Below are 104287 nucleotides of genomic sequence, written 5' to 3' on the forward strand. Positions count from 1 at the left end.
CCTTTAGTTTTTGTTTGTCCTGGAAGCTTTTTGTCTCTCCTTCTATTTTCAATGACAGCGTAGCTGGATATAGTATTCTTGGCTGCCTATTGTTCTCATTAGTGCTCTGAATATATCCTGCCAGTCCTTTCTGGCCTGCCAGGTCTCTGTAGATAGGCCTGTTGCCAATCTAATGTTTCTACCATTGTAGGTTACAGATCTCTTCTCCCGAGCTGCTTTCAGGATTTTCTCTTTGTCTCTGAGACTCATTAGTTTTACTATTAGATGTCGGGGTGTTGACCTATTTTTATTGATTTTGAGGGGGGTTCTCTGTGCCTCCTCGATTTGGATGCCTGTTTCCTTCCCCAAATTAGGGAAGACATCTGCTATAATTTGCTCCAATATACCTCTGCCCCCTCTCTCTTTCTTCTTCTTCTGGGATCCCAATTTTTCTAATATTGTTTTGTCTTATGGTATCACTTATCTCTCAAATTCTGACCTCGTGATCTAGTAGTTGTTTATCTCTCTTTTTCTCAGCTTCTTGATTTTCCACCATTTGGTCTTCTATATCACTGATTCTCTCTTCTGCCTCATTTATCCTAGCAGTTAGAGCCTCCATTTTTTTTTTTTTTTTTAGATTTTATTTATTTATTTGACAGATAGATAGAGAGCAGAAGTAGACAGAGTGGCAGGCAGAGGGAGAGGGAGAAGCAGGCTCTCCGCTGAGCAGGGAGCCAGATGCAGGGCCTGATCCCAGGACCCCAGGATCACAACCCAAGCCGAAGGCAGCCGCTTAACTGACTGAGCCACCCAGGTGCCCCTAGAGCCTCCATTTTTTATTGCACCTCATTAATAGCCTTTTTTATTTTGACTTGGTTAGATTTTAGTTCTTTTATTTCTCCAGAAAGCTTTCTCTAATATCTTCCATGCTTTTTTCAAGCCTAGCTAGTATCTTTAAAATCATCATTATGAACTCTAGTTCCAACATCTTACTAATGTCCATATTGATCAGGTCCCTGGCAGTCGGTACTGCCTCTTGTTCTTTTTGTTGAGGTGATTTTTTCCATCTTGTCATTTTGTCCAGAGGAGAATAGATGAATGAGAGAACAAAATGCTAACAGGGGAACGAAGACCCCAGAAAAATAAACACTAAACAAATCAGAAGTGACCTGAAACTGGGGGAAAAGAAAGGGAAAGAAAGAAAAAAGGAAAAAAAAAAAAGAAAAAGAAAAAAACAAACAAACAAAAAAACAGAATATGATCAAATATGATCAGGCTGGTGTATAGAGCAGTGCCACACACTAGATTTTGGGTGTATTTTGGTCTGTTAGAAGAAATATCCCAAAATTTTAAAGAAAGAAACACTTATATATGCACAAAAATAAGGGTAAATACGATGAAGGGATGGAATATGACTGTAAAGATGAAAATTATAAAAGATTTTATAAAAGGAATTGATAAGAATTTGGTTGAAAAAAGAAAGAAGAGAAATTAAAAAAAGAAAAGAGAGAGAATGTGGTCAGGCAGGAGACTAGAACAAAGCCATACACTAGAGATTTAGAGTATATTTTGGTCTGTTAGAGGAAACTGTATCCCAAAATTTTAAAGAGAGAACAATATATATATATAACAAAAATAAGGTTAACTACTATGAAGGGATAGAATTTGACTCTAAAAATGAAAAATAAAAAAGATTTTTTAAAAAAAGGGATTGATAAGATGTTGGTTGAAAAAGGGAAAAAGAAAAATTAAAAAAAAAAAAGAAAGAAAAAGAAAGTTAAAAAAAATTAACTTTGAAAGACTAAAGAATCATTGTAAAAAAGCCATGGATTCTATGTGCATTATTCCCCTAGCGCTGGAGTTCTGCCGTTCTCATTGATTGGTAAATTTGGTCTTGGCTGGCTGTTCTCGCTGATCTTCTGGGGGAGGGGCCTGTTGCTGTGGTTCCCAAATGTCTTTGCCGGAGGCAGAATTGCCCCACCCTTGCTGGATCCAGGCTAAGTAATCTGCTCAGATTTGCTCTCGGGAGCTTTTGTTCCCTGCAAGCTTTCCTTCCGTACAGCTTTGGAGGAGGAGAGTGAAATGGTGGCCTCCCAATCTCCCAAGCCGAGAACTTGGGGCCCCACTCCTCAGTGCGCCCCCAGAGAAAAACGGTCAATCACTCCTGTCTCCCTGGTCTCCGGCCGCACTCCGTGCTCACCCGGCTTGTGACCGAGCATTTCTATCTCTGGCACCTGACCCCGTGTGCAGCCTCCAAACCCAGCAGATCCCTGCAGTGCGCTCCTGTGCAGCTCCTCCCGGGGGAGGAAGGTGAATCTCCCTGGCTCTGCTGCTTGTTGAGTCCCTGCTGGAGGAGCATTGACCCGACTGTGCCACGGATCACGGTTTATGACAACCCCGAGCTGAGAGCCCGCGCCTCAGCTCCATCTCTGCAGCCAGCTTCCCTGTTCTGATACCTGGAAGCTCTGCCGCACTCAGGCACCCCCGGTCTTCCTGTGATCCCGAGGGTCCTGAGACCACACTGTCCCACGAGGGTTCCACCCCCCGCTTAGCCACTGGAGCGATGTCCCTCAGCGGAGCAGACTTCTAAAACTTCTGATTTTGTGCTCCGCTGCTCTATCACTTGCCAGTAGCAGCCAACGGAGGCCCCCTCCCCCGCCATCTATCTTCCCGAATATCGCCTCGGATTCACTTCTCCACACGTCCTACCTTCCAGAAAGTGGTCACTTTTCTGTTCAGAGAGTTGCTGCTATTCTTTTCTTCGATCTCCTGTTGAGTTCTTAGGTGTTCAGAATGGTTTGATCCCTACCTAGCTGAATTCCTGGGACCAGATGAAATTTAGGTCTCCTACTCCTCCGCCATATTGCTCCTCCCCCGAGCATTTTATTATTTTATAAATAATTATTTCAGTATGTTTCTGTGCAAAATAAGAACATGTAACAGGGCCATTATCACACCCTAAAAATTAATTATTAATCATCAAATATGCAGTTAATGTTCAGATTTCCCGGTTGTCTCAATGACTTTTACAATTGGTTTGTTGAACCTAAATCAAAACAAAACCATCACATGCTTGATATGCCTCTTAAATCTTTTAATCTACAGGTTCTTTCTCTGACTTATTTGTTGCAGACACAGGGTCACTTGTCTTCAGTGTTTTGTGTATTCTGGACTCATCCAATTGCATTTCTCTATGTCATTTGTCATGTTCCTTTATGTCCTATATTTCCTGCAAGCTTGGATTTAGATCTAGAGGTTTGAGATTTGGGTCTGAGTTTTTTTTTCTTTTTGGTAAGACTTCTGCGTAGGTGGTTTTGTGTACTTCCTATTGCATCACATCAGGAAACATAATATGTCTAGTTGTCTCTCTTTCTGTGATGTTAAGATTCATCAGTACATTACAGTGTTATCAAGTGAATGTATAAACTATAAATTTTCCTGTTGGCTTTTCACATAATGATTTTAGCAGCCTCTGATGATTGTTGCCTAAATCCATTGTGTCATTGGGATTGCACGATGGCTGTATTCTCTCACTCCCTCTTCATGTATTAGTTGATATTCTCCTCTAAAGAAAGACTTTCCCTTATTAAATATTCAAATACTAAACCGAGATACAGTTCTTCAAGAAAGACAGGAGACATGTTTTATTCTTTCTCTTTGTTTTCTGGTTTTCAGAATAATAAATTGGTTCTCCAGCATCCTACAAAAGTGATCAATAGGTTGAGATTTTTTTTTTTTTAAGCATCTTATGAACTCATGATTTTAACATTTGGCTGTTCTTCAATTCATCGTGGTTACTGTTCTTTTTGATGCCCAAATTGTTCCATCTTTGACAAGGGGGAACTTCTTGAATTTAGCTCCTGTGAATTGGACTTTTAAGAACCAAAACAAAGGGGGACACCTGGATGACTCAGGCGGTTGAGCATCCAGTTTTTGGTTTAGGCTCAGGTCATGATCTCGGAGTCCTGGGGTTGAGTCCTGCATCAGGCTCTGCACTCAGTGCTCAGCATGTCTGTTTGGGATTCTCTCTCTCCCTCTGCCCCTCCCCCTGCTCACACACACTCTTTCACTCTCTCAAATAAATAAATAAATAAATAAAATCTTAAAACATAACAAAACAAAGGAATTATGTATTTTTATGAATGTTTTCTGAAAGTTATGAGAAAATATTGGGCCTCTGAAGGTTACATTTAGGTGAGGACAAAGACAAATCCCAGTGAGTGGGCTTGAGTGTATTATGAGAAAGAATAAAATTACTTATGATTGCACTTCATGAAGACCTGGCAAATGAAAGGCACCTATTACAACAGTTACTGATGATATTTTGCTTTCCCAGATGAGAACACTTTGTGAAGTCAGTAAATCTTTCCACCTGAACCAAATAGTTATAAATCTACCCTTCTCAAAGGAGTTTACAGTCAATTTTGAAATATAGTACTACATTAGTTAACACTAGATTTGGTGTTAGTGACAACTTCAAAATAACAGAGGCTTAGAAAATGTAGTTTTATTTCTCTTTATGTTAAAAAAGAAAAAGTTTATTCCACGCTGGCATGGAGGATCCAAGGTCATTAGGAAATACGGCTCTTTCTACCTTACCCTCTGTTGTCCTCAATGTGCACTTTTCACCTCATGATATAAAATAGCTCCTCCAGCTCCAACCATCATATCCACATTCTAGTCAGTAGGAAGGAAGAAAAAGAGAAGGAAAAGAGTATGATGACGGCCATTAAGGACATCCCCTGGAAGTTCCACTCATCACATCTGCTATGTTCTGTTGGCTAAAAAATAGTCTTGTGACTGAAAAATTTGGCTTTTATTCTGGAAGCCATATGCCCAGATAAGCTTTAGGAAGTCAGTTACTCAGAAGGAAGGGGCGGGGGGAGTAGCTGTTTAGGGAAAACAGCATTCCTTGCCTCAAGCCCATATTCAGAGAGGAAAAAAAATACTACATCTTTTAGCAGTGTATTTCCACACATGTCTTAAAACCTCAGAATGTGGGAGAGGGGATCATGTAAAGTATCCCCCTTCCCCACCCTCTTGAGTGTCTTGACTATGCTGGAGCATCCATCATATGAAACAAAATTAAGCTGTAGTCTGATAATTTACATTCAAAACAAAAAATTTTAGATGGTTGCTCTCCTATCCAGCAATAATGATTATTTTGTTTCATTATTTATCCCTGTCCAGTATACACTATCTCTGCTTCCACTGATATTTCTTGGTTATTTACTTCATGCCATAAGTAAGGCTCACATATTATACTTCAACCATGTGCTATTTCTAAGGCAAGATATGTGACTAGCACCCACCATTCAGAGTTTATGGGATTCAGTCCTCAAAAGGAGGCTACAAGAAGACTAAGGATCAGAGAGAGTAAGTAGCTTACTCAAAGAGAAGTAACTTAGTAAATAACAGAAATGGGATTCCAACACAAGTTTCTTTATCTCAAAGCCCAAACATGCTTTGTTTTTTTATGCCATTCATACTTGTTTTCTGCTCTTCCACTAAGTTTTAGGATAGGAAAGTAATCATCTATTTGTAACTCCTATGGGCTTTCATTTAAATTTTAAAAAACAATAAACTTCAATATATTTCTCTTAAGTGTTTTATGGTCATTGTCTCTTTTAACTGTCTAACCCAGTTTGATGATTATTCATTTGATGCATTTTTTTTAACAACCTTTATATGCACCAGGCATTGTGATTGTTGCTGAATATATAACAGTGAGCAAAACCACACATAGTCCTTACCATCATGGAGCATCTAGAATAGTGGGGAAGAGAAACACTAATGCAAAAATCACCCTCCAGATGTACAATGACAACTGTCATAATGGGTATCAAGAGAAAGGTATAAGGGATCATCTGCATATAATTGGCAAATTTGACTTAGGAAAGCCTGGAAGGCTTCCTGAGGAAGTGACATGCAGGCTAAGACTTGCAGTATAATTTAGAGTTAAAACAGGCAAAGCAGGGGAGAGAAACTGTTTTGAGGCAAAACAAGCAGATGTTCGAAGTGGTGTAAGGGGCATGCATGGGGGCTGGAGTGAGAATGGGTGAGCAAGCTGTGAAATGAGACTGGCAAGGAAACCAGAGAGCAACCCTGCAGTGCCTTGTATAGGGACACTGTTATCCCCTTTCACAGATGAAAAACCTGAGGCTCAGAGCTCTTGAGTAATTTGCCTAGAGTCTCACAGCTAGTTAGGTGGTGGAGCCAGAATTCACACTGTGGTAGATAGAATAATGGATCCCCTAAAAATGTCGATGCCCAATCCCTGGAACCTATGAATGTGTTAGGGGAATTAAGGTAGAAGATGGAATTAAGGTTGCAATAAACTGACCTTAATATAGGGTGATTATTTTAGATTATCTCGGCAGGCCCAGGGTAAGTAAGCTCAAGGGTCCTTAAATTTGGAAGAGGGAGACAGAAGAGCATACGGTTGTATAAGGTGAGAGAACTTGACCAGCTGTTGTTGGCTTTGAAGATGGAAGAAGGAAATCAAGAGCCAAGGAATACAGGTGGTCCTAGAAGCTGAGAGGGCGAGGAAAGAGATTCTACCCTAGGGATCCTCCAGAAAAGATTGCAGCCCTGCTGAAACCTGAATGTTAGCCCAGTGAGACCCATATGGGACTTCTGAACTACAGAATTATAAGATAATAAACTGTGAGCCACTGAATTTATGATAATTTGTTACAGCAGCAAGAAGAAACTAACACAAAAACTATACCCATTGGCTGTGTCCCTCCACCCCCGTGCGCAACATGCCTTAACTGTCAGCCGGGCTAACCCAAGGACTGTAAAGATGAAACTCTAATACTTCTTATCATTTTGAGTCTGTCTTCATATATCATTTCCAAACCATACGGCAAAGGGTATGTATAGATTTTACATACATCTCTTGGTTTTGTGAATTTCTAAAGGATGTGGTTATAGCCTTTGACATCAGAGGAGAAGCTCCACATTGTTGACTGAACACTGATCGAAAGATAACGCTGGAGGCAAGAAGCCTTTTAACAGCTCTCTGAACATCAACTGCCTCCCGAGTGTGTGCCTCGTGCCCGAAGCAGTTTCCACTGGCCGTACCACGGGGTGATGCCCAAGGTGCATCACTTCCCAAGAATTGGATCATGAACAACTTTATCCTCCTGGAGGAACAGCTCATCAAGAAATCGCAACAAAAAAGAAGAACTTCTCCCTCAAACTTCAAAGTCCGTTTCTTTGTTTTAACCAAAACCAGCCTGGCGTACTTTGAGAACCGTCATGGGGTATGTGAGCACTTTGTCTTTTTTTAAACAGTATTTTTTTTATTTAGAGTGGGCTGAATTATGAAGATATACGTGGAATAAAGTAAAGCCAAAGGAGGCACAGACATGCTTGTTAAATAACAATAAGAGTCATCAGAAGAGAATGTGGAAAAACGTCCAGAGGTGGGGTGGTTGTATTAGGTGGTTTTAGTTCTAAAATCTGCAAAAGAATAAGTTTAATATTCATTAGTGTTTTTTTTTCCTGCAAGTTTAATTTTAAAATTATAATATTTTATGTGGCAAATGTTATGATTGGATAGAATATGAACTTCATCTGAAATATGCTAGATTTTATGGGACATAGATTAATAAAATATTAGCATTTAATGGGACTTAAGGGATGGATGATCTAGCCCAGTTTCCTTAATTTATAGTGGGGAAAACTGATACTTGGAATGGTTAAGTGATAAGTTCAGTGTCAGTGTTTTTATTAATTTAATTCTATTTGTCCCAATGGTCATTACTCACTTAATATCTTGGAATAATATTCCCCGGGCATTTAATTATCTAAAATTTGCAAGGTCCAATGGTAAACCTCTTTATCCCTTGGAAAACTTAGCAGGAGACAGGGGCTGTCACAGTGTTATACAGTATAGACCAGGGGTTCTTATCCAGAAGAGTACAGCTGTTTAGCTAGGTCAGTCTTTTTATATACCTAGAGATATTCTTATATTCCACAACATCAGTGATACTGTTACGATTGTTCCTGTTGCTCTTATTATCACTGATAATAATACTGTTATTAGACCAAACTCTACTCCTCTCTAGGTGACTGAGCCTGGGCAAATGTCTCTACCTTTTGCATCAGATTCTTTCTTTCCAACATGAAAGATCTGGAAATACTACCTACAACATTCCTTTCTTCTTTAAAAATTCCAGCACCTGTTGAGCCCTTCTCAGCAAATTTTCAAAGCATGTGTGTGACTTCTTACTATGTCATTGTATTATTTTTTTCCATCATTAGGGAGGGAAAGCAGGGGTTTTCACTGATATTTTACTGTAGGGGAAGTAACATTAGGTGCTTGGTGGTCACTTAGAGACAAAGGCATCCCCATTCCTTGTTGGGATCTGACTTGGTAGGTTTCGGCATGAGTTTGGAATCTTTTGAGAGCAGGCTTTAAAGTGTTCAATGAAATAGAGCCCTGAAGGAGGCCAGGCTGGGTATGAAGCCTATGGATGTTGCAGGTGAAATCAGACTGCTTCTTCTTTAGAGGGTCAGACATGCTCATCTTCAGCAGACTCGTGTTGAAAACAATCAGTAATCAATCTGAAGGCATATGGAATTATTTTTGGACAGGGCCCCTTTGCTAGATACTCAGTAATTATTTGTTGACTAAGTTAACAGAGGGTTAGCAGTCAACTTGGAGGACTTATCATACACAGCTGATAAATCACATGGCATCAGTCAATTTTCTCTCTTCCTGTGATATTAGAACTTCTTGTTTCATATTGAAAGAGCAGCCATTTCTTTTAAATATTTTTTTCAAAGCCCATTTTATAGCTCTCTCCAATTCGTTTTCCTGACATTTGTTTTCCAGGTATCATCAGCTTTAGTTAGTACTGATTATTTTTGAGCAGTGTTGCTGTTTGTGGGCTGTTTGGTTGTGAATTTAGTACAATATTATTTGCAAATAATTACACGACCAAATGGTCTTGATTCCAAATTTTGTTGGTTATAATTTGCATATAGGCAATGTTGTAAAATCACTCCCTTATTCATTTATTTTTTTTAAATTTTATTTATTTATTTGAGAGAGAGAGGAAGAGAGAGAAAGCACAAGCAGGGGGAGGGGCAGAGGGAGAAGTAGGCTGTCTGCTGAGCAGGGAACCCCATGCAGGGCTCAATCCCAGGACCTTGGGATCACGACCTGAGCCGAAGGCAGACGCTTAACCAACTGAGCCATCCAGGTGCCCCTCACTTATTCATTTAAGTATTATAAAAAAAATTCCGGGGCACTTAATTCTGGGGAACCTTAAGCTGTAGTTCCTAACATTTCTATATGGGATATAGCAGATACATAGTGCACAACATCAAATTTTTTGTGTTCTAATGCCTATGGTTTATATTCATATACAACATTGATAAAAGCATTTCTTCAAATATAAAAATCATTGGTTAGAAATTTATCCAAGGTCACTGAGAAAGTAAGGTATGTGAGCTATTACTATTCATACCCTATGTATGTTCCATTGTTTTGAGCCATTGATTTGCACACAAGTGTGCACTGTATATCACCTATAGGTAACAACAGCAGAACGCTTATGGGAAGAAACGTTTTTAAAAAAAATTAAAGCCTTGGGACGCCTGGGTGGCTCAGATGGTTGGGCATCTGCCTTCGGCTCAGGTCATGATCCCAGGGTCCTGGGATCGAGCCCCACATCGGGCTCTGTGCTCAGCAGGGAGCCTGCTTCTCCCTCTCCCTCTGCCTGCCTGTCTGCCTACTTGTGATCTCTCTCTCTCTGTCAAATAAATAAATAAAATCTTTAAAAAAAAAAATTAAAGCCTTAGTCTTATCATCTGTGAAGTGGGTGTGATAATAGTACTCATTTCATGAGAATATGGTAAAGATTAACAGATAGAATGCATTTAGACTGAACTATTTGAAATTACTACTCAGTAGATTAAGAAAGGCCGGATATTGGGGCACCTGGGTGGCTCAGTCGTTGGGTGTCTGCCTTCGGCTCAGGTCATGATCCCAGGGTCCTGGGACCGAGTCCCGCATCGGGCTCCCTGCTCTGCGGGAAGCCTGCTTCTCCCTCTCCCACTCCCCCTGCTTGTGTTCCCTCTCTCACTGTCTCTCTCTGTCAAATAAATAAATGAAATCTTTAAAAAAAAAAAAAGGCCAGATATTAGCAATTTCATAGAGTTCAACTTAATTATGAAGTACTTAGCATAAGCCCTGCCTCCTAGTAAGCACCTAGTAAAAAGTAGCCATTATTTGTATCATCATCATGTCTCCGAAGGAGCAAGCAGGGTGGCATAACATATTCATTTTCAAATGAAGGAAAACATTAAAGTATTCTTCAAAGTCAGGCTAACATCAGGGGCCTGGATTCTTTCTATTCAGTGACTAAATGCCAAGTCTGTGGAGAGAGACATGTATGCATGATGCAATGTGGGATGCTGAGCCAACCACTGTCCCTCTCGGGGTCACAGCTTCTTTTTCTCTTTTCTTACCTGTAAAATTATGTTCCTTGCAGTTTTAAAATTCTGTGGATTTATGACATCGTATGAAAAATAATCCTACCTGCTCAGAAAAAAATCCTGTAATCCTGCAAATAAAGTATGTTTTTTCTAACTTTAAATGTCCATATGTCTAAACGTCCATCCCGATGGAGCCTCTTATTTTAACACGGATTTGGTTCTGGTGTCTGGTAGTGAAATGTGCAAGCGTCTTCTGGGGAGCCAGGAAGCACCTTCACCGTGCTGCAGTGGGCCAGAAAGAGGCCTGCAGTTGGCAGGTCCTGGCTCACTGGTGGGCGTACTTGCAGACCCCACCCTGTGCCTGCCAGTTTCTTTGCAAAGTGGTCTGTGATGCCTGGCATTCTTTAGCGGAGGACAATGAGATCAGGGCCCCATAGTGTGCTGGTAAAAGTTTAAAACTCTGTGCTGGTCGTGGCGGCGGAGGGTATCAGGGAGCCCCAATGCATAGTGTTTGCTGATTTCTCTGGTGTAAATACTCCCATCATGGCCCATTTCAAACTACCGTTGTGATATCTACTGGCTCCCAAAATTCCTCAAAATTTAACCATCAGCCCCCATGGGCCACAGCAAGCCAACTCCGACACACCGCTGGGCAGCTTTATAAGCAAATGATGTCCAGAGAGGTGATTACCAGCTGGGCAACATGCCTCGTTGCTCATGAGTGAGACCAGATCCTTTCCAGGGGTCAAAGAGAAATGGAGGGCCTTGGGTCCTCCCAGTAAGCACGGGAGGGAAGGGGCAGCATAGATGGGGACAAGCATCACTGACTGGTGAAGCCGGTATAGCCAGCTAGAGCTGGATTCAAATTCCGGCTCTATCACTTTCTGGATGTGGATCTCAAGCAAGGTATTTAACCTCTTTAAGCCTCTGCTTGCTATTTGTAAAGTGAGGACCCTGATCCTACCTACCTCAGGCGATGTTGAGTATTTCATGAGAGAGGCATGTGAGAAGCTTGGCCGTACTAGTCGCACTTCAGTCTTCGGAAGGACCCTCAGGAGAACCGCAAAGCTTTCCCTGTTTTAATGTCTCTGCACCTTTGGGATCAAGCTTGTGCTGCTCACAAGTGTGTGGGAGCCATTCCATGTATGTGGGGCAGGATGAACCGTCAAGGCCACGTGCTAGTCAGTGTCTGGTCAAGGGTCTCCACTCTGCACGGTCTCTTCTCGTTAGCCTGCGGTCTGATCTAGCGGCAGAAACATCTCTTGGAATATGCATCCTTCTTAAATTAAAGATGGCAGATGGGGAGATGGTCCCCTTTCCTTGCTTTTTCTTCGCTTTTCCTTGCACGTCAAAGACATAGCTTCAGGTGTCAGGCACATCTGGGTCGAAGACCAGCTCCCCACTTACAAGCTATGCAGCTTTGCGTAAGTTGCTTAAGGCTGTGTGACTCTATATAAAGCTATTTACATTTTTTGTAATGATTAAACATTCCGTCTTCATCTTGCTTCCTTTTAATGAGAGGGAGGTTACCATTATTCCAATAATAATAGTAACTAATATTTACCTAACACTTACTAGGTATCAGTCACTGTGCTAAATGTGGATTATTTCATCTAATCCTTACCACCACCCTATAAATTAGGAAGTACTATTACCCTAATTTACAGAGCAGGTAGCAGAGGCAAAGAAAATTTCAGTAACTTCTGTGTTGGAAGAATTTAAATAACTGCCATATATCTCTAAGGCCTACACCCCCCCACCGATAAATGGTGCTTATTACCATTAGCAGTAGCGACCCATGACCCATGGGGAGTTGTGGCCTCCCCCAGGTTATTGCAGAGTCTGCAATGCCTTCTTGTTCTGAAATCCTCAATGGAAAGGGCGGTCCTGAAAATCAGCAAGCCAGGGCATGGATCTTCTGCAGTGACACATGCCGTGAGCTCTATCATTTCCACACATAGTCCAGGACAAATCTTTGTCTTCATTGCTCAGGGAGCCCCACTATGTGCTCAAAAAGAAATGAGAGTTGTGGCAAGCTTTGTCTCCTAAAGTTCCTCTAGCATCTTCTCTCCATTTTCTATGGTCACCTTCCCCATAAAAGCTGCCAGCATCTCTCACCTGGGACTGCTACCACCTCCTAATGGTCTCCTGTACTCTCTCTGCCCCAGCCCCAGAATCTATCACAGGCCATCCTCCATATCAGCTCATGTCCCTTTTTCTCCCATCTCTCTGGGATCCAACTACATTAGATTTCCTTCAACTTTAAGGCCCCCATTTTGAATGTCACTTGCTTGGAAAGCCTTCCCTGATTTCTCTGGACTAGGTCATCTACTCCTGTTATCCTCTGCCTTAGCCATACCTACCCTCTCTTCAGAGCACATCCCAGAGTTGCAATTACCCATTTATTAAAGTGATTATTGTGCTAATGTCATTCCCCCACCCTCCTTTAGATTATAATAAGCATTATGAGGTCCAGCACCCAATTTGGTAAAGATGGCATCACCAGTGTCTGTAAGAGGCCTGGCAAATACTACTCACTCATTCATTATTTGTGGAAGAAAAGGAGGGAAAGAGCAAGGACATGAGGGATAGGTACCATTGGAGAGGTTAGAGTTACACAAATGAACCCCTAACAGAACAGGGCTCAATTCCAAAAGACTAGAGAACAAAGCAAGTTGAAAAGAACTTCAAAAAGAAGAGTCCCGGGTGTAGGAGTAAGTAAACAAGATTCCCTGGAGGTAGAAGTTCATGGCCCAGCCTTGAAAGAGGAAGAAGAAGCTTCAGAAGGTTGGAATTTTAAGAGTTGGGTCAGAGAGGCACATGTAGGAACCAGCAGGTGGGCCAGCCCTCCACCCCCTAACACACACACACTCTTTTTAGAACAAAGCACTCTGTTCTCTTTTTTCCTCCTCACTGTCTTACCCTTCCTTCCCCTCTACAGCTAAACTCTTTGCCAATAATATTCTTAAAGCTACCTGAGCATTTTGCTTGAGATTTTCATCAGTTATAGTCTCTCCATCTCATTCCTGCATGATTGAGTTGCCTTCTGGCTGGGCGTTCGCTGACACTTGAGGCTCCGTACAATTTATTATCCATCTAGAACATCTAGAATGATCTTTTAAAATGATAAATCTGGGCTTACTCCCAACTTTAAAGCCTTTCATGGCTGTTTTAGAGTATTTAACTAAATCCTCAGCTATAGCCTATAAGACTCTTCATCCAGGGGTCCCTACTTGCCTTTCCTATTTCATTTCACACCACAATCCCTTTATCCAGCAGGCTTCTACCACATCTGCCTTCTTTCTGAGCCTCGAACACTCCAAGCTCACGCTTCCTCTAGGGCCTTTGGACACGGCCAGAATTAGAGTAAGGCAAGTGAGGGGTACACTTGGGGGTGCTCACTCTCCGGAGCATGCAAGTGCAGGGTCCTTGCATTTGTTATTCTTGTGGTCAGGAGCACCCCAGGCTTTTTGCAGGGCTGGTTCTTTATTGTTTCTGTCTGTTTAAATATTTTCTCGGGATCCTGTTTTGTTTTTTTTCTTTTCTAAGTACATAAATATGTCAATACATCAGCATCTGCGCATATTTATTATTTATTGATGTGCTTCCCTGTTTATTTTCTGTCTGTGCATCCACTGGAGGACCTTGCTCATCACTGCATCACCAACAAACACCTAGAACAGTGCAGGGCACACAGTAAGTGGTCAGTAAATCCCCAGGGAACAAACAGAGGTCACAAAAGTCAAATTGAATTCAGAAGAGCATCGGGGAGCTAAAAAATGTGGGCCATATGTAGCGAGGCCAAGGGAAGTAAGGATCCAAAGCGAAGTACTTTGCAATTCGGGCCCCTCAAGGCCAAAAATGTGCGGTTTCAATGTCCACCTTAATGGATTTTCTTTGTGAATTGACTTTGCCTTTGTGATGTGATGTTGATGTTTTAAGGAGAAAGCCAGTGGATAGAGAGTTTTTGTTTTGGAGGCAAATACTCCCACATTAAAATTACATTTGATTCCTACTGTTCAGGGACTGGTGTGTCCATCAACCAGTCTTTGCAATAAAAATGGGCCACAGAGCAATACTGTAAATGTCTGGAATGCCGGTCTGGAAGAAAGGTTTAACTGGAAAGCCCAAGAGCTCAGGGTCTTAGGTATGAGGTCCACGTACAATAGGACATCTTCATTAAACTCAGAAATGAACCCCGCAGAAAACTATTTTAAAGCTCTTCTCAAGTTTTCATGCACCAAAGAGTAAATCCTCATCTCTCCATTTTCTTAACCAACTAGTAATAAATTCTTCTACTTCATGAGGTATTAGGCTGACTGAAAAAGTAAATCTTCCAGGACCTAATTTTCATTCAGAGGTCAGTCTGGGTTTGACTTCATGACACTGTGGGTCTTCACCTAAAGTGATCCAGGGACAGAAATAGAAGCTCTGAAATGGTTTTCCATGGATATAAAATTCACTTTTTATTTTATTTTATTTTATTATGTTATGTTAGTCACCATACATTACATCATTAGTTTTTGATGTAGTGTTCCATGATTCATTGTTTGCATATAACACCCAGTGCTCCATTCAATACATGCCCTCTTTAATACCCATCACCAGGCTAACCCATCCCCCCACCCCCTCCCCTCTAGAACCCTCAGTTTGTTTCTCAGAGTCCATAATCTCTCGTGGTTTGTCTCCCCCTTGGATTCTCCCCCTTCTAAAATTCCCTTTTTAGATCCAATGTCTGCTCAGGTCCTTGAAATTTCAGTAAATTTGTCAGTATTTTAATTAAATAAGAACCTGATCCAAAGTCTTATGTTGTCATATAATTCTCACTAATGTAAAGGTATTTATAAGCAAGCTTCTCATGATATTTTCCTTTTTTGATATTTAAAAAGTCATAGAAATTATACCTGCTTATTATAGAAAATTCAAATATAGGACTTTCCCCCCCTAAACTATATCTATTTGTGCCAAAGTTATTATTATTATTATTATTATTATTATTTTAAACCTAACACTGTATCAAGGAAACATTTCTTTTTTGGTATATAAAGATTCATTCATTTGTTCAGCAAATGTTTCTTAGCATCTACTATGTGCCAGGCTCTGGGCTAGGTGCTAGGAGTACAGTGGTAAGTGACAGAGGAAAGGTGTCTGCCCTCCCCAGCTTACATGCTAGGGGAGAAGGCAGACAACAAGGAAGTATATAAATACATGGGGCAGATATAGATGGTGGTAGGTTCTATGGAAAGACTAAGCAGTAATCGGGGCTGAGTTGGGAAGAAAGGTGGCCAGAGAAGGAATTTATATCCAGGCTGGGGCCTGAAGGATGAGAAAGATCCAGTAATATGAAGAAATGGGGAAAAGCATTTCAGGCAGAGGATACTGACAGTGTAAAGAATCTGAGTTAGGAAAGAGCTTGGCCTATGTGAGGAATAGAGACTTGAACATACAGAGCTCAAGAGAGGGGTTCTTGTTGACATCTTATAGACCAGCATCCCTCTTCTGGGGATACTTTGTCTGGAATCATCCTACTCCGTGCTTTAGTGGAAAGGTGCTTGGTGTACCAACACTGAAGACCTCGGGTCCAGCACTGAGCTCAGGCAGCCATTAACAGCAAAAAATGAGGACAGATTAGAATCAGTTAAATCCACTTTGATTAATCACAAGAGACAGAGCAGCAGACATTCATATCCCCACACTATTTTTAAAAAATTAATAAAATAATTATACCCAAGAGTTCTTTGTGACTCTTTTGTCTAAAGACATCAACTTACAATATCTGTGGGAATGACCTTTGCTCTTGTGTAGACATAAATTTCATGTAATTATAATCATAATGCATGACAATTTTATATTCTACTTTCTTCATTTGTTCTTCTATAGATACATTTCTACATATCTATGTGGTCTCCAAAGTAATCATTTTCTCATGCATATGATTTTTGTCATGATCAAATTAGTTCACTTTGGAGATATACTTATCTATTCTATGTACCTGAATAAATTGATGAACTTATCCTCTATTCTTTGGCTTTCAGGTTGTTTCCAGGTATGGTGAGAACACTGAAAAATAGTACTATACCTAACATAAAACTGTCTCCTTTTTAAAATCAGCTCCTTATGATCTAGTACTGCATGTGGGATAACTGTGTCATAGGATAAGATATTTTACGTCCTCTATCATTTGCTGCTATATCGTCTTACAGAAATTAAAGCAATGCATGGGGCCACCACAAGTTACCAGAACCCTTAGAGAAGACTATGCTTCTAAGAAGGAATCCATGAAAACAAAAGAATCCCATTGTTGTGGTGATTTTCAAGTGCACTATTTCTTTTTTTTTAAAGATTTTATTTATTTATTTGACAGAGAGAGACACAGCGAGAGAGGGAACACAAGCAGGGGGAGTGGGAGAGGGAGAAGCAGGCTTCCCGCTGAGCAGGGAACCTGATGCGGGGCTCGATCCCGGGACCCTGGGACCGTGACCTGAGCCGAAGGCAGACGCTTAACGACTGAGCCACCCAGGTGCCCACAAGTGCACTATTTTTATAGGCTTTGAATGCGATGGTGAGAGAGAGGGAAGATACATATTTTATACGTGGATAAGATGATTTGATTTAAAGTCAGTCATATATATGTAGATGAACCTACCACCTATAAAGCAGGATTTAAGGAGTGCCAAAAAGCTTCCTCCTCTGCAAAAGATCCCCATTTTTGTTGATGAGAAAGGAGAGGCTTAGAGAGGTTAACTATGTTTTCCTAGGCCACACATCTGGGACAAATAATAAAAGTTGGATTAAATGTTCTTCAATGGGTATTTTCAAATCTAAGCTTGTTTGTGTTTGAGAAGTCATGTAATAGAAACCATGGTGGCTGAGAAGAGAGAGTTGGGGCAAAGATTTCATGGGTGAGTTTCCAACTCTGTGTAATGGAGGTTCTGAGTGGGGACCCCCAGGCTTACCTGAATGACAGCACAACACTATCACTAACGCCATAACCAGCATCACCGCGAGGAGAGGACTGAACACATTCCTACAACTGTCCTCATGTAATCTTCACAGTTCCCTGAAGAAGATAAAAGTAATATTCTGTCTCAGAGAGGGAGCACTGAGACATGGAGAAGTTAGGAAATTCACCCAAGGTCACAGTAGTGGTAATAAGTGTAAAAGCAGCATCTCGCCTTGGGCTACAATAATTCCCTATACTTTGATCCCACTAACATGTGTTTTTCTTTTTTTTTTTCTTTAAAGATTTTATTTATTTATTTGAGAGAGAGAATGAGATAGAGAGAGCATGAGAGGGGGGAGGGTCAGAGGGAGAAGCAGACTCCCTGCTGAGCAGGGAGCCCGATGCGGGACTCGATCCCGGGACTCCAGGATCATGACCTGAGCCGAATGCAGTCGCTTAGCCAACTGAGCCACCCAGGTGCCCCTAACATGTGTTTTTCTGATATGACTTTGGTTGCCCAAGTAGAATCTCCTTCCATGAGAATTCTCTGCAGAACCGACACAGGCATCTTGGCCATTCTGTTTCCTGCTGCGACTCTGTGAATTCGCCAGTCTCCTGTGACTTTGCAAAGAGTGCTTCTGTCGACCTGGCCTCTGTGGGCTGACCAAAATGCGCTCATGAACTTGTAAACCTGAGGCTCTGCTCCTTGGGTGACCTCTGCCAAGGAAAGACGCTGTATAAGCCTCAACACTGTTTAGTTTACCAGACCAGATAATCATAATAACGGCTACCCCTCATTGAGCACTTTCTTAGAATAACATTCTGGGAATGCATACCCAGAGGGGTATACAGGAAAGACCACCAAATAGGGGTACAAGCCAGGACCAGGGGCCCAGAAAGTGAGACTGAAGGCTCTAACACCAAATGCATCCCCTCTTCACAGTCCGTGCTATGGCCAATTTCAGGTACAGTGATCCACAAGGCGCACACCATAGGGTACATGGACAAATCTGGTTTTGATGTAGTTTTAATTTAACAGTTACATGTTTATTACAATTCACTTTAGGAAAGAGTATTTTTAAATATATGGTGGTGCTTTAAAACTTTCTTTTAGAAGAAATTTATAAAACTTTCTTTTAGAATAAATTTGTTGAAGTGAAAAATCAATCCATTTAAATAATAGCATTAAGTATATGGTACCAGTTGGTGGAACCACATAACGGTGGAAATTTCGTGGGTGGGTTGCAAACTGAAGGCTGGAAACACTGAATCCATGGAATAAAAACATGAATCACCTTTCATGATTCTCTGCTTTTAAATAACAGACACTTAGTCTGCTCAGAGAGTGAAGTGTAATAATCCCACTGGACATTTAGAGACACAGAGGTGCATCCATAGAGACCAAGGCACTTGGAAAGGTGAGCATGGAAAAGACAGGCAAAAGAGATCTTCTTGGCCCCCCTGCTCTCCCTAGAAAGCTGTGACTCAGGGGCAAGGGAGCCTCCTGCCCCAAATGTCTGACCCCCAAATTTCTCTGAATTCAAGAGAAAGCTGGTATCATTTTTGAAAAGTCCATTATAAATCTCAATGACATTAGGTTACTGCTGTCCACATTGCTTTCTTCTGTGTTGTAAATTGACACTAGTTCACAAAACAGAACTGTCAGCGGAATGAACTCTTGCCCCCCTTGCCTCTATGCCCATTGGATCTCAGGTCTCTGTATGAATAGCCACTTTTATTAGGCCATCTTCTGCAAAATACAGACTAATTCTTTAAAAATTCTTGAATAGATAATACATTCACATAAATGTTTTAAACACAGTCACAGAATGTTAGTCAAGGGCCGACTCCCACCCTTGTCCTAAGCTACAGCGCTTCATGGCCTGAAAGCAATCAGTATAATCAATTTCTTATCAGTTCTCCTAATGATACTTTATGCACATATATGTAAATACAGATAAATGTTCTTCTTTTCCTCCTTTTTATACAATGATGGCATACTCTACACACACTTCTTAGCCTTTCTTTTGGTTTGTTAGCAATCTTCTTAAAGATCAAACCATACCTATATACAAAGAGCTTCTTCATTCTTTTTTGTGGTGGCATAATATTTCATTGAATGGATAAAAAGTTATCTTAATGTTGGACATGTAGTCTGTTCTCCAATTTTTTTTATTACAAATGATGAGGAATGAATAACCTCATCTGTATGTTACTTTCTATATCAGTATGTCCATAATGGGTGATTTTGCCCATCATTGGCAATGTCTGGAAAAATTTTTAGTTGTCATAATTGGGGAGGGGAGTGCTGACATTTTTGGGCAGATCCCAGGGTGCTGCTAAGCATCCTGCAAGGCACTGGACAAACTCACAACAAAGAATTATCCAGCCTAAAATGTTAATAGTGCCACGGTTGAGAAGACTTGGTCTATAGAAGACCTTTCTAAAAGTGGAATTGCTGTGTCAAAGGATATTTGCATCTGTTACTTTATTGAACATGACCAAATTATTCTCCAAGAAGTTGTGCCAATGAACATTCCCCAGGGCCACATGTGAGAGGCTTGCTTCGTCAAAACCTTACCAACACCATTACCATATGTTTTGATCTTTGCAAGTCTGACAGGTTTAAAAAATGGTATCTCAGTATAACTTATTTGCATTTCTGTTTTTGTAGTAAGTTTGAGCATTTTTTCATATATTTAAGAACACTTTCTATTCCTTTTGCCTGTTTTTCTATAATCTTGTTAGCATTTTCCTTAGTAATTTGTAGGAGCTCTTTATTAGTTCAATCCTTTGTGCAGACTAGTTTTGACCTACGTTTTCATTGTTGAGAGATTTGTATCCACCTGCTAATCATTCTGGAAATCTTATTCAAACCATTTCTATTAAAAGTTTTGTCATAGGGTTCATACTCATCACTTTCTGCTGCACACTTAGCCTTACCTGCTGTTCCTTCAATCAACCAATTAACAAATATTGATTGAGCATCTCCTTTGTGCTAGGGTTATTTTCTGAAACACAGTGAAGTTATTAATTTATATGCTTTGGCTACTGACTCTTCAGTGTTTGAAAGGTATGTGGAAAAACATACTCTTTCAAACTCATTAAAAATCCACAGGGCCTATTCTGGAAAGAAGGAAGGTTTTGAAAGAGCATTCACAGAGCAGAGACAAAATGCGCAGGGCACCTGGAGGATCTACTTCACCCTGGCATATAGCACTCACTTCTTGCTCTTAGTTTCTACATAACTCCTTTTCTCTCTGCTTCCTTTTGAAAGCAAATCTAAACAAACATGCTTTTTTAAGGCTAGGATCACTAATATCTTTAACTAACATGAACGAGGCCTGGAAATTATTCTTGAATTATTGCTTCACTTCTAAGATAAATATACCCACATACAAGTACAGAGTTGCCTTTTTAGAATCTACGGAGAAAATGGCTATCACTCAAGAAGAAGGTGAGAGGACCTGTCATGAACTTGAACTGCCATGGATATAGAAAAGCAGGTGACAGGTGCTGCCTAGCTGCCACTTACTGTTAATGGGGTCGGGAGGTCACAAGGGCAAAGAGCTACATTTTGCACAGCCAGCATTCGACGTGTACCCCTCAGCCCTCTCCCATAGTCATCTGCCAAGGTTATTGTACAGTGTTTTGTTTTTAAATTTGTAATTGCTTTAAAATATTATTTTTATTTTTCTGTTTAGTAAATTTACATGCTCACTGCAAAAGCTTCAAATATTACAGAAATATATAATTTACATGCAAAAGTCTGCCATAGTGCCACCCACGAGAGAGAGCCGGTATCAGCAGTGTTCCTTTTGTATTATTTCTTTGAGTTTTGCATATACTGTTATATGTTTTACTATTTCTTTCCCCAAAAATGAGACGATGCTCCATCTATGGCTCTAAACCTGCTTTTTTCAGTTAATGCATATATTTTTGTTCCTCTGGATAAATTGCTTTCTCTTTGTTAATGGCTACAGAGTAGTCACAGGATAGATGAACCATAAGTAATTTAACCATTTGTCTATTGGTGAATATTTAAGTTTCTCTAGGTTTTTAGTGAAATAAATAATGCTGTTGTGAAATCCTTTTCCCTACATCTTTATGTATTTTGAACAAATGTTTCTATCGGATAAATCCTGTAAGGGAAATTCTTCTTTCTCTCTTTCTTACTGTTAAGAGTATTACTGTTTTTAAATACGATAAAAATATATATTCATGGTAAAATAGTGAAACAGTATAGAAGGATGTGAGGTTAAAAGCAAAGCTCTCTTTCTACTTCCTACTCCTGAACACCAGAACCATTGCTACGAGTAACTCTTAACAGTATCTTGTGAGAAATACATTCATAATTTTAAGAAAGGATCCCAAATTTCCCACTGGAAACTATACAAGAGTATAGTCCGTTAGCTTTTTTTCCTTTTCTTGCTTTTTCTTCTTTTTCTGAGTGAAATCCTCACTTTTTCCTCTTGGGTAGTCAGGGTGCTACTATGACAAGATGGCAGACTTTAAGGGAAGCTAGAGTGTTTTCCCCACAGCACAACCAGCCTCATCCAAAACCACATTGCGAAAAGCTGAGGTGAGGAAAGCCATTTGACTCTGGCTTAGCTATGACTGAAAGGGCTCATAGGAAAGAAGAAAGAAAAGAAGGCAGGTGCGGGATGGATCATAGTTTCCTGACTTTAAGTCAGCCCAGGAGCCTCAAAATCTGCCCCCTTAGCTCCAGATTCTCCCAGAACTGCAAAGTTTCATGGATATGGGTTAGGGGAAGAGAGGAGTCAGCAACAGCTAATCCCAAATTGCCCTGGTGTTTTAGAAAATGCTACTATTTCCATTGAGACAGTAATGATCACATCTTTATTGGGTATTGGGCAATGTGCCGGGTGCCTTTCCGTAGCTCAGGTCACAGTGACCCTGCACGGTGGCTGTCAGCAAGCCCATGACTCCTCAAGAACTAAAAGAATGAAGAAGAACGAAGAGAACTAAGCCCAAAGAACTGAGACGACTTGCCCTGTGCTACTTGTCACCCCAGAGACTCAAACCATGATTTTTGCAAGTCCTGAATCTCTGCTTTTCTCACCTGCAGCATGAGGTCCCCTTTGTCATCAAAGACTTCTGTTGAGTTGGGAGACTGGGAGCGAATTCATGGGCTACCTTGAGCATGTTTTGCAGAGAAGATGCAACTAGAATCCAGGAAGACCCCTAAAACCCATTTTCGAACTGGCATTCTGCTGTGTGTGTTGGAAAGGGGACAACCCCCCCAAATCAGTCACTTAAGTTTCATTTCACAGGACATCAGTTTTAATTTCAATTGTGTCATTGTGTGATTTCAGATTTGTACAATGTACTACAGGCCAGAAAAGGCATTGAGCAAAATATTTGAAATGCCTTGGTTAGAATCATCACCAGAAAGATTTTCTAATCATAAAGAAACTCTGATAAAGGCAGTATGTGGCTACTTTTACAGTGTGATCTGGAAAAGTCTAAAACGCATCACTCCCTTTTGAAAAATACACTCACAGCTAATGCCTGAAATTCCATTATTGAAGCTCTTTCTTGGCTTCAGTTTCTAATATCTGTCCTAATCCAAACTCCTCTGAAGCAAGCCAAGCTTTACTCTTTCAGTAAGTTAAACCCTTGGTGAATGAGTATTTGGGGAAGGTTTTGATAGGCGAGTGGGAGGAAAAGCAGAAAGCAAAAGCCCTCTGAGAGCAAATGTAACACAGTCGGGAAGACCAGGAAATAGGCCCCTTTCGTGGTTTTGGCTTGATTTTACAAATAATTACAAATTAAACAAATGACTCCGGAATGTCAAAATCACCAGTATTGCCAGTTAAAAATTAACATTTCCCCTCCCAAATGGTGGTTCCTGGTTACATATTTGCCCAAAAGAAAATCACCCCCCAAAATGTGGACACATAAAGACAAGTGAACAAGGTCTTATTTTATGTACAGTATTTGGAGAAGGAAAGGAAGTAACACTTGAGTGATTGGTTTAGCATTTGAATGAGTTTGTGAGTAGGTTTATGTGTTTTTTTTTAAAGTCCTCTAAATTAGCCCAATGATTCAGGGACTATGATCATTCTCACTTAAAAAAAACAAGGCAACTGAGAAGTTGAGACACTTGCCTCAGGTTGCACAGCTGGTCAGGCAGATGTAGGTCTACTGGACCTGAAAGTTCCAATCCTCTCCCACTCTGCCTCTCCAAAGCAAAAAGGTGAAATTCGGCTGTTTTTCAGGAGGGTGGAGATATCTTCTTTCTTAGGTATCAAATACCTAGCTTCTCAATGACACATCTGTTGGACATTGTTGCAGCAAAAGAGCCAATGTTAATAGGAGTGAAGTGGACTTATCATTCTGAGGAAGCAGAGAATGTGCTCCCCCTTTCAAATTCAGCATAAGCATTGCACGATCAAAGAGGGCACAGACAAATGCCTGCCAGACCACAGCTCAGAGTATAGAGCATGCAATTGATTGTTCAGCTGGAGTCTGGGGAATGAAAATCTCCTGTGGAAAGTCGGGGCAAGTGCAAGAGCCATGAAACATAGTCGTTAAGTGCTCAGGCTCTGGAGTTATAGACTTGAGCTTGTAGCCTTCCAGTCCACTTATTAAGAGACTTGGCCTTTCTGAATGTCAAGGTCCTCACTTGCAATATGGGGCAATGATACTTTGCAAGATCGTAGGTTAAATGGGCGCTGGCCTGTTGAGTGCCTGAAGTATAAGATGTGCTCAAAAATGTGAATCGTCCTTTATTTTGGATTTGTTCCCTGCCTCTCTTTTTGAAACTCACAGTCCAAAATTCTATTTTGTATAATATATTAACATAAAAAGAAAGGGGATATAAAAGCTGCGTGCACAAGCTTGCCTTTATGCAAATATGTAGACACTAGCATCTTGTTGGGTTGTGTTTGACACATATCAGGTGTCCAGGTGGAAGCTTTGGAATATGAAGACAGTGTAGCTTTGAACATGGCCAAGAAAAGAGACAAAGGCCAAGTGAGGTCTTGTGACCTTCACCTCGAGTGATGCAGATGGAATGAGAAGTAAGAATGAGAGCAGGTTTTACTTGGTGTCTCTCTTTTCCTGATGGCTCTTGTGTGGTTTCCTTGGAAAGTTTACCCTGGCATTTTTCAGAAATAGCACAGTTGTTTGGGATGATTACAGGCAATCACCATTTCTCAGAGATGGAACTGTGTTTAGCTCACTGACAGGCTACTCCCCAGTCCCCAGCTGGGGGGATGCACAGCTGGACTCTTGTTTACCACGTATCAGATCTTGTGAACTTTGAAGACAACCCACCTCAGGGAATTCATTTAGGAAAAAGAGTGAGTTTTGATGGTGGAACATGAAATCCCTTCCAACAGAAGAACAAACCCAATAGCCAGCTCACCTGACAGGCTGTTAACACAGTGTCTCTTAAAATCCATGTTTGAAGTCAATGAATATTAAGAGATTAAGAGAGATAATCTGAGGTTACAGGAGAAGCCCTCCTTGGATATCTTGAAGCCACACAGTCCAATAATGGAGCCATAGCGATGTGTGGCTGCTGAGCACTTGAAACGTGGTGGGTCTAAATTGAGATGTCTTCTACAATACACGATTTCAAGGACTTAGTACAAAAAATAATGTATCGCATTAATTTTTTATGTTGATTACATGTTGAAATAATACTTCAGATATAATAGGGTAAACAAATATATTCTTAAAATTAATTTTATTGTTTCTTTTTCATTCCTTGTAGTTTGGGTACTAGAAATCTTTAAGTTACATATATGGTTCCCATTCTGCTATTCTTGCTTTAAAACATCACACAGAATCTTTATCCCTACTCAAACTCTCGTTAATACTTACCTCCATTTTGTACCCTGATTATGATGATCCTAGGCTATTAACAACAAATGCATATCCAGAACTTTGCTACCTTAGGGCTTTGCTCTTGCTGTGAACTCAGTGTAGGGTGCTTACCCACCCCCACACCCCCAGACATCATCTCTGGTGCCTTTTTCAACTCCCTGATCTTTTCTCATAGGCCCTCTCCCCAGACAGGCCTGCCCTATCCACAAGTTGGTCACATCAACCTGCTCTATTCTCTGTATGGCACTTGTTTATATTGTCTGCCCTCTCAACAAGACTGTGAGCTCCATGAGAAGATCTACCATGTTCATCTCTCTATTTCTTGCTCTCAGAACAGCACTTAGCTTATAGCTGGTCCCCAGTAAGTAGTTCCTGAAGAATTAAATGCATTAGCCTTAAATCTGACTGAGATTGTTTAAACTGTGTTTCAGCGTGGTGCCCTTCATTCATATCATTCTGACTGAGCACCTGTTGTAAGCCTGTCACTATGCCTTAGGAATATGGTGATAGATGTCCTGGCCTCACTCTCAGGGAGAACAGGACTTAGTGGCTTCCAAGGATAAACATGTCTTGCAAACAGAGTTGTCCTATTACTGCCATGAGCCTTTTGTTGCATTTTACTATGTATACTACTAAGGAAATAATGCAACAGAGGTAAAAAAACAAGATAACCTCAAAGCTCAGACTCCCTGTTTACCCACAGTGGCAGAAGGTTGCTGAAAAGGCAGCTCCCTTGTGCTCTTCTGTTTTTAAAAAACATATTAACCATCCTAAAGAACTATGATTATGGGCAGAACCAAGCCATGTATTTCTAGCTGTGGAAGACTCTAAATGAGAAGATATTTTGAGCTCAAAGTATACATGTTTTCAGAGGTTTTTAAGGGAAAACTGACCTTTTAATACATCCTTAGATTACAAAAGCAAGCTGTAGACCACTGTGTGGAGCAGATGATTGTTTTTGTTTGTATATATCCTATAAGTGTGTGTGGGAAGGACAAATGCATTCCAAGTGGTTAACCTTGGCTATCTCAAGGTTGTGGAAAAGGGTGGAATGATATGACACTATAAATGTTTTCGTAACATACTTCCATATTATTTTATTTGTTACAGTGAACATGTATAATTTCTGTACTTTCAAAAATGAATAAAGTAGTTTTTAGAAAGAAAATTTAAAAAGAAACACGACAAGGCATTTTTTCATCTCAGTTCTGGCCCAAGCAAAGGCCAGCAACTAGGCTGGGTTTCAAAAAAATAGGAAGTACAAACTGAGCTCACTTCTGGAGAATTTTATCATATCATGGCTCTCTTACCATAGTTAGGACTTCATTAACCTCTTTAACTGGGAGAGTACTCTTTATTGAGAGCACCTGTTATAAGCCAAGTAATTTGTTTACATATGCCCATTTTATTCTCTAAATAATCTTGCAAAGGCAGGCATTAAATATATCCTCACTTAGTGGATATAAAAATTAAAGTTCAGGGAGGTGAGATGAGTTGCCCAAGGTCACAGAGCTAGTTAGAGGTTGAGCCAACTTTGCAGAGAAGAACTACAAAAACAACTAGAAAACAAGTAATAAGATGGCAATAAGTACACATCTATCAGTAATTACTTAAATGTAAATGGTCTAAATGTGCCAATCAAAAGACATAGGGGGACAAAATGGATAAAAAAAAAAAGCAAGACTCACCTATATGCTGCCTGCAAGAGACTCACTGCAGACCCAAAGATGTATACACACTGAAAGTGAAGGGAGGAAAAAAGGTATTCTATGCAAATGGACACACACACACACACACACACACCTAAATCCAAGCAATACTTGTATCAGTCAAAATGAGACTTTGAAACAAAAATGGTAACAAAAGACAAAGAAGGACACTACATAATGATAAAGGGACCAATACAATGAGAGGATATATAACAATTGTAAATATCTATGCAACCAACATTGGAGCACCTAAATACATAAAGCAGATAGTAACAGACATAAAGGGAGAGATTGATAGTAATACAATAATAGTAGGTGACTTGAATACCCCACTTGTATCAATGGATAGATCATCCAGACAGAAAATCAATAAGGAAACAGAACCCAACTTTGAACCTAGTCCTTTTCAACCTTTTGTCCAATTCACCACCATTTGCTACCTCTTTCTAAAAGATAAGGTGTAATGCAGTATTTTGCAGCTGGTTCCATAGCTGAATTAAACTCTGTTCTCAATGGAAGCCTAATTGTAGGCACTTGTGAAAGGCTTCTGCTCCACAAAAGCTTTCCCCTAACTAGCCCTGCAGCCTGATAGTTAGCAGTAGAATCTATCCCATTGGGTGACATCCCCTGGGATCCATTCTCAAAGTACAAGGACCCTTAGAATTGAGTAACATGTAACATCATTATAGATCATAACCATCATGTGACCATAATATAAATTAATTACCAAGGAAATAAACCTAGCAAATGTCCAAGGAAATGAGACATGAAGCCAGTAAGATGATGGGGGTGTAAAGAAGAGATAGTTATAGAGCAGAGTCAGGAATGTCCTACAGGGGTGTCATTGTGGGACGGTTGATAAATATAAGGGACCTAGAGGAACCAGATGTAGGAAAGAAAGGTGCCACTAAAGGTATATATCACCATCCAGGCCAGGCAATGGGTCGGCACAAAACAGAGAGAACGGGCGCATGGAGTCGGTTTCCATACTGCATTCCCCACCCCAGCTACAAGGCTGCTGTTTGTCAAAAGGTCACTGAGATATAAGACGTCAAGGCTCAATGAGTAAAAATCAGTCACCCCATCAAGAGACAATTCACAGGGCATGTTCTCCCAGGAATCTGCTCAGAATGTCTCTCTGAGGCCCAGAGGGCCAAGAAATAGCTTCTGGATATATGGGGGGGTTAGTTTACAAAGCTAATGGATCTTATCTAGTAGTGGATTTCCATAAGCAACCTGGACAAAAATACTGTCTGCTCTCTTCTTTAAATAGAATATGCTTTTTTTCCCCACAGAAAAAGCGCACATTGAAGGGCTCCATTGAACTCTCCCGAATCAAATGTGTCGAGATTGTGAAAAGTGACATTAGTATCCCATGCCACTATAAATATCCATTTCAGGTAAGTCCACTACACCTGAGGGAACTAGTTCCCATTCCTGGGACAATGGTTGAAATCCTCAGTCATTGTATTAGAAGGTGGGACAGGGACGACTCTGATCTATAGTTAGATCGCAACAAAGCCCGCAACAAAGCTGCTGTGTTCTTTCATTCATTCATTCATTCATTCATTCATTCTATTCAACAAAGCATAAAATCTTGAAAAAGTTTTCATTCCTCATTTCCCTTACTCTCATGTCTTCCCTACCTCAACAAAAATCCCAATTCTCTGCTCCTAGAGGAAGGAAAAAAAACCTATCAATGGCCCCAAACCTAATATTCTTTAAGTACAATTTACTCATGTTTTGAGGCAACAGATTGTAGTACTTGATTACAAATTGTTTGGAAGTTCTGGGACAAAAAGACTCAAATTTTATAATCTCAGAACTAGCTAGAGTTGTGTTATCCAATACAGTAGCCACTAGCCACATGTGGATGTTTAATGTTTAAACTAAACAATATTAAAAATTTCTGAGTCACACTAAGCCACACTGAATGAATGAACATTTCACATGTTCAATAGCTGTGTGTTGGACAGAACAGATAATAAAACATTTCCACCATTGCAGAAAGTCCTACTGGACAGAGCTGGTGGAGGTTATCATTTGTCTTTAGGTCATGACATTGTCCAAATCTTGTCCTCACTCTTGGCATCTATGACTCTGAAGCAGTGGATATCTTCTTGTACCTTCTAGGGTACTGTTCCTCTTCGCCAATTTGAGAGGTAAATATTCCATTTTTAATGTGACACAAAAAAGGAACTCTTTTCTTACTAGAAAGTTGACCTCCATGAGTTGAAATTTTTAGTAATGAAAGTAAAATGAATAACATGTATTTTCCTGTCATTAAAATTCCAATTAGGGGCGCCTGAGTGGTTCAGTCAATTAAGCGTCTGCATTCGGCTCAGGTCATGATCCCAGGGCCCTGGGATCGAGCCCCGCATCAGGCTCACTGCTCAGTGGAGAGCCTGCTTCTCCCTCTCCTTCTGCCTGCCACTCTATCTGTGCTCTCTCTCTATCTCTCTGTCAAATAAATAAATAAAATCTTTAAAAAAAATTCCAATTAAAAATGAGTACATTAGGGGACGCTGGGTGGCTCAGTTGGTTAAATGTCTGCCTTTGGCTCAGGTCATGATCTCGGGGTCCTAGGGTAGAGCCCCACGTTGGGCTCCCTGCTCAGTGGGGAGTCTGCTTGTCCCTCTCCCTCTGCCCGCCCCCGTCCCCGCTCATGCTCACTCTCTTGCGTGCTCTCTCTCTCTCAAATAAATAAATAAAATCTTAAAAAAAAATGAGCACATTAAAAGGGAACCTGGGTGGCTCAGTTGGTTAAGCATTCGACTCTTGATCTCAGCTCAGGTCTCGATCTCAGGGTTGTAAGTTCAAGCCCTGCACTGGGCTCCACACTGGGCATGGAGCCTACTTAAAAACAAACAAAAAAAACAAACAAAAAAACAGAGTACATGGAAAAAAAACTGGTAAAATTCAAAGAAGATCTGTACTTTAGTTAGTAGTGTTGGACCAATGCCAGTTTCCTGGTTTTGAAACTGTACTGTGGTTATGTAATAAGATGTTATCATTAAGGAGAGGTGGGTGAAAAGAACACAGGAACTCTGTACTATTTATGGAACCACTGGAGTGTCTTATATTATTTCAAAATAAGTTTTTAAAATCTCAATTATACATTTTTCATCTAATTTTTTACTCTTTCATATGCCAGAAAGATTTTTTTAATCACATAAAAGTTAATATGAGAAATAAATATGCTGTCACATGGAGAGGTTTTTGTCCCGCTGTTTTAATTTAGCAATGGCTTACTAATAACATGGAATCTCAGACAAATAGTCTGAGCTGTGGAAATACACCCTGTGTCTGCAGAGCATTCAAATATCTGGATAAAAAGGACACTGATCTCCTAATCACCCAGATGTTTGCCTTTAAGTAATAAACACCTGAGGCCCCACTCTCGGCTCCCTACGCCAGATGGGCCTGCTCTCAGTCATCCACCTCTGGGCGCACGGCTCACCTTGGACTCTGTGTGTATCTCCAGGTTGTGCATGACAACTACCTCCTGTATGTGTTTGCTCCAGACCGTGAGAGCCGGCAGCGCTGGGTTCTGGCCCTTAAAGAAGGTAATGACTCTCCTTGCCAATGGCTCCCTGAGATCCCTTGATCCTCTAGTGGGCTTGGGGTTCACAGTAAGATAAAGGGCAGCGGGTGGTCAAATACTTCTTGCTTTTGGTGGCCGTGTTGATTCCAGCTTTTCACCCTGGGCCCAAGGGGCAACAATCAGTACAGTGTAAGTTCAGCCAAATCCAGCCTACCACCTGTTTTCATAAGGCTCTGAGCTAAGGATTGTCTTTGTATTTTTAAATGGTCCTATTTTAAAGGATTAGAGAAGTACCTCCATAACATATCGATTTTGCCTGCTGGTGAGCAAAACCTAAAATATTTACTATCTGGCCCTTTCAGAAAAAGTTTGCCCACTCCTGGTCTAGTGTGAAGAATAAGAGGATGGGCCCTCGAGTTAGATGACCTGAGTTTGAATCCTGACTCTGCTACTTACTAGCCGTGTGTGCGAAGGGCAACGTCCTCAGCTGCTCTGTGCTTCAGTTTCCCCATCTATAAAAAAGGAAAGAAGGAGGGAACGATAATAATAGTACCTGCCTCCAGGACTGCTGTGAGGAAAGCCCTTGGAACTAGCCTGGCCCAGAGTCGGCACCCGATAAATGTTAGCTAGCTTTAAAGGTTTTCAGATCAGCAGGAAGGGTATTTCTTAGGCTTGCCTCCCTGACAGCATCATTAGAAGCAGCACAGTGTTTGGGTATACGTGAGAGGTGCAGCCAGGCTGCTAAGGTGAAAATCCCAGCTCTGCCAATTATTAGTCTGTGACCTGGGGCAAGTTCCTCGACCTTCCAGGGTCTCCATTTCCTTAGCTATAAATTCTGACTAATAACAATCGGTCACGCGGTTATTGTGAGAATTAAACGTGTTAAGACATGTCAGACACTTAGAACCATACCCAAAGAAAGCACTCAATCGGTGGTACTGTTATTTTGCCCAAAGCAAACCCAGTTTATAGGAGAACTGGGTTCAGATATTAATCTGTCTCTAAGTAGCTATAAGGATGAAGAGTAAGTAAACCATTTAGAATCTTGGGAGCCATGATGCCTTTACCTGAAAAATGAGAATAAAAATACAGTTCTTATCTTCTTCCAAGGTCGTTGTCTCAAAGAGGGTATGAACGGGCCAATGCTGGGTAAGCTGGAAAATGCTCTCAAGTCATGGAGCTCGGTATAAACATTAAAGTAAAAAGTTATCAAAAGGGCTCCAACTGTGTCCATTGGCTATTCTCCCTCTGCATAGGGCTTTACTCATAGGATGTTAGAGCTGGAAGGAACATTTGAGATGGCTTGTCTAGATCTCCACTTCTTATACTTCTTTTCTTCAGCAGGAGAACCTTTTTTTTATTTTCCTACCAAAATCTCACTTTAAAGCCACAAATCTAGAATGGATAAAAGCAAAATTCCTGTGGTTGAAGGTGGGAGAGATGAAGGGGCTGGAATCCCTCCCACTCAGTCTTCCCAGTGCCCCTTGGGCGCTTTTGTGGGGCCCACTGATCCAGTCTAGGATCAGAGGGTGTGTTGAGGCTCAGATGAGGGTGTTGTCCAACCTAGGGACATACAATTAACGCAAGGCCAGACAAGAACCCAGATCTGGTAATGCCTAAATCCAACATGTACTATTCACTCAAGCTTATGCAGGGTCCAATCTCAGGGAATTGTGAAGTTGGTAGCCCTTGATAGACTGACCTGAAAATAACTCTTCTACTGGTGCTAATCTCTTTCAGAAACAAGGAATAATAACAGTTTGGTGCCCATGTATCATCCTAATTTCTGGATGGATGGGAGATGGAGGTGCTGTGCTCAGCTGGAGAAGCTTGCAGTGGGCTGTGCCCAGTACGATCCAACAAAGAATGGTAAGAGACTGGGAATTCCCCTTTCTTCTTTGCAAAATGACTGACCTCTCTAATTGTAGGAAGTAAAAGCTCACATCTTCCCATCATCAGGGGTGTCATGGATTGAATACAAAATTTTGCATTTTTAGAACTTTCAGAAGGAAATCATCTGCCTCTACTACTTGCCTGTTGATGTTTTTCATCTCAAACCTTATGCCTTTGTAGCTCCTTGCTACTAAAAGTGTCATCCTTGGACCTGTACTGTCAACATCACCTGCGAGCTAGTTAGAAATATAAATTCTCCGGCCCCATCCCAGGTCTGCTGCCCTATCAAAATTTGCATTTTAACAAATTTCCTGGAGATTCGTGTGCATGGTAAAGTTTGGGAAGCACGGCCATAACCTTCAAGTTAGAAAATGTAAATGGCATGGTCGACTTAAGTCTTAAGTTGTAGAGGCAGACTTAGAGATCCATAACATCATTTATTTATTACAGTGGTGTCACATCACACATATATTTAATTCCAGTAGCTCAACTTTATCCTCTTGGAGGGGAAGAAAGCAAAACCAAAAACTGTTTATTGTACTCTGTGGCTTCTCTCTGCCTCCCCTTCAAACTCGCCATCAATCTCTATAATCTCAGAGAAAAGGAGGTCAGAGCCTAAATGCAAAATGAAAACAAAAGACAGTGTTTCTGGTTCTTGGAGGGCAAAGGCCCCGGAATGCGGGATTGGGGTGCGACCCACTTTTCCCTTCTGTGATTGCTCTGGGACCTGAACCTTCAATGAAGTGCAACTTCACTTGCATGCACTTTTACACATGGTGAGCTCCCATTCCCCACAGTCGTCTGGGGGAGATGGTGTGAGGTCACGGAAACAGGAGACCTTGAGCAATTGGGTATGCTCAAGGTCACACAGTGAGGAAGTGCTCTGCAAAGCCATTGTTGAATAGGAATGATGGATCCTGTGAATTGTTTTGCTTCCATTCCCCTCTCCTCTCAACCTCTCTTACCCTAGCCACATTTTTTCATTTGTCAGTTTCTTTTTTGCACTAAAACAGAATACCTCACATTGACAACCCAAGGCGGATGTGCTAAATGTAACACATGTCTGGGTTTTCCGTGGCTTCCTGAGTCACAGCCCCTCTTAGTACCACTTTAAAAACCATTACTTCTCACCCTCCACCTTGGGAGAGAAAGTTTAAGGTTACCAGTCCCCTGGCCCAGAAGAACAATATATACCTGGTTTTAGAAGCGAATGATCTTCTGCATTACCCTATGGACCATATTCACAAAGGCTAGTATTTCATAAAAATGAAACAGAAGGTTTTATGTGGGTGAAATCCACCGTATTAACAAGATGGCATGGGCTTTCACTGGTGCATGAAAGCCCTTTCCAAAGCTAGAGGTCTGCTCTCCAAATTCCTGCCAGCACCTTTGTTGTGGGCCCTTGGACCAATCACTTGGCCATCAAGGGCCCTAATGTCCTCATTGCTCCAATGTTAGGGGAACTTTTAGGGGTCCTACGATGAAACAGTCTCCAAGCCCCTTTCCAGTTCTGGAATTCCTTGAGTCTATGTTTCCATTTTGCAGTTTTCACCATGCGTGTTGCAGCTGACCCTCTTGCTGCATAGTACTTCCCTCCACTGAGTGCTAGACACATGACTGAGGGTGATGAGCATCTGAATGACTCACCATCATGGCACTTGGAGATGGCTGCTCATGCTGAACTGCTCACCCCATGAACCCAGGGCCTAACTACTATACAGTCAGTCTCTTAGTGGTCCTACATTCATGTTTGCAACAATGGGCTTGTGGAAAGCTCTTAACACATCTGCTGGCACTTACTGAGCTCTCAACAAATGGTAATTATGCCCACTAGTCTTTCTTATTTGTAGACAGAGGAATCTGAAGCTGAGATACAGCAGTGTGTGTGTGTATGTCTGGAAAGCAGCGGAGGTGGTTGGGTAAAAATGGACCCTGCTCTACCCAACCCACAGCGACACTCATTTCTGCAACCAGAACTGGCTCTGATGTCATACAAACCAACTGCACCCAGAGGGAGAAGAAAGAAGGGAAAAGCAAGGCTAGAGGAAAAGATATACGTTGCAGAATGTTCAGGGTCGGAAGGGGCCCAAGGCCACACAGCTCATTCCCAGTGGAGCTGGGGAGAGAATGCCAGTCTCCTGGTACTCTGAGTTGAGTGCTAAATAGGATCCATGCTTCCAGTTACGTTTGTTTGCTTCTTCTCTGTTAATCACAAACCCAAGTCAACACCCCACCCTGCCCTGGCTTAAGGAGTTAGCACACGGGCTGGGTTCCCATGTCACTATGTTGGTCTCCTCTTACCGCCTTCCTGAGAGATGCTGTCCCGGTCAGGAAGGGATCAACCTCATACGTGAGTCAATCTCATGCAGAGATGAGGAGCTCACCACCTACTTATGGAGCCTATTCCCATATTATCTCTAATTTTTAAATCATTCTTTGAACTGAGCAGAAGCTGATGTGCGGCCTCCCATGCCACACCTACTCCCAGACATTCAACTTTGGTCTATTGATTCCAGGAATGACCTTTTCAGGGCCTCAAAGGAGAAATACCAAGAGACAGAGGAAGAGACAAAAGGAGGGAGAGAAAGAAGAGAGCAGCAAAGAAGGCATAGAGGAGAGGTGAAGAGAGGGAGCTGTGGAGACATAAACAGATAAACAGAGAGAGAGAGGTGCTAAGGGTGTTGTTTGGAGGAGGTAGCCAGAACACATGCTCAGAAGCATTAAGGTAACTAAAAGTAGATTCCAGCCCTCCCCAAAAATAACACAATGACCCCTCACCTCACCCACCTCCTCCCCAAGCCCATGGCTACCTCAGGAAGCTGAGTCACTGTTACCCTGAGTCACCAATTCCCACTCCAGGGTTTGGCAGGTGGTAGGTGTGTTTGTGGAGGCCTCCCGGCCCACATGGAAGGACACAAGCCTAATGCCTCTGAAGCAACTTTTGGATTAGGCTTTAACGGGGAATACAGAATATTGATTTCTAGAAGTTTCTGGCATCTTCTAGAAAATAAAGTGGGGAACCAACAGGCTAAAAGAGATAAAACACGGGCTCTACAAGGCTGATTTTCGTTTCTCTGTGTCTCGTCAGCTTCTTCTGGCCCTTTTCTTCTGTTGTTCACCTAAGGGCCCCTTTTCTCTGAAAAGCCCTCTGGCTGCTCACCTCCGGTTGGGCACATTCGGTTTCATGCTCATTTTCTTTTTCTGTTTTCCTCGTTTCAGCTTCAAAGAAGCCTCTTCCTCCTACTCCTGAAGACAACAGGGTAAGTAAGGGCTCGAGCTCTGGGCACGGTGGACACCCATCACTGCAGCTACCTGACTGGCATGTCCCCTTTGCACTTTCCCCATCTGCCCAGATTTTTCAGATCCTTGGCAAATGCAGCAGGTTATAGTAATTCAGTTGAAATGAACACACTGGGTCTCTTGAACCTGAACTGTCTCATGGGTCTGTTTACATAAAAGGACTGCTCAGCTGCTAAGTCCTCAGTTTACTTTATTCATTCAACAAAAACTTATTGATAACAAACTGTGTATCCAGCCACCTGACCACTTTGGGGTATAATGACAGCTATCTATATAAAATAGTGTATTGTGGCACCTGGTTGGTTCAGATGGTTAAGCGTTTGCCTTCAGCTCAGGTTATGATCTCAGAAGCATTGTACGACAATGAAGCATCAGTACGACAATGGGACAAGCCTGGGACAAGTTGGGCTCCCTGCTCAGTGGGGAGTCTGCTTATCCCTCTCCCTCAGCCCACTCATGCTCTCTCTCTCTCTTTCTCAAATGAATAAATAAAATCTTTAAAAGGATAAGCCTGGGATAAGTCGGGCTCCCTGCTCAGTGGGGAGTCTGCTTGTCCCTCTCCCTCTGCCCACTCATGCTCTCTCTCTCTCTCTTTTTCAAATGAATAAATAATATCTTTTTTAAAAATAAAATAAAATTGTATAGTTACTCCACACCTCACTTTTGATATTATTTTATATTTTTCAAAGTACTTCCACACTTTTACTATTTCAAAGATATACATATATATACATCTTTATATATTAAATATATATACACATATATATGAATGTACCTCCTTTCCTCATTGTCTGTTCTAGCCACTTCAGAGGGTTATAGTTTTATTCACATTTTAAAGCTTGGGAAATCAAGTCCCAAGAGAGATTTTGAGTCTTTTCCAAGGCCATTCAACAGCTTAGTAGTTAAGCTAGTAGGCAGCAGAGCTTCTGGAGTGGTGGTCTTTAACTCAAGTGGTGGTTCTCAAAGTGTGGTCCCTGGACGAGCAGTATCAGCATCACTTGGGAGCTGGTTAGAAATGCAATGTAAATTCTCAGGCCCCACCCCAGACCTACTGTATTCATAACTCTGGAAGAGGGTCTCAGCAATCTGCATTTTAATAAACCTCTAGGTGATTCTGGAGCACACTGAAGTAGGGAGAAAGACTGATCTAATATACTGACTTATAAGATTTAGGTGATACCAAGCCATCTCTGGGGAAGTCACCTCTGGCTTGCAGATGGTTTCCCCCATAGTCCCAACTATATAGGGTAGAGGTAGGATCTAGGCTCAGAGTATTATTATACATTATTATTATAAGCAGGTTTCTCACCACATGAATGTTTAATAGGACGTTCAAAAGTTGTACAGGATGTGGGATACTGCCGAGATTTTTTGCATTCTTGGTCCTCTCCCATTAAATGCTAGCAGCACACCTAAACCTTTCTGACGTTCAAAACATCCCCATAGATGTCCAAGATGCTCCCTATGGAAAGCTACCACCATGGTTTGAGAACCTTGCTCTTAGCTTTCTTTTCATAGGGATTGATCAATTAGTTGGGCCTATAATGGGATGAATACCATGATGTCATAGCCCTCTGCAATCTTCAGGTGCCCTTGAATATAAATCCTTCCTCCATTAGCTCTTGGGGTGAAAGCCTCAGTCCCATTGACTCTTATCTGCAGTACTCCAATACACCATCTCATGAGCTCCACCAATATCTAGACTTCAAATCCTAAACTGGGCTCAGCTGGGATGACATACTACTTCAGTATGACAAGCTTTTCTTTCTAGATCTCCAGGATTTTTATACCACCAAATGCTTCAATGTGCTCATAGAAACTTTGGCTTCTCGGGGCACCTGGGTGGCTCAGTCATTAAGCATCTGCCTTCGGCTCAGGTCATGGTCCCAGGGTCCTGGGTTCAAACCCCACATCGGGCACCTTGTTCAGTGGGAAGCCTGCTTCTCCCTCTCCCACTCACCCTGCTTATGTTCCCTCTCTTGCTGTGTCTCTCTCTGTCAAATAAATAAAATCTTTAAAAAAAGAAAAAGAAAAAGAAAGAAACTGGCTTCTCAACACCAAATCTCATCTCCACCAGTAATCTCAATCTCTTCCATATTTACTGTCTCACAAAATCTGCCAAACTGTAGCAAGTGTGCCCTTCCTGAACTTCCACAATTGTTTGCTTTATCATCTCTTCTTCATGTCTTCAACATATCATCCTTAAAAAAGTACTGAGAAGTAGATTTAGGCAAGAGAGCCCCTAAGAGGAAGAAGGAAGTCCATGTGCTATCGTAGAGAGAGCATTAAGATTAATTCAAGGGTTAAGCTTAGCCATATCTATTTCCCCATCTGGGGCTCTGTTTCCCCATTCTAAACAGAAGAATGGATTGAATGATCTCTCAGAGGCATTCCAGCTCCAGGAGTCTATGATCCTATGGATCTGGACAAAGCTGCAAGTCAAATCAGAAAAGCATGTACTGAATAACTTAGCCGTGACTGCATCACTTTCATCGAGAATATGATGCTGCCAGTAGAGAGGCTGCAACATGTGACCAACAGACTTTTATGAAAAGCATGTAGCTGCTTGGAATTCACTGTGGTCAAAATTCAGCACACAGAATGAGAGGGGCAAAGAATTCCAGGTACTGATTGTCTCTGTGTCATATTCAGCACTACAGTCTTAAGTCATAAAGAAAGCCAACTAGAGAAGGCAGGTGGTTTCAGCAAATACCCAATGGATTGTAGGAACTGGTGTATTGACCTGGCATAGAACCAGGAGCAAGTTACAATTTAGGGACTTGTTGACCTTGTTCTGCAGTTTACCTCCTTTCTATGTCATCGCTTGGTTTTGTTTTCTACCTCCTCCAGCAATCACTTCGGGAACATGAAGAAACCATTGTCATTGCCTTGTATGACTACCAAACAAACGATCCACAGGAGCTCATGCTACAACGCAATGAGGAGTACTACCTGCTGGACAGTTCCGAGATTCACTGGTGGAGAGTACAGGACAGGAATGGGTAAGGCATCTTTGTGGTTGCTGTCCCAGGGCTTGAGGGTAGGTGAGAATAGAGAAAACACTGGAATGATTTGTCCTGCCTCCATCAGCATGACCATTGTGCTGAGTTAGGAGAGGAGAGCAGAGGTAAAAGAAAGAGGAAGGCAGAAGTGGTTGAGGGGATCTTTCCACTTCTCAGAAGTGGTGGAGGTGGTCACTTGCTATGCTCACTCCCCAACAAGCACTCCCAGCCCCCAAGCCCATCTAAAAATTCCCTGGGTTTTTTCACTAACATCCATAGAGTAGGAGATGGGCAGCTTGTTCTACAAGGAAGCACTATTGTTCTTGAGTGTTTAGATGAGACTGAAGGCACATCCCATTGTGAGGTGTCTATTTTCAGTGAAAAGAAAAAGCATGTGGAAATGGTACAGATTAGTGGTTATATTAAGAAGCATCAGGAAGAAGATACTAAAGACTTAGCTACACTACCAGTCTTTGAACTAGCCATCTACATGATTCAGGGAGAAAGTTGAGTTGTGCTAATACCAGTTGCCCACTATGGGAGTTCTGAATGAAAAAAAAAAAATCTTATGAGCCCTTCTCTGATCTGAAATACAACAAAATTACTTTTGTTAACTTTCAGAATGCTCTGGGATATATATGACTTAGATACTAGTACTTAATTTTAAGGCATCAGATTCATATTGTTTTATAAGGTTTTAGTTTTTCCTTTTAATATGTCAGAGGTATTTACCCAAGTCCTGGAATATTCTCCAGAATATGATTTCAATGATTGCATAAATCTAACACAAAAGTATACCATAACTGAGCAATTCCCTTGCTGGGTGCTCAGGTTATTTCCAATATATTGCAGATATTAACAACACTGCAATGAACATCCTTGTATACTAATATTACAGGTTTATACATTTTTAAAGCATGAGGTTATTACTGATTTAAAAATATAAAAAAGAAAAAGAAAAGACTCCATCACTGCAGTGTTGGATGGCCTAAATCGATGTTTTATTTAAAAAAAATAAAAATCCAACCTCCATTTGTCCCCGTATCAATTCCAAAAGTAATCACTATTAACACTTTCTTATGTATCCCAAACAAAAAATTTATACATACGCAAATGAATCCTTTCTTTTTCATTCACACAAAGGTGATTCATTCTGCTCTTCACCTTGCATTTGACCTTTAGTAATATATCTTGGAGATCTTTTCATATCAGTGATACAAATTTATTTTTTAAATAATTGCATAGTTTTGGAAGGTGTGCTTGTATTATAAATATTTGAATGATCTTAAATGGTAGGATATTTAGTTTCCAAATTGTTTTCTTTGTTATTTTAAACAAAGCCACAATGAAGATCTCGTATTGCTCATGCTCATGTTTCTGGGCAATTTTTTGAAAAAAAATTGCAACATATATAGTTTTAAAAGTATATTTTTCTTTTGAAAAAATATTTATCTCATATTTCTAACTATGGAACTGTTGAGTCAGAGCATGTCTCAATTTAGGTAGATAATTTCCTCAGAAAGGTTGCCAAATTTACATTCCCACTACCCACCAACAGTGTGTGGGAGTGTCAACACTGGGTATCACGAACCTTAAAAAAAAAAAAAAAGCTATTCTGATGAGTAAAAAAAGAGGCACACAAATATCTTTAGGGTTAAGGCTTTACTTTTTACATAGATCAAAACTTGCTTTGTCAAAGCGCCTTCTCTTTAAGTAGCCTTATTGACACCACTACAGGGAGAGTGAGGGAGGGGTGTAAAATATGGTGCATTCAAGGACTGTGGTCTAGGAGTCAGTGTTGCTGGCTAGCTAGGAACAGACCCCAAAGCACCTCATGTGGAACCTCCCTCTCTAGCTGACTCGTGGAGGCAAGTGAGGCCTATCACATCACCTTCTCTTTGCCTATTATAAGGAGTCCCATATCAGAAACAGATTGCCCGGTTCTACAAACACCAGAAGAACTTATTCAGAAATTCACTCCTCCAGTCAACTGACATTTATTTAGCACACCTAATGTGCCAGGAAATTTCTTCTCCTAGGTTTCACTTCCCCAAATGACAGTTTACCCTTTGTTCAGTGGCCTATGGAAATACTCAGCTCTGCACTTCAAAGGCCATCAAAGAGGACACCCTAGAATCTAATTGGTGTTTTGGGAATTTCCCCAGCGTGCTTTGTAATAATGCAGTATCGTGGAAAGTACACAAGATGGGGCGACAGAAGCCTTGGACTTTAGTATCAGCTGCTCTTGTTGTAGGTCTTTGGAAAAATCACTTAAACTTTGGGCATCCATTTCCTTATCTATGAAACACAGATGATAATATCAGCTCCGTCTATCTTACAGGGTTGAGGGAATCAATGAGATGCTAAAAGTGAAAGGAGCTTTGTAAATCCTACATCCACATACAAATGAAGAGAATCACCATTTGTGATAATCATATTATCACATAATGTTATGTGGTTGGCATATTAGAACACAGTTATTCTATTTGAAAGTAAAAATTATATTTGACCTAGTACTGGAATTGCAAACATATGGTGTGGCAAAACCAGACAAAATCAAGTGGATTCCAAAAGACAGATATAAAAGAAATAGCAAATTTTAGAATAACTTGATTTCTATCAATTGGCACAGACTGCCTTGAGCACCATATTAGGGATGATTCTGAAGCAGGGTGTTCAGTTCTCCAAAGGAAGCATGTCATGATTGACTAGCAATGTCAGCCATGGGCACAGGATATGAGACAATCTTCCCATATTTGGCATCCCTTGATTTCTTTACTCCTCAAAACAATTCTGTAAAATAGATTATGCATTCCTCATTAAACACCATCACCAGATTGAAAAATGGCCTTATTATATAAAAATTAAAATATGCTTTATGAAGTAAAGAGCAAGAAACTCTCAGGCATCTTTTTATAGATTGGCAGGGTTGGGAGGAATTTTATGTGGAATCTAGTTTAAGGCCCTCATTTTACAGAGAGGGAGCCAGAGGCCCAGAGAGTAAAAGAGACATTGTTTTCACCTTGTAGTATTAAATGCAATAATGAATGTGAACGTGCTTTGCAAAATACAAGACCACACACAAATGTAAAGTATTTTGATGTGCTGATTAGTCTCCTTATCCATATGTCTTTGTTTATGCACAATTATGTATTCCTGCTCAAAAGAAGCTCCTACCTCTAAATCCAGCGTGACTCTATTCTTTTTTCTCATGTTTTACCATTTGTGTCTGAGGGAGTTCAACTAACAACAACAACATATTAGGGAGGCCTTGAATTAAAAGCTTATAATGCTGACTGGCAGTATCTTTTGGGACCTGTGGTTGGAAAGTGATTTTTTATATTTTAATTATTTTGGGTTCTTGACTATAAAATGGTAGCACTAAAGTGGAAAAAATACTGATTGTCACACCCCAAAGAAAATGTTTCCTTATAGAAAATAGAGACTGAACATTAATCTTTTTTCCACTAGAGGAAATTTCACAATGAGGAGAGCAACAAATAATGCTTTTTGACTGACATAGCCACTTCTTATTTATTATGGTTCACATTTTAGTGGTGAAATCTATTGCCTTTAACAGATGGCGGATTTTTGTTATTTTTAGCGACTCTTTTATTCTAAAACTTTAAAATGTCTTATCATGAATGCCAAATAATGTAAGACTCCCCCATCTTTAAATGACTTTTAACGGATTGAACCACCTCTAAAATGGAGATGTGAAAATTTGTCCTATAATAGTCTAAACATGAATTTCTCTTTTAACAGGCATGAAGGATATGTACCAAGCAGTTATCTGGTGGAAAAATCTCCAAATAGCCTGGAAACTTATGAGTAAGATATTTTCTTTGTTTTCTAAAAATATGGTACTAAGGTCCTCCTTAGATTAGGAATAAATTATTGGTTGATTATAAAAGTACCAGGCATTTTTTTTTTCTTGTGCTTTGATCCCTAAGTAAACAGTAGAGGAACAATTTAAATAGAAGAAGGGGGCCTATGTATGTACTCACCTCCCCTTTTATCAAACAGATGACTCTAAGATATGCACATAGATTGTGGTAAAAGGAAAAGATTCTTCCGGGAATCTTGGTCTTACTTGAGAAGGAAGAAAACAGTATGAATACTGATCAAATACAAACTCACTTAAAACACGCTTTAAGGCAATACTTCCAATACCAAAATAGCAGACAAATAGGTATTAAATATCTGCTTGGCTTGTATTGTTTATTTCAAGTTGTCACTTAGAGAAGAGTTCACATGGATATCATTTTAATGGAACTACTTAATGTTTAATAAAATGCAATTGTAGTGGACAATGTACTCACCATGTACGTATGCTCCCCAGCTCAGCTGCTGGAGGGTCCAGAAACAATAGCCTCATAGCCACCACAACAGCTCTGTGTTCACAGATCTTCCTTTCTAAATATCGCTTCCCACTAAAATAGAGTTCTTGAAAAAACGGCTTGGGGATTCAGAGTCGAGGCAGGGAAAGAACATAATGAACTTGGAACACCTTGCACCAGAAAGTAAAGAAGTACTGCCCCCCAAAATATTTTAATGATGTGGACTTGTGAAAGGGCAAAGAAGCTTAAAATTGTTCCTTCTGGCCAAATATGTGACAATTTGAGTGTCAAAATAAGTAATGACAGTAATGGACTACAGTCCGTTGAGTAAAATAAGAATCGATAACAAGCAGATAGTTTGATAGGTAAGTAAGTAAATAAATAAATAAATGAGAAAGTTCTTTCTTACCATAGAGTGCCAGCTAATGAATGTAGAAGGATGATCACATTTAAAAATCACCATTTGTAACTCAAAGTATCAACTAATTCAGGCAAGAAACATCAATGATGTCTAAACAGACATCCCAAGCCTCCTGATGTGATGCACCGAGAAGGACACAACATTACTTCTGGATATTCCTGCCCAGACATGCATAATCTGAGTTTCATCATGAGGAAATAATAGGCAAATCCATATTCTACAAAATAATTGGCCTGTGCTCTTCAAAAATGTTAATATTATAAAAGACACAAAAGGCTGAGAAATTGTTCCACATTGAAGGAGCTTAAGGAGATGAGTGTTGATTAAATGGACTAGTAATCCTGGATTGGATCTTGAGCCATTAAAAAAAAAAAACAAGGGCACCTGGGTGGTTCAGTCAGTTAAGCGTCTGGCTCTTAATTTCAGCTCAGGTCATGATTTCAGAGTTGTGAGATCAAGCCATGTTTTGGGTTCCATGCTGGGCATAGAACCTGCTTAAGATTCTCTTTCTCCCTCTCCTTTTGCCCCTTCCCCCCACCTCTCTCTCTCTCCCTCTCTAAAAAAAAAAAAAATGACAAAACACATCATTGGGCAACCGATGAAATTTGAATAAAGTCTGAAATTAGATAATAGTATTGCATCAATGTTAAATTTCCTGATTTTGGTAATTGTACCATTTTTATATAGGTATATAAGTATATATTCTATTTCTTAGAAATACATACTGAAGGGGCTCCTGGGTGGCTCAGCCTTTAAGCGTCTGCCTTCAGCTCAGGTCATGATCCCAGGGTCCTGGGATTGAGCTCCCTCTCCCTCTGCCTGCCGCTCCTCCTGCTTGTTCTCTCTCTCTCTGACAAATAAATAAAATCTTAAAAAAAAAAAAAAGAAATACATATTGAAGTACTTAGGAGTAAAAGTCTATTCTCAAATGGTTTGGAAAATATATATATATATTCAGAGGGAATGGTAAAGCAAATATGTAAAATGTCAGAAATTAGTTCATCTGGGTCAAGTGTATATGGGAGTTCTTTAATAGTATTTTATAACTTTTCTATACATTTGAAATTATTTAAAAACGAAAAATGTTTAAGTCCTCTCCAAATGTAAGATACCAGGGTTGAAGAATAGTAGCTAATGAAGACTTCTGTTAACTCATTTGGGCTCTTATTAGTTCAAATGTGGTCAAGTTATTTGTTGCTGAAATTCTAATAGACTCTGTAGTGAAGAGCTACCATTTTCTGAAGAGTCTCTCAACCTGAGACTGGCTTTGATCAAGTTTGTGTGAGTAGCCCCTCCCTCAGCTAACAGAAGAGTCATCAGTTCCAAGAATACTTGAGCTGCAATGAAACATGTAGGAAATATGCTTAAATAAAATCCTTTCATTTTTTTATAGCCAATGCCTTTAGGGAAAAAAATAGGCATTTATTTCAAATGATCATTAGGCTGGGAAGTTTTGTTTTTGCTTTTAATCAGAATCTCATCATTTATGATAGAGGGAACAAACTCAAAATTCCAGCAGAGTATAAAGCACTAGAGAATGGTGGAGCCTGAGGCAAATAAAAAAGTGTATTCCTCCCCCCGAAGGTATTTTAGTTCATAAACAAAACAAAACACTAGACCATATAAGCAAAACAGTCTGTGAGCCCTATTTATTCTACATACTGTCGGTTTGCATTTTCAGATTATGGGATCACAGCTAGAGAATAAAATGACTCACAAGCAAACATCCAGACTTTATATATACTTTTATATACTTATATATATATATAAGTATATATATATATATAAAATACCCAATATGATGATTTTTTATCCTTGAACTTAGTATTGTCTAGTTTCAGGTGACATCTGCATAAGAACTCAAAAATGTACCATCTGGGAGCATAATCATGGTTTGGTACATCCAATGATTGCCTTCAGGTCTCCTGCCCTGATTTGGGGGCATAACCTTGGGCAAGTTTCCTCACCAGGCTGGATCTCAGATCCCTTTCCCTTAAAATGAAGGGTCAGACAAGTTGAAGGAGGAACTCTAGCTGGCATTCCCTCCCCATTCCTGAACTCAGGGTAGACATCACTCTTAGATCGTGACACACTTACCTACTGAGCTCAGGTGCACAGCTTTAGGCAGCTACGACTAATTGACCAGAGCTTGCGCATGAGATGAAGCCTATTTGCCATCCCTCAGCTAGATAAGTTACAAGAGCCCACTGCGGTATAAAGTACCACTCAGTTGCATGATGTTCAAAAGTTCAGGTGGCTCCATTAATTCCCTTATTTGTAGCTACTTTCTAATAGCCACACGAGTTTGATGAGTAATGTTCCTTCCCCACCCGGAACTTCTCTCCTCTGGGGTTTATACTTTCCTAAAACTGATTGTTAACTGATGATCTTTCTAACTCCTCTTATCTAATAAGTAGCCAGGGAAGCCAGGATGTGGCTCAAGTGTTACCAGCAACATTCAAAAACCTCACCTCTAAAAATCACTCATATTCTTCTTACCACTTTTTAGGGTTTTTTTTCACCAGACCCCAAAATTATAAAAATAATATAATCACTTTGCAGAAGATCTTGAAAACCAATCTAAAAGAGGAAAATACTGCAATTGCTTTACAAGCCTAAACTTTCAAATTTGTGATCAGTTTTTATAGCTGTCCTAGCATCATCCTACTCAAAACCACCCACTGACTTATGAAATGGAGAAGATGAAGGTTTTCTAAAATTTTATTATGGAAAATTTCCAACTTGCACAAAAGTAAGGAGAATAATATAATAAACCTCCATATACCCAAAACCCAGCTTCAAAAATTATTGACACTTTACCAATTCTGATTCCTTTGTTCCCTTCCAATTAAACATTTTATTACCTGGAAATGGTTCATGCCTTTGTTTTTAAGTTGGAAGGCACTGGTACAGACAGAAAAAGACCAAATCATTTTCTAGCATTATCTTTTACAAATAAATAATAAAAATTTTTTAACTGTCATTGACATATGACTTTTTCCTGCTTTCAGGTGGTACAATAAGAGTATCAGCCGAGACAAAGCTGAAAAACTTCTTTTGGACACAGTAAGTCTCCTTTAACCTACCTTTTGACTTAAAATAAAATGAATTGTGCTCTTTTTTCCAGCCATGCTATCATTTATGCCAATGCAGTAAGCTGGCATACTGGATTACACTGGTTTTCATGTCCAGTGGAAATATTCTGGGGATTTATAGAAACTAGCATATAATAGGGTAAGAAACCCAGCGAGGGTTCAAGGCCTTGGTATTGACATGCAACTGTCACAACAGGTATCGTGGCCTTTCTGGCCGGGATGGCTGACCCCGGGGGGCCATGGGGCTAGTTGCCTTGCCTGCTTCTCACTCAGGGGTGAGTGTGACTTAGATACCACTTGGTTGGGTTGTGTGTCCAGAAGAAATACATCACTTGTTTTAACTTATTTTTCATGCAGCGGTTCTCAACAGCCATGCAGTATAAGTAGCAGGACTGATCTTGCCCAGGGATGTCAGAATAAAGGGAGAGGGATGAGAAGAGAGAAAGCAGGGTGCAGTGGGGAAAGTACAGGTCCCAGTCCCTGCTCTCTCACCAACACAGTGGGTGATTTGGGGGATGTTTCTTCTTCCTGGACTTTAGTTTCTCAATGAGTACAGGATGAGCGTTGGATTAAATCAGCAATGACAGTTACCCAATACTCATGCTGTCATCCTTTGCTCCTGATCTTATGTGAGAGAGTTGATCATGGTCCATGGCTTTGGGATCCTTCTCAAACATGGGGCTGCAGGCAGCCACCATCAGGTGATTGGCACTCAAGGTGAACCCTCTCTGCCTGGACCAGAGGGTCATTTGTTATTCTAGGACAGTGCCTCTCAAATGTCTGTGTTGATGGATCACATTTTTGTGGTTGGTTTTCAATTTCCAATTTGTCACAGACTTACATTTTATAAAAGAAATAAAAATAAACTACTAGAAAAAATAAAGAAGCAAAGACACAAAAAATTCAAGTTCAATTTTTTTATTAGCTTTAGATTCATTAGACATAAAATTATTCTGATTGCTATGAAAAATTTCTAAATGCCTACTCTCGATTTCTCTTTTTGTTTGGTGATGGACCAGCAACAATTTGCCATCTGGCGCCCACCCACAGACCACACTTTGAGTAGCACTGAAAAATTGCACACTGACGGCTCTTTCAGAGAAACCAAATGCATGGAGTTATGGAGAAAAAGTCTTCTACAGAGCAATCAATGAATTTACCAGCATATATGCTTAGAGCAGTTGTTCTCAGACCTGTTTGCACACTAGAATTCCCTGGGAAACATTTTTAAAAATACCTGTGCCCAAGCCCCACCCCAGATTAATTAAATCAGAATATCTAGTTGGTAGGATCTAGGCATTAGTAATTCAGAGAAAAATCTCTCCAGGTGCATCTAATATTCAGACGATGTTAATGACCTGTACCCAACACTAGCCTCACCAGTGACACCAGTAAACCGTTGGTATGAGTTGATGGAAGCATTAATCTCCCTGTGCCAAAATGTCAACCCTATTCCTGCCATTTCACCATATAACATTTCTCAGTTTGGGTCTGAAGGTTTTCCTATCTTTAAGAATTTTATTTTTTAAAAGATTTTACTTATTTATTTGAGAGAGAGAGAGAGAGGGAGTGGGAGAGAGCAAGCACGAGCAGGGGGAGCAACAGGCAGAGGGAGAGGGAGAAGCAGGAAACTCAGTCCCAGGACCCTGGGATCATGACCTGAGCCGAAGGCAGACGCTTAACTAGCTGAGCAACCCAGACACCCTATCTTTAAGAATTTTAAATTAAATTGCAAATCTTTCCTGCACGGAATGCGGGTGGGGTGACCAACTCATCTTGGTTTGCCTGGGGCTGTCCCAGTTTTAAAACTGAGAGTCCTGTGTTCAGGAATCCCCAGCCCACTCAGTCCTGGGCAAACCAGGACAGCTGGTCACCCAACATGGTGGCCACTATTTGCACAGTGGTTAGGAATGAGCCACTGTGGAGGGTTGATGAATATTGTCAAAGAATAATTTAAAGGCATACAGTTAATTATTAGCATGCTATGTACTTTTGTAGAAAGGGAAACTGGTAACAGATTGATTCATTCCATCTAAGGCAAAAATAGAATTTCTAAAAGAGGAAAAGGGGAGGGGAGAAGGAAAACCCACAGTCATACTGGGAGCAGTGAACTCCATCTTCTGCAGGTAAGTTGCCAATTAGCAAGCAGCTAGCATAGAGGACAAGGTGAGATGTTCTGCCCTTGGGCAGCTTGATCTCATCAAAGAGAGCAAGTTCAGTGGTTTATGGATTTCCCAAAAGACGCTGCTTACCAGGGAGGGATGCATCAGAAGCAGCCTGCGTTCTGGCCGCCGTCTCTGTTAGCAGCCGCCTCAGCTACAGTGTGTGTGCACCATTTCCTTCATCACGCTTGCTGACTAGGAACTCGAGTACCTTACCATTTTGCTGAGCACAGGATGAAGCCCTTAGGGGTACTTGAGACAGGATCTTTGACCACAGTAAGCTTTAGACTCTACTGGGAAACAAGGCAAACTCTCCAGTTTGGAGAAATAGAAACTAGAGAGTTTGCCTTGTTTCCCAGTAGAGTCTAAAGCTTACTGTGACCTCGGAGCTCAGAGAAGATTCTAAGGAGTCACATCTCGTGGGAGGAAGAGGAATTGAGCTGAGTCATGACTGGACCCTGGTTTTTCCTTGGTTGCGCATCAACTTAGCACTTAATCGTTTCCTGTGGTCCCCAGGAGACCATGCATTAGACTCACTGGGAAACTTAAAAATCCAGATTCCCCGTGGGCCCTGCCCCAGACCTAGAATCAGAATCTCCAGTTAGTTCCTGGGAATCTGTATTTTTTCAAGTTAAACTTGTGATGCCTGGGCAGTTGGCTCAGCTCCTAGTTCCCCAACCTATGTTATTGGATAACATAGTAAAACCTGACTGATGAGAACTGAGAGGATTGCAAAATTAATTAAAAACTTGAATTATAATGTTTAAATAAGTGCAGTTTTGTTATTTTCAATCACACATTGGTTGATGAAGTGTTACCCATGGCGCACTTGAAACAGCCCACATGAACGACAAGCTGAAGTGGTTTCCTGTTTTATGGGATTACTTTGGAGACACTTAAATACATTTTGCTTGCTGGGGCAGTTGAAACATTCCTTCCTGCTCATATTCTGAACTACTTTACCAAATCCTCTTTGCCGCCTTGGGTAATATAAGGGCAAACTTCAGTGAGTCCCTGTATTGTCCTCTGCTTGAAACAAAAGCAGAATTGTTTCCTGGGTGTGTTTACAATCTCTTTATCTAACAAGTAGAGGACACTGAAGGGGTGGATTGATGCATTTTTATTAACTAGACCTCCTGACGTACTGTCCCATCCATAGTTCTCCACTAGAATATAAAGGCTTTATCTTCCTGCTACACCTAGAATCCCAAACTGGATTTATGACAAGGCAGTTCCTCAATAAGTAGCTGTTGAGTGAATGAATACATCAAATGCTTCATAAATGTTTTTAAATTAACAACCATGCTTAAAGAGAACCTGGCTGATCATGAGCATCATTGGGGGATCTTTTTAAAAATACAAATTCCAAACTCCAGCCCTCACCAGGCGGAAGCTCTGGAGGTGGCACCCAGGTGATTCTGGGACTTACCCAAGTTTGGGAACTGCAGAAAAGCATCTCCTACATCGTCCTATCAATTTATCAGATAACACTACCTCTGAGAAGCCTCTCATGCTTTCCCTCTCTCTGGCCATGGAATGTGGTGGCCTGGCCTTGGAATGGTGCAATGTCATTATTTCTCCAGTGACACTGTTCTCACTCTGCCTCAGGCCTCAGGAGTTTCTCTTCTGTCTTAACCCATTTAGGTAGAGGGTAAATTCCTTGTGAGCAGCTATTCCTTACCTTACAGCATCGCACACGTTGGGTGACCTGAATTTTAGGCAGGAGCCTTACTCCAAGGCATTGGTTTATCGTATTTCTATGATTCAAAGATGTCATTAAAGATGCAATGTTGACTTAATAATGGATTTGTTTCAAGAGAAGAAAACAACCAGCTCCTGAATGTGTCAGAGACATTCTCCTGAAGTGTAATGCCACATGACAAGGCTATGAATTATCAGTCTGTCTTTCGCAGTAACCTACCCTGTGTGTTGAGATTACCTTCTGTAAATTCACCTTTAAATCCTATGGGCAGGAAGAAGGAAATATACTCCTAATATGTCAGCATATCTCAGATAAAGGCAGACAGTGGAATTAATACTTCCAACAGATGGTATACCATAGCATGTGACAATAATGGCTAGTGATAGCCCTAATGGTCCTTGTTCTGGTAGATTCCAGGAAATCTTCTATGTGCTTTAATTCTCCCAACAACCTTACATTTTACAGATGAGGAAACTGAAGCGCATACATTTAATCAGGAAATACCTGGAATTCACAGAATTATAGGCTGGTAAAATAAGAATTCCCTTTAAAGAACATCTGTGTTATGGAAGAGTAAACTGAGGCCAAGTTCAGAGTGTGAATCAGTGGCATAGTTCTGGGCTAGAGGAGGGGTGCATACATACACGTACACACAGGTGCATGCACACACACGGTTAATAAGGGAATATATGAGTTAAGTTCTATTCTCCCATCCCCATAATTCCCATCCATATATTTCACCACCTCCATGACTTTTTTTTCCCTAGTGTTGCCTCTTTATTTTTCTAGGTAAATTAGTAAAAGGTAAACTGAGACCTTGAAAATGTCTCAAGGAATGGGGGCCACCCTTCTGCTGCATTGTGTAAGTCAGTGCCCCTTTGCGTGGCAGTGATGTGAGCAAAGACCCTTTAAGCTCCAGTGTTCTTGGTGGTTGTGACTTCCTCTGAGCCCCTTACAGGAAGTAGGCGGTAACACACATGCTGGATGCCTCGTTTTCCTCAGAACTCTAGACTGCCTCAGCCCCAGACCAGAGTTTCCTGTCACCCTCACTGAATGTTACTTAGAGCAACGATGGTGGGGGAAGAGCTCTGAGCCTCCCATGCTCAGCCGAGCTGACTGAAAATCTTACCTCCCCTATCTCTCACGTCTGTGGATTACTCTCGTTAACAGTTGGGCCCCACTCTGATTACAGTTTTAAAAAATAACAACAATAACGGCTTCTTTGGAAGAATAAGAACAACAATAAAACATTCCTAATTAAATAGAAGAGATGTTTGCACGCCCCTCTTTATAGACACTTGATAAACTTCTGGGTTTGTTTTGTTGTTGTTGTGGGGGTTTTTGGTGTTTTTTTTTTTTTTTTGGTCTATTTCTTCCCCTTTTAGAATAACTTAGATAGGCAGATAAAATCTTCCTCTGCTGAAGTTTTGTTTCTTCCTGCCTTGAGTTTAACCCATCACATTCCAATGAGGCAAGAGCAAAAGCTTCAATATTTGGAAAAGGGGAAAATCTCTGAAGACAAACTGTGCTACATGTAATGCATGGATGAATATCACAAAGGTGATGTTGAGCAAAAGAAGCCAGACACTGATTCACTATTCACAGTAGCCACAAGGTGGAAACAGCCCAATGCCCATCCATTGATGAATGGATAAACAAAATGTGGTATGGTCATATGATGGAATATTATTCAGCCATAAAAAGGAACGAAGTACTGATACACACTACAACTTGGATAAATCTTGAAAACAATATGCCAAGCGAAAGGAGCCAGGCACAAAAGACCACCTATTATATTATTTCATTTGCCTAAAATGTCTAGAATAGGCAAATCTATAGAGACAGAAAGCATATTAGTGTGGCAGGGGTGCAAATAAAATAGAGGTATACTTGGGGAGTAATGGAAATGTTCGAAAATCAGATTGAGTTGCACAACTCTATAAATTTACTAAAAATTACTGGATTGTATATTTGAACTGGGAGAATTTCATGGTATGTAAATTATGCTTCAAAAGCTATTTTAAAATCAAATGAACTAATCTGGGATTTTTGATGTCATAAAGATCACCTTTACTTTAGAAATTAAATAAACTACTGACCCCAAAGGGGAAAAAACTCTAACGCTTGGAAAAATCACGTTTTTAAAAGGAGGATTTGTAAGCAAATGTTAAAAGAGACTTTAATATTTCACTGGATAAATGGTTTACATTTATATCTGAGAAAAGGAAAATAAGACTCTGTTTAGCACTCTTCTGTCCTCACCATGTCCAAGATTCTGCACAGAACACATTGTGGGTAATGTGGGATGCTAACTATAGGCTCAAGATCATACACTGCTCAAGAAAGATTATAAAGGATTTCTTAAATTTAAAAGAAAATCATGAAATAAAAATTACTAAAATAGGGGCGCCTGGGTGGCTCAGTCAGTTAAGCGTCTGCCTTCGGCTCAGGTCATGATCCCAGTGTCCTGGGATTGAGCCCCGCGTCGGGCTCCCTGCTCGGCAGGGAGCCTGCTTCTCCCTCTCCCACTCCCCCTGCTTGTGTTCCCTCTCTCGCTGTGTCTCTCTCTGTCAAATAAATAAATAAAATCTTTAAAAAAAATTACTAAAATAAATTCTGTGTGAACCAAGAATACTAGGACTGTCTGAGGATATCTTAGAAAAAGAAACATGGTACCTTTCTGCATTTCCCTCAATTCTTCCCCTGTTTTCAGGCAGCAGCCCGAGCAGCCCAAACTCACAGCCTTGGGGTAGGAAGAGCATGTCTAAGCAATAGGGGCCTGAAGATTCATGTCTCAGCTTCAATTTCTTTTCTTGCCCCAGTTTTATTGCGATATAACTGACATGTCGCATTTTATAAGTTTAATGTGTACAATTGTAATAATTTGTAATAATAACTATATATATTATAATATGTATATTGATATATATATTGCAAAATGATTAATACAGTAAGTTTTATTAATATCCATCACTACACATAGTTACAGATTGTTTTCTCCTGTGATGAGAATGTCTAAGATCTACTCTCTTAGCAACTTTCAAATAGAAAACACAATACTGTTAATTATTGTCATCAGGCTGGACCTTACTTCCCAGGTCTTACTTACCTTATAACTGGAAATTTATACCTTTTGTCCACCTTCATGCAATTCCCCCACCTTCCACCCCCCTCCGATTTTCAAAATAGATCCTTGAAGTCCCAGAAGAGGTAAGAAGAGTTTGGGGTGTTTCACATTTATGTGGTAAATTATAGGTTTGACAAGAATGCACAATGATATAAGGGCCAGTTGTCCCCAGCCACCCCCCACCCCCTGCTCCCAACATACACACCCCTGCAGGTTTAGGGCCAAGTTAGAGGTAGCAGGTTATATATCTGGGCAAGTTTTCTAACATGTAATGCTGTTTTGAGAGAGAGAAACTACTAGTCAGGACAATTATAAGTAAGAGCTACATGTTCAGTTGAGTCAACGGAGACCAAACCTGGATGTCTCTAAGAATCACATGGCAAGCTTCTAAAAAGCTCGGGAACCAGGGTGCCAGTCCTACAGATTCTAAGTGTATAGGTAAGGGGTGAAGCACGGTTAACTGTTTGTTGGTTTGGGTTTTTTTGTTTTGTCTTGTTCTGTGCTTCAGTTTCTTCAGGTGATCGTGATAATCAACGAAGTGTGGGACACAGGGTTGTAGGGAGTTAGGCCAGATCCATAGTTCTCAACGGGATGACTTTTTCTCCCCAGCGAACACTTGGCAGGGTCTCGCATCCAGCTGACAGAGGCCAGGGATGCTGCTAAACACGCCGGGATTCTAGGAGTCAAACAATCAGCATGGGCATCCGTGTGTATTGTTTTCATTGTGCGTAGACAACCCACTTTGGGGGTTGGGAGATGGAGGGGCTCACACTGTTCCAAACTGTATACCCTTTGCCCCATATGCTACCAGGATGTGTGGCTCACACATGAGGTCCATGTGTTTCACTGGCCTTCACTTGTAGCCCTCACCATGTTGAAGTTAAGTAAATAATAGGTTTTGAAAACATTACCAGCACAGATTTGCAGTTGGGTAGGAACAGAGCGCTAGACATGAAGTACTCAAAACGGAGTCCAGATTTTGAAGTTCCCACGAGGACTGAATACATTGGCATATGCATTTGCTTGTACTTTTCCCATCAGCGCTGGCAAAACTGCTGAGGGAAGGGTGTGCCCCAAGTACATTCTTGGGGCTTTCCCTTCTTCCACTTCCCTCGTGAGACCAGGAACTTCATGTTTGTTTGTTATTTTTTTCTCCTTTTGCCCACAGCAAAATCAGCACTCTAGAAAGGGCCTAATACATACATTCCCATTAAGGAACTGATGAAGCTTCAAGATCAGAAAGCTCTGTGCCCTTGGAGGGGAATGGAGAACTGGCTTCTAACATGTGTTGAGAGGAGGTATCATGGAACAGTGGAAGGAACATGGGCTTTGCTCTCATGCCACATTCAAGGTTCAAAGCCCAGGTCTGCCACTTACTAATTGTGGATTGTGAGACAGTCACTTCAGCTCTGTGGCACTCAGCATCCTCGTCAGTAAACTGAGGATACCAAATCTAGATTGCCATGTTGTAGTGAGGGTTGGATAACATCTGTAAGGAGCCTGGTACATGGGGACCCCCAAAAGGGCAGAGCTTATATTTATCTGTCTTTATTCCCTGCTTACGCGTCATCACCAGAAGTCTCTGATCTATGGTAGGACATCGGGAAATATCTGTTGAATGAACAGATGAAATGGTAGCCATTATTGCGGAACGTCTGCTCTGTGCAAAGCTGGCCTCTTGTCTCTCCTCCTTTTGCAGACAAGCAAGTGGAGCTGGAGGCATGAGGCTGGTTTCCTGAGATCACTAACCCTCTGTGTTTTCTAACCACTCCAGGGCAAAGAAGGAGCCTTCATGGTACGAGATTCCAGGACCCCGGGAACATACACCGTGTCTGTTTTCACCAAAGCCATCGTAAGGTATGGTGCTAAGTCAGCTCTGCAAAGTGGGGAGAGACACACAGCAACCTCAGACGGTGCAAGAGGCAGCGGGGTTGCTAGAAATGGTGTGCTTTCCCTGATCCCTCTGAGCAAACCAAGGCCAGGAAGATGAAGGACATAACTGAAGTCATTTCGCTGGAAAGTAACAGAGCTGGGTCCAGACGCCAGGTTGTCATCTAAGTTAGCACCCCCGAGTGCAGAGCTCTAAAGAAAGAAAATACTTGAGCTGCAGTTGATGATTTATACTTTAACCCACAGCTAACAGAGAAGATACTATCAACCAAAAGTGCGAAGATAGACGTTTTAGTTCTGGCTCGGCTAATAAAGCTACCTACCATTTACTGAGTCCTTACCATGTGCCAGAATGTTACAGACTGTTTCTGATCCTCACAAGCTCTGAAGGCAGGAGTTACTATGCTCCTTCCACATAGGAAAAAACAAGGCTCAAAGAGCTGATGGCACCTCCCTGAGGCAATAGAGCTCAAGTGGTCAAGCCACCGTCATGCTCCAGCTGGCTGACTGCAAGACCCTGCTTGTCTGCCCCTCTCTGTACCTCAGTTTCCTGCTCAGTAAAACAAATGTCTAAGAACCTATCTGGGTCTCAGATTCTCTTCTAATTAAAAAATAAGTAAGAACAAAGCAGTTTGGCAATGAGCAAGTTCCAGTAAGAATTAAGAGAAAAGAGAAAAAGAATGATGAAGGTGTCCTCAGGGAACACTTCTTGGTGAATGAGGACATGGGCAAGACTCAGAGCAAGAGCAGGGTCTAGACGGGTGATGGAGAAGAAGGGTGCTGCCCAGGGATGGGAAAGAAGATGCGCATCACAGAGGGGCCGTGCCTCTTCCACGGCTGGGGACAGTGAGGACAGTGACCTGCAGCTCCATAAGATATTATGGAGAAGGAATGAGAAATAAAGTTTATGCTGAGGGTGTTCAAGACCACCTCCAGGTTCAGGGATCCACTACGAAGACTCACAGGACTCAGCATATAGTCAGTCACACTCAAGGTTAAGATTTATCGTAGTGTAAGAGTACAAAGCAAAAACATCAAAGGGAAAAAACACATGGTGCAAAATCCAGAGGAAGCCAAACATGGAGCTTCCAAGAGTCCTCTCCCAGGGGAGTCACACAGGACGTGCTTAATTCCTCCAGCAATAAGCTTTGACAACAGGGGTAAAATGGTGTCTACCAGGGAAGCTCATGAGAGACTCAGTGCCTAAGGTTTTCATTGGGGGCTGGTCACCTAGGCATCCTCTGCCTAGCATACAGCAAAATTCCAGAGTCCCAGAAGAAAAGCAGGCATTGAACATAAACCACAATGCTATACAAACAATTTAGGAACAGGGAGCCATCCTTATCAGTTAGAGAATGGTGAGAGCCCTCCCAAAATCCAAATTCTCAGATGCCAGCCATGGGGCAGCCTTGCAAGCAGGCCTTTCTAAAGAGAGCATTCAGAGCTGCTATGTGAACTCTTTGCTCTGCAAAGTCACGTAGTACTAAGGGTCCAGAGTGCTCCCTTATCGTCTGCTGACAGTTAGTGAAATCCACACAGCAGAGGAGGCAAGCATGGAGCACACACAAGACCATTCCCCACTTCATGGCCATAGAAGAAGCATCACCAACCCATCATGGCACTGATTCTAACTGGGTCTAAATGCAGCCTCAGAGTCCTCCTTACTTCAGCCCCCAGGGCCACCCTGTCAAGACTGACACACGAGTTGAAATATACCTGCCATCCTTCTGAGAGGGTAAAAAAACAAAGCTAATAGGAATCTGATACCAGTAGACATTTTTGTGTCTAAATATTGCTTGTTAATAATCACTGCATATATGTTTCATTTGTTTCAGTGAGAACAACCCCTGTATAAAGCACTATCACATCAAAGAAACAAATGACAACCCCAAGCGATACTATGTGGCTGAGAAGTATGTGTTTGACTCCATCCCTCTCCTCATCAATTATCACCAACATAATGGAGGAGGTGAGATCTAAAGGATGAGGCCAGAGGGGAACCCTCGCAGGGGAACTTGGAGAAAAATGACAACCACCCCGCCGGGTTTCTTCATCCCAGACAAGCTGACCATAAATAATAACTAAATCTCCAAATAGAAAAGGATGCCAAATATTTGATCATATTACATATTTCCCATTAGCAAATTCTGTTTTTAGACACATGGGATTTCACCACCTGCCCATCTGTGTTTATCACTCTTGTTGGAGGGGGTGTAATATCAGTGACTGGGCTTTGGGATTTGTTTTCCAGAATAAAAATAGCTTTTGCATTGGATTATATTTTTGCTGGTGATGTAACTTGAACAGTTGCTACAGTAAAGCAATAACTACTGCCTTTCACTTTTTAATCAACCCAGGTCTGGTCACTAGACTCCGGTATCCAGTTTGTTCCTGGAGGCAGAAAGCCCCGGTCACAGCAGGACTGAGATATGGTGAGCAGTGCAGTCAGCAATGTTTCGTATTGGCACATCCCTAAAGGTCTGGGGCAAATTCTGAATGGACTTCCCATGGACCTAATGCTTCCCCAGACTTAAAATAACCATTACAACAGGTCCACCATATATCTGGAGATGATGTGCACAAAGGAATATTTACAAAGTGTGTAAGAAAGATGTATATATGAGCACATTTATCCATGTCAAATCAGTGTCCATTGGTTTTACTTAAGAGTTCATCAATGAAATGTTTATTGAATACCTACTCTGTACACAGCACTCTACTAAATGCTATTGGAAAATAATATTAGAAAATAATGCCTTAGGACCATATTCCCACCTATCTTCTAGAACTTCTGTATCATCTAGTTTGCTGGGTATGCTCCATTCCAAGGGCTGGAAGCTGGAAGCATTCAGAAGTGTTTGTCTGCATAACATGGTGTTAATTTTTTTTCAGTGCCTTTAGGCAAAGCTTGCATCTCCAGCGCCACAAGCCCTGTTACTCCCTATTATCCTTTGGAACTGCCACCCTCATTTTTTATTATCTGCCTGGAACATAAAGGCATTTGAGTTTCCATCCCCTGGTTTAAACTGTGCTGGTCGAGGAGAAGGCTGGAGTAATTTTCATTCTGTGTCTCCTAGATGGGTGGTTCTCAGACTCCAGAGTATATCTAAGTCATCTGGGATGCTTAGTAATAGTGTTGGCTCCTGGGGGCACCTGGGTGACACCGTCAGTTAAGCGTCCAACTCTTGATTTCGGCTCAGGTTATGATCTCAGGATCATGAGATCAAGCCCCACATCAGGCTCTGTGCTCAGCGCAGAGTCTGCTTAAGACTGTCTCTCCACTGCCCCCCCTCCCCCCCCAAAATAAATAAATCTTAAAAAGAAAAGAAAAAGAATGTTGGCTCCTGGACACTACCTACCTAACACTTACCAAAACACAGTTTCTGATAATGGAATCCTGGAGTCTGCATTTTAAACAAATGCTCTAGGTGATTTTGCCACAGGTGATTAGAGAGCCATACTTTGAGAAACATTGCCATGGGCCCTCCATCCCTAACTAGCACCATATCTGTTACACAACAGGAACTCAGCACTCTTTTCTGTTGACTCAAAGAGGTAGAAATTGAGCTGTTCATGGTACTAGGGCCAAGTGCCAGGAAAGGGTAATGCCTCTTTAGCCTCCTGATAAAACTAGGGTAATTCTATTCACTATAGAATCTTAACATATCCATGCTGGATGGGATCTCAGAGATTATTTTATGAACCCGCTCATCTTGTCAATGTAAAAATTGAGAATCAGATTCCTTTTATTCATTTACTGTGCATTTTTTGAGAGCCTACCATGTACCAGACTGTGCTGCCGGGTACCTCTGTACCAGACCCCTTGGGATCCTTACTCCCAGCCCCTGCTATGGCCAAACAGAGTGCTGTGGAGGCACTTGGTGGATAAATGAATGAATGAATGAATGATCAGCTCAAATGAAATTCGCTCTGTGTGAAAAATGACAATAAAATATTTTCAATCAGGAATAGAAAATAGTTGAGACATTACAAGAACCCTTTCATTTATTTTCTTTGATATCTTGATTAATGCCACTTTCCTTCCTCCTTCCATATAATCTCCCCCCACATACATTTTTCATGGTTTTAAATGCATATACTGTGTTATTATTTGGGGGGAAGATAATAATTTTACCTATTTACCTAAAGCTTATACTATTTGCCATCTTTGGGTTATATTAACAATAAAGTAACAAGCTATCTAGGGCTATATATAGTCTCCTTGTAGCCCTATACCTCATATCTACTGCTTGCCACCCCTGGAAGACCCTCTCTCTCTTTTCCAGGGAAATGGGTGATTGATCCCTCAGAGCTCACTTTTGTGCAGGAGATTGGCAGTGGGCAGTTTGGGTTGGTGCATCTTGGCTACTGGCTCAACAAGGACAAGGTGGCCATCAAAACCATTCAAGAAGGGGCTATGTCAGAAGAGGACTTCATAGAGGAGGCTGAAGTCATGATGTGAGTAGCCAAAACAAGAGTATGCAAAGATGTCTTGGGGAGGATATTCTGTGCTGTTCTTTACATACCATTTTGATGCCATGTTCGCCACCTTGCTCCTCAAATCTAGTGATGGTTTCCAGTGGCATGGAGAATAAAATCAAACTCCTCACCACGGTCTACAAGGCCTGTCATGGTCTTGCCCTGTCTGCTCCCCAGTCTCATCCCCTCCGCATCTCTCCTCTGGTCCACAATGCACCAGCCACACCGGCCTCCATTCATCCTCGCACATACCATCTGACTTCTCACCATCCTTCAGGTTGTTTTTGTTTTGGAGAGGGAGTGCATTTTTGGGAGACTGAATTTAGACCATCTCATCCCTTGCCTTTTTCCTCCAGGAAACTCTCTCACCCCAAACTGGTCCAGCTGTATGGGGTGTGCCTAGAGCAGGCTCCCATCTGCCTGGTGTTCGAGTTCATGGAGCATGGCTGCCTGTCGGATTACCTGCGCAGCCAGCGGGGACTCTTTGCTGCAGAAACCCTGCTGGGCATGTGCCTGGACGTGTGTGAGGGCATGGCGTACCTGGAGGAGGCATGTGTCATCCACAGAGACCTGGTAAGAGGATGCAGGGCCAACATCTGTAGGTCTGGGATGAAGGGCTATGTCCCACTGAAATGTGGAGCTACCCAGACTGGGAATACGTTGATAAATAACAAGTCACAGACCATCTCCCTTCCACTCTCAAATTCTTTCTTCTTCCACCCACTAGGCGATGTCCTAGTAGGACTCAGATCTGGGCTCTAATCCCAGCCTTGTTTCTGACTTGTACCCTCTGAGTCTGAGTTTACATTTTTCCAAAATGAAGCTTATGGCCTCTCCTTAACCGCTCTGTGCCTCGGTTTCCTCTTGGTAAAGTGAGGGAAATGGACAAGCACAGTTTTTCTCAAACTGTTATCCAAGGATTTACCACAATCACATTGGAGTGATGCTAAAACCATCCTTAGAATCTCTGGAGGTCAGAGGTCAGGATATTCATTTTAACATATCCCCTTGGGATTTGAAGGCACATTTCAAATGTGAAAAAAGAGTGGGGTCTTTTATCACTAAGGGCTCTTCCAGTGCACAATTCTGTGATACTAATTAGGGACTAGGTACTCTTCCTATTGAGGAGTAGTCTTAAGAGGATTAGTAACCTCGGGGCGCCTGGGTGGCTCAGTTGGTTGGGCGACTGCCTTCGGCTCAGGTCATGATCCTGGAGTCCCTGGATCGAGTCCCGCATTGGGCTCCCTGCTCAGCAAGGAACCTGCTTCTCCTCTGACCCTCCCCCCTCTCATGTGCTCTCTCTCTCTCATTCTCTCTGTCTCAAATAAATAAAAAAAATAAAAAAATAAATCTTTAAAAAAAAATAAAATAAAATAAAAAAGAGGATTAGTAACCTCAAAACATTCTTATTTCAGTCAAATGGGTGACAGTCTCTTCATATCATCCCTAATGTTAACATTTCCTATTGCATCAAGTCGCATTAGAGCACTTCGTTGGTTAGACAACACCACAGATTTCTCTTCTAATTAGGATCTCAGGAATGAAGCTAAAAGACCAAACTTACTCATCCTGATAAAGGATCACACATTTGACTTTTGAGCTCACTTCTGGACACTAGTGAAGCTTAATTAACATCTGTAAAGCCCTTGTACAGCAGCACATAGGAACCCAAAAAAACTGAGATTATAGGAGACTCCTTATACTGATTATCCACCACCAGTTTTCCTTTCCCTTTTGTTTGCCTGTCTCCACTCCAGGCTGCCAGAAACTGTTTAGTGGGAGAGAACCAAGTCATCAAGGTGTCCGACTTTGGGATGACAAGGTAATATGGGCATGTGGCGCCAGGAAAGTCTCAGGAATGGGATTCAGGCCCCCAGAACGTTCAGACATTCTTTCTCCACTCTCTACCCAGGTTCGTCCTCGATGATCAATACACCAGTTCCACAGGCACCAAGTTCCCGGTGAAGTGGGCATCCCCGGAAGTCTTCTCCTTCAGCCGCTATAGCAGCAAGTCAGATGTGTGGTCATTTGGTGAGTGTCATCCTGGCCCCACACCCACATGATCAAGGACTGCCAGGCAGCTGTTTTATTTGTCAAATCCAGGCAACTCTACTTGCCCAGGACTGGGTGGTGAGGGCATCCCACTGATAGTCTGTGTGTGATAATGGTTCTGAAAACTATGAAGAGGTCCTCATTTTTGCATTCGTTCTTGGAGATCTTTGAAAACATATTTTGTTCAACAGTATTTTCCCGCACGTACGCCTCAATAAATATTTTACTCATTTATTCAGCAACAATTTATCAAGCCTCTACTATAAGCCAGGGTTAATCTAGGTGCTTACAATGCATAGGATAGAAAAGACTCCTATTCTCTTGGAGCCAAATCTTAGGGGGAGACAGATAACAATCACATAAACAAGATAATAGATATGTACATAAGACAAAGTCACATAGTGATAAGTAAGTGCTATGAATAAAACAAAACAGTTAATGGAATAGAAAGTGACTGGGATGGAGAGTCCGTTCTAAATAGCATGGTCTGGGAGGCCTCTCCAAGGAGGTGACCCTTGATCTGAATGATGAGAGAGAGTCATCCCCACTTGAGGATCCAGGGAAGATTTGGTGTCTCTGACCAAAAAACCAGCAAGTTTAAAAATTTGGTGTGTCCAAAGAAAAGAGGGGTACTGTCTTGGTGAGAGACCATTAGACAATGAAGTTGGCAGTTCATGATAAGGAATTAGACTTTCTGATGAGCGCAAATGGGCATGAATGAAAGGCAGAATGAATGATGTTGGTGTGGCAGAAAGTACTAGCCATCCTTGCTGGATTTGTCATATCCTCCTAAGCCATAGTTTGTGTGTGCTAAACTATACACAAAGACATGCCAAACAACCTCTTTGATTTGGACTATAAGAAGGGTTATACTTTGGAAAGGAATGAGTTGGAGTTTGATTTTGCCAAATGTATTGACTTAAGAGTAGAAACCAGGGAAAAGCTAATTAAATCTCTTCAGAGAACTAGTTCTGAAGTTTCCCCCAGTATTTTAGAAGAGCCAACTTCTATAACCGAGTGGTTTGTAAATTTCTAGTTCTTCTGAACTGTTCCTTAAAACAGCTTCCCTATTTGACAGACCCAGCTAAGATTTTGTTATTCAAATTTAAGTTACTGAATGAACTTGGAAGAAATAAAACTGCACCAGAGCAATCTCAGAAGATTCTATTTTCCCCCAAGTCTGTATATAATGAGGAAAGGTATGGCTGACATGTGGCCACTCTCTATGGGTGATGCAGCCGGTCACACTGCGCCAAGCCCGGTATCCCATACAGAGATGTTTGCACCCATGGCCACTTTGTCACATTCACCTGCCAACTCTGCATGAGGCTTATTCTGCCAAAGGTTGTCAGCTTGGGAATTTTCTGTTGCATCATAAAATTAGGGGGTTGAGCTACAGTCCATCCCTGCCTAGGATATGCCCCCTGAAGTGTCCGAAAATGAGACTGACTAATGGAAGCAGGGTAGAGAGGGTGAGATAACATGAGTGGCAAGCCTGAGAAACAGAAACCTGGATGGACTAAGAGCTTGATGCCTGCCTCGAGGCCATTGAACTTTGTCATGCATTTTAAGGTTTCTGCCCTAATTAACTGTGCTATTTTAAGCAAGTCAAGCAAGCTCTTTGGGCCTTACTCAGTTTCCAATCAATGCATTACAAGGTTTGCATGAAAGCAAATGTTTTCAAATAGAGCTTTGGGCAGCAGGCCTCAGTTTTCCAAAGAAATCTCACTTCCAAAGAAATCTCACTTCCAAAGAAATCTCAATTTCTAAAGAAATTCTGGCAACTTGGGGAGCTAAACAGTCTTATTTACAGGCAGGCTCCAAATTTCTAAAACTGCAGAGGCACCTGTGAGGATCCCTTAGAAATCCTGATCCAGAGGTCTGGGCCAGGGCCCAGGATCTGCCATTTGAACAAACTTCTGAGGTGATTTTTATTCAGTTGTTTTGGGAATCGTACTTTGGAAAACCCTGCCCTAAGACTCCTTGAAATATGCTTTGAAAACCACTGAAATAGGTGATCTGCAAGCTCTCTTCCCACTTTGACATCCTATGAATATATTAGTACATAATAAAATTGGGTGTGACATTTCTGCTAAAGACAGAAGAGGAAAGGGGATTAAATCACAGGTCAAAAATAGACAACCCAGAGATGTGTTTTTGCTCTGTCTACACAGTATTTTTAAAGATCAAATTGAGTTTCTATTTCTAAACTCTCAATTTATGACTTCTTTTTAAAAAATCAGAAAATGTGGCAATCCCAAACCCTCATCCCCATGCGCCCTATGGTGGCTGGAGCTAAATCACAGCTATTCTCTGAAGACAGAACTTGACCCCCAGTTCTCCACAGTCCCCCTAGTCTCCATTATGGCACATCTCGTCCACTCCACCCATTTACATGATGTGTAGACATTTGAGTTTACATCCCCTGCAACTTTTAGTAGTAACATTTGAGTTAGATACAAAAAAGGGCTGAAGTTGAAAGTTCCTCACCACTAGGAAGATTGGGAAATCTCTGTTCTTTAGAAATAGTACAGGCCTAAGGAAGCCTCGGGTGGTTTGGTATTGTCCTCCCTGAAGGTAGGGACTTGAATCTGAATGTCAAGGAATCTGCAATTTCTTGATGTAGGCTTATTTGTTTGTTTGTTATTCATTCACTGTGCTACACTCACCATTTCTTGTAGGCGTGCTGATGTGGGAAGTCTTCAGTGAAGGCAAAATCCCGTATGAAAACCGAAGCAACTCAGAAGTGGTAGAAGACATCACTACTGGATTTCGCTTATACAAGCCCCGGCTGGCCTCTGTGAATATCTACCAGATCATGAATTATTGCTGGAAAGAGGTCAGTAAAGGAAGTGGTTTCCCCCTACATTGTAATCTATAACTTTAGGGTCTGTTCCCTTCCTTGAGAAAGAAACCCTCTTAGAGGATGAGGAAGCAGGTGTAACTAAAGTAGATTAGCAAGCAAGTGGCTTTGAGTGTCTACTAATGAAAGAGTTTGCCCATCTCTAAAAGAGCTGGCAGCGACCTTAAATATTATTTGATCTGCAAAAGAATGTCACAAGCCAACAACACACTGTTAGAGAGGAAGAGAGGGTGAGATACCATTATAGCATTAAACAGAATAGTTTCACTGCCCTAAAATCCACTGTTTCACTTATTTACAATTCCCTCCTTCTCCCCAGAACGCTGGCAACTATTGATCTTCTTATTGTTCAAGTTTTACCTTTCCCAGAGTGTTATATAGTTGGAATCATATGGTACATAGCCTTTTCAGATTGGGTTCTTTCACTTAGTACTATGCATTTAATTATGCATTTAAGATTCTTCCATGTCCTGGGCACCTGGGTGGCTCAGTTGGTTAAGCGACTGCCTTTGGCTCAGGTCATGATCCTGGAGTCCTGGGATCAAGCGGAGCCTGCTTCTCCCTCTGACCCCCTCCCCTCTCATGCTGTTTCTCTCTCTCTCTCTCTCTCTCATAAATAAATAAATAAAATCTTAAAAAAAAAAAAAGATTCTTCCATGTCCTTTCATGGCTTGATAGCTCATTTCTTTTTATCACTAAATAGTATTCCATTGTATGGAGGTACCACAGCTTGGCTATTCATTCACCTACAGAGGGACATCTTGATCACTTGCAGTTTTAGGCAATTGTGACAAAGCTACTATAAATATCTGTGTGTAGGTTTTTGTATGAACATAAATTTTCAGCTCAACTGGGAGTATGATTGCTGGATCATATGATAACAATACATTAGCTTTGTAAGAAACTGTCATGCTCTCTTCTAACAGTGGCTGTACCATTTTCATTTCCCACCAGCAATGAGAATTCCTGTTGTTCCACATCCTCACAAGCATTTAATGTTATCAGATGTTTTGTATTTTAACCATTCTAATAGGTGTATATTGGTAACTCATTGTTTTCATTTGCAGTTCCCTAATGACATATGATGTGGAACATCTTTTCAAATGTTTATTTGCCATTTGTGTATCTTCTTTAATGAGGTGTCTGTTGAGATCTTTTGCCCATTTGTTTTTTAAAGATTTTATTTATTTATTTGAGACAGAGAGAATGAGAGAGAGAGAGCACATGAGAGGGGGGAGGGTCAGAGGGAGAAGCAAGCTCCTTGCCGAGCAGGGAGCCCAATGCGGGACTCGATCCAGGGACTCCAGGATCATGACCTGAGCCGAAGGCAGTCGCTTAACCAACTGAGCCACCCAGGCGCCCTCTTTTGCCCATTTTTTGATTGGATTATTTGTTTTCTTGCTTTTGAGTTTGAAGAGGTGTTTGTATACTCTGGATATAAGTCCTTTATCAGATACGTGTTTTGAAAATATTTTCTCGGGCGCCTGGGTGGCTCAGTCATTAAGCGTCTGCCTTCGGCTCAGGTTATGATCCCAGAGTCCTGGGATCGAGTCCCACATCGGGCTCCCTGCTCAGTGGGAAGCCTGCTTCTCCCTCTCCCTCTCCCCCTGCTTGTGTTCCTGCTCTCGCTGTCTCTGTCAAATAAATAAATAAAATCTTAAAAAAAAAAAAATCTTTAAAAAAAAAAAAATGAAAAAAGAAAATATTTTCTCCCAGACTATGGTTTGTCTTTTCTGTCTCTTAACAGTGTCTTTTACAGAGCAGACATTTTAAATTTTAACAAAGCTCAACATCAGTTTTTTCTTTTATCAATCAGGCTTTTGGTGTTGTATCTAAAAACCTATTACTGAACCCAGTAATTTTCTCCTATATTATCTTCTAGAAGTTTTCTAAGTTTTGCATTTTACATTTGGGTCTCTGATCCATTCTTTTTTTTTTTTTTTTTTTTTTTTTTAATTTATTTGAGACAGAGAGAATGAGAGAGAGAGAGCACATGAGAGGGGGGAGGGTCAGAGGGAGAAGCAGGCTCCCTGCCGGGCAGGGAGCCCGATGCGGGACTCGATCCAGGGACTCCAGGATCATGACCTGAGCCGAAAGCAGTCGCTTAACCAACTGAGCCACCCAGGCGCCCGTCTCTGATCCATTCTGAGTTAGTTTTTGTGAAGGGTATAAGGTCTGTGTCCAGAGTCATTATACTGCATGTGGACATCCAGTTGTTCCAGCACTGTTGTTGAAAAGACTACCCATTCTCCACTGAATAACTTTCGCTCCTTTTGCAAAGGTCAGTTGACTGTATTTGTGAGAATCTATTTCTGGGCACTCAACTCTGTTCCATTGATCTCTTTGTTAATTCATTCACCAATACCACACTGCCTTCATTACTCTAGCTTCACAGTGAGTCTTGAAGTTGGGCAGTGTCAGTCCTCCAACTTTGCTCTTCTTCAGCATTGTGTTGGTTCTGAGTCTTCTGCCTTTCCATGTAAACTTCAGAGTCAGTTTGTCAATATCTACAAAATAACTTTCTGGGATTCTGATTGTGATTGTGTTGAATCTATAGATCCAGTTGAGAAGAAATTACATCTTAATAATAATATAAAGTCTTCCCATCCTTGAATATGAAATGTCTCCATTTATTTAGATCGTCTCTGATTTCTTTCTTTAAAATTCTATATTTTTCCTAATGTAGGTCCTATACATATTTTGTGAGATTTATACCTAAGTATTTTCTTTTTTGATGTTATTTAGCACTTATTTTATGATGTATTTTTTAAAAAGATTTTATTTATTTATTTGTCAGAGAGAGAGAGCGAGCACAAGCAGGGGGAGTGGCAGGCAGAGGGAGAAACAGGCTTCCTGCTGAGCAGGGAGCATGATGTTGCACTCGATCCAGGACCCCGGGATCATGACCTGAGCCGAAGGCAGACATTTAACCGACTGAGCCACCCAGGCACCCCTTTATGATGTATTTTTAATACATGATTTTATTTAATTCTCACAACCATCTTATGAGATAGATACTCTTATTATCCCCACTTTACAGACAACAAAACTGACATTCAAACAAGTTAAATAACCTGCTCAAAGTCACACAGTTAATAAGTGGAAAAGCTTAGATTCAAAAGCCAGCCATATGATCCCAGAATCCCTGCTATTAACAACTAAGACACAATGGCCTCGAACAATACATATGGAAGCATATTTAAAAATCAGCAGAGGGCTATTGAATTCTGGGTGGCTTTGGAATTAACTATGACACATAAGTACAAGGAACTCACAGAGTCCTTTTCTTCCCTCTCTAGAAACCAGAAGACCGGCCACCTTTCTGCAGACTCTTGAGTCAACTGGCTGAAATTGCAGAATCGGGACTTTAGCAGAGACTCAGCACCAGGCCACGGGCTGCAGATCCTCAAAGGGGGAAGCAAATCCTCCCTTCATAGAGCATTAAAAGCTGCCACCAGCCCAGAATTCCCCAGAGGCAGCTGGCCCTGTGGTGCCAGTCCCTGAGCCACCACAGAGGCAGCACCCTGACAGAGGTGGGCAGCTCAGCCCCTGACCTGGGACAGAGGTCCGAGCAGCTGCCTCTTATCTTGTGCGGCCCGCAAACCTCAACCTGACAGCTTTCAGGCACCATTTCTTGCACTTCTTAGAGAAAAGGAGAGACATGGTAGGGCTGTGGATTATTATTTTTATCATTATTTCAAACATGGATCTAAAGTGTAGGGTCGAGGGATTTTCACTTGACCCGGCAACACAGAATCCTAGGATGTGGGGCAAGAGGAATGAGCAGCGGGACTCTTTTTCAAGAACTGGTGAGTTAATTAAGGTCAGAAACAGGAAGCAGCCGCTGGGATTCTGTTAGCCGCAGCTTCCTACCGTAGAGGATGATGGGACAGCCGCTCATAGCTGAGGCCAGATAGGCTGAGAAGCAGCTTTAGGAGGTTTTATTCATCGAGCACACTGCCACCTCCCTCCTTGAAGGGACGTGACGGACTGGGGTGAACAATTATGATCCCATGGTTGGATCTAGCGTCTGGACAGAAAGAGGGCATCAGATGGTGGGGAGCCAACTAGTACAGAGAAAGGCCTTAGGTTGTTACCACTCCAAGGCCCACCTTCAGTACCAAGCCGGGCAGGTGACTGTGCCTCCCCTTCCGCACAGATTGCTTCCGCGGGCATCCGGGGAGAAGATGATTGCTTCTGGACACCGACTCCGGCGGAGGACTCCACCCACCATCAGTTTTTCTGGCGTCTGGGATTAGTCCCCTCTCTGCACTCTTCCACCCTCACCAGCAGAGGGCAGCATTGTGTTGGGCAGTGTGGCCTGCAGAGACCTGGAAACTGGTTTAGGCCCTAGAGATTTGCAACGTGAAGGCTGAGGCTTCAAGTCTCCTCAAAGTCTAGGAGAGGAGCGAGGGATCTGTTCTCACTCAAACCATCTGGATGGAAAGTGAGTCAAGCACTGAATGGGGTGCTTCCAAGATGCACAAGGCAGCCTACTGTTGATGGAGCGCTGAAATATGCAAAGTGAGTATGTACTGAGCAGCAGGCCTTATGTGCAGAGTTTCGTTTCATCCTGAGTTCACACCACCCCCGTGAGAATGTATTCTTATTCCCATTTTACAGATGATGGAACTGAGGCTTTAAAAAGCCAAGACAGCTTGCCAAAGTGACAGAGCTAGGAAATGTAGAACCCACGTCTGTCTGCTGTCAATGCCGTTTCTTTATTCCTATTCAACACTTCTTTCTACTGAGGATGAAAGGGGTTGCAGAGGAGATAAATACAGCTGAGGGAAAGACATAGAAAGCCAATAAAGAAGTCAACCACCAAGTGATGTTTCTTCCGCATCGGCCACTGTGGTTGGCCATGTAGCCCTCCAACTTGGAATAGGATCTTCTTTTTCTCTTCTGTCTTCTCACCTTTGTTAGAGTTAATGACTTTGGAGTTACTCGGTTAATTACCCTTCTGATTCACCCACCCCTCCACAGTCATGTTGCATGATGCCATTTATAGGTGAGCTTCAAAGCAGTTTTGAAAGATCCGCCTGCAGGTGTATAAATGCTTCCTTTAATTATCATTTCAACTTTGAGCCAGCTGCAGTATTCTTGGGCACTTTGTGGAGAAGGGTATTCCCTGATGTAAGAGAGATTTCATTTTCCTACAGTGTTCAGATAAAACTTTTAGAGAGATTATTGGATGGTGTTACAATTAACTCTTTCTAAATCTTGTGATATTTTGACCAGCTGGAGATTCAGATGCATAACTTGTAACTATAATTATTGTGAAACTGGTTGCCTTAAGATAAAACTCTATCATTCAGAAGATGATCTTACTCAACATATCCAAAAGCATCCCTATTTACTTTCTGGCATTTTGTACATTCTCTTGTGGAACCCTTAATTAGAGATGATTTCTGGAACATCCAGCCTGAAGGAAAACATCAAAATTGACTGATTTCTGTGGTCTGGTTTCAAAAATTGCCCCTTGCATGGTGTTATTGTGTTCAAGCTCAGATTCCCTGGGCCTTAACTGAACATGTTAACTCCCCAGTGTCCTATCCTAAAAAATGAGCTTCCTGCCTGTTTTTTTCTACCCCTCTCACATTTTGAAAATGGTACCATGTGTTCACAGGGAATTCCCTTATGCAAAGTTTTGGTTCTAGGTGCATTTTATAGATTTTGCATTTTGTACCTTTTGAGAACTATTTATATTTGGATGTATTGAATATTTATTACTGTACAGTAATTGCTAGTATTCACAATAAAAATGTTACAAATATCTCTAACCATTTATAAAGCGCACATAGTTAAAGGACGGATTTAGCAAATAAAGCTGTATGTTTTAATAAATACAGTATATATGACCTGGGTTCCATATTTGCCCAAATGTCAAACAACCAAAAATTTTCCTTAAATAAAAATGATTACATGGCTTCATGTTCCACAAACAAGTAAAGACTATATATCATTCAACATTTGTTCAACAAGTAAATATCAAATGCTTCCTGTGTTCCTATGATACACTCTGCTGAGAGCTATGGAAACAAAGATGAAAAAAGCAGTCTTTACTTTTTAGAAACTCTAGGTAAGTCATAAAAAAAAAGCAGACATATAAACAAGTAAAATTATAATCTGGCAATTAGAGCAAGAACAGAAATGTAGTCAAAGAGGAGAAGAGCTCAGAAAAGTGATGGAATCTCTCAGGGGAAGGGGGACATCAGGAAAAACTTTCTAGAACCTTGCTACTCAAAGTATGGTCCCCGGACCATCAACAGCAATATGACCAGCTTATGAGAAATCTGAATTCTCTGACTTCATCCTGAGATTCACTGAATGGGAATCTGCATTTTCGCAAGATCCACAGGTGATCATCAGCACATTAAAGTTTGAGAAGTACCGTCATAGAGGATATAATGTCCGACTCTGTTTTGAAGATGAATTATGGGTTTTTTGTTTTGTTTTTAGGAAGTAAGTGGGCAGAAATAAGAGAAATACTTTCCAGGTAGAGGGATAGAGGAAATAGAATGTATGGGGAAGCTATTATCAGTTTATCCTCCCTGAAGTGTAAGTTGTAGGGGTGGGTGTGAGGTGTTGGCAAGGGTAAGGATAATAGAAGGGGTTAGGCAAATTGAAAACAGAAGTTGTAAACCTAGATAAGGAGCATATTTTATTTATTTATTTTTTTGTAATGATTTTATTTATTTGACAGAGAGAGAGACAGCGAGAGAGGGAACACAAGCAGGGGCAGAGGGAGAAGGAGAAGCAGGCTTCCCGCTGAGCATGGAGCCCGATGTGGGGCTCCATCCCAGGATCCTGGGATCATGACCTGAGTGGAAGGCAGATGCTTAACGACTGAGCCAACCAGGCACCCCAAGGAGCATATTTTAAAAGACAAGAAATGTGGGAACTCTACCTATAGATAGAAAAGATGTTATCAAGCAAGGAGAGGTCAAATCTGTGTTTAAAAATACATCCTGGGGTGCCTGGGTGGCTCAGTTGGTTAGGCGTCTGCCTTCAGCTCAGGTCATGATCCCAGGGTCCTAGGATTGAGCCCCGCATCAGGCTTCCTGCTCAGCGGGAAGCCTGCTCCTCCCTCTCCCACTCCCCCTGCTTGTGTTCTCTCTCTCGCTGTGTCTCTCTCTGTCAAATAAATACATAAAATCTTTTAAAAAAAAAATGCATCGTGCAGCAGCATAGTGAGTGGATTTGAGACAGGAACACTGATGGAACAGAAGCCAATGTGAAGATGATTTTTTGCCTTGTTCCGAGTACCAGATTATTGTTCATACTCATTCACTGTCATCTGCTGTGTGGGTGCCATGTAGAAATTGTAATTGGGAGTTCTTGAGTCACAGTTGGACAGCGATGAATAGCTGTCCCCCTTCCTCTTAAAATCCCAGTGGAATAAAGGCAGGCTTGTATTTGGGGTGTGCTTGTATTTGGCGTACCTTTTAGTTCACCACAGGCCCGCATCCATGGCAGGAGCCAGTTCATGCACCAGAGGACCATTAGGCACAAGTGAGAACGCCCGTGGCTTCTGCACAGTCCTTTGTGGGACTCGCCTTTGGGCTCGACTCCCACTGGGAAATGACCCGGATATGAAACTCCTAAAGCAGTTGGATGAGCAGCTCTGCTCCTCAGAGCATTTATCTTGCAGACCCTACCTACTCGCCCTGGAATCTTCCAACACACAAGTCCACCACCTTGAGGAAGAGATGGAACATAATCCATTCAGCAAGACTTGGGCAGTGTGTATTTGTGTGTGTCTGCGTGTGTCTTCAATGACTTTGAGACTGTCTCCAAGTTGGCTTGTGGGATCACAGAATCACACAGTAACTGTTAGAAGGAGTTTTAGAGATCATTTCTTTACTTCATAAATAGTAGTTACCGATTCACCTGACATTTCCTGGCGCTGTGTGGGGTGTATAGGATGAAGAAGATATCTTATCAGTTAGAGACCAAACACTTCACACTCAAATTAAGATAATTCAAGGAGGACTTATTTACGAAAGGGAAAGGATTATTTAAAAGAGTGTGGGTCAGGTTTAGGAGAGCCACAGAAAGTAGTACAGAGGAAAGTAACAGCCAAGGAGCAGTTACCACCTGGAGGCCTGAAGAGACAGGAGGGGGGAGTGCTCATTTGAATGTGAAAGCAGACAGTCACTCCGAGAAGGTTGCCTTGAAAGGAGAGGACCTTTAGTAAGGAAGCCCAAGGCAACATCACAAAGAGGAAGCCATTGACCCCACTCTCTTCCCTTATCCCATCAACTGCTGAGGACTCTTGTTGGCCAAACCCAACTGGAAGCCAGAGGATGAGGAACCTGTAGCAGGGCAGTCCACAAAGGTAAGTCCCCGGGGGACAGAGTAGGGCGCAAAGAGTGGAGTGGGTTTGGAGAAAGTGAAGATATCTAGCATAGACACCAGCCTTCCCATAAGAAGCCCTCATGCTACTAAAAAAAGTCCAACACATAAACAAATACAGTTAATGCTCATTATTTACAGCTTCTATACGTGCAGATTTGCCTACTGGTTGAAATTTATTGGTAACTCCCAAATCAATCCTTTCCCAGTCATCGATGGCATGCCCAGGCTGGTGCGGTGAAAACTCTGAGTTGCCCTACCCACACAGCCCCAGCTGAGGTGCAGCAAGGTGGTGCTCTGCCTTCTCATTTCAGCTCTCATTCTGTAAACAAGTATCCTTTTAGAGGTCTATTTAGTGCCACGTTTTGCACTTGGGTACTTTCTGTTGGTCATTTTGCTATTTAAAATGGTCCTTAAGCACAGAGCTGAAGTGCCGTGTAGTGTTCCTAAGAGCAAGAAGGTGTGACATCTCTTTTAAAGAAAATGTGTGTTAGATAAGTTTTGTTCAGACATGAGTTATAATGCTGTTAACTGTGAGTTTAATGTTAATGAATCCATAGGTATATTAAATAAAGTGTTTTTTTAAACATAAATGTGGGTAAAACAAGGTTATATATAGATCAGTTGATGAAAATGTTGTGACCATTGGCTCACAGGACCTAACCCTATACTTCCCCTAGGAGCAATGGTTCAGTATTCACTCATTCAGTGTCCATGGCAACTTTATAAAACATAAATACCAAATAATGAGAATCACTTGTGATTGCAAAGGGTTACGGGATGGAGCAGTGGTCACAATATATGAGCGCATAGAGAGTGAAAATACCCAAGGGATCAAGGAGGGCTTCACAGAGGAAGTGATGTTTGAGCTGTCCTGAAGGGTAAATAGGAGCTCCCAAGGAAGAGTGGGTCTAGAAGGATATTTCACACAGAGAAATCAGAATGAAACAACAACAACAAAATACATCTTATTCCACTTTCTTCCCTTGCATTATTTTTCAACTAGGACTGGGAACCTTGAGGACAAAGGCAATAGGTGCTAGCTAGCATGGTCACAGGACACTCAGTTGAAGGAGCTGAGGGGACTGTGATTTCTCACCATCCAGGTTCACTTCTACCCACACCCATCTACACCCATCTATAGCTATGAAGGAGTTTCTGGTCCCTTTCCATTTTCTCAGACTGATTTTGAGTACAAGTGCCTATAAGGTGAGTAAACTATAGAAACATTCATTTGTTTTTCCTTTCTGTATATCTCAAAGCACTTTCCCATCTAAGATGATGTTTGGTCTCTCAGCAACTTTGGGATGAGAGCGGGAGCACATGGGTCTCACCAGACAGAAAAGGGAAGTGATAGAGAGCATGTGTGAAGTTGTAGAGCTACGTAACAAAGGTGACGTTAGAACTCAAATCTCCATCCAGGTCCTGCATCCTTCCTAGGGATCACACCAAAATTCCAACTATGTTAATAATAATAATGACAATAAAAGCTTCCGTTTTTGAGCGCTTATGATGACTCTGCTTAGCGTGTTATGTTTATTATTTCATTTAATCTTCTAAGAACCCAAGGGATAGGTACGATTATGATCATTTCAATTTTACAGATGAGAACAGGGCTCAGTAAATTAGGGAAACACTTCATGGTCCCATAATTAGTGAGTGACAGAATGGGGGCTTGAAGCCAGACCTGTCTGTCCCCAAAATCCACGCTCCCCAACCATTCTGTGGGGCTGACTCTGGGGCCACCTCTGCTAGCCTCTGCCAGTAGGGTAGCTCAGGGCCCATTGTGCCTCAGCTACATTGCTGCGTTCCAAATCCTGTTCCGAATATGCTCTACCCTCCTTAACAGTTCTTATCTAAAATTATTGTGTATAGAATTTGTTTAAATAAAGATGAAATGTTCTTTGCTGTGAAGTTATGTGTAAAAGATCTGACCTTCAAGGGAGACCAGGTCCGTAGAAGTTGTGAGAAATGAGCAAAGTGAGAGAAAGACAGCATGAAGGCGGGACATGCATTTCCAAATGGCCCAGGATGGAGCTGCAATCTTTCAGCAGCACACCAGTTATCAATATTTCATTTACAAAATAACAGGGCTACTTCTTAGGATTTCATGAGGATAAAATGAGCCAATCCATGTATAGTACTTAGCATAGAGGCTGGCCCCAAATAAACATTTAATAAATGTTAGTTTAAAACATGTGCTTTAACAAATTATCCCAGATTCAAAGAAGGAAATAAGCAACCCAGTTTCCTATGGAAAGACCTGGGTCTGGGTCCAGCCAGCCTTGAGCAATCCTTCCCCTTTCTGGGCCCCAGTTCTTTCATCTGTAAAATGAGGCAATTTTGAGCAAGTGCTCAGGTTTTATCTAATGGACAACATAAATTGCATAACTGACCATCAAGTTTCTCTTTTCCTGCAAACTACATGCACCAAGTGTGTGAGCCTACTGTATGTAGCAAGCCCATTGCATTTAGAAACTTCTTGTGTATTATTTACACTTTCTCTCCATCTCACACCCTTTCCCTTCTTTCTTTTTAAAAATTTATCATTGAGGGGCACCTGGGCGGCTCAGTTGGTTGAGCCTCCAACTCTTGATTTCGGCTCAAGTCATGATCTCAGGGTTGTGAGATGGAGCCCCCAGTTCAGCTCCTCCCTCGCTCAGTCTCCTTGGGATTTTCTCTCTCCTTCTGCCCCTCCCCACGCTTGGGCTCCCTGCATCTCTCTCTCTCTCTCTCTCAAATAAATAAATAAATAAAATCTTTAAAAAAATTTATTAGGGGCACCTGGGAGACTCAGTCAGTTAAGTGCCTGACTCTTGATTTCAGCTCAGGTCTTGATCTCAGGGCTGTGAGTTCAAGCCCCATGTGGGGCTCCACGCTGGGCGTGGAGCCTACTTTAAAAAAAATTATTATTGATTCTAAAATATTTTAGCCATTATTGTTAATATTAGTATTTATGTTTTCTCTCTCCAGAACCAATTCTTACACCCATTTCAGATACTCCACTATTGGTTCCTATGAAGCAGGATCTGTGAATTTTAAATGGAGACCTAGATGTCCTAAGTGATCTGAGACTTTTCTAAAAACAAGGCAATGTTGCCACACATGGAACCACAGTGTGTGGGCCGCAGCTTAGCAAGTGGCAAAGCAATTTTCTCCCGATAGCTTCGATCCCCTCATTGCTGATGGTGCAGCTGGGGGATGGACATGAAGCATATCTGAAGGCCGTAGACAGATGGCTGCACATTTCACTGGAAACATGTAAGCTCAGATTTCACTTTTGATTATTCATTCAACTCATACTTACTGAACTCCTGTTAAGTTCTGGTCTCTGAGAAGGTGAAGAGAAGCAAGGAAGACACATCCCTTCTCTCTTTGATTTTATGCTCGAATGATGTATGCAGGCAAGTATGTCAGGAACCACAACACAGCACAACAAGGGGGATGATAGAAGAAGCCGAGGGGACTCTGAGAGCACAGATGACTAATCCTAGCCTGACCCAGACATGGAGGGAGCTTGAAGGAACTGACGGATAAGTGGACCCCAGAGGGATGAATAGAAGTTATGCAGCAAACTGAGGGCAAGTGCAGAAGCGGGAGGGAAAGGAGGATAGATCATTCTAAGCAAAAAGCCCAGCTTAGGCAAAGGCCAATGCAAGAGAGAACAGAGCAAATTTGGGAAACTAAGAGACTGCTTTTAGCTAAAAGCATAGAGAGCTTGCTTACAGAAGAAGAGAATGGAGAGGTAGATGCTAGATCATGAAGACCCTTGTGGGCCATTAGTTAAGGAGTTTGGACTCCATACTGAAAACAATGGGGAGCTAGTGAAGTGCTTTAAGCATGGCAGAGGCATGTCTTTTGTTTTAACTCATGTGATTTTCTACATGCAGAAGGATTTTAGAATGTACCCAACTTACTTCATTGTATAGCAGGTGAAATGACTTGTCTAGGGTCACTCAGTTGCAAAACTGGGACCAAAAGATAAGCCTCTGGATTTCCAACACAGTGGTTTGAATAAACCACATTGCTTCCCCTTATAAGCAAATGGAAATCAGGGGTCAGGGAATTATTTTTGCCTAAGACCTAACCAAATATATATGTAATATTCTTTTGTTTCTTTTAAGCAACTTGATCTTGAAAGGTGAAAAGAGAGGGAAGGAACAACAGGGAGAAATAGGTCTTCCAGAATTCTACAACATCCAACATAGTTTGCCCTTTAGAATGAAAATCCAACCTCTCTTGTTACATATTTGTAATCACTGACACTCAAAATCCTAAGGCTCGCAGTGGAAAATGAAGAAATTAAAAAAGAAAGGGAAGGAAGGAAGAAAGAAAGAAAGAAAGAAACTCAGTTCAGTTTCTAAAGTCATCCTCCACAAACACCTCCACAGCTTTCTCACAGAGACAGAAATGTCTGTGTACATATATATATAAGTCATCCTTTCTGAAATAGCAATTTAAATTAGAATGAGTGATGTAACATCAAACCAGAAAGGATCATGAATTCTGAGTGTTTGTGAAATGGTGTGAGATCAGTGAGGGCAAAGATTCCACAAGTCCTTTGCCAGAGACTCCAGTAATATGGCCCCTCTATAAATAGCCCCTAACAGTAATAGCTAAGTGATTAAGTATAAATTTGTGAGCCCTAGGCAAACCTTTCAGAAAGCTTCCCTGGTAACAGGATTTTATCTTTTAGATCTGAACGCACTTTAAAATGTCTCAAATGCTTTCCAGTGTCTACCCTGTGAGGTAGGAAGGGCAATTATTATTCCTCACATTATAGATATGGTGGCTTCTTAGGAAGAAACTGTCGAACTGACTTGAGTACAGGGGGGTCTCAAAGTTGGATATGAGGGCCCACCAGGCTGCAGCTCAGCGAGAACCCTTTCTTTGGCCAGCCCTGAATGGCAGATAAGCCTTGAAGAGAAAGGTGCCTGTCCTTTCAGGTTCCTCCTGTCACCATGTATGTTCCTTTTTGTCCATTAGGCAATTCTTCCTGAATGAAGTTGAGGCAGGTCCCTGCTTAAGAGACGGCAGCTTCAGGGATTTGGCTCCAAGGAACTGAGTAGGTATTCCTGAGCAGAGGCGCAGCACTGGGGACCAGGCTTAATTGGTGGGAGTCCCCTCTCTCCAAACCTCAGCTTTATTTTCCATCACTTCGCCCTGTTTCTTTCTTTCACAGAACTTCTTTCAGCTGTAACTGCACATTACTAGGTTAATTTACGCCCTGTCTCTCCTGGTAGATAATAAGCTCCCAAAGGGCAGTACACCAGTGCACACTCAGCTTATGGCACGGGGCTCGGAACAAAACAGCTGCTCAATAAATATTAGGTAGCTAAATGAGCACTTGGAAAAAACGTGAGATCGATGAGAGCCGAACCGAGCCCAAAGCTTCCGCCTTCCCACTGCTGCAGGGGTGGCTCCAGGCATGCGAGACGTGGGGGCAGTAGCCCCGGGCAGCAGCCGGGGTGCAGGTCGGGGATGCGCCGGCCGCGTAGAGGGGAGCACCGAGAGCCCCTCGCCGCAGCCATTTCCTGCTCTTTGTGTGACAGCCGCGGCGGCAGAGGGGCGGGCACCGCGCGCGGGGGAGGAGCCGCGACCGGCGGGGGGCGGGGCCGAGGGCGGGGCCGACCGCCGCGGTCGGCGGAGCGGAGCGGAGCCTGGCAGAGCATCCTGCGCCCCGGCGCGGGGCCCAGCCGTAGCCTTGGGCTGCTCCCCTGGACCTGCCGCAGACCCAGGTAAGCGGCGCTCGCAGGCCTCGGGGCCGGCATGGGGACCGGGATGCTGCGGGGGACGTCCATGCGGCCGTGAGGATGCGCAAGGGGCCGGCGCCCCTTCTCCCAGCCCGAGGGGGGCGCTCGGCGCGGCGCCCCGGCTAGCGCGGCCTGGGGGGGGGGCCGAAGCCCCTGGAGGCTGGGGTCCAGGCCCTGCGCGGTCCCCTTCCCCCTTCGGCCCACTCCGGGCCCGGCGGCGCGGACACCCTGCGAGGAGGCGCGGACACTCGACGCAGCTCGGGCGCGGCGGCGGCAGCGGCAGCGGCAGCGGCAGCAGCAGGTGCGCGGCCTGGGCCGGAGCCGCGGGCCGGAGAGGAACCGGCGCTAATCCCGAGCACCGGAGACACCTGCAGCGGCCGCGAGCCCAGCGGCGGCGACATCCCCGAGCCCAGGTATTGCAGAGCGCCGGCCGCCGCCTCTGCCGCCGCGGCCACCATCACCTCCTCCAGGGCCAGCTAGAGCCGCGTGGGCCCGCCTGGCAGACGCCTGGGGCGCACAGCGCCCTGCGGTGAACGTGAGATGGGTGGGGCGAGGGCCGAAGCGCCAGTGTTTGGGGGTGGGGGTTTTAATGAGGGAGGAGGCAAGTCTGACCCGCTTTGAAGCCTTCTGGCCTACACTAGCATCACTCTCCCTCCTGGCTGGCTGTGGGCGGGGGAGGACAGGGGGAAGGGGGTGAGTGGGAAAAGGTTGGATTTTCTTGAGCTCTGGAGAACCGGAAAGATTGACTACCTGTCTGTTGTAGCTTCTGCTTTTCGGGACAGCCCTCCCCTTCGATGGATGGGTGAGAAGGAAGAGAAGGGGGTGCTCTCTGTTTGGGGGTGGGGGTGGGGGCAGGAAGCATGGTCGGACAGGAGTATGGTTCTCTGTACAGAGGAGAACCTGGCAGGAAGGGACACTGGCGCTGCCCTGGCCCTCCCAGCTCAGGGAATCTGACTTTGACCTCTGCTTGCCTAGTATCTCCAGCTCAGTAGAAACACTCACCTAGGGCTGATGGGCCATCTGCTCCCCTTCCAGCTAGGACGAGAAGGTGTCAAGGATCTTTTCCTGCTAGCTCCCAGGTGCCCGTGCCTTCCTGGCATGGGTGAGGAGACTGGGGTGGTCCTGCAGGCATGAGGGACCAATTAGGGGAGTGCTCGTTCTCATACTGATCTTTTCTACCTTCTACCTGTGTCCCCCTTAGGGCAGTGTGTCTTACCTTACTTAATCTTGGGCACAGGCCCTGTTGTAAGCAATGCTGGTAACCCCAGAGATTACAGATGTTGGGGAGCAAAATTCTAGGTCCATATCCCTGAACAAGATTGCAAAGGCCATGAAGGCAGTTTTCAGCACCGTAAGACCTTCTCTGTGGCTCTCCCTGAGGCGTCCCACCTCCACCTCTATGTTCTGTGCTTCCCCCATTCTCCTGTGTCAAAAATTATTTTCAAGAAAGGAGCCAATGAACACGTTTATCTTTTAAGAGCTAAATACAAAAGAGTTTGCCATTCAGTGCAGAGCAGGTCCTTTAGAAGTCATTTAACTGGAAAGGAAACAGGCCGGGAGGCATTTGAATGGAAAACAAAGCTTTAAGTCAACATATTTGATATCTCTAATGGTGGAATTTCAGGCAGTGGGCTGCAAGCGGGAACGGGGAACTGGGTAGCAATTTTGGGGAACAGCTCACTGAAATGACAGTATCTGGCAGCTGGCAGCTCTGTTTGCTGCCGGGGCAGAAATACTGTAGGAGCGTGTGTATGTGTAACCATCCAGGGGTTACTGTCACTGGAAGCTATGTGTGGAGCACCCAGTATCCGCTTGCAGGGAGGGTGAAACTTTCCTATAGAGAGTCACTCACTGGCACTGGCTGCCATCTGCCTGGGCAGTTACTAGGCCACAAGAAGAGTGTGTTGTTGCTTACAAAGCTGGTGCTTCTGCCTAGTTCTGCACACTGAGCCTCTGGCTGGGGGCATTAGCTCTCTGCTCACTAAGCTTCTTTATTATATTTCCTGGCCAGTTCTGACCAGTTCTGGAGGCACCCAAGCCTGCCTTGTTCCGTCCCTGCTGAAAGTGGAAAAGGAAAAACTTGCTTTAGGCATTAGGCCAAGAATGGGATATATGATCCAGTAGGGTTGGAGGGTTTTTCTCAATCAAGTCAGAGGCTGGCCCAGAAAAGGAAGACATGAATTTAAAATATGGAAAAGAGCCCCAGGAGCTCTTCTGATAAATTGTGGCCTCTTGGGAGTTCAGTGGGCCTCCACTGCTGTCACTGACCAGCAAGCTGAATGAGGTGATGAATAGGCAACAAGCTAATTAGCATTGGAAACAGCACTCCTAGAAAACAGTACAGGGCTCTGGTCCCCACATTTGAGGATCAGCCTACACTATCACTCAGAGAGGTTTCTTTTGGCTGCTGTTGGCCCCAGGGTTCTACCAAGAGCTTCACAAAATGGCCTTTTGTAGCCTCCATGTGGCCACCATAACAATGAGTCTATTTCTTTATCAGCAAGTATTAATTATTCACTTGTAGTTGACAAAACCAGACATCAGTCACCTCATTGGAGCCTTTGTAACAGGCCTTTGGTCTCGTCGTTCTGAGGAGCAAACCCATGTCTAGGGTCTAGAGGATAGACCCTGTTTTGGTAGTGGAGCATGCTGGACAGTGACTGGGAGGCCAGCAGGGGTAGGGAAGGAGCTGGTCCTTCATTGGGTGCTCTTTATAAGTGAGGGATGCATGAACGTGTTGAGGGTCTAGCACATAGTGAAGTGCTATTTTTTTTTAAAGATCTTATTTATTTGACAGAGAGAGTCACAGAGAGAGAGGGAACACAAGCAGGGGGAGTGAGAGAGGGAGAAGCAGGCTTCCCGTGGAGTGGGGAGCCCGGTGTGGGGCTCGATCCCAGGACCCTGGGATCATAACCTGAGCCGAAGGCAGACGCTTAACGGCCGAGCCACCCAGGCACCCCAAAGTGCTATTATATTTATGTATTTATTGTCTTAATGTATTAATTACATAATCCTTAAGAATATGGCTCATGTGTGTAGTCAACCCATAGCTCTTCCCAACCCCTCTACCTCCAGAGCCTTCCTGGATTTGGCTTTTCCCAGGGGAGTTGGCTTTGTGACCAAGAAACCTAGCCCCTGCAGGTTTCCCTGCAAAAGGTAGCCCAAAGAGTGATAAGACGTGGTATCAGTAAGGCCTTCAGATAGGAAGTGCTCTTGAGTAGCTCACTGAAGGTGGATATAACTTGAGTAGGCAGAAAGAAGGGGAGGGAATACACTGAGCAGAAGCCCAGAGGTAGTTCTCACATTTCAACACACAAACAGAGGTCAGGAAGGAACTTTCTTTCTGTGTGCATTTAGCATTTTGCAATCAGCCAAAAATGTTAAGGGCACGCTTCACTTCCCAGGCAGACGGAGCAGAGCCTGTGGCCTTCGGACACAGGATTTATCCTTGACTTGCTGTGTGCCTTTAAATCCTCCACTACCTCTCTGACTTTAAAAATTGGCCAAGGGAAAGCAGCTTGCCCAGCTTGTTACCTACCTGTTGCCGCAGGAGCCTGCAGATGAGATAATGTCTATAAATCCCAGTCTTAGAAGAAAAGACCATGGAAACAGAGAAGAGAAAGAGGTTTCTGAATATGTGGCTCTTTTGGATGCCTGCCCTTTATTCCTAAAGGAACAATTTATTAATTATATATTGTGTGTCAATTTAGGAAGACAAATCTGTAGCCTCTCTGTAACATTGAAGCCAAGGGGAAACTGAAAGGCACTTTGTGATTCACAGAGTCTGTCAAGGCCTCTGGATGGCCTTGTCTGTACAAAGACACTTCAGATTTCAGTCAGTGGGTGTGGGACGCCTCCCAGGATGCAGAGTTTGGATATTGGCTTCCTAGCCATGGCCATTATGCCAAGGGCTCTGTGTGGTATGCCTCAAAGGATGACCATTCAAGCCATACTTCTTGGGCCCTGGCAACGGAAGAAGAAACCAACTGGGTACACATCCTTGAAAGAGATTGTTTTGAGAAGGCAGAGCTTGGGTTCAGGCAGAATGTCTTGCAGGGACCCTTCTGGCTGAGTGGCATTTTGATAGACTCACAGCAACTCAGAGATAAGTGCAAGGAGAGAAGAAAGTAAACATGACCTTCTGGAGAGATATCCAAGAAGGACCCAGTGATGACTTCATCAATAGGCCTTTTGATTGTGTGTTTGCATCATCGTTAGGTCATCTTAGAGCCATGGTTCTCAGACTTTAATCTCTTCGTGGGATAGAGGGATGTTTAGTATGTCCATGTTGTATGGTCTCTGTCTTCTAAATAAGGGAGGAGATGATGTCCTCTGCAGAAAGGAAAGGTGGTGGACTGGTTAGGAAAGTTCAGGAGACTTCCGGGGGTTTGGAACAGCTGCCTCTGGGTGGAATAAGAAATCAGCTGGGGGATGAATGAGAGGATTGTCTAACGTTACTGAGACCAGAGAATCTGCAGGGCTGACCCTCATAGAAGATACTCAGTAACTCAGGGTTAAGTGAAGGGATACCTGAGAAAGATAGTCAATTTGTGCTTTTAAATTGTGATTCCTTAAGACTGATTTTGGCAAGGTATGAATGGTGAGAAAAGAATTCAGGACTAGGGGTCAGCCATCAACCTTCAAGTATGTTACACCTTCACGTGGGAAAGAGAAATAAGGACCTGCGTCTTAAGGGTTAATCGGTATGACAGAATGTTCTAAGGAAGTCCCCTCAGAGTCTTATAGCAATAAGGCTGACTTAGATGTGAGACCTTAGAGGACCATAATGTTTTAAATTAAAAAACATTTTTTTTTACCAGAAGACATGAATTTGGGCCACTCGCTAATGCATTCAACAAGTTGTTCATGTAGTGCTTATTAAGTAAATAATACGTAGCATGTGCCCTGATCTTTACTAGGGCTATGGGTCAAACTCAAAAAAAAAGATGACTATTCCTGTTTTTGGTGATCCAAAGAATTAGTGAAACATAAAGCAATTTATAATGCAGTAGGAAATTGTGGACTCTTAGACTGAACACTTTCAGAATCCAGAGAAATGAAGGCTTGGTCGAGTTTGGCTGGTCAGACCTTCATGGTGGAGGCCTATCTTGAATTGGGCCTTGACAGTGGTCAAGCATAGGATTCGAGAAGGGGAGAGGACAGTCTACTGGAGAGTGGAGGGAGTTGGAGCAAAGGCAAGAATGTCCATGGGCAGGTTAATGGCACCTCATACATCCTGGCCATTGTGAGTGTCCATGTTGGAGAACCGCGGTCTTGAAGGAAGCCCTTTGCCTGGAGGGTCCATCTGCTGTCAATGTCATTTTTTTTTTTTTTTTTTTTTGAGTTGGAAGGGCCCTGCAAGAGGCTCAAGTCCAGTGATTCTTAGCTGGTTGTTTTTGGGTTTGTTCTCTTTACTTTTTTAGTAATATGATGGACAATATTGATAGGCTCAACACACCACACCCACAGCCAGCCCCCTTCCCACCCTACCCCCATTTTCTCCTGCTCAGGGAAAGAGATATACACGCAAGCAGTGATAGCGTGGGGGCGCTTGGAACCCTACCAAACACATAATAAAAGTACCTGTTTGCAAACCTCACTACTTAAACTGTTACTGGTAAAAGTTGTGCACAAGAACCTTCACAACGGACGTTTTGACATCACGGTTGAGAACCACTGCCCGGCCAACCTCCCTATTTTACAGACAGGGAAATGGCCTTTTTAGAGTGAGTGAAGATGGGATTCCAGTCTTCAGAGCTAGCCACAGTCGAGTTGCAACCTCATGAAACAGGCCTGCACACTCCGCTCTGGCGGCTGAACCTGCCATCTCGCTCTCTGTTTCCACAGCAGAGGCAGGGTGGCTGGCTTCCCTTCTTGAGTTTGAGCAGGTGCTTCTGAGACGCAGCTCCTTTCCCCAGATAGAGGTCACGTTGGCGCCCCTCCCGTGCTGGCTTGTCACAGGCCCCATCGGAAGCAGATCAGCAAGCTGGCAAGCTGCCCTCGGTGGCATGACCCCCCCTCTCCCCCCGCAAGAGGATGGGATCGGCCCTGTTGGTTTATCAACGGAAAGGCCCCCTCAACCCTGACAACACAGGAAGCAGCTGAGTAAAGGAGCAGTGGTGGCAAGGTCTCTAACCCTGCCAGGGTCTTTTTCTTTGCTGTAAACAACCAGGAGGGTAGGCCTCCTCCAGAGGCCCAAGACGTGGACTTCTCTGCTCTGACCTCACGTCCCTTGTGTGGAGAGAAGCTGCTGGGGTTGGGGCCTCTGTCCCAGAAGACCCGCAGTGAGGGAGTTAGGTCGCACAGACTGCCCAAAGACAGTGCTGGGGACTGGCCAGATGTCATCAGAGATGCTAGAAAGGAGGCCTTGGGTTATTGTCTTTTAAAGTAAATTTAAAAATTCCCATCAAAGCAATGCATGCCTTCAAAAGATCAAATAGTATTGAAAGACACATAATGAAAACAACCATCCAGTGCCCACCTCCCCAGAGAGGCTGTCACTTCTAATTCACTGGTTCTCCTGGCCCTTGCCTCCAGATTTCTCAAGGATATGCTTACGCTGCCGTTTCTTGATTTATCTGTTCTATGCATTGTCTGTTTACTTCCTGCTGTGACAGATGAACGCTCCGCTTTCTTATACCATCCGCCTCCCTCCCCTGTCCCCATCTCCCAATACAGCGAGAGCTCTGTTTTAACCTAAATCATGTTTAAAGCATCTACGTTATTGGGACGCCTGGGTGGCTCAGTTGGTTAAGCGACTGCCTTCGGCTCAGGTCATGATCCTGGAGTCCTGGGATCGAGTCCCGCATCGGGCTCCCTGCTCGGCAGGGAGTCTGCTTCTCCCTCTGACCCTCCCCCCTCTCATGCTCTCTGTCTCTCATTCTCTCTCGCAAATAAATAAAATCTTAAAAAAAAAAAAGCATCTACGTTATTAAGACGTGTAAATGATGATCACAAGAGAGCTAGGTAATGTCCTTTGATTTATCTCCTTTCCTACATGGCTTTTTTGTTTTATTGCAGAATTAGAATTTTCTCCCTTCCTATTTAATGTTACTCTTTTTTCTTTTCTTTTTTTTTTTTTTACAGCTCTGTCATATCTGTTACTGTGTCAGATCCTCCTATCTTCCGGGGAAGTTACAGTGTTAACCCCAGCTCCGCCCCTAACTATCCAAGTGACCTTGCACTGGTCCATCTTGTCTCTCAGCCTCCCCGTCCTCCAAGCAGAAAGAGAGCTAGGGAGGAGGACTACAAACCGGTCTTATTCTCATTCTAAACCTCAAAGCCCATCCCCCCACCTCAGAGGCTGTTGCTGTCTGAGAAGTACCCCCTCCAGGGTGGGGCAGCTCCCCCCACCCCAACTCAACAGATGGCAGTGCAACAAAGCCTGGGGGGCGCTGGGGGTGCTGGTTTGGGCCCTGCCGCATGGTGGTCCAGCTCGTCCTGCAGTCTAGGGCCTGCTCCATGGGGTCCTGGGGATGTCTCTGTCACACTCTGGTTCTCTCCCATTTCCTCAGGTGATTTTTATTCAACATAGTCTCTGCTTGTCCGGGGCAGCAGCATGATTCCCAAACTCGCCAAGCTCCTACTCCAACTCCCTCTCTCTTTGTACCACTCCTGCTTATGTATATATACCCAAAGCATCCCCAAGTACTCATGCGCATAGGAACATTTTTTGGTAACGACTTTATTTATTCACACACTCTGCAGTTCACCCATTTAAAACATACACTTCGTAATTTTTAGTATATTCACAGAGTTGTGCAACCGTCATCGTGATCGAGTTTATAACATTTTTGTCACCCCCAGAAGAAGAACCTTCATGCCCTTTAGCAGCACCACCTATTTCCCAAAGTCTCCACCCCAAGCTTAGGCAACCACGAATGACTTAATGTCTCTCTTGATTTGCCCACCCTGGACATTTCCTTTAAAAAGGATATTACGCTTCTTTCACTTAGCAGATTTTCAAAGTCCATCCATGTTGTGGCATGTGTCTATACCTCATTCTTTTATATGGCTGAATAATATTCCATAGCGTGGATATACCATGTTTTATTTACCCATTCATCAGCTGATGGACATTTGAGTCAATTCTACTTTCTGGCTATTACAAACAATGGTGCTGTGAACATTCATGTACAAGTTTTTGTGTGGACGTATATTTTCAGTTCTCTTGGGATTATACCCAGGAGTGGGATTGCTTCATCGGATGGTAACCCTATGTTTAAAACTTGGAGGGACTGCCAAAGTGTTTCCCAAAGTTGCTGCACTATTTTTACCTTCCTTCCAGCAGAGTTTGGGGGCTCCAATTTCACATCCTCACCAACATTTGTTATTATCTGTCTTTTTGATTATAGCTGTTCTAATGGATGTGAAGTGATAACTCACTGTGATTTTGATTTGCATTTCCCTAATGGCTAATGATATAATTAATAATTTTTATGTGCTTATTTGTCCGTTTGTCTATCTTCTTTGGAGCAAGGTCTGTTCCTATTGTTTGCCCATTTTAAAGATTGGGTTGCCTTTCTGTTATTGGATTTTAAGAATTCTTTATATATTCTATATAAATAGCAGGTGACTTCCAGATAGTCTCTTCCATCCTGTGGATTGTCTTTTCACTTTCTTGATGATGTTTTCTGAGATACCAAAGTTTTAAATTTAATTGTGATGTTGTCTATTAATAGACAGCTAATAAAATCGAATAGATGCTTATCTTTTTTTATTTCATTGCTTGTACTTTTCATGTCATTACATGTTCCAGAGTCACAAAGATTTACTCCTGTGTTTTCTTCTAAGAGTTTTATTGTTTTGGCTTTTACATTTAGGTCTTTGATCCATTTTGAGTTAATTTGTTGTGTGGTGTGGGGTAGAAGTCCACTTTCATTCTTTCACATGTGGATATCCAGTTGTCCCAGCACCATTTGTTGAAAAGAGTATCCATTCCCCACTGAATTGTTTTGGTGCCCTTGTCAAAAATCAATTGACCATAAATATGAGGGTTTATTTTTTATTTTCAATTCTGTTTTATATCTTTATACCAATACCACACTTTTTTTTTTAAGATTTTATTTATTTATTTGACAGACAGAGAGAGAGAGAGCGAGAGAGGCAGGGGGAGTGGGAGAGGGAGAAGCAGGCTTCCCGCCGAGCAGGGAGCCTGATAAGGGGCTCAACCCCAGGACCCTGAGATCATGACCCGAGCTGAAGGCAGACACTCAATGACTGAGCAACACAGGCGCCCCCTCACACTCTTTTGATTACTGTAGCTTTGTAGTAAGTTTTAAAATTGGGAAGTGGGTGTCCTCCAATTTTGTTCTTTTTTGGGATTGTTCTGAATTTCCGTGTGAATTTTAGGATTAGCTTGTCAATTTCCTCACAGACACCAGCTGGAATTTTGATGGGGATCACATTGGATCTGTATAAACTCAGAGAGTGCTGCCATCTTAACAATATTAAGTCTTCCAATCTATGAAAATGGGATGTCTTTCCATTTATTTGTGTCTTCTTTAATTTTTTTGACAATGTTTTATAGTTTTCAGAGTATACATTTTATGCTCTTTTTTTTGCCAAATTTATTCCTAAATATTGTATTATTTGTGATGCTGTTGTAAATAGAATTATTTTCCTGATTTCATTTTTTGATCGTGCATTGCAAGTGTATAGAGATACAATTGATATTCGTATGTTGATATATCCTGCAGCCTTGCTAAATATATTTGTTCATTCTAATAGTTTTTAGTGGGTTTCATAAGGATTTTCTACATAGAAGATTAAGCATCTGCACATAGAGATAGTTTTACTCCTTCCTTTCTAACATGGATACCATTTATTTCATTTTCTTGCCTAATTACCCTGGCTAGAACCTCCAATACAATGTTGACTAGAAATGGAGAGAGCAGACATCCTTGTCTTCTTCCTAATTTTAGGAAAGCATTCAGTCTTTTACCATTAAGTCTGATATTGGCTGTAGATTTTGTTTTGTTTTGTTTTAGCTGTCCATTATCAGGTTGAGGAAGTTCCCTTCTGTTCCTAGTTTGTCGAGTGTTTTTGTCATGAAGGAGTGTGAGATTTTGTCCATTGTTCTTTCTGCATATACTGAGATGACCCTGTGGGATTTGTCCTTTATTCTATGCTATGGTTTATTGCATTAATTGATTTTTGGATGTTATTGTTGAAACAGTCATACATTCCTGGGATAAATCTCACTTTGTCATGATATATAATCCTTTTTATACATTGCTGGATTTGGTTTTGTTGGGGAAATTTTTTTGAGCATTCTCTACCTAGCAAGCTGTTTACATGGATCAACTCATTTCGTTTTCAAACCCTATGACGTAGGAACTACTTTTTTTTAAAAGATTTTATTTATGTATTTGAGAGAGAGAGAGAGAGAGAAACAGCATGAGCGGGGAGAGGGGATCATGACCTGAGCCGAAGGTGGTCGCTTAACCAACTGAGCCACCCAGGCGCCCCTGACGTAGGAACTATTATTATTCCTCATATCAGAGACGAGGAAGGTGAGGCTCAGAAACATGATGCCAACTTCCCAAGGTCACACAGCCAGCAGAGTGGCAGTCAGGATTCTAACTAGTTCTTCATCCCACTCTCACCAGGTAAACCACCTCTCCTGAGCATATCAATGGTGATGTGAGATGATTTTCAGATAATACCCATTGTTTTCATTGTTTTTATAGTTTCCCTTTTTTATGGCAAGTGATACTGGTTCTCTGTTAGGGATTGTAATATGAGCTTCCTTCTAAAATGTATTAAGTGAAAAATGGTAAGTCTTTTTAGACAAAATATTAAGTAAGTAATTGTATAGACAGTTTATGGATATGACTGCATATTCCATGTTGATTTAAGTTATCTGTGTTGTCAATAGTGAAGGAGAAGGAATGGGAAAGCTTGAAATGAAGACATGGCCAATTCAGGTCATCTCATTTCTCCTGTGTCATCAGGGGATTCAGATGTGGTCACGCATTCATCTGCTACTTCCTCAGTGCGTAATCTGTCTCCAGCACTCTGCTAAGGTCTCTCAGGTTTTCAGCGATGGCTAAGAAATGGCCTCTCACCTCGTGGAGGCTACACATGTGTGCATCATTCTACGCGAGGAAGGGCATCCGTGTTTTCTTTCACGGGCAAACGCAGATTGATGGCTGGTGGCCAGCTGGAGCTCTGTAATTCCTGAGGAGGATTCTGAGGCTGCCTGTGGACTCACTGAGAAATAAAGCCATTATCAATTAGTAACAGTGGCCCTGACATAGGAAGAGGAAGTATCGGTACTTGCCACCCTTCCCACGCAGCACGTGTCAGAAGAGGGGTACTGCTGATGGACCGAGGAGTGCAATTGCTGGGTCACACGGTTACTCTGTGTTCTAAAATTTGAGGAACTGCTACAGCTTCCCAAGGTACCACACTATTTTACTTTCCTACTGGCAGCGTCTGAGGGTTCTGATTTCACAGCCTCACCAGCACTGGAAGGAGCAATTACGTCCTAGAGGGGAGCGACCTTGAAGGATGAGTGAAATCAGGTCATACGGTGAGAGAAGGAAGTTTATTTCAGAGATAACTGTTTACAAAATATTGAAACTTTTCACTTTAAGTGCTCACATGTTAACTATTTGAACCATTTTGATGGAGTTCTTTCTAAAATATAAACAGGTTTTTTGCTATTTATATTCCTTTTCCTCCTCTCCCACTTTTAAAATCCTGGTATCTTAGACATAGCAATGGCTTTCTTCATGTCTTGGGCTCACTGGCCATCTACTCATTGAATAAATCTTTTTTTTTTAACTTTTTAAAAAAAGATTTTTGTTTATTTGAGCGGGGGGGAAGCACGAGCAGGGAGAGGGGCAGAGAGAGAATTGGGCTCCCTGTTGAGCAGGGAACCCCACCCGACCCAGGGCTTGATCCCAGGACACTGGAATCTTGACCTGAGCCAAAGGCAGATGCTTAACCTACTGAGCCACCCAGGCGCCCCTACTCATTGAATAAATCTTTATGTAGCTACAAATGTGTGCTTGAAACTGTGCTTGGGAGCTGGGTGTGAGTTAGACACACCTCCTGCCCTCAAGGAATTTGTCATTTAGGGCAGAAGAGAAGATGTGGTAAAAGGTGTAATAAAGCATTATGGATGCCACAAAAGTAGGGGCAAAGGAGGAAGTGAATTTGGGTAGGGGGTAAGAGAGTCAGAAAGGCTCCTTAAGGAGGTAACCATTCCCTTCGGTCTCCCCCAGCCCTAGGATCATCCCGGCAGCACATAAAGTGTTTGGTGGGTTCTGCTATGTACTGTGTGATATTGATGAGCCTGCTATAAGCTATTGAAATAGGTAGAGTTCTGCATCTGTACTTTGTGGCCCAGCCTCCCACGCCGTATGGTTCCCCTCCATCCTGCATGGCTCTGCCTCTCCTCTCCACGAGCCACTCTGAGGCTTGCTGCTGTCAGCGTTGGGGCTGCGCCTAACCTATGGCTTTATTTTATGGACAGGCGATACATTAAAAGAAGTACCAAGGTGCTGCAGTGGGGTTTGGAGCCACAAGGTTTGACCACGGGATCAGTGGAGCATTCCTGTCCAACTCTTCACTTCCAGCCTGTTCAGGATAAGCCACATGGTCCATTCTGGGGGAGTCTGTGGAAGTCCTGTAAGATGCACACAGGTGACTGTGTCCCTGCTTGTCCCCCACACCTGTGAAGAAGCTGCCCCTGACATGTGGAAGGGTCTTAGCTGCAGAGGAAATACTGACCTGTGGAGCCACAACCAACTTGGGTCCCCGCACAGTCTCCAATACGCCCAGTGCATACCCATGATGGAAAAGCAGGCTACACTCCAGGTTCCTTCTTTGGATTTTTCCTTGCTCAGTCAAATGCTGTGCAAGAACACTTTTTTTTTAAGGGGTACAGTCTAAGCCTCCCTTGTATTTACCTATGCATTTATTTATTTACATATATAAATATACACGTATTTATCATTTTTTAAATTATGTGTTTATTTATGTATTTATTTAGTTGCTTTCTAGCTGGATAGATTTACAGGCAGGGAAAATATTTCCTGGCCTCTTGATGTTTGTGGGACCCAAAGGTGACAGTTACCTAATCTTTCTAGGTTGGCAGAGTCTTGTTCTTCTTGGGGAGGGAAAAAGCAGCCAACCTGGAGGGGAAAAAAAAAGTAAAGTCCTTGGTACCTTTTATAAAGATACAGAAGTAGGTGTGGTCTAGAAGAAAGGGCATTGAACTGGGAGTCAAGGTATCCCCTTTCTGCCCTAGCTCAGCCACAGCTGACCACGTGACCTTGAAAGAAAGTTTTCACTTCTCAGTAACACTGCCCTCCTTAGAAAAACAGCAAAATAACACCTGTCCTCTCGAAACTGCAGGGTGGTTGTGACTGAGGAAATCAATACAAAAGACCTATAGAGTTGAGATGTTGGAGTTGAGATAGTAGTAATACCCTCCTTTTCTTTCTTTTTTTTTTTTATAGAATTGTGGCAATGTTTGATTCGTCCATTCACTATGTTAAAAAGAGGCCACCCGCCTGCTAACATTTCCCAAGGGCTTACTTTGTGCCTGCTATTGGGCAGCATTCCACATTCTGTAATGTTATATAATCCTCAGAATAAATCACTGAGGGCAGGGACCATTACTAATTATTGCCCTTTTAAAGGTAAGGAAACTGAGACTCAAGAGGTTAAGTAATATGCTTATGGTTATGTAGCTAGTAAAGTGGCAGATGACAGATTTGAACCCATAGTGCAAGCTTAACTGCTATACTTAGCCCGGTATTCCACTTAAGTAAAAAGATCATGCTATTTTTCCTTTTCCTTCCAGAAAGTCAAATAGAAAATGACAATGCAGATCTTTTGCTTCCAGAGTAGCCAGGTTTAGGGTGTGGTTACTCAGAACCTGCGTTCCCTAAGCCAGGTTCTCCTGGCACACATCCGGCATTTGTGCCCCCCCCCTCATTTGCTGGGGGTCCATCAGCCATCTCAGCCAGGGTGCCCCTAAAGCCCTTCTCGGAAGCCGATTGCCTTGGAGCCCAGGGTTGTTACTTCTCGGTGAAACCAGGCCACTGCGTTTAAGCTTGTTAGAAAGATGCTGAATTAAAATCGGCCATGAATGCCCCACCCCGAGAGGCTGCAGCTGTGTCTGGTAAGTGACACTCCCAGATCACAGTTCATTTTTAAATATTTTTGTGAATTTCTCTTCCAAAGTGGCAAAATGGCCACATGTTCATTGACTGGATATGAAGAATTATCCTCACTTGGCAAATTGCATAATAGGCAGGACACTTGAGCCAGAAAGCAAGTGCTTATTTTCACGTATACCGCTTAAAACTTCCAAAATATTTTTTTTCTTTCTGATTGATGTGGAGTTGGCAGTGACTTACAGCACTTGAGTTAGAAATGTCTGATTTCCTTCTCCCTGAGGCAGTGAATGATCTACAAATAAACACAGGAATCCATTAGAGAAGCTGCATTTACAAGGAGAAAAGAAAGGTTGCATTAACAGAAATAAAGACTCCTAATTTACTGGCTGGTAGGCTGTTCACTTATTGATTCTCTTCAAGGGAAGTGCAGGGGTTTTATTGTGTTAAAGGGAAAACCTTAAGGGTTATTCTGGTAGATGGGTTATTTTGAAGTGTGTGAAGTCCAGAAGAAACCCAGGGTGTAGGAGAAAGGGGAGGGGAAAGATGGTGGCAAGTGGGAGTCAGGGAAGGTGAAGGAAGGGGAGATAGGTTAGAGCTGGTGGTGTATACACTGAGCCTGAGGATTTCATGAAATTTTTCAAACAAATGTGAAATTGAATAGAAAGATAGAATAAATCCCTATGTAAGCATCACACAGCACTAACAGTTATTAATTCATGGCCAGTTTTGTTTCATCTGTTACTCACTTTTTCCTTCTCTGGTATTATTTGAAGCAAACCCCTATATCATTTTATCCATATTTTAGTAGGTGTTTCCAGAAGATAAGAACTCTTTTAAAACATAATTTTGATATTATTATCACATCTGAAAAATAATAACACTGTTCTTTAATATTATCAAATACCCAGTCACTCTTAAATTTTCCAATTTCCTTGTAAATGATTTTCTTATGGTGGCTTGTTTGAAAGAGGATCCAAACAAGGGGATGCACTGTGATGGCCTGTCAGTCCCCTATTGGCAATAGCTTCCCCTTCATCTCTTCTTTAACCCCCATGGAATTTATTTGTTGAAGACGCTGAGTCATTTGTCCTGCAGAGTTTCCCATAGATTATGTTTTAATACATCACTGTAGTGTATTCCGACATGTTCTTCTGTCCTGTCCATTTTCTATCAATGGGTGTCAAAGGCTTGATTGGATTCAGGTGTTTGGCTTTGGGTCCAGCATTCTTTGTAAGGTGATGGTGTGCTTTTCCATCAGGAGACACATATTTTCTAATTGTCTTTCACTTAGTGATGTTAGCAGCAGGTGATGATCTGTGCCTATATCCATTTTAGGGGTTAGAAAAATAGGGATATCTTATTTTTATTTTTTTATTTTTTAAAGATTTTATTTATTTATTTGACACAGAGAGAGAGAGAGCGCGAGTGCACAAGCAGAGGGGAGCAGCAGAGGGAAAGGGAGAAACAAGACCTCCGCTGAGCAGGAAGCCAGATGCGGGGCTTGATCCTAGGACTCTAGGATCATGACCTGAGCTGAATGAAGGCAGACGCTTAACCGAATGAGCCATCCAAGCGCCCAAAATTAGGGATATTTTAGTTGTCACTGTTTCTGGGGGAAAAAAAGAACTTCTGTATCTGTAGAGATTAACATTCCCCTTGGTTATCCAGTGGTCAGTTTGTATAAGAAAGACACGTTAAATGTTTGCTTCTTTCCTTTTTTGTACCTATTTTCAACATAAAGTTTGGTTCACTGGCATCCTCCAGCAGTAACAAAGTAATAAAAACCAAGGTTTTATTAAGTGTCTTTATGATTTCATGGATTTAAACGTATTTGATATTGCTTCAGGTGTACTGAGTTATACTAACTGATGCTCACAGTGTCCCTTCTTTGGCCAGTGGAAGCTGCCTCAAGATGGCTCCTGGGTCCCCTTAGACACACCCCAGTAGTCATAGATAGAGAGCTGCTTCTTTGCTTTCTGCTGCGACAACTCTTTCTAAGTCTTTCTTATACATTTTCTGTCCCAGACCTGGACTGAGCTGTTTCTTCGAAATATTGATTCTTTTAGCAGGAAATGGTATTTGCAGACCACAGCCTGGCAGTAAAGGTGCTCATTGCTCATGGGTTGGTCATTGTGTGCTTGTCTTTTCAGTACACAAAGCTAGGAGATAAACACATGTACACATACATACAAACGTACATATATATGGTATATTTAAAGTCAAAACAGGGGTGCCTGGGTGGCTTAGTCGTTAAGCGTCTGCCTTCGGCTCAGGTCGTGATCCCAGGGTCCTGGGATCGAGCCCCGCATCGGGCTCCCTGCTCTGCGGGAAGCCTGCTTCTCCCTCTCCCACTCCCCATGCTTGTGTTCCCTCTCTGGCTGTGTCTGTCTCTGTCAAATAAATAAATAAAATCTTTAAAAAAAAAAATAAAGTCAAAACACATGCTGACTTCCTACGGATACCCCAAATTCATATTCAGTGCAATTTAGTTTACTTGGTTTTGTACATCCTTTCTGGAGCATCAAGAATGCCAGTTCTCAACACCACCAGGAACGATAGAGCATTCCATAATTGCTAATTTGTTTTACCTTACACTGCATTCAAACATTCTCACTGCAACAGTTAACCAATATAATTACTAAAAAAAAGCTTGAGGTATTTTTTTGCAACTCTTCATCGTTCTTAGGGTATCTTCTGTCAGAAATTTATGAGTTTTAAAATCACTTGGAATAGGTTCTTTCTGTGTTGTTATGCCAAAAACTAATACACATATACCTTAATTTGTTTTATCTTACTTTTTTGGGGGGAGTAGTTGCTTTTTAAATTTAAATTTTATTTTATAATTATGTAAAATATATGGTTTCAAAGTCAAATCTACAAAACAAGGTATATTCAAAGAAATCTTGCTTCTATCCCCACCCCCTTAACCATATTCCTGCCTATTCTTCTTCCCCGTAAGTGGCCAGTTTTTAAAATTAGATGGTTTATCCTTCCATTGTTTGTTTTTTAATTGTGTGTGTGTCTGTGTGTGTGTATGTGTGCACGCGTCACTCCTTTCTTAGATAAATGACAGTGTATTGTACACCACATATCCTGGAGATCACCCCATACTTGTGTGTATAGATAGATTCCTCATTCCTTTTTACTGCTGCCTAGTATCTCACTGTGCCACTGTACCATAGTTTATTCAGACAATCTTCTGTTGAGGGGTATTTGCATTTTGCAGAGTTTTGCTCTTGCGGGTGGTGCCGCAGTGAATAGCCTTGTGCAAATGTCTTTTTACATTTTTATCAACGTGTCTTTGGGATAGTTTCCTGGAAGTGATTGCGTGTCAAAGAATGAAATGCTTATACGAGCTTGTTAGATATTGCCAGATTTCCTTCCTTGTGCTGTCTCGGGTCCTTACCAAGGTCCTAGGGATGGAGCCCAAGCATTTTATTATTAAAAAGCTGTCCCTGTGCAGGGTGCCTGGGTGACTCAGTGGGTTAAGCATCTGACTCTTGATTTCGGCTTAGGTCGTGATCTTGGGGTCATCAGATTGAGCCCCACATCAGGCTCGGCGCTCTGTGGGGAGTCTGCTTGAGATTCTCTCTCTCTCTCTCTCCCTCTGCCCCTGCCCCATCAAATAAATAAATAAATCTTAAAAAAAAAAAAAAAAGCCGTGCCTGTAAGTACTTTGGCACAAGCAGGACCAATAGGACCAACAATCACTGAAGCGTAGCATTTGAAAAGACCTAGCACAGGGCACCCGACTCTGTCGGTTAAGCATCTGCCTTCGGCTCAGGTCATGGTCCCAGGGTCCTGGGATCGAGTCCCACATCGGGCTCCCTGCTCAGTGGAAAGCCTGCTTCTCCCTTTTCCTCTGTCTGCCACTCCCCCCTGCTTGTGCTCTGTCTCTGTCAAATAAATAAATAAAATCTTTTTTTTTTTTTAAAGAAAAGACCTAGCACAGAGATAGACCTCCTGTCAGTACGTGCAGCCTTGCAATGTGAACCTCAGCACTTGGAAGGAAGCACAAAATCTGGAGCTGGGGACACCTGGGTTCCAACCCCAGCCCCACACTTACCAGCACTTGACCTTGTGAAAATTACTTAAATTCTGAGCTTCTGTTGGCCCTTCTGTAAAATGGGAATAATCATAGCACCTACCTTCACAAGGTTGATGCAAGATTAAAATAGTGGAGTGCTTGGCAGAGTATAAGGGCTAAAGAAATGTTAGTTTTTTTATTATTATTACTACTATTATTATTATTATTATTATTTGAATTAATGAAGAGACTTATTAGGGCTTTGGAGCTTGTAGATCATTATGCTCTATAAAATTATTAATCCCTCCTATAAAATGAACATCATACTAATGTAAGAAGGGAGACAATTTTTTGTGTGTTGATTGGCAAATGGTTTTGCTATAGAACTGGATGCTGCACTTAGAACTCAGGGGAGAGAACAGGAAAAAGCATAGGTATGGAGAGGACCTAAAACCACCCTGATGAGGCCAAGTGCCTGCAGAGGACAGAGGGGAAGTCACTTCTGAGCTCCCCAAGCCCTCCTTGGACACAGCCTTCCCTGTTGCCACTGGGCATGACGGGGAGGTGTGTTAGAAGACTCAGTGAAGTGTGCAGCTTCGTTAGCTGCTCAGCCCTGACCTGCGCTCCCAGCTGTGGGCCGGACAGAGACACCATGCCTTTGGGTACACTCTGCGGGCCCTAGACCCAGCTGTCATGTCTGTGGCCCTTTTCTGCCCTGGTGTCGGACACCACATTTCCTGACAAGCCATCAAGACACATTCTCTGACACTTCAAAACTCCAGCCTGCAAGCCCTTCTCACACTTGCCTGAGATTGGGGAAGGGAGGGGACGGGTGCTCTGACCGTCAGCACAGTGGGCTTTCTCTTCCTTTCCTTATTCAAGCATGCTAACGGGGCAGCTCCTTATGATTAATCTTATGAAATTCAGTCTTTAGACTTTTGTTCAGTTGGTCTACTCTTTGTTTTGCTCTGCTTTGTACTTTGCTTCATTTATTTCTGCTTTTGTAATGATCAGTCCCTGCACTCTCATTTCTTTGGGTTGATTTCTATTCTTTTTTTAGATTTTTGAGTGAAAATTAGGTTCATTTAGTTTCACTTTCTTATTTTCTGCTAAATGCATTTAAGACGTTTATTTATGTTCTCTATCTTTCAGTTCTAAATATTTTATGATTTCTATCTGAATTTTCTCTTCAGCGATGAAGTATGTTTTTTGAAGTATGTTTTCACAAATCTTCATAGGTATGGGTGTTTTTTTTGGCTGCGATTTGCATTATTGATTTCTAATTGTATTCATGGTAATCAGTGAATGTGACTTCTAGGATGTCATGTTTGGGGGAACTCGTGAGAACCTGTTCTATGGCCTAAATCGTGATCTTTTTTTTTATCAGCATCTCACGTAGGCTTTGAAAAAAATGAGTATTCTGTTTGCTGGGTGCTGAGTCCTTAAAATAGTAGTTAGCTCGGCTTGGGTAAGCACGTCTTCAGATCCCCTTCAGCCTCACTGCCAGATGAAGCTCTCGTCAAAGCCACTGCGCTCTGCCAGGGTCCAAGACACAAAAATGTCCATTTAGGACTGATTTGTTTGGTGTGCCTCACAAAACCTCTCCAGGCCAAGGAAGATCATGGCACTTCCATTTTTGCAAATAACGTTAAACGTGTAGGAGTCTGAATTCTTTTAGTTCCAGCTTACTTGGCTTGTAAAATGTAGGCCCTGGTTTCAAGTGGAGAATCTTGACTATTTTCGTTACAGGTATTTGTGCTATGCAGTGATTTAGGAGCGGAACGGATGCGTATCCTCACGAAGAACCAAAGTTGGGGGCTGGCTGTGGCCCACGTCCAGCATCAGGCCCATTTGAGGTGCCTGGGCCTTTGTCACGGTGGTTGTCTGGGTGCCCCATAACTGCGCTGAGCCTTGTTTCTTCGTCAGTTCTGTGGCTCTAATACCACCTGCCATGTTGATCACAGAGGGTTGTGGTGAGGCTCCGTCCAGACAATAGACGATCAAAAAAAAAACCCAGTACTTTGTAAACTGTAAAGAGATCTTCCAGTATCAGGTACAGGTTGCAGGCACCTTGTGAAGAAGGAGCGAGTGGAAGTGGTCTCCGTGCATGTAAACCGTCTTTATTCTCTGGAAGGAGCCTCAACAGGGGGAGGTTGAGAAACCCCTGGAGGCCCCTGACGTCCTTTCCCCTCGGTGCAGAATCCGGCAACCGTAGCCATGACCACCCACGTCACCCTGGAGGATGCCCTGTCCAACGTGGACCTGCTGGAAGAGCTGCCCCTCCCCGACCAGCAGCCATGCATCGAGCCGCCGCCATCGTCCATCATGTACCAGGTCCGTCCGCCCATAGCGCAGGGGCAGTCGGGAACTCCAGATGCCCTAAGATGGCTTGCCCTGAAGGCCTGGGGAAGGGGGCTGTCTGCCTCTAAAAGGTGACGGGCCCTGAGCTGATGGAGTCCCTTGTGCCCTGGTGGAGCTGAGTATGAGGAATAGATTAGCTAGTAAACGTATACCAGGGCTGTCTCTCCTCCCCAGGGAAGGCTTGTTGATCTGCTCTGACTCCAAATACCTTCCCGGCTGTTCTTGCTGCAGCACCAACCAAGGATTTGGCAGCTCTCATCTCATGAATTAAATATTACAATTTAGAAACCCCTAGAGCCTGCCTGGGTAATTACTTTTCCTTCATGTATGTGAAAAGAGCTTTCAGCTCCCCATAGCTGCTAATGGCTCAGGGAAGCCAGTCACCATTGTTTGCTTTTGCCTGGGCTTGTGATAAACCATGATCAGATTGCTTAAAACCATGACACCCCCCCCGCTCCACCTCAGGGCATGCCGGGAAGGGCATCGGTGTAGCTAGAGTCAGCCTCACAAACAGCCCCTCGTCCGGGCTTGCTGGGTGAGTATGCCACGTGAGGAAAGAATAAGTTAATACAAAATTTTTAGCTCTATTTGACCTTTTGTAGGTTCTGGGACTGCTAACTGAGACTAAATATGAATGCATAATATATTTGTAATTTTGTTCGGTAGTTAGATTTTATTAAGCACATTCCTGAAGATTCAAGTCACAAACTTGGCTTATTCACATTTTCTAACCCAGGTTAAATTTTTAATTACATAAATATCCTTTTTATTACAAGCAATACTGAAAAGTATAGCAAGTAATTTCCCTGTAACTGTGGCTACACACATACACACACACACACCGTTTTACCGTATATGATATAAACATGTATTATACATAGATATAGATATATATATATATTTTTTTAACCAAAAGGGAACCATACTATATATATTGCTCTATGATTTGGCTTTTTTAACTTAAAATTTATTATGGGTATTTTTCCATTTCAATAGTACAATGCCACCAATTTATTTTTAACCACCACCTAGCTCTTATAAGTCCATCACATGGATATACTACTATTTATTTAGCCTTTTGCTGTTAATGGACATTTGGATGGTTTCCAGTTTTTCTGTCACAAAAAATGCTGCAGTTATCATCCTTGTACATAAGCATCTGCAACCTCAGGTGAGTATTTTTGCAACTGCCGGATGAAAGCAATGCACATCTTAACTTTTAACAGCTATTTAGGTTTCTCTAGTTTAAGCATTTACTTCCAAGGCTCGGGCAACCTGGGGAAGCAGATGCGGGTCCTGTCTAGCCGGCGCCTGCCCAGTGTGAGTCAGAGTGGGATTTTCTTGGGGGAAGATCAGAGGACGATGTGGAGATAGGTTTCCCCAGGGACCTGTGGCATTTTTTGACAGCGGTTTGGACTCATTTTTGTACACCCAGCCACCTTGGACTCGTTTTCCAACAAACAAATGTTTCTGTCCTCTAATTCCTACAGGCTAACTTTGACACAAACTTCGAGGACAGGAATGCATTTGTCACAGGCATTGCAAGGTACATTGAGCAGGCCACGGTCCATTCCAGCATGGTAAGTTGGTGTGATCCTGCCAGCACGGGGGGGGGGGGGGGGGGCATGTGCGCAGCTCTCCCGGGAGGTCCCTGCCTCAGTCAGGCCCATTTCCATAAGCCCGTTCTCATGCCCTGCCCCACCTGCTCCCAGTGCCTGGGGCACGCTCTTCCCCTGTCTTCCAGCTTTGCAAATCCTACTCACCTGTAGGTCCCCACTTGATCCCACTCTTTACATCCCTGAACTTCTGGAGCCCTGTAGGTTAACATATGATTAGATCCTGCCTTGTCTTATACTCTATAGATTACTGGCTGTGTAGGAATTTATCTCTTGATCAAATTTATCTCTGAGAAAGCAAACGGTTTCTCAGAAAGAAGAGATGATGGTTGTAGAATAATACCTTTTTGACCCAAGGAAGTTGGTGGTTAATCATTCACAAGTGGGGTCGATGGTCTAATAGGTCTGTACCTGACCCATCTGTGAGGAATCATCCACTTCCCTCTTGGGCTTTCATTGATTTTATTCTCATGTAGCCCTGGAATTTGAAGATTTCCAGAATCCTCATTCAGAGGCTCTGTCTGCAGCTCACTGGACCTTTCTCACTGTATCAGTTATATGCTAAAGCCTTGCCTTACCATCCCTGACCCCATTCATTCAATAAATATTGTGTACCTGGTACCTGCAGAGACTGTGCTAGATGTTGGAGAGGGGCTGTACAAGGACAAATAGGGGCCAGTCTTGATTCTCAGTGAGGCAAGAGGGAAATAGACAAGCTTTGCCTTTATTGAACACTTTCTGCGCAGATATTTTATTTATTAAAATTTTTTTTAAATTTTAATTCCAGTGTAATTAGCATACAGTGTTATATTAGTTCCAGGTGTACAATATAGTGATTGAACACTTCTGTACATGACTCAATGGTCATCATAAGTATTCTCTTCATCCCCATGACCTGTTTCACCCATTCCACCCATACCCTACCCACCTACTCTCTGGTAACCATCAGTTTGTTCTCTATAGTTAAGAGTCTGTTTTTTGGTTTGTCTCTTTTTTCCCCTTTGTTTGCTTGTTTTATTTCTTAAATTCCACATATGAGTGAAATTATATGGTATTTGTCTTTCTCTGACTGACTTCCCTTAGCATTTTACTATCTAGTCTCTCTAGGTCCATCCATGTTGTTGCAAATGGCAAGATTTCATTCTTTTTTATGGCCGAATAATATTCCATTGTATTACTATATACCACATCTTCTTTATCCATTCATCTATCGATGGACACATAGGTTGCATCCATATTTTGGCTATTATAAATAATGCTGCAATAAACAGAGGTACATATATCCTTTCGAATTAATGTTCTTGTACTCTTTGGGTAAATACCTAGCAGTATCATATGGATCATATGGTAGTTCTATTTTTAATTTTGGGGGGAACTTCCAAACTGTCTTCCACAGGGGCTGCACCAGTTTGCATTCCCACCAGCAGTGCAAGAGTGTTCCTTTTTCTCCACATCCTTGCCAACACTTGGTGTTTCTTGTGCTTTTGATTTTAGCCATTCTGGCGGGTGTGGGGTGTTATCTCATTATGGTTTTGATATGTACTTCCCTGATGATTAGTTTTGTTGAACATCTTTTTCTGTGTCTGTTGGCCATCTGTATGTCTTCTTTGGAGAAAGGTCTGTTCATAAGTTCTCTGTCAGATATTTTAAATGCACTGTTTGAATTAGTTCTCATCTCAACTCTGTGAGACAGGTTTTATTACAATACCCATTTTACAGACAGGGAAAACCAGAGTTCGGAGAAGTTAAGTAAATTACTCAAGATCACGCCACTGACAAGTGACGTTGCCAAATGCAGGTCTGTTTGACTACAAAACCTGTGCTCTAGATTACTCTGTGCGGGCAAATAGAAATGCAGGAAGTTAAAGGTAAATGACATGGTAAAAGTTCAGAGCTCTGTGTTTTTGAAGAATCCTTGAGGGGATCAGAGAAAGCTTGATGATGAAAGAAGGGCCTTTTGAATAGGGCCTTGTATACTATATGTGTACAGACACACATGCATTTTAACCATATATAAGATGATTTAAAAGTATAAGATATTCTCATACATGATATCCTTGGAGCCTTATAACAGCCCTGTGACTTGCAAAGGGATCATTAGGTCCATTTTAGAGATGAGAAAACTGAGACCTGGAGAAGTGAGCAAGCAAGTTTCTCATGATCCCACAACTAGTAAATCACAGGGTGGAACCTGGAATCCAGGCTTTTGATTCCCAGTCCTGATCTCTTCCCACTCAACTCTGCTGTCCCACATAGTTAGAATTTTATCTGTCAGAGATGAGGTAGGGAGGGCATGCTAGGTGGTAGAACCAGCAGAAGCAAAGGCACAGAGACAGAAATTCTCAGAGACTTCCTGGGTCTGGGTGTCGCTGTACATGCACATATATGGTGTCTCTTTCTGTGTCCACATTCCCTTTCCTGAGCTGCACACTGGAATTGCCTTGAGAGCATTAAAATATACTGGGGCCTGGCCCCAACCCCGGGAATAAGGATTTAGTTCTGGTGGGGCATGGCCTGGACATCAGGAGTGAACCAGTGATTGAGGCCAACTCTACATGAGAAAACGGTGACATTCTCAAGGTAAAAGGTGAGCCCAAGCAGAGAGAGGACCAGGACTTAAGTCTCCTGAGGCCCCATTTAGGGCTCTTTCTGCCACACCGTCCTGACCTCTGTACTCCAGTCATACAAAAGATCTGGTAGATGGGCACCGAACTATCCATAGGGCAGAGTCTACACCGTTATTGTTTGCCACCCTGTTCACGGCACAGAGCCCGGAGCCTGGGACCTCAAGCGCTCAGTAAACCATTCACTGAGTGAAAGTCGGAATCCTCCCCCTGCTGGTGGGCTGTGCGGTGCTAACAAGTAGACACACGTTCCCTACGTTACTGTCGCTTTCCTTTTTCGACCTCTGTTCTGAACCAGGAGCAGCAGGAGACCTGCAGGCTTGATCTTAGTTCTCTCTGGTCTCAAGGACAACATGTTATTGACTTTACAAGTGCTCCAAATTAAGAATTGAAAGTATGACTCATCACTGACATTTGCTATTGAAAACAAAACTGTAAGAAGTAACAAATTCCAAATTAAATCTCATCTAGCACAAGGGAGAGATTATGAACTAGATATGATACGTGGAATAAAAAAATTAGTAAAGGCTCGTTTTTATATCAGAGCAGACATTTGCAAGAGAGATGGTCTAGTGATACCATTTTTTTGTTTGTTTGTTT

At 42.4% G+C, this 104287-nt stretch overlaps 2 protein-coding genes across 4 annotated transcripts in view; both read left to right on the top strand.

Moving 5' to 3' along the window:
- The first annotated feature begins 6935 nt into the window (after positions 1 to 6935).
- ITK (IL2 inducible T cell kinase) lies at positions 6936 to 70593 on the top strand. Its single transcript, XM_081826239.1, has 17 exons — positions 6936 to 7247; positions 28236 to 28340; positions 30425 to 30506; positions 32225 to 32353; positions 35597 to 35637; positions 38528 to 38679; positions 42445 to 42510; positions 46452 to 46506; positions 55301 to 55383; positions 57252 to 57385; positions 57774 to 57848; positions 59703 to 59874; positions 60252 to 60468; positions 61653 to 61717; positions 61808 to 61926; positions 64629 to 64786; positions 68110 to 70593. Exons 1-17 carry the CDS (start codon positions 7110 to 7112, stop codon positions 68179 to 68181), a joined length of 1863 nt encoding a protein of 620 aa, XP_081682365.1. The 5' UTR covers positions 6936 to 7109; the 3' UTR covers positions 68182 to 70593.
- Positions 70594 to 78794: 8201 nt separating this feature from the next.
- The window catches only part of CYFIP2 (cytoplasmic FMR1 interacting protein 2), a 127803-nt gene continuing 102310 nt past the window's right edge, over positions 78795 to 104287 (top strand). For 2 of the 3 annotated variants that reach the window (XM_081826247.1, XM_081826249.1), the window contains exons 1-3: positions 78795 to 78906; positions 99286 to 99420; positions 100938 to 101027. In XM_081826247.1, coding sequence (XP_081682373.1) covers positions 99304 to 99420; positions 100938 to 101027 — 207 coding nt within the window. In that variant the 5' untranslated portion in view covers positions 78795 to 78906; positions 99286 to 99303. Of the gene's footprint in view, positions 78907 to 79314; positions 79335 to 99285; positions 99421 to 100937; positions 101028 to 104287 lie in introns of those variants that run through there. The other variant, XM_081826248.1, reaches the window with a different exon arrangement.

The sequence above is a fragment of the Leptonychotes weddellii genome, chromosome 7 (genome assembly GCF_054177405.1).
Source record: "Leptonychotes weddellii isolate Sample4059 chromosome 7, ASM5417740v2, whole genome shotgun sequence".
NCBI lineage: Eukaryota > Metazoa > Chordata > Mammalia > Carnivora > Phocidae > Leptonychotes > Leptonychotes weddellii.

Bases quoted from the DNA above. Each gene is read 5' to 3' on its own strand.
- ITK (XM_081826239.1), top strand. From the start codon at position 7,110: ATGAACAACTTTATCCTCCTGGAGGAACAGCTCATCAAGAAATCGCAA. The intron at 35,638-38,527 runs GTAAGTAAGGGC...TACCTCCTCCAG, and splicing joins CTACTCCTGAAGACAACAGG to CAATCACTTCGGGAACATGA. The intron at 61,718-61,807 runs GTAATATGGGCA...CTCTCTACCCAG, and splicing joins TCCGACTTTGGGATGACAAG to GTTCGTCCTCGATGATCAAT.